Here is a 144,179-nt window from a genome sequence, read left to right as displayed (position 1 = left end):
GACCGTCTTGAATTTCCATCTCTCGCCTTCCCCGTCTTTTCCCTGGATTGCATAAGTTTTCTCACTCGTGCTTCGTGTTAAAGCCGAGTGTAACTTATCCCCTTTAGGTGATAAGTAACCCTTGGTTTTCATGGATGAAACGCTGATGTCATATGACCACGAAGCATGATTGTATCTAGCAGCTCGATTTTGAACGGATTCAAGAATGTTTCTGAGACCTACTTCGGGTGGGTTCCCGATGGGGGAATTAATTAACTTCTGTGGTTTTACGTGCCAAACCTACGATATGATAATGAGTCACGCCGTATGGGGGACTCGTATTGCGGGACTCAGTGGGGCATGCCGTATTGGAGGATTAATTTTTACCACCTGGGGTTCTTTTAACGTGCACCCAATGCACGGTACACGGGAGTTTCTGAATTTCGCACCCCCCCCCCCCCCCATCAAAATGGGGCCGCCACGATCGGGATTTAGAGGGGAGATACGTGCTCTAACTATATCTGACTAATGATTTGTAAGAAAGTAGATTTTCATGTTTCGGAGCGTTATGAAAATTGCGTTTTAGGAAAGCCAATGTTTTGTTAGCCTATGACGTGACGTTAGCAACTTGCGCGTTCCAAGACAGATCTTTAGATAAGTTATTTATCATTCGTTACCGATTCAACACGTATGTTAGCGATATTGTAAGAAAATTAAAGAGGATTATGAAGTCATGTGGAGAAAATAAGATTGCATTTATTCGGGTTCAAGGACATTAGCCAGTCATATCACCCCATTGTAGGATGTTGTGGAGGTCTTGCTGTAATATTATTTGATCAGATGGGCTAGTAACGGTTGGATAAATAAATGCAAATTATCTGCCAACGTCGCCACCAGGAAATAAGGCGAAGCCTGTGGGACGTGTTCAACCAGCAGCACAAGTTGTTTCTCGTAAAAATCTAAAATGCGGGTATGTTTGTATGCAAGATAGCCAACAAGGCTCAGTTATAGCAAAAAGCATTGAAGGACTCTGGTTATGGTTATCCTCCCAGTCTTCTTCCTTTTCATCAGGTCAACTCTTCCTTGGAGTCTAGACTAGAAAAGAAATCCCACAGAAAAGGTTTTAAATATAAAAAGAAACATGTGAAACAACAGGGATGTGGTAATCGGGGGGCAAGTTGCATAACCTATTTCATTAGTAAGCACTACGAATGCTAATAGAAAGTAATTTTGTTCTTTAGCACTTTCGAATGATGAGAGTGTTTTACATGCGTGAAGATATGCATTTGCACCTTATGCACTTCCCTCTTTTATTTTTAATTATTTTTCGAGCTTGACCCACGGTTAATACAAATGCTGAACCAAGCCACAAACGACAACCCAAAGAAGTTAACCTGCATTAATTTACCGCGCATAAGCCAGCCGCCGCATTTTTATAGACGTTATGATTCATCGGCATCTATACGAGCGACAGCATTCATGGCACAGTGCCAAGCACGCTTTCTGAGCACAGTGGCGGGAACGCTGTCACTCGTGGGTGCCGATGCTATAACGACACTAAATTTCGCGAAAGTATTCTAGAAGGTGATTGTCCGAGAACACCACCCCTGTCACTGTGCGATCGGACGAGGCGGTGGTTTCTGCTCTGGCGTACTATAACACTTTCGTTTGTTTCACTTTTACGGACCACATTTCTTTTAAATATGCGACTAATTAGTATACACAATGAAAACCGAGCAAGCTCTTCACCTTGCTATACATCACTGGCAGTGGCGTAGCCAGAAATTTCGTTTGGGGGGGGGGGGGGGGGGGGGCTCACGTTGCAGCTTGGTCTCCTCCTTAAGAGGCAGCTTTAACTCGGGTGCTGCTATCTAAATACACGTAGAAGCTGAATTCGTTTTTCTCGGCAACCGCTGCACCAAGTTTGACGAGGTTTGTTGCATTCAAAACAAAAACTTTAATTCTACTGACTTCTGGTTTCGAATTTTTCATTTAGGTTGTCTATTCCTTATTAAAAATTGGCAAAATCGCAAATTTTCAGGAAACGAAACTATCACGTTTAAAACTCTGTAACTATACAATGAAAAATAATATCAGAATTCTGTAATAGCATCTAACAGTACATCTGCAGCAGACAAAATTGATATGTTACACATGAATGTCAACAAATGTAGCATTATGGAAATACGGCTTTTACAGAACCCTTGAACGCCACGTAACCAATTCATGTAAGACACAAATTGACACACCAAATTTGGTGCGCTTTCACTCTTATAAATTATGAGGTTTTACGTGCCAAAACCACTTTCTGATTATGAGCCACGCCGTAGTGGAAAACTCCGGAAATTTCGACCACCTGGCGTTCTCTAACGTACACCTAAATCTAAGTACACGGGTGTTTTCGCATTTCGCCCCCATCGAAATGCGGCCGCCGTGGCCGTGATTTAATCCCGCGACCTCCATGCTCAGCAGCCCAACACCATAGCCAGGTCGTGGAACAAGATGACCCCATTCGTCAATTTTCCACGTCTTTGGTTCTTGATTGCTATACGCAGCCGATCCGGCGTTTCAAAATATCGGAAACGATTGATAGTCTCTCAGGGTTTAGCAAATTCTATCAGTAATGGCCCCTGACGATCGAAAAGAGAAAGTCAACAACACCTTTCTGGCGGAAATGATGGCCTTTGCCTTCTTTGGGGAAGGTGAATTTGAATGTTCCCATTGTAAGCTTTGCCGTCGTGTTTCAGGCTCTTAGTAGTGGCATGATGGTTCGTCTCCGATCACAATTGCAGACAAGAAATCGTCACCTTTATTGTGATACCGAATCAGATGAGTAAAGGCAGCGCTGATCTTCTCCGTATTCTGGCGGTGGTTCAAAATCTTGGGCATCCATTGGACACACAAGAGCCGATAACCGAGATGTTCATGAATTATGGTGTGAACCGAACCGTGATTGATGTTCACACGCTCTGCCAGTTCATCGATGTTTGCCCTCCGTTCTTGTCTAATCAGCTCATCAACCTTTGCAATTTTGTTGGGGGTGATTGCACGACGGCTTTGGCCCGGTCTTGGATCGTCTTTGCAACTTTCACGTCTTTTTTTCAACCGTTTGCTCCAACGCTTCACAGTGGCCAATGAAATGCAATGTTCAACGTACACGGCAGCGATACGGTGACTAATTTATTTTTAGGAAACACCTCCAGCTGTCAAAAACCTCACGACACCACGCTGTTCAACTTTTGGAGTGTATATTACGTCACGCAACCATGTACAACACAGTGTATGAGAGCATTAAAGAACATTTACCCTCACACGTGCGTGTCACTTTTGTAAATGAGAGATGCCTGTGTGCTACGCGCCTGCCTCGCAAATAATGAACCGAACCATTATTGCGCGGGGTGGGTAAGCTCACTTTCACTTGATTCGCACTCGTTCATTAGAAATGCGAAGATACAATGGAATATACAAATCCTTGATAAAGGGCGAAAAATGTCACTGGAAAGAAAGTTCATTATGCAAAAAAGAGGTGAGGCGTGCAGACAGGACACAAGAGTAGAGAAGTGGACAACACGAACGCCGACTGTTGTCCACTTCTTTACTCTTGTGCCCTGTCTGCAGGCCTCACCTCTTTTTTGCATAATGAATCCTTACACACTAGCTCAGCTTTCTGTCGTTCTAAAGAAAGTTCACTGCACGTATACACAAAACCTCGCAACAAGATATTTAAATATACGTATAAGTCTCCAATAAATCTAAGTATCTAAGAAAAATTCCCTGTATGTAATGCGTCAAACAAGGCAAATAAACATGTTGCGCAATCATAGATTCACAGAATCCTAGATCCCGCCCCCATTCCATCCACTCTCCGCGATGTATCGCACGCGACGGAAGGCGGCGCGCTTGCTCCCCGCTTTTCTCCTTTGCGCACACAAGACTGAGCCAGCGTCGTCGGCTCACCCCATCTCCTCCCCCCCCCCCTACGCTTTCACTCGCACATACAGCCTGCAGCGCGCGGTCGCCATATTATCGCCCTTGGACTTTATACCGAACATGAGGGCGACGGCGACGGCAGGAATGCGCCTGGAGTATCCATATAATTACTATCGCAATAATATAATAAGAGTATCCGGCAACTGAAGCGTCCCGTGGCCAATTATTTTCCGCAAAAGGTGAAGTAAAAAAATCGAACTTCCACCATGCGACAATGCGCTGCGCCGCAACAATGCATCTTTTCTTCCTTTTGTCGGGCGGGGGCACCGAAATGAAAAAAATAACGCAAAAGAGCGTATGTTGGCAACAATCCAACGCCTACTTTGGGCCCCTAATGTGGCTACCGAATGAATATCGAAGAAAATGTGAGACGCTTCGTCCACCGAGAACCATACGCATAGTGATCGGTGTCCTACACCGGCGAGACAAGACTTTTCGGAGAGGTTGCGCTCAATCGAACGCGGTGCAAGCCGTCAAGTCCTCACAGTGATGGCGGTGAGCGACTATTGTTTCTTTTTCTCGTCTGCTAGCCAGAAGGCGTTCAAAGCTCTGCCAGGTAAAAATCCACTCGCCCAGAGAAAACCAAACGCGCGGTGGTAGGGGCAACGTGAGAAAAACGCATGCGCTCTGGCTGGCTCTGGCGGCCCGCGGGTAGCGAGAATAAAAACCTTGAAGTGACTCAATGTGTCCTCGCGAATAAAAGTCAAAATATAAAAAATAAATAAGAACGTAGTTACCCAGGCTGGCTTTGGTGTCTTGACATGGATGCTTTAGCGTAGGTGAAAAAAAAAATTTGATATTTTTTTATGTGACATGACGGCACAAATGAACCACCACAACGCTTCGTCTCACCGGACCTCGCTGCGTGCTTTGTCAACTTGTCTGATAGTGTGTTGATTTGGCTTGTCTCACTGTATGTTACGATCTAAGAGGCGTCAAATGTTTATTACAACATTAAACCCACAAACTACCGTCATTGAGTATCTAAAGCACAACTTTGGAAGTGTCAATGCACCTCTCGCGTCAAACGTCTATGAGAACTTTATACCCATAAAGTTTCGGAATTGACATCCATGCACTACGTAGATTCAGCGGCCTCCGCGCGATTCCGGGGTGAGCCCGTTCGCCATCAAAACGTCCTTGAAACTTTGTGCTCGGATGGGGCTGCTTGCGGTATGTGACTCCCGGTGAAGGGGCGTTGCCGCGATATCCAGCCGAGTTCGCAATGTTCGCAGTGAAATGTCTTTTCGAGCGTGAAAAAGACATTCTACACAAAATCCAGAATGATTTCCGGCGCCGAGGGTTGCTTTGGTCGACGGTGCATGGACAGCACGGAATAATTTCGGGGGGAGAGGGGGTCTGAAGCCCCATAAGCCCCCCCCCCCCCCCCCCCCTGGCTACGCCCCTGACCGCTGGTCACGGCAACCCAACTATCCGATTGCCCGGCTGTCGTTGACCGTCGCCACCGCGGCCGGTGCAACAGCTCACGCGATGCCATATGACCGCGCCTCGAGGTATATACGGGCAGTATACGGGCATCCGTACGGGTATGGAGAAATCTGGAAAACACCGGCTGGTGGTGGGCCACGTTCCATGGATGAGATGCATCAGTTCTGGTAATGAAAAACATGAGGCTGCATCACCTATAGCCCAGCTGTCTTACGTATTAAAAAAAAAAAGTAAAAAGAAAAAGGTACGCAATTTTAGTAAACAGTCGATGTAGGATTGTTGGGACCATAGCGCTTAGGTGACGCGGACAGGGAAGAACGACAAGGACGGACGCTACCGACTAGCGCCCGTCCTTGTCGTTCTTCCCTGTCCGCGTCACCTAATCGCTATGGCCCCAATAACTGTATCAAACCAACTAGCCCAAATGTCGGTAATCCTTGATGTAGAATTGTCGTTGAATTTAAATTTGGCACTTTTCTGCACTGATGCGCATGCGTTAGTACTTGTACCGGGATTACAGGATGACTTGCGGCGCAACTCGCTGACACATGTATGCATACGATGGGAGGGATGTGACATATTGACAAGAGAGGCTAGAGAAGACGCTTTAAGGTGCATTTATAAAGCCATACTCCTACTAAAGAGAAGTATGAAATGGAGACGCCATCAATAACTTGACAGCAACTCCGGTATAGAAGAACAGAAGCACAAAGTATAGCTAGCAACGTAGAGTCGAGTACCCCGCAAGACAAACGCGTAGTACGCGTTCGTAAGAAATGTAACTGTAACATATAAGAAATGTGCTTGAGGCGCTCAGTCACTTTCATATCATTAGTATCGATGTGCGTGGTATACACTGTCGCATAAGTTGTTAGCACTTATATGCTTCGAAACAATTTTTGTGATAGAACGAAACTTCGTTCTTCTCTTTTTTTCTGCTCTAGGTTTTTTGCTTTGAAGAGGTTGAATTTCTGCACACTTCCATTCATATGAACCTTGATGTAAATAGGTGCGTCTTACCGTGAGCTGAGGCGCGGTATGCCAAAATGAATTCCGGGCTGAAAGACGGGTGGTGTCGCCTTCTTGAAGTTCTCGCACCATCTACCCGCTACACCTACGATTTTGACAGCGTCTGCCCAAGGCTAGTTATTTGTCGTTAATGAAGGACTACACAGCTTTCTCAAAGCGCCCAATAATCAACCTAACAAGTGCTGATACATTTTTCCTCGCACACGCACATACACACAGATGCAAAATCTTTCTTTCTCTCGTTTCATGGAGTTCACGAGAACAGTGCGCCCAAGCGCAGACCCAGCTCAGGTGCGAACAACGAGCCTCTTGACCTGCGTGACGCAGTTATGCACGCGAATCGCGCTTTTCATTGTCGCGTACGCAAAGTTTTTGACGTGAGACCGCGCGTTTTCGCGTAAGCAACTACTTCGATCTAACCAAGACAGGTTCGAAAGAAAGAAAGAAAGAAAGTGTCATATACCGGCGCCAAACCGACGAAGAGAAGGAAGACGAAGTACGCAGCTGGTGCCAGTGTTTCTAAGAATCTAAATCTACATGGCGGCTCACCTCCGCAGGTCTTGTGATACAATAAGGCAACCTTAACAAAAATTTCAAAAATAAGAAAAAGAAAGCGAAGCGCGACATACTCTTATTTAAATACATTCCTGCACAGTATAGGCAGGTCATTTGGATCCACCAGTGCAATACGAGGCATAGCCATGGATGGGATATCTGAGTTAGGGCCGGAATGATTTTCCAGTGACCTTCAATCCAAAAATCGCCCTTTGATTACAATGCGTGTTCGAAGAGGTCACCATCTGCTGCAATGCACATTTGGCATCTCATAGGCACATTTTCCGAGGCGTTCTTGACATGGTATCAGGGATGTAGTCACTTGTCATTTTTTCTTTTAGGTTACCTGATGTTGTGGTTGGTGTCCGGTATACTTGATCCTTGCCGTAGCCCGAGAGAAAGAAATCGAGGGGAGTTAAATCTGGTGACCGTGCCGGCCAAGCAATGGACCCATGCCGTCCAATCTGCTGCTGCGGAAATACTTCATGCAGCCATTTGCAAGTTTTGCTGCTGCCGTGCGCGGAAGCACCATCATGCTGATACTAAATATTCCTTGACCTTAGCCAATGGAACTTCGCAAAGAAAATCCTCAAGCGTCCCATCAAGGATGTCGTTGACGTATCTTCCGCCTGTAAGCGTGTTATAAAAAAACACGGGGCCAATGATAGTGTCCCCGTAAATTCCACACCACACATTAACTGACCACTGATACTGGTGATGTGTTTTCAAAACCCAGTGAGGGTTTTTGTCGCTCCAATAGTGAGCGTTGTGGATTTTCACTTGGGCGTTACGTAAGAAGGTAGCTTCATCGGTCCACAGTATTTTGTTGACAAAGCCTGTGTCCTCTTCCGTCTCGATTATAATCTAGTTTGCAAAGTCCTTTCGATTTTGTAAATCGCGGTGCAGCTGCACGTGGTACGGATGAAGTTGAGTATTCTTAAGTATTCTCCACACTGAAGACTTTGACACTCCAACTTCCGCACCCACACTACGAACACTTGCATGTGGGTCCGACGAAAATTCTGACAGAATATCTGTCTCCACGTCCTCACCCAGGATTGAAGATTTATGTCCTTTCTTCGTAAAAGTCCCAGTCTGCTTCAGCGTTTCATATGCCCCGCACAATCGTCATTCAGTTCGGACGCGTACCTGGATACCAGCGTTGAAATAGCTTGAAATAGCGTTGTTGTGGAGAACACGCAGGGATACGGGCACCTGAGGAGCACTGGATATATTTCAGTTCGCTGGGACTGGTTCAAACGAAGTACATAAGGTATGTCTCCATCCGGTAAACAGGAACAGCCTGCGGGCGCACTCTCTCAGGGACTGACGCGCCGGTCACGGTGCACGAGTGTGAAGCCAGATGCGGCCACCAGATACTGCGACCACGAAGCTATGCGCACGTGCGGGGTGCGAGATCAAAAAAGAACGTCTGGTAGACAGTAAGTCTGAGAAGGAGAGCAGATGGGGCCAGTCCGAAAAGAGTCATCGTCTGAAGAAGCTTATCGCTTCGGCAACGCTCGGCAAGCAGCATTCATTTGCACCGTCATGCAATAAAAGTCGCATGCCCAGATACCTACACCAGGCATAACGCCCTGTCGCGGGCCAGTCTTGCTGCAGCCGACCTTGTTCATCCATCGCACGCTTGAGAGCAGCACGATAACAGTACGCAAGCGTCCCGTCACGTGGTATTTTTTTTTTTATATTTCGCGGGATTTCTTTGGAATGCAGAAAAAAGGACCACGTGAGATATATCGTGTTGGAAACAATTTATTGATAGGTTTCTCAAGGTGCTCTACAACTTTGCGTATCACACCTGGGGTCTGCAGCCAATACTTAATAAGTTGATTAATTAAACATAACTAATCCTTTAGTTAATGGGGAAATAAGAAATAGCCTGAATAACTCTAGGTCAGTGCCAACATTATGCATTCGGTTCAACTCGCGTCCGGAGTGCCTTTCATATTTAAAACTTTGGCTCAAGTTATGTGGGACAACCTGTATATTAATGATCTGGCACTCCAAGTAACGTGTAAAATCCGTATCTTCGCCGACTGTGTAGTTTATCGTACTATTACTAACACTTCGGATCAAGTTATCTTTCAAAACGGCCTTAACCGTGTCCATGAATGGTGTGGCCTCTGGTTAATGACGCTAAACGCTAACAAACGTAAACTGGCCTCATTTCATTGTCAACACAACCCCTTTATTTTTTCCTATACAGTTGCTAACTCAGCTATAGAAAGCGTCCAGTGATTGAAGTATCGTGGTAACACCTTCTGCAGTGACATTTCTTAGCGAACACACATTACCGCAATCATATCATCTGCCAACAGATCTCTATAAGATTCATAAAACGTCCTCTTCGTCATGCGCCGCGACACGTGAAACTGATAGCATAGAAAACCTTCATCAGACCTAAACCTGAGTGTGCCAGTGCGATCAGGAACCCGCAGCACGTATACCTAAATAATGCACTCGAATCTGTTCAAAACCGCGCCATTCACTTCGTCCATTCTTCGATCATATTCCTATAACATCAGCACTTCATCCCTGAAGGCAAACTCCGGTCTCGAAAGCCTCAAAGCTCGCTGCCGCATCGCCAGCCTCTGTTTGCTCCACAAGTTTTACCATAGCATCTCTAAATCAAACGCCTTACATTACTCATCCGACCGGCATATCTCACCGCAGTGCACATCCGTCTCAGATTGCCCGACCTCTTTCTCGAACTACGACTTCTTCAGGTTCCTTTTTCCCCCGCACTGTTGTGGACTGGAACGCCCTCCCCGCCGACGTCGCCGCCATTACGTGCCCATTGTCATACGCAAATGCTATAACCGCTTATGCTATAACGCAGTGGCTTGTATTTATTTGTTGAATATATTAACCCACCCCTTACGTAATACCTCCCAGGAGGTCTTTAAGGTGAATAAAGTGAAAGTGAAGAAAGGAAGATGCTCTTGTCATATTGCATCACGTTAGGTGTTCGGCTGCCTTCCGGTGTTGCACGCGGCATTACGTCAGTGGAGCACAGCACAGACCGTGATATACGGCGTGTGCAACCCGCCGCGCTGGTGTGGTGGCTATGGCGCTACTAAGCCCTAAGGCGCGGGATGAAATCCCTGCCACGGCGGCCGCATTTCGATGGGGGTGAAACGCAGAAACGGCTGTGGTTCGGTGCATTGGGTGCACCCATGGGGTCAAAACGGCCTCATAATCAAACCGTGGTTTTGGCACGTAAAACCCCAGAATTTATTTTTTACGGCTTGTGCGGTGCAATTTTGCACATAGGAAACGCTCCCAGTGGACAGGCTTTAGATATTTCATGCAGCATAGCACCGTTAATTCTTGCCTGACACTACCGCACTACGCTGCTTTTAGCGATTGTGTTGCCGGGTGTTAAAATGTCACGGTAGATTACGATACTCCCTAATGCGAAATTTGAGCTAAACTATATGTGTTTTAATTTCGCGATACATTGGCTGGCGCGGAAAATCTGTCCCGTGCGGCACATTGCAGACGGAGCGAAGTGTGGTGCGACTGCCTCGCTAATCGGGAGGTCGCGAGAGGCAGCGCGTGGGTGACGCGTGGGCGTGATTCACAGCAGCCGCCGCAGACAGACCTCCACTCTTGCAGTGCTTTGTTTCCTCACATGACATCGGTCATATCATTGCGTAGAATAACCGGAACAGGCAAAGGCAACGAACACGCTCTCAAGCAACTATGACATCTCAAGAAGTTGAAAGTACTCGAACCACACGCGACCTCTCCTAGTGGTCCTAGTTGTCCGCTAAGGACAACTAGGAGAGGTCCCAGCAGGAGGGCCTCGTTGTTCTGCGAGGCAACGCCGAGCAACCCAAACGATCAGCAACAGTTGCCGCTCCGCAGACCTGCCTCAGCGCCGTCACCTCTCAGGTGTCTAAATCGGGCTCCAAAGATGGTCTGCGAAGACCTCGGCGGGCGGGCCGCCCCAGAAACCGGGGCAAAGATTTCGCGAAATGCGGCCCTCTTTCATTTCCTTTGGCTTCGGAAAAATTGAAGGCACGTCCCCTGTGACACGACTGTAGCACTCGGGGCGCACAACGCCAAGGAAGGGTGGAGGGACGCAGCGCGACTCCCCATCTCGAGCGACTTCTGGCTCGCTGCATTTCCAAGCCATAAATAACATTGCTCCGTTCCACGTTGGAGTGGGGTGGGCTGAAGGCGCCACCGCAAAGGAAGAGCCGAGTTAGCACCGCGCACGCCGTCGGAAAAGGAAAAAAAAAGCGCGGGGTTCGCGCGCGCGCGCAGATCGTCAGCAGCGGTGGGAGAGGGGAGCAGCGAGAAGCTCAGGCGCGACGGATGTCTCCACGAGGCACAAATGAAGAACACCTGGCGGCCACGGGCTAAAACTAGAACTCTGGGTTCAAGACCCAGATAGGGGGCTCCCCTCTCTACGCGAGTAGCCTTCGTAGCACCTCTCGGCAGCGAGGTCTGCAGCGAGGGTTGGCGAGATGCGAAAAGCGGACCGCGGCAAACAAGGTGACGCCGGCACGAGCGTCGTCTGGCTCCATGGTGATCGAAGGCCCCGCCGCATTCGCCTCCACCTTTTCGGTGGATATTGAGAAGCTCACTCCGACGAGGCGGTGTCGAACAGTTCACGCAGGCACAGATACGGCAAAGCAGCGTTAGACAGTGCACCCGTTCGTCACGGTCACCACCCTGTGTAATGGCTAGCACAAAGCAAAAGTTGCAAAACGTGAACATCTCTTTAGATGTTCACGTTTGTGAGTGCGACGTTCTCGAGTACCCATGACCATTTTTTTTTTACTTTTGTATGTACATATATATAGTATAGCGCATTCGTTTCTGTTTACCGTTCCCCAATAAGCCAGCGGGCCAGTCTGACTATACTTCGTGTAATTACAGGGCTTTTTTTTTTAACCCTTTCCGTTTTATTTGTCTATTTTCCGTCTACATTTGAATATGGTGCTTCTGAATTTGTGTGTTGTCCTTACAGCATGTGCATGTGCGTTATAATTGCAATTTAACTGGCTAATATCAGTAGAAAACATTATTAACATAGGTATTAGCTTATACTGTTCACGTTAGTATTAGCACGCTCATGTCCTATAAAAACTAAAGCTAGAACGAAAGAAGCTAGAAATAAAAGAAAAAAGAGCTGATTGAAAGCTGCCACTTCAATGAGAACAATGCCGGAAGGAGGAGGTCGCGCATCCACTTGTTAATATATTTAAATTAGATTAATTTATAGGGCTTACTGTCCCGAACAATGTTACAAACAACTCTGCTTTAAAAGAAGGAAGGAGGGAAAATAGAGGCAAAAACAGGGATGTTAGCCAGTGTGAGTAACGGCTGGGTACCCGGTGATGGGGAAAGGGGTTAGGGGAATAAAAGGTGAGAAAGGGAATAAAAAATAGAAATAAAGATTGCGCACTCCAGCGATCGTACAGTTTGTAAAGCACGATCGAAAGTATTTTTCTTGCCGCATTTTAATGGGCACAGTTACAGAAGAGGTGCTTGATCGTCGACTCGCAGCCGCAGTTGTCGCAAACGGGGCTGTCGGCCATTCCGATGCGGAAGGAATAGGCCTTCGTGAATGACACGCCTAGCCACCGACGGCACAGAGGTGCACTCAGCTCACGGTATGCCTGGTGGTAGGCGGAGTTGCAGATGTGGATCTAAGCTGTAGAGACGTGCGTTAACAAATTCGTTTGAGCTCCACTATGTCAGTGCAAGCTCGCACTGAGCCTTGTGGACGCATCTGTTCTCGACAGTACATGGTATTGGTATACAGTGGACACCATCGTGTGCCGATCGGGCAGCTTCATCCGCACTGTCGTTACCAGAGATGCCGCAGTGACCCGATATCCACTGATAGATGATGTTGTGTCCCTTGTCGATTGCGTGATGGTGAAGTAGCCGGATGTCTGCGACTAGCTAGCTCTTCATTAGGCCCGTAATGGAACGGTGGCCGAGGACACCTTCGAGTTACAACCCTGCTTTAAAGCGTCGAATTGTTGTCGTTGTGCGTGAGGCACTGTTGTAGAGGTCGCTTACAAAACAATGTCGATAACGGTTGACCCTGCTGAGAAGGTTCTCGCTCTTCTTTTTTTTTTTTCTTGTCTTCTTACATACGATGGTTTCATGATCAAGTATACACAGAACAGGACTACATCCTGATGCTAAGTTCTAAACACACGCAACTAAAATACGCGCGTGAGCACTAATCTGTACTATACGTACAAATATGAAGGGGCCAGAAAACGTGATTATTTCAGGGCATGCACATAAATTTTACTTTTACATGAAAGCTTAGTCGAGGATTATTGAGACTGCTCCAAACGTTGGGAGCTGAATCATTAGGAGCACTGAGCACCTCTTCTGTGGACTCAGTAAATGAAAAAGAAAAAAATCAAACAGGCTGCATCGGCCTCCGGCTGGGGTCACTTTAGAATCAGATGCTCCCTCTGCGACCGCGCCGCCTTGGCTTGAGTGCCGACGCTGCGCGGCCGTGAAAGGAGGTTTTCAAAACAGCTAGGGGAGCTCTATTTCTGTCTAGCCCGCCCCACAAAGACACCACCTTATAGCGCGACGTTCCTCCTCCTTAGCCTTGCACTTGAACTTTTGGTCTGAACCGTGCAGCTTTGGAGCAAGAAAAGCTGTAATAAACTGAGCTTGCAGGCACCTTCAGCTGTTCAGGCCCCAACGTTTCACTCTTTGAAACAAAGGTACCTCTTCTTGGCTATTTTTTGTGCTCACGATCAAGCTCGATGTTCCTTACAAAGATAATATATGAGCTGTGAGGTTTGAGTTTCGTAGGGAGGTCTTGCGTCCTATCCCGCGCAATGTCGTATTGAAAAGCAGAATGCACCCTCAACGTTAGTATACGTCGAAGGCAGATCAATCTCACGTCGGCATTATGAGATTGGTTGCGCAGAACTTTCCCCTCAATTTCTTTAGGTCAAAATGCATTCTTTACTCCGAAAGTGCAAGGAAAGACAATCAAAAGACTTTCAGCGAGAAATATGCTAGTGAAAGCAGCGCAACAGTATAGTTTGCTTCCCCGTTGTAAAAGAAAAAAAAATCGCCAGCCTCCACACTGACTACGTATCCCCCGGTCAATGACTGCGCTAACCAGCTATAATGTCCTGCATTCCTTCGCACAACCTACCAGCCCCAGTCATACGACCGACCGAGTGTCTGCGGAAGCAACTATTAAGATTGGTCTTCGCTTACTCCACTCTGCACTACTCTGTAACTGCGTGTTACCACTTCGTTCCCCCGCTAGCGGAAAAATTCATCCACTAAGTGTAAGTGATGGTTATCGGCGACGTGGTGAAATTTGAAGTACTCCGGAGTGTCAGATGCATGAATCAGGAACAACGCCTCCAAACACGCGCCCCTCGACAATGCAACATACAGAAGGGATTGCGAAAGGTACGACTCTTCATTCGGGGACTTCGGCTTGAACGGAGTCATATACTGGAGAGTTTTAAGTTGGGGGACGCAAGCGGCTTGCGTACGCAAGAGCTAGGAGTGACGGTACAGCGCATGCGTGGACTCAGACGTAGGTGTCTGCGCATGCGCAGTACCGTGGCCCCTAGTTCTTGCGTACGCATGCCGCTTGCGTCCCCTAACCTAAAACTGTCTAACCCTAACCTAAAACTGTCTAATGTGTGTTTACGCTTCAGTGAGGGTCGGGAGAACGCGCATCCATACACCCTTGAACACGGCTTCCTGAATCCCTGAGACCATAAAATTGGCTAACACTCTTCCGAGATTCCGTTTGATGGCGCTTGTAAAGCCCAAAAATGCTGCGCATTTTGTTCGTTCGGTATATAGATTGCAGATTTAATTTCAATTGCGAAATAAGCAATTTCACGTTTACTCATGCTTTCTCAAACGTAAACCAATAAAATAACTTTGTGAAGCACGAAAGTAAGCTTTCAATCCTTTTTTTTTAAATAGGCACACACTCAGTGGCAAATAGCAAACGAGAAAAACAAAGAGAGAGAGAGAGAGAGACATCAAATCAGTGAATCTGTTGTCTATAATGCACTATTCCATTTAAGAGGCCAGTGTGCTTTAGAGATGCATATGAAGTGACATTATAGGTTCAGATTTTGGGTAGGAATATTTCTTTTTATTACGCCAAACGCGTGAGCGTTTGCTGGCTCTACTTTGTCGATCAGCATACAGGTGTTATATAAACCAGTTTGCTGGTATTTGCATGCGGTGCACATATAACCTTTGCGTATTTATTGACAAATATACCCGCCGAAAAACCGACCGACCTAGCAGCAGACAACAGCGCACAAAAGGAAGAATAGGCACCAAAAAAAGAAAAAGAAAGAAGATTCCGTTGTAAAGATATAGTGGAAATGAAGAGAAAGAGGTGTGCCACGGGCACTGCAACCGCCTCACTGCCTTGTGACTCCCAGTCCAGAACTACCGCGTGGCCACAGAAGGGCACAAAGAATATTATGTGGATGAGGAGCTATGACTGGGACGGGAGTGGCTTAAGTATGAAATGAGCTTGGGGAATAAGCAAGGAGAGCTCGATCTTTTCTCTCCTTGTCTTGCCGTTAGTTCGTACCAATGCCTTCGTACCAACGCGCCCAGCTGTTTCTGGCCTTACGTTCTTTAGCTTCGTTTTCGCTCATATTGAATCTATTCTGGTGTCTTTAACGACATTTTCCCGCGCATATTTGAATGTATCTTCATTGTCGTGACTATGAAGTGTCCGTTTCTTCAGCTGTTAAATGAAACTTCGCCAGATAATCTGCGCGGACCGTACCAAACCTGATAGTGAAATATCAACCGGACCATCAGTGTTGCCGGCGCGTTTTCAGCCTCGAACTTGGTACTTGAAGCTTCGATTATTCAACGTCTAATACCCCCACCAGGCAAGTAATCATAGAGACGAGTTTGGTGTTGGAAAGACACGCAAACTCCCCATCAGTCCCGGTCGCTGTATACTGTAGTATACTGTAGTAGCAGTCTTAAAGCTTTCTTCAAGGCTAATCGGCCGAAGCTCGAATGTCGTCTCACCAATGAAACGTGCTAGAGTAAACCGGTGCAGATGGGCACGTACGCACTAACGAGGCCCAACGGGCCGCCGCGTGCAAGCCGGGTGCCGGATGACGTCACGCGCACTCTGTTACGAGCCCCACGAGGCTCGGGGTCGCGCAGTCGTGCGCCGGGGGCATCACGCTGCTGCAGTGCCGATCGGCACGCGCGCCCCCACTTCCGCCAGGGCGGCTTCCAGTCGGTGAACTCTTTGGGTTCAGCGCGCTGTTGGCTCGCACCCACAGCTGGTGCGGGGGCTCCGGAGCCACTTTTGCTCGTCACCCTGCCGTCTCGAGGGGGGTCACGTGATGCCAAGATGACGGTGGTCGAGGGCCCCGCGCTTCCGGCCACGTGGCGTCACCCGGCAATGCGCCACGATGGCACATGAATGGGCTGCAAATAACCGACTCGTTGAATGAATCCGCAACCATCCTCGCGCGCTTTTCTCTAAAGCGCGGGTACCCCCGACCTGCAACAATGCGACAGCTGCCGGCACGCTCCCGACCGAAGGCCGGCGCGCGCTCCCGGCGCAGCTGCCGGTTTGAACGAAATACCGCCGTCCTCGTGAAAACTGTGCTCAGAGTACTACGTAGATTATAATACGGCTTACCAATTTAATGGTGAATTACAGCGCAGATATACACAAGGACAGAAGAAACGAGACGACAGACGAGCACTAACAGACGCAGCGCTCGTCTGTCGTCTCGTTTCTTCTGCCCTTGTGTACATCTGCGCTGCAATTCACCGTTATGTTGTACCAACAGCCCGGACACATTACTGAATTATTAATTTAGTATAGACCGCTGCAAATTTATCTGTTTCCTTGATGGTCATGATAATGAAGACATGCTTATTGGCAGGGAAGGGGAAATTGGCAACGGGTCCCTAGTCCGGGGCTCCTATGACGTCTTCGGCGATGGCCCCTGCCCGTCGGGTCAGCGCCCGCCGTTGCCTTGAGCCTGCAGCCTTGGACGCACGCCCTTTGTCGTATCCGTACTACTAGTTCTCCTTTTCTTTCTTTCTTCATTTCTTGCTTTCTTTCTTTTCCTTTTTTCTATACTGCGATCGCAATTATACGGACACTCGAGACGCGTTCGCTCAATGACTGTTGGCACCACCGTCGTCATGCCGTACCGCTATCGACGGCGCATGCGCCGATCGCGCGCGGTATGTTGCAGGGTCTTCGGAGGCACGTACGGAGTGCGTTTGACTACAAAAAATGAAGTGGATGCACCATCAACGGTACGCTCAATAAGCTCGGTGGCGAATCTGCAGGGCAGCGTCTTGCCTTCCGTTGCCGGCATGAGCGTTGTGCGCACACAAGCCCACTGTATAGCACTGCTGCTGAGCTGCTGTGTGTATGCACTTGTCTGAGCGGAGCGGACAGTAAAGGTCGCGCTAACTTTTATCTAATGTTTCCTTTCGTGCTGCCTACTAACGCCGACGATTTCCCGTCGGTCTCGTCTCGTGCAACATCGAGGTGCGATGCCTCCAACGCCACTATACGGCGCTCCTCACCAAACCGGCGTTGTGAGACGCCTGGTAGCTGCCAGGGCGCTGTTCCTTCTGCCCAGCAGCAGTTGCTTTGCGTGCTGCGTCGCGCCAACACGTCGCACCTGTCTATAGTTAGAATAATGTCGAGGACTTCAAACGCAATGCTAAAGTTGCTGTGGCTGTCAATGATTCGCCCTTTGGGACAGACCGCCAAAATATTCTTATACCGCAATAGCTGCTATAGGCTCATTCCCCTGATGTTTCATTCCCCCTGATAGCGTGAACATAGACAAACGACGGCGAAAGAGACGAAAAACCAAGGCAAACGCTAACTTCCAATTGATTTTAATTTTCACGAATGTGCCCACATCTCTGCAGGGGTGCACATGCGCCATTTCATACTGACGCTTGCTCATATCAACAACACAACCCAAAACGCTCGACACGAGTGAGTGTCAAAGAGTGGGCGCATCCTTTCTCACGTACCCCAAATAGGAGAGCTCCTTGGTTGATAGGGCTTGCTATTGAAGGCTTGCTTGCTGCTTTCTTTCTCTTCGATTGTCGTTGCTTCTATTGTAAGTCTGGTCTGGTCATGTGCGTACCTATAGCAATAGCTGTAGTGCCATTAATGAGGTGGGTACAACTGCACTCTAAACAATGTTGTGCCAAGAAGCCAACATGTTTTCATGTCCGCTGCCATCCATCGCTGGAATCTCAAAATCCTCTGCGAGAAAATTACACGAGAAAGAGAAATTCTTATTGTGACGCGAGGATTGGTATTACGACCGATGGATCAATCTAGTGGTCGTATTCTGAAACGATCCACTTCGGCGATAATATCGCCGTCAGGCGCGCGCAGATTGGCTCGTTGAGCAAAATCGGATGACGTAGTGCTCAACCAGCCAATCAGCTCATCCGATTTGGCTAAAACAGCCAACCTGCGCGCGCCGATGGCGAAGGCGTGGCTGAAAGTGTTCGCCGAAAGTGTTCGTTTCAGAATACGGCCTTAGGAGTCCACCTCTCAGCCACTCTACAGATGTATACAGTAATGGAGACTACTGATCATAGAGAGTGCGATCGCGCCAGCGCAGCTGCAATGATTGGCTAACGCCCGCTAAACATCTGTGTACTGTCGAGCATAGGTCGGCAGTGTGGGAGAATACTCACTCGCACTCACTCATCATAATTTTTCCAGGCCCCGCACTCACTCACCTTCACGTTCGCCTCCACTCACACTCACTAGCACTCACGTCCATTCACACTCACTATCGCTCACTCGCACTCACACTAACCTCCGCTCACGCTAACTGGCACTCACTCGCACTCACCTCCACTCACACTCACTGGCACTCACACTAACCTCCGCTCACATTCACTGGCACTCACGTCCACTCACACTCACTAGCAGTCACTCGCACTCGCACTCACACTCACTGGCACTCACTCGCACTCACCTCCGCTCACAATCACTGGCACTCACTCGCACTCGCACTCACCTCCACTGACAATCACTGGCATTCACTGGCACTAACCTCCGCTCACGTTCACTGGCAGTCACTTGCACTCGCACTCACCTCCGCTCACATTCACTGGCACTCACTCGCACTCACGTCTTTGAAATGAGTGCGAGCGAGTGTGAGTGAGCGCGCCGACCTATGCTGTCGAGAGCTGGCGTCCGCGTCTGCTTCGTGTTCTAGCACATCGCATTCCCATTTGTAGAAGCGGTCCTAAATTAAGTTTTCTTCTACATACAATGAAAATGACTGAGTACGTCTCTTCGCACTAATCAGTCTTCTTCTGTCGCGCGGCTTCTTTACATGTTTAATGGATGACACTCACGTCGTCCGGCAGTAATTCAGCACTAAAAGAAGCTAAAGAATTGTTTTAGTGCGGACCAGTGCCTAAGTACGGTTAGGTAAGAAGAGGAAGAAAATCCAAGTCTGCACTTCACCGCCGGGAGGCGTAACTTCGAGAGAGAGAGAGAGAGAGAGAGAGAGAAGCAAACGTTATTACAGACGTATTAGTTATTGGGATCCTGGCACAGCAGCTAGCGTGGATGCCATGTTGCGGCGACGTGGTTAGCCCACCCTGCCAGCATGACTTGGCATTTTGGGTCATCAGCCTTGATCGTACGCTCCCAGGCCTTGAGCATGGGAGCTTGCCGAAGAATCGTTCTTGGTGGGGGGGTTGTATGGGCATCCCCAAAGTATGTGATCTAGTGCTTCGCAGTGCCTGTAGTTAGGTTGGAACTCTCGCTTGGAAATTTCAGCCAACCTCTGGGGCTTAGCATGGATCTGGTCAGTACCCGCCGTAGAGCCGTGGCTTGCTCCCGGGAGAGACTCGTGCTCGGAAACGGATACGCTCTGCGCGAATCCTTGTACAATTGAGTTAATTCGTCACATGTGAGGATGGGTTCAAGCCGGCCATCCAGGTCGAGCGATCCCACCTCCTGGTTATCTGCTGCTCGGGCAGCTAGGTGAGCTGCATTGTACGCAACTTCGACAAACAAACATTCTTCGCAACTTCGACAAACGAATACGACTCGCATTTCTTTTACCTCTCGAAAATCGATTGCTAGCTCACACCTGCGAATGTTCACTCCAACAAACACCGCATGGCTTACTGCACATCATATTTCGCTAGTTATTTCGTCACTGGGTAGAGTGACGGGTTTAAACGGTATTTTTCTTTCATTTTTTTCTATTTTTTATGGACTACGCCTTCTTAAATTTTAACGATTATTCTAGAAACTTTCGAAGAAATTCGCCATGTGGAAAGGTGATGTGGATGTGATGTCAGCAACTTGCTGTGGATGATAACCTAGCAAATAGTTAACATAATCGCTCAAGTATAAATTTAAGCTGAACCATTTCCCTTCTTGATATTTGACGACCTCTTCTTTATTTTCTTGCTGATTATATAATATATTATACTTTCAAGAAAGATAAAAAAGGGAAGTTCGTTCAATAAAAAGAAGGAAACTGGTTCAGCTTAAATTTGCTCTGTGACTTCAAGGAATTTGGACTATAACGTGATTCAACTGGCAGAGAAATTACAACGAAAAGTAATATTTTTGATGCTGTTGCGTGAATGGTTGTTGTTGCTGTTGTTTATGCATTTATTCACAGTCTTGTCATGTTGATTTGGGACGTTAAACCCCACGAACTTGACCCAATAGATATTTTTCCCCTTTCTCTGTCCTACAGGGCTGCGGGGATTGAACACCTGAAGGGAAATATGAACGAAGAAACAAGCTGACACTGGCATGATGAGCCTTTTCCGGACGCCTCGAAGTGAAACGCTTTTCCGGGAACCTCGAGGTAAAAAGTTAAATAAAAACGGTGGTTCTAATGTGTTCCGATATTAATGCCAGTCCCATACTAATACTATTTTGTCGATCTCATTAAGAATATTGGCTATATGCACGTAAAATGCACTTAGTGCTACTGTTCTATTGCTGGCATTTACTTTCTTCTGGTGACGGATCTGAATAAATGATTCTGCCATATATATTATATAGTATATAGTGTTTTGAGACTGTCATCGGTGCGACGATCGAGTTCACAAAGAAGAATGGACCGATTCAAGAACGTCCCCTGTTCTTCACATGTGCACATGTACCCTCTCACAAGCTTTTCTATAGTCTGTCACATCGTTTCTCTAGCGGAGTGAAGCTTCACAGAGCAGGCCGGCTTCGTCCGAGTGCTTTGTCCTTGTCGAACAAAGTTCGCTATCGGTAACAGCGCTCCTTGCTTGAGTTCCATTTGTTTACTGGAATTACGATTTGTGTTTCTCGGCAGTAAACTGCTGCACTTAAGTTATTACCAATTAATCTACCTTCTCATGTGCTCTGCATTCGGATGTTGAGAGAAGGGGGAAATCAGTATAGACTGCTATACTGGTGCTTCAAAGTTCTCTCAGCACTTCCTTGATGGAAATGATATTGCATGTTGGAGAAAAGCTGTCGAGTCAACTTCAATTCTAGAATTTCGTGCTCAAAGGCCGGTGCGTATGAGGTCGCGGTGACGTCACAGAAATAGCGCTATTTATGTCTGTTTGGCTCCTGTTTGCACATGAAATGCCCACAACAGTTGCCATATACCACATTGCACATGCGTGCGTTGGGAAATTTAACTAAATCAGTACTTTTTTTTAATGCTAAACACGCAGCTGGCGAGTGGATATACGCACACGGAACGTGAACCGTGTCTCATGGCGCGCTACTATAAAAAATTAATATCTGTTATACAAGCACTTGACCGGAAGCGTCCGTTTTGATGTGTACCGTTTCAGGGACATTAGACCTTTGACCATGCTTTGACTACGACAGCGTCTTGCTGCGATTTGTACAGTTGGGAAGGCCTGAGCGGAGCACACATCTTTAGTGAACGGCATTTATTTACCGCGAAATCTGTGCGCAAGCTCGAGAGGCCACGTCCTCTGCGTCCAGCAGTGTCTCCAGGATTCGATCCTGACAGGTCTTTGGCGCCTTTGCTCAGCTCTGCCTAATACGTGACCTCTCTGATCGACAGCGCAATATGCGCCTCAGTCGCTTGCTTATCCTAGTCAGATGGAAGCATTTGGTGCTTGAAGTGGCAATGGAAACCATGGTGATACCGTACTGTTCCAAATCGCTAGCGTCTGCATCCCCTTCAAAGTCACAGGCGCCGCCATGGAACCCGGTTTCAAGGACCAGTTCAACCGACAACTGGTCACTTTTCGCAACACCTCCCGTGTCGACGAATTCCCCGCTGTCGGCCGCCTGCGGCTCCTCGAGGTGGTTGAACTGCGCGCCATGGGCTGGCAGGCAGCCCTACGAAAGAGGAAAAGGAACGCGCAGTGGGCATGAACCATTCTTGGAAGCAAACAACCAAACACGGGGGTTGCGGCGCACCGTATCGAAGGTTTCAAGACGCTTGCTGCCGCGAGGTCTAGGAAGTGTAACAACACACAGTGATGCGAGACGAGCAGCAGCAGCGGAGAGAGCGAGCGCCGGCCTCGACATGGAGGACGTGCAGCCGCCGAACGCGCCCTTCTTCGGCATCATGGGCATAGTCGTAGCCGCGGTCACGTTCAGCGCCTTGGGCGTCGCACACGGCACCACCAAGTCCGGCACGGGCACCACTGTGATGTCGATGAAACGTTCCGAGCTCACTGTTTATCATGAAGTCCATCGTGTCTCCAAATATTAGCTCATACCCACTACGGGGTATTAGTCAAAAAGCAGGTGGTTTCAAGTGTGTTTATTAGAAATGAAACAAAAACTAAATTTCCATGGTAGAGAGTGGGTTGGAGAAATATAATTTAGAAATTAGGAAAAAGATACTCTTGAGATTTTGAGATAAAATAATTTAACATAGAGAAGCGAAATAATAGGGATAATCGATGATTTAAGAAATTCTGCAAGGTACTCTTTTTGTGTCTCTAATAAAATTCTAAACTACGAGAAAAGCAGTCTTGTGGCTGGATGCCAGTCAAGTCTCCCCAAAAGAAAGAATGGTTGGCGAGGTTAACGATATCCCAAGTTGTCAAAATGACATTTCTGAGAGTTTTCTTTCTCTTAAAATCGGCGACACGAGAGACAACAGTGCTCAACAGATTCAAGTGCATTGCAAAAAGAACATAGAGGGGGGGGGGGGGGAATTAGAGGCGGTATACGGCATCTCAATTTTGTAAAAAAACTTAAAATTGCCTTGAAGGACACCAATTATTATAAGACGGGAAACAAAGATGCTGGAACTCAGTATACTGTGTTAGAATGAATTTTGTGAAATTTTGCGATATAGCGATATATCTGTACATAGCCGCGGTGACATAAGCTAATGTCGGCAAAACAGATTGACAGGGCCATTGAGGGATGCTCGTGCGAGGAAATCAGCCATTTCATTCAAGTGTCCCACGATGTCCCGGTACCCAAAGCAAGTATACTTGCCGTAAGTACGGAGGAACCATTGAACAAAATGTTCGCAGAATTCTTAAATTTGAAGATGCAGTAAGTGCTGTGCATACAGATACCAAGTCGGACCCAATAACAACTAATGAGCCATTTTGGGGAAGCTTTCGTAATGCTAATACAATCGCTAATAATTCTGCCTGAAATATGGGCGTGAAATCCGCAAGACGAAGAGAGTGAGACGATTGAAGAGATTCAGAGAAGATCCCCACTCCTGCCTTCTCATTGCACATAGAAGCGTCAGTAGCTATCATGTTGTCAGTAGCTAACTGGCTTAATTAGGTGGTCTTGTAAAATAATAATTAAATGTATGCTAGGCAATAGTTTAGCATGATTTGGGAAAATGTCATCGGACTCAATTTTGAGGTCTGGTAAGACATCATTCGAATGGCAAACTTGACGTATGGACAAATTCAAGTGTTCTAACTGTGCTAGCAGAAATATTACCTGAGAGCTGTGTAATCGCGACCACGATCCATCAAAAAATTCAGATGTATCAGTGATAAATACACATTGTGCACGTCTCTTTGAAAAATCATAAATATTTAAAGGTGTCTGAACCTAAGCATGACAAATCGGCAATCTATGGTGGGTATATGAGCTTCCTGAGATAAAACAGTGTAGAGCTACTCTATGAGAGGTTTAAATTTATAGGCGGGAACACCGGAAAATAATACGCAGCCGAATTCTAATATGAATCAAACATACATCTTATATGTCATCATCAATATATCCCTTCAGAGCGACGATGACCGAGACGATGGAGCAAAGCTACGGTACAATCTGCCTTTGTTAATATGTTCAATGTGACTGCGCCAGGCGATTTTGCCATCGTATATACACCAAGGTACTTAGTCAGTTATTTCCTGGCGATATTGGAGATAAATATGCACCTGTGCAGTTAACGTAAAGGCCAGTACAGCACTTTTACTAACATTTAAGGACGTACATAACTCATCTAGCCATGTCTCAAGCCTTCCTAAGTAAGTTTGCGATGACTGATGTAGTAAGTGTATATAAGTTGCGGATGTAAAAAATACGATATTGTCCGCATAAACATAAACGTGTACTTCCTGAGACAAAGGAATTGTGCTTAGCAAATTGTTAAATAAAACAGGAGGAAGAACGGCTCTCCCTGGCACACCTTTTGTCTGCTTGTATTTAGACGTCGAAATACCGTGTTGGTAACAAGAAAACTCTCTGTCCCTCATAGATTCATAGATCCAAGTGGTTATATACTTTGGGAAATTCGTAGACTGAAGTTTATTGAATAAAATAAGATATTCTACAGTGTCGTATGCTTGTGTTACATCTAGCGTCACCAAAGCTGCGTACTCTCGTTTGCGGCGACCAAGTTCAATCCGGCTCTCTATATTTACATGGGCGCACCATATGGAGTGGCCGGGACGAAATCCAATCTCACAAGAACTGAGGAGTGTATCATCCTGGATAAAATTTGTCATGCGGCATAACATGCGGCCATTAATTTTACGACTTTGGAAGTAAGCTAAATTGGTCTTATGTTGTCTAGATCAAGTCCAGGTGTCTTTTTCTTCAACAGTGGAATAACTTTAGCGACCCTCCACTCTCTTAGAACCCAGAAATTTCTGAGAGCAAATTTTACTATATTTAGTAGGTCCTGAGTTGCATAATCAAACAAAAGATTTGGCCTTCCTGTTGTAATTCCATCTGGACCTGCGGCTGACGCCGGCAATGATCTAATAATGTCCGCAAGCTCTGTCCATGTTACCTCCACATAGTCGTCTCCCGAGGGAGGTTCAGAATGTCCTGTCAAAAATGTATGCATGAAACATCGCGCTAGACCTTGAGCGATTTTCTCAAGTGGCTATGATAATTATTTGTTGATAGAATGACAAAGTCGATATTCGCTGGCACCGGTATAACATTTCGGAATCGAAGAAATTTAAACAGTGTTTTTTTATATTACTAGATTTCGAAAGGTATGTGTAGGGCTTTGAATCATAATCGTCCTTAGCTTTTGACACTGTTCGCTTAAATGTAGCAGCTACATGTGTATTATCATTGTTTATATAAATGTGTTTTTTTTTTCGTACAGCTTTTCGACGTCTAAAATCTCGTTCACAGTCAGAATTGGACCAGGGACTAGAGGATCCACCTTTAGCAGATGGTACGACAAATTGATACATTTTTATGATGTTTTAGAATTCAACAAAGGCTCATTGTCTTAATGTTCCTCTCCATGCCTTCCTGAGCGTGTGAAGTCGATTTGAACGCATTTAAAAATTTTGAATAATTAAAAAAAGCGCGCACATGACTTCTAAACAAGTGAATGGGGTAATTGCTTCAAAAATTATAGGGAGATGATCGCTGTTAGTACCGGAGTCAACAGTGTTCCAGGAGGTGACAGAAATGCTCGAGCTAGAAAACGTAAAGTTATGGCAGAGCGTGACTGACCCCGAACGAAAGTATGTACTCCAGAATCTAAAAAGAAGAAATGATTTGAGAAAACCCAATCCCACAAGCGTTTGCCACAAGTATCCGTTCGGAAACCCCACGATAGATGATGATAATTAATATCGCCTACTAGTATAACGTTCTTCTCACTGCAAGCAATAGAGGTATCGAGATAACGGGTATCTTACGCTACAGCAGGGAAGTACGCGTGTTAACTATATAAAATGGTGCGCAACCAGGAATTGTAATATCCAATACTAATATTTCATATTATGGTCACATTATTTTATGTGCTATCGTAGCTTTATGACAGATATTTGCTGATACAAAGAAAGCTATAAACCACCGCCTCGGGAAAGGAGATACAATCGAAAACTTCGAAAAATTTTTCGATGAAAAGTATGACCAGCAGCAAGCCAAGTTTCCTGTAAAATAATAATATCTGGAGAATATTAGAAGCAAGGTATAGCAAATTTTTTGCAGCGGAAAGTATGGAACGACAGTTCCACTGAATTGCTGTTAAACTTACTAGGGTGAATAAATCCGAGCAGCAGAGACTGCTTGCTCTAAAGCGTTCTCTTTCAAAAAGTGCTTTATAGTAGGAGCCTCCCTCGCGTACTTTTTAGACTTCAGTTGGTGAGAGAGCTAGACTTTTTGTCTGTCGGTGACCTTGTGCGCTTAAGAGATTGGCGGTCCATTTCTAAAACTTGATTTCCCATATCATCTGTTTCGGAGAGGCAGATGTGATCAACTTTCTCAGAAGTTGATGTCATTGATAAATCGTTGTTAGTCGATGTCTGCGCTGTCGACATTTCACTAGGTTGACTCCGCGGTAGAATAGGCACCTGATCCTCAATGTCGGCCTTATTAGTAATTTGAAACCACTGAGGTACTTGTGAGGACATAACCTGAACAAGGAAGTCGATGAGATTTATCATAATGCGCTCCATTGCTTTTTCCAATGCCTTTTCTACAGAAGCTGCAGCAGCCTGAGAGATTGAGTTTTGCATACCCAACGTTTCAAGGGCAATTACACCAGCATACCCTTGAGTCCTGCTCTGAATTTCTTCAATGGCCTCGCGACGATAGCATCGACGTCTATCAATTATTTCAAGGATTTGCAGTTCTTTTGACCTTGCAGGGCAGTTAGGCTCATCTGCAGGATGAGCACCGCTGCAAAGGCAGTAGGACTCATTAAGGAGGAACAGTCATTTGAACTGTGGCCTTCTCGACAAGCCTGGCACTTAAGACGTTAACAGGTACTGGAACAAAAGGCGGAAATCAATTAAGCAAGTAAACAAACAACAAAAGAAAAACCACCGGCTATTTGATTAGAACCAGCACGGAACGCAGCGTGGGACGTTCGAACGTTCCTTGACGCCAAAAACCCTTCAGCGGGCGACGCAGGATAGGATAGGATAGAATAAGATAGGATATAATAGGATATCCTTCTACGATGGCGCACACCCACTGCGGGAGATTGGTCATGATTTGGATGGTATTAGGAAGATGGTGTTAATACAAAAACTGTCAGGTGGAAATGTATAAAAATATCGATTGAAGAATTTAAGAGAATTGCCTTGACACAACTATGAATTCCTCCACGGCTGAGCAAACATCCTTGGGGTAGTTTCCAAGAGAGGATGCTCCTAGAGAAAGAATATTTAGAATTGACAAATTTAAATCAAATTGCCTGAACGTTCGTTCTAAAATTTTCTTCTTTGAGGAAGAAAAACGGCGGCAGAATAAGAAAAAAAATGGTCTTTGATCTCATCTTCTGCACAGAATGGGCACAGAGAGGAGGGCGCCAGACCAGCTCTGTGGCGATAATAATTTAATTCTGGTATTCGACAGCGTAATCGGGTAAAAATTACTTCAGTTTTTCTGGTGTGAAAGGAATTTTTGTACCAAGGGAATAGAAGGTGTCAATATTCTGAAAAATTTGCTATCGCTAGATTCAAACACACTATATCTAGAACACTAACACTATAGCTAGAAATTCAGCCAGAAATACGGATAAGTAGTCCGGAACCTGATTGAGAATGACCAATCTAGAGCAGGAGCGAAAATGCAAATTTCAGATTTTTCTCCGCACTGTGAGGCGACTGTTGCAATGACCGTATTTACAGCTAAAATAAATAAATGATATTGCAATAGTCCATTTAATACATTATGAGAGAGAAGTCTTGCATTGTTTGGGTAGATTTCATCATAGACGATTTGAAGGCTCTCTCGCACATCACAAACAGGCGCACCTCCCAAATACGTACATTCAAGGGATTAATCAATGTCTGTACAAAGACCACCTGTGGTGTATGAAACTGAGGCCAGTGTACTTCGAAGAATAATGCAGGCTGGGAAATGAATATATTTTAAAATCTTCTAGTATAGGGGTCCCGTACATATTTAAGAATTTTTGCACCGTCAGCAAACGAAATCTGCACAATATTGAGGGCAACCTGACTTCTTGATGTGATACGTTAATAGCAAAAAATTTCGGTAATCCGCAGCACAGTCAGCAGGGCTTCCCGCTCAAGCAGGACAAGGGGGCGTAATTTATAAGCTGCCGTACCAGAATATAGTACGCATCCAAATTCTGGAATGGGCCGCACATACAATTTATATATCATTATACGTGGGTCTCTCCGCATCCCCCATCGACTGTTGCATAGCTTACGTAGCATGCCAGCTTCTCTCACGCATTTTTTAACTATATGGTCAATATGGCCAAGCCAATTGAGGCCAACCCCCCCCCCCCCCGAAATTTTTTCGAGCTGTCATGCATCGCCGACCAAAACAACCCCCGGCGCCGGAAATCACTCTGGATTTTGTCTAGAATATCTGGATGAGCCGACGATGGTGGCTCAGTCTTGTGTGCGCAAGGGAGAAAAGCGGGGAAGAAGCGCGCCCCCTCCTGTCGCGCGCGATACATCAGGGGGAGTGTAGTGAGGGGTGGCTGTGCTCTGTGAATCTGTGGTTGCGCAACATGTTTATTTGCCTAGTTTGACGCATTATATACAGTGGCTTTTTCTTAGATACGTAGATTTATTGGAGAGTTATACGTATATTTAAATATCTTGTTGCGAGGTTTTGTGTATACGTGCAGTGAACTTTGTTTCCAGTGACACTCTTTGACCCTTTATCAAGCTGTATCTTCGCATTTGTATATTCCATTGTATCTTTGCATTTCTAATGTACGAGGGCGAGTAAAATGAAAGTGAGCCAACCCACCCTGCGCAATAATGGTTCGGTTCATTATGTGCGAGGCATACGCGTAGCACAGAGGATCTCGCATTCACAAAAGTGACACGCAGGTGTGAGGATAAATGTTCTTTAATGCGCTCATACACTGGGTTGAACGGGGTTGCGTGGCATAATATACACTCCAAAAGTTGAACAGCGTGGTGTCGTGAGGTTTTTGAAAGCTGAAGGTGTTTCCCAAAAATAAATTAGTCGCCGTATGGCTGCCGTGTACGTTGAACATTGCATTTCATTGGCCACTGTGAAGCGTTGGATCAAACGGTTGAAAAAAGGACGTGAAAGTTGCAAAGACGATCCAAGACCGGGCCAAAGCCGTCGTGCAATCACCCCCAACAAAATTGCAAAGGTTGATGAGCTGATGAGACAAGAACGGAGGGCAAACATCGATGAACTAGCAGAGCGTGTGAACATCAGTCACGGTTCGGTTCACACCATAATTCATGAACATCTCGGTTATCGGCTCTTGTGTGTCCAATGGATGCCCAAGATTTTGAACCACCGCCAGAATACGGAGAAGATCAGCGCTGCCTTTACTCATCTGATTCGGTATCACAATAAAGGTGACGATTTCTTGTCTGCAATTGTGATCGGAGACGAATCATCATGCCACTACTACGAGCCTCAAACACGACGGCAAAGCTTACAGTGGAAACATTCGAATTCACCCCCCCCAAAGAAAGCAAAGGCCGTCATTTCCGTCAGAAAAATGTTGTTGACTTTCTTTTTTAGATCGTCAGGGGCCATTACTGATAGAATTTGCTAAACCTGGAGAGACTATCAACCGTTTCCGACATTGAGAAACGTCGGATCGGCTACGTGTCGCATTCAAGAACAAACAACGTGGAAAATTGACGAATGGGGTCATCTTGCTCCACGACAATGCCCGTCCCCACGTCGTTGATGTGGTTAACACAAAACTAGCAAAGTTGAAGTGTGAAACGCTGCAATATACAGTCCAAACCTATCGCCTTGCGACTTCCACATTTTGGGCATTTGGAAAAACAGCTCAAGGGAACCAGATTCGTATCAGACGATGACGTGAAAGAGACAGTTTCAGACTTTTTGAAGCAGCAACCCAAGGAGTTTTATGAGACGGGAATCACGTGACTTGTTAGTCAGGGGGACAAATGTCTAAATGCTCATGGAGACTACTTTTAAATAAAGTACCTCGTTTGTCATATATTCGCATTGGCTCACTTTCATTTGACTCACCCTCGTATATTTTGCAGAACTCCTGCTTTTTAAAATGTGCTCTCTGTTGCGACTGTAATTTCGGTGCAATTACTCACAATACAAGACCGGTGACAGCTGATCCTGCGCAATACGTTGTAACAAAGGACAGAGTCATTGAGATTTTTTCCTGACCGTTGCATTTGTACAAAAATGTAAACAAGGTTCTTGACTGACAAAGTTTCATTAACATATTTGTCCTCAACTTCTTCATTTCACGGCGTTTACATTTTTCATGTCAGCGGCATGCACTACATTGCTGGTTTCAAACTGATATAGTTCTAAAGTTCGTGTGATATTTTTCTTTGCTTATTAAATAGACAGAAAACATGGAATCATTGACATCAGTTATTTCGGACACAATTTCGGAGACATACGAGTAGATTCCTTTATGAAAAAAAATACATATTTTACTTGCCTTGACAGTGCGTAGCGTTCAAGAATTCCTTTGCAGCATCTTTGGCAATGGCAATGCAGTTGTTATTCCTGTATTTGATCCCCAAACAAATATTATAAGGAGGAGGCCGAGCTGCAACGTGATCCCCCCCCCCCCCCTCCGAACGGATTTTCTGGCTACGCCACTGCTTCCAGGTGACAGAGGGCCATAAACCCGGCTAGCTTCACAGACGTAAGCCTGGGCTCCCTCCGCGGCGTCGCTCTGACAAGTGCTCATCGAAGCGCGCGAATTCACGCAAAATTGTCGCGCGACTGGCCGCTTGAGGCCTTTTGCGTGTACTTGCGAGCTTCTTTCACGCCCGGAAAAACACTTTTATGTAGCAAGTATTGAGCAACAGACAGCTGTATCGGGAGTTTTTCATGTTGCTCTACAATTTTTTCATTGACACTTTTCATCTAACTATAATGTCTGAGAAGTTGATGAATTAATTAAGACAAATCATCTAATTAGGCGGAATAAAAATAATTTGAGTATATCCAAGCGACGGCAAACAACATTACCTTGGTTCTGTCCAGCTACGAGGTATTTGCATATTTTTAAATCTTTGCGCATGATAGTTGGGGCACCCTGTATATATTGATAAAGAACAACATATACTCTATCGAAAGGAAATGTATTGAACAAAAGCATTTGCTTCAGTTTTAGGAATTAGTTAACATGTAATTCTGCTTTCGTGGTATATTCGTTACGGTCATGCAGTGTAGTCCAGTTTTCAAAATAATTAGCTAATAATCCGTTTTTGGGCCTTCTCTTTTGTTATCGTACTCAAAAAGTCATCATGTGTATTTCTGCCCCTGCAATTCCCAAAACATTACCGCAGGATATATTCCAGCTTTTGAGACTCTAGTTACATTGCTGATGGAAGCAAAATCTCGGCGCAGGTTCTGAAATGCGCGAACTTTAGCCATGAAACACCGCTTGATAAATGCACATGTGGCGAAAGTTGCAAGACGCTTACTTTATTAGAAGACGTTGCCTTTTCTTTATTTAACAGTTGTGGTGATTTGTTTCGGTAGCCTGTTGAATAATATTAACATTCCTGTTGTTTTGAATTATGTAGATAAGCATTTGAACGAGATGTTGGTGTGTAGTTTCAAGCGCAGGTTCAAGGTGAAGGCCGCGTAGGGTAATCTAGGGTTTCTTTTCAGCCACCGAACTGGCGCGTTTTTGAAGAAGTGGTTGGAAACACTGGTGAAGCGGCGTCACGTGTGAAGCGCAGTGTAGCCGGGCTCCCATCTAGCACTTCTCTCTGGACTGGCTGCGCCATCTAACGGCGCCGCCGCGATGGATGGCCATGGCTATCGATCAAGCGGCCGCACTCAAAGCAGGTGCAGTGCTATAATACACTGTAATATATTTATATTAAAAACTTTAATATACTTAAGGCTACATACCCCTTGCGTCACCTTGGCCCATCCATTATGGAGGATTGACCAAGAATGGGCACGTGCCAATATCACATACGCAGTGGCGAAGTTGTCAGTTCGGGCACATACCCAGTGGCCCATGTTGTCTGCTCGGCAAGACAGCAGCCAGCACATACCTGGTGGACCAAGCTATAGCAGACTGGGTACGTGAAAGCTGAAATCTACAGTATAAGCAAAGGTGTAAAATTGGGCTTCTTGGTAAAAACATGCCTTAAAGGTTGATTAACGGCGCAAGGATACCAGCGGGGACAGTCTTCTGTCCCCTCTGGTGTCCTTGCCCTGTCAATCAAACTTTAAAACTTTAGAGTATAGGCTCACTGGGTACGTGAAAGAGGTTAGACGCGGAAGACAAACGAACGTACGGCAAACTGGGTGGAGTTTTCCAAGAATGCTAACGACATTAAAGCAGGTGCGACTTCCTGAAACTTTGTGACTGGCTGTCACCTATATAGTTTCGGCTTACTCAACAAAGCGCGCGATCTGTCCAGTAAGAGTGTCGCTGTTGACTCTGCCAGTCGGATGCTCACTCGCAATGCTCGGTGCTCCGAGTACTGTGAGCCCGCGAACGCATATCGGTCATGAGCTGGGCATCAGTCGCCGCGACTTCCCACACGTCCGTGGTCTCTCCCGGAGTACAGCCCCGCGTCAGGCGCCAGTGTGCGGAAGCTGCGGCCCCAAAGTCCCGACCCACAGGTTGGTTGGTTGTTCAGTGAAATGGCGCAACCCACTCTGTGGGATCGTTGTTGTAATAATAAAATTAACTCTGGCGTTTTACGTGCCAAAACCACACGCCGATTATGAGGCATACGAGCCATAGTGGGGGACACCGGATTAATTTTTACCACCTGCGGCACGAGCGTATTTTCCTTTCGCCCGCGTCGGAATGCGACCGCCGCGGCCGGGATCGACCTCGAACTCAACAGCGCAGCGCCATAGCCGCTAAGCCATCCTCGTGTGTCTCGAGGATCGTTGTTTCTTGTCTTTTGTCTTTGTTGTGTCTCGTCGGTGTATTCGTCCCACTAGCGCTGCGTTTTGGCAAAGTATGAACCAACTCGCCGAAATTTTTATTTTATTTTTTATTTATAAAGTACTGCGGACAAGAAGTCCAAGCAGGGTGAGCAGAATTCACAAGATTATTTACACAGAAGAACAGGATCAAACAAGTGTGTAACACGTTTTTCACACAATTTCTTTGGTCATGAGGTAGACGATTAAGAAAATTTTTAACTTGATTATAATACAACTATAATTAATACCCGAAATAACAACATTATTTACGCAAATGGTATACCGGTCACGGGCGCTGGGGATATGCTTCAGTTAGTTTATTCCAGTCAGCTATTGTTTGTGGAAAAAAAGAGTAGTGAAAAGTGTCAGTCCTTGAGAAAAATGGTGTTAGAGAATGAGGGTAGTGGTGTCCAGTGGGTCTGCTTGACAAAGGGGATACGTATTTTGCGGTGTCTAAGGCTAGCCTATGATTAAGAAACTCTAGCCGACTTTTCTTTCTTCGAATTTGTAATAGTTCATTCAATGCCGTTTGCGGTTAGTAATGCAGTGGGGGAGTCAGTAGCCTTAAATTTACTGTAAATAAATCGTACTGCTTTTCTTTGAATTTGTCTAGGTTCTTAATATGTGAGCGTCCCAAACTATGGAAGCGTACTCAAGTTTTGGCTTAATTAAGGAAAAGTAAGAGAGCAGTTTAACATTAGGCGAAGCAGTCTTGAGTTTGTGGCGTAGAAGGCATAGCTCCCGGAAAGCGGCGGAGCAGATGGTATTTATGCGCAAGTTCCATAATAAGTCACTCGTTAATGTTGTAACCTAAATATTTATAGCAAGGTACTTTCAGTAAAGGCGCTGCAACCAAATTGTAAGTGCAGTCTAAGGGGACATTTTGTGCGTTATGGGGAGATAGACATACTTAGCTGCATTAAGAAGCGTTCCTCATTGCTCACACCAATTTGACACATTGCCTAAGTTTCATTTCATTTCATTTCATTTTATTTCCTTAAAGACCGCGTAGTAGGGGTATTACATAGGGGATGGGAATACAACATATACAAACAAGTGTTATAATGCATTTTCCAGCTAGAGTTAAGGTCACATTGGTCACTAATGCAGGTAACTTCTCTAAACAAAACACAATCGTCAGCAAATAGACGAATTTAACTGGAGTATTAACCACATTGACAATATCATTAATATACAGCAAAAAAAGTTGAGGGCCAAGTATGCTCCCCTGCCAGAGGTTACCGGAAGGCAGCCAGAATGTTGTTCGCCCACTTGAACCTATTGGTTGCGGTTGTTTAGATTGGCTGAAATCCAGGAAATGAATAATTCTGGTATGTCAGTCAACCAAAGCTTTGCAATTAGTTTATCGTGTGGAACTGTATCGAATGCTTTGCTGTAGCCTAGGAATATTACATCAATTTGAATGTTAGTATTTAGACAAGCTGCTAAAGGCGTGAACTATAGTAACCAATTGTGTTGTAGTAGAAAATCCTCTTCGAAATCCATGTTGATGACTTGGTAAAACTGAGTGTTTTTCTAAGAATTCGTTTAATTTGTGAGCTTTTATGTGTTCGATAAGTTTACAAGACGAAGTTGTTAAGGAGATCGGGCGATAATCTTGAAGTAATAGACGGTCGCCTTCCTTGAATATAGGCACAACTCGGGCTGACTTTAAGCCATCTGGAAATTCCGCTGATAACAGAGAGACACGAAAAATAATAACTAAGCATTTAGCAACAGACTCGGCAAAGCGACGAAGAAGTATGTTGGATATATTGTCGGGACCGCAAGAAGTTTTAGTCTTCGAGTCAACAACATAGCAACGACTCGAGGATAAAAATTGAAGTTTACCTTTGTAGCACGGTCCACTTTTCTGGTGGGTAAAGAATCACTAGGGGCAGAAAATACACTATGGAAATAGTCACTGAAGCGTTGAGCAACGGCGGTAAGATCAGATATCATTGAACCATCGACAAAAACCTGTGATATTGGTTTCTTTTTTTCGCTGATATAGTTCCAAAACTTATTTGGATCATTTTTTATGAAGTTTGGGAGTGACGTATTGAAGTAGTATTCTTTCGAGGTACGCACCGCATGTGCAAAGTTATTTAGGGTGTCGAATATAAGTTTGGGGTCAGCATGCTATTTCTTTAATCTTTCGCTTTACGCTTGAAGTGAATAATGCTTCACATCATCCAGGGCGTTTGTTTATGCACCTTCTTACGTTTAAACGGCATAAACTTTTCAATGCGGCAGAAGCCCCCCCCCCCCCCCCCCCCCCCCGGCCATATGCGTTTAAATTGGTCCCACAAACTGCAAACATCGGTATCAAAAAAATCTATCAAGTTTGTGAAAGCGGCACCAGAGGAATAGAAACTGAGACAAGGTAGTGATCAGACAGCCCTTGATTCATTACAACGGTGAATGTGCCGAAATCACGAGGAACAAATACCACTTCTAAAACAGATTCAGAGTCACCTTGATAATGCGTTGGTTCATGAACTAATTGTATCAAATTATGAGTGAGCATTATGTCAAACACAGTATTTGCGTGACTGGTATTGGTTTAAAAGGTCTCAAAACGTTCCCAGTCTACTCCAGGCAGATTAAAATCGCCAATCAAAAGAACTTTGTTGTCCTGGTATTTAGACCTATGTGCCTTTAAATCTAGTAAGTATTCAAGACTTGATTCAGGTGGTCTGTAAAATGCGTATAAGATGAATTAGCGACCCCACAAGGTTATTTTAATGCAGACACATTCAAGTTCCGGTACGTCTTCCAGCAAGACAGCGTCAAATTTGTGTTGGATCAGAATGGCCACACCGCCTCCCCTTGATTGCCTGTCCTTACGAAAAGCCGTATAGGAAGGCGGGAAAATGTCGTCATCATTCACTCGTTCATGTAACCACGTCTCAGTTATAACTGTAACGTGATGATCGTTCTGCAGCAGTAAAATTTCAAGGGGCTCCGTTTCATTCCTAACACTACAGGCATTCAAATTAAGGAGACGAAGTTGCTTGTCGTGCGCATGCACATTGCGTCAAGTTTTTGACTGTTGAGGGGTGGTGTTTTTGTAGCTGGTCATTTTCACACGCATGTTTTGCACTTCTTCCCAAAAATACATATCTTTACCGATCTTTAGTTTGTCGTATATCAGGTTGATTCTCTTGCCTTGTTCTATCTCGGCCCTTGCGCTGTTCCAGAGCAGACTGCGTGTTCTTAACGTTGATTTAGAATAATCATTCTTAATAAAGATATTTGAGCCCTTCAGTTTGCTTGCGTTATTCAGCTTTTGTTTTTTTTCCTTTAAAGTCTTGCAGGTCTTGCAATCAATTGGGCGGTGGTACGAGGGTCCAAGAAAAAACTTTAAATTAAGGAAAATAAGCTAGTACGAAAATAAATTAAAGCAAAATTAGTATGAATGCAGTCATTCCCGCAGGTTGGTTGGTTGCCCCTCAGTGCAGCCCAGTCTGGGAAATCAACCATGAACCCAGGCAGCCCACTTATTCTACCCCATGACAAAGCCTGCGCGTGCGCCATGCTGAGAAGTCGATAGCACCGTGCAGCACGTCGCCATAGCGCAGGGCACCAGCAGTCGTCACAGCTTTCAGATACACATACGCGTCCTATGGTGATCTTAGAAGACATCATTCACAAGACGGCCCGAGAGATACGATTCAAGAGTGGGAGAGTAATCATGTCCACTAAGGTTACTGCATGACAACGCAGTTATAGGATACCATAATAATTCTGCCTCATAATAAAACCCTAGTTTTGGCACGTAAAACCCCAGAATTCAATTACTATCGTAATTTTTCTTTCGCGGTGTGCCACTTGAAATGCAAACATCCCAGAGCCTCTGAGCGCGCCAAGTACGCTTTGGGCAGCGAATTGAGGTAACAGGTCACAGAACACTGCATGCAAAAATTTCAATAGGAAATAAATTTGAGTAAGTCATGCTCTTTGTGTTCTCCTTATCCTTATGGCAGTCGATGCTACCTTCGTTCTATTGCGGAAACACCACGGTGTGGAGGATCAGAAATGCACCGCTAGTAGAGGGAGCAGAGTGGGCATCAGGTCGGGAAACAAGAACGTCGCTGAGGCGTTTATCTCCTCTTTTTCGGGCTCCATGCGCCGGCCGGTCATTTGGCCCGGAGGGGAAATCGCGACCCGCCATCTTTCTCGCATTAGCGGGCCACGCAGCCCCTCCGGCAGCAGACCACTGGGGTAGCAGCAAACAGCCCCCGCCCCAAATGAGCCCGCAATACCTGACCCACCAGACAAGCCCAATTCCGGACCCATCCCGTCCCGCACGCGGCCACACCACCGCTGTTGCTACGTTCCGCGGAGTGACATTTCGAATCGAGAGGCGCGCTGCTCATTAAACGAACACCGTGCTCGGCAATCACTGCGCAGCACGCCACATCTGGCGCCGTCTCTCGGGTAGCGGCGGCGGAAGCCTCCTGCGCGCGCAAGTAAAGCTCCACACTGCCAGCCGAACTGCGCGACGGAAAAGCTCCAGAGTGGCTGCGCGATACGAGGCAGATTTGTCACTCGAGCAGCACGCCGTAGTGGAGAGGATGTTTAGCATTAACATTCCACCATCTTCCCTGCCGACACCGATGAAATAAAACTACGGCAGCACAGCACGCCCGGAGGCCGCGCCAACCAACAACGGCCACAGGGCGCGCGTACGACCGGGGGCAATCCAGAAATAGCCGGCGCGCGTCGAGCGCGCGCCGCGGGTTCGGGCACGTGACCCGTACGGCCGACGCGCCACCTGGGGCATGTCTTGCACGCGCCCCGGGTCACGTGGCAACGCATCACGTGACTCCGAGGTTTCCGCGAATAGAAACTTGTTCCAAGCTCTTCGGCGGCATTAGTGATCGGTTCTAGCGACCAGAGTCGGCCCCTCTTGTTGTCCCCCACCATGCGCAAGCGGCGGCTGCACGCCCTCCCCCTAAAGGGACGTGCCCGCCTGCCGCAGGCATGCACTGAAACCTGGCAAAGTGCCCTGGGGTAGCGTCTATATTGTCTTTGTGCTTCGATTTTACCTTAAACAGTGTCGGTCAATTTGCGCTGCGATGTTTGTCTCCCGGGCATTCCTTCCACAACTCCAGCAAAACCAATTTTAGCAACACCTCATGCCACTTGGTGGCCAGTCTATTTGAATATTCCCGCCTAGATAAGCTTTGAAAGTTTGGTTGTTTTCCGCCTAAAGGACGTATTCACTTGCGTGTGATCCACGAAACCAAAGATGGTAGCACATATTTTGTTTTTTCTTTCACTCTAAAGCACATGTATCCTTGGATTTCAGTACCACTTGCGTACCTCTAGCCCGCCACTTGCCGACAGCGCACAAATAAAATTTATGAAATAGCTGCGAAGTGAAGAGTAAAGCGGAGCAACAACTCAGCGTGGTCGGAATCTCAGCTGATCTTGTTGCGACATCTTTCCCATATAACCACAACGGTGTAACACACAGAAATTAATGTGGAAATACGGAGTACCGTTTTTAGAGGCAAATATCCTTAGAACATCGCAGTGCTCGTCACTGGTGTAGCAATCAACGAGAGTGTAACTGCAGTTGCTCAACTCGACTGGTTTCTACAAGCGTTTATAAATTTAATGTACATCTAAGCATTTGCTAGGGGGTGCCCATTTCCTTATTTCTCATATTTCTACAATGGTGTCATGATTACTGTAGCGTACAGCCTCACTTTAGGTACAGAGCGTAAAACAGACAAAGGGCAAGCATGCACCGTGTTACTTCTCTTACAGTCCTCTCCACAAATTTAGCCTGTAGGCTACAATATATAACCAATACATTAAGGTTTCTTTTTTTTTTTTTGTTCTTCCTTCGACGGCATTTTTCCAGCGAAGGCTAGCAAAACGGGCGTGCCTCTGGTTAACCTCCCTCATTTTTCTTTCCTCGCCTTCTTCCTATCTTTTCAACAAGTGTTTCACTCGTCCCATATGGAGAACAGCAAGGAAGGATGTAAGCCTATACGTATATATAGCCTTACACTCTCAATAACAAGACGTCACGAATTCGCGATCGCTTCGACGCGATCGAATTTCATTGTCATTATATGATAGCGATTATCCAAATTAATTGTTGATGAGCGCAGCTTCACATACTGAAAGAAAAATTTTCTTTATGTCATATTTTTCGGCAGTCACTATCATCAGGAGCGGTACCGGATGATTGGAATGTTTGAAAAATTATTCCAGTCCTGAAGAATGTCTTCCTTTTTCATGTAGCAATTACCATCCTATCAGATGCATTAACCATGCGTGTGTTCGCAGAACATGTTATTTGCTCAGGCGTTTTAAAATGTTAGTGGTTAACTTCAGCAATGCCAATCATGATTGTTTTCGCAAAGGTCTATCTTGTGATAAACAGTCAGTTCTGGGACCGAATTCACTAAGCTTTTCGGGCCCAATTCGCAAAGCTATTTGTTCGTAAGGGATTTCTTGCCATCAGCTTGCCGCCTTCGCTAATAATATGCCCAGCATCAGGGTTGGCTAGGATTTTCTCTTACGAACAATGCCAGAGTAAGAGGCTTTTGTGAATACGGGTCGTTGTTTTTACGAGCAGTTCGCCATTAGCTCGTCGCCTTCACCAATAATATGTTCATCATCAAAAGTGGCTGGCCTCTGTTCTTACACCCGCCGCGGTTGCTCAGTGGCTATAGTGTTGGGCTGCTGAGCACGATGTCGCAGAAGCAAATCCTGGCCACGGCGGCCGCATTTCGATGGGGGCAAAAACACCCGTGAACTTAGATTTAGGTGCACGTTAAAGAACCCCAGGTGGTCAAAATTTCCGGAGTCCTCCACTACGGCGTGCCTCATAATCAGAAAGCGGTTTTGGCACGTAAAACCCCATAATTTCTTTAATCTGTTCTTACGAACAATTTTAGCGTAAGAACTAGTTTGTGAATACGGACCTTTAGAAGGTCTAAACTTGACCTAAGCATTCCAGCTGACACCCGAGGTCTCTGATGACGGCCCACATGAACGTCTCGTTCTAAAGCTTCCTCACATAAACCTTATCCTTTTTTGTTTAAGACTGTATCCGCAATTTTCTTACTAATCGACAGCAATTTGTGTATGCCAGTCATTCGCCTGCCAGAAACTCAGTTCTTTCTGGGGTGCCTATAAAGGCCTCCCTTCGTTCTCACACCTCCGTTTTCTAGTTTATGCTACTTATCTTCCCGCCAATATACCTGTATATTCTAACATACGTCTGTTTGCAAACGCTTGCGTCGGTTATCACTCGATTACTAACAATTACGTATCCCCATCACTACAAGAGGATATCGGCCTAATTCATCACATGCTGTAGCCAGTGGTCTAATGTTATACTGAACACTAATAAAATGTTATCATTTTCTTTTACTCGCAGAACGCATGTCCGAGCACTCATATGCAGGACCGAAATGTCGTTAGTCGGCGTCTCCCATCTAAGTAATCGTTACATGGATGAGGCTGCACTTCATAGTGCAGTGCTTCGTAGTACCAGTGCTTGTATTTGGCTTGTCCTGTTGTCATTACCGCATCCGGCACACAAGAACGATGGCAGCGGTCCCGCGCAAGTCTCAGCGCTGGCTGGTCCCACCCGTCCGCGTTTACAAGCGCGCTGCAAATGGATCGAGCTGGGTCCACCTATGCCCCAGTCAATCTGGTGACTCATCCCGACTCCACGTTCGCTCAACGCTACGCGATGGTGTTCACAGGAACTTGACGAGCCGATTCCGGCCCGACAAGAAGACTCGGCCCGCTTCTCTCGGTTCATGCAAGTAAACGTTCTGATGGATAAAGAGTAGACTATGCGTTTACAGCCGAAGAATAATTTTGTGTAAGCGAGCCGCAATTTCACTTTGAAAGCAGCAGCTTGATTTGCCACCGGAGATGGGCAGCGTAGCAAGAAGGTGAATATAAAAAAATGGGAGGTAGCGTTCGCGACGTAAACGTCAAGTGGGCCCTCGGCTTCAATGTGTGAAAAGGAAGGGAAGGAGTGTCGCTTGCGGGCGTTGATCGAGGCAATGGAGAGAGCTCGTGCTGCAGTGAAGCAGCGCGCCTCGTCATGCCATCGCCTCGAAGCATTTTATTTGATTCTGTCTCCATTATAAATTTTTATTTAGGAATTATTGCGGCATGGCAGAACGCTCCCTGTACCATCATCATCATCAGCCTGGTTAGGCCCACTGCAGGGCAAAGGCCTCTCCCATACTTCTCCAACAACCGCGGTCATGTACTAATTGTGGCCATGTCGTCCCTGCAAACTTCTTAATCTCATCCGCCCACCTAACTTTGTGCCACCCCCTGCTACGCTTCCCTTCCCTTGGAATCCAGTCCGTAACCCTTAAAAAAAAAATTAAATTATGGGGTTTTACGTGCCAAAACCACTTTCTGATTATGAGGCACGCCGTAGTGGGGGACTCCGGAAATTTGGACCACCTGGGGTTCTTTAACGTGCACCTAAATCTAAGTACACGGGTGTTTTCGCATTTCGCCCCCATCGAAATGCGGCCGCCGTGGCCGGGATTCGATCCCGCGACCTCGTGCTCAGCAGCCCAACACCATAGCCACTGAGCAACCACGGCGGGTAAGTCCGTAACCCTTAATGACCATCGGTTATCTTCCTTCCTCATTACATGTCCTGCCCATGCCCATTTCTTTTTCTTGATTTCAACTAAGATGTCATTAACTCGCGTTTGTTCCCTCACCCAATCTGCTCTTTTCTTGTCCCTTAACGTTACACCCATCATTCTTCTTTCCATAGCTCGTTGCGTCGTCCTCAATTTGAGTAGAGCCCTTTTCGTAAGCCTCCAGGTTTCTGCCCCGTAGGTGAGTACTGGTAAGACACAGCTATTATACATTTTTCTCTTGAGGGATAATGGCAACCTGCTGTTCATGATCTGAGAATGCCTGCCAAACGCACCCCAGCGCATTCTTATTCTTCTGATTATTTTCGTCTCATGATCCGGATCCGCCGTCACTACCTGCCCTAAGTAGATGTATTCCCTTACCACTTCCAGTGTCTCGCTACCTATTGTAAATTGCTGTTCTCTTCCGAGACGGTGCTTTACAACTACCAGAGGGCAACCAAAATAGCCTTGTGAAGAGCCGATTGTGAGGGTGTGTGCGTTTGGCCGTAGCGTGCGCATCGGGTGCGCACGTGTATAGGTCGGTAATTATCGATAACTCCTTGATAATTAATCATGTATTGTGCGCTCTTAATTTTTTTACACTTATTTTTTTTCTCTTCCTTCAGCGTTTGAAAGGCTGTGCAAAACAATGTTTCCTCCTCATTTAGCAGGATAATTGAAAGCAGCCTTTAAATGTGGACTTCAGTTCTTGTGTGTGTGCGTGCGTGCGCTTGTTTTAGCTATTATGATCCCAGCGATCATTCGCCCCCCCCCCCCCCCCCCCAATCACCACGTATATAAGCGCACTCAAACAATATTAAACGAGTTGGTAGTTTGCGCCATGTACGTCCATTTTTTTTTTCTTTTACGTTCGTCCTTCAGTTCTTCCGTCAGTGTACCACTAAGCGCAAATCAATTATTAACGTCCACCAATAGCCCCGTTCATTGCTTTACTAAATGTATCCGCGATGTTTTACAGCGCAGTCAAACAACATAGATTTACACGAGATCACAAGCTAAGCCCTTTAGAGCGCAGCTCTTAGGGGCTCGTTCCTGCGGCGAGCGTCGGCGTCATACCTCGTAACCGAGCGAACGAGCACAGCGAAAGATGAAAGAGTGAACGCGGAGCGCAGCGGGAGTATGGTGGCTAGCGGGGGACGAAAGACGGCGAGAGCGAATATAGCGGGGAGGAGCAAAGCGTAGGAGGAGGGTGCAGCGGAACTATGAGGCGGAAAGCGGAGAAGAGGGGTATCAATCAATCAGTCAATCAATCAATCAATCAATCAGTCAATCAATCAGTCAATCAATCGCTTTTATTTTATTTTTACTTTGAAAAAGAGGAGACAGGACTAAAAGCTGGGGTACAGTTTGACTAGGGTCCTGGCTCCTTATAGAGTTGACAGCAGAGCACTGCAGAACATCACAAAAACGCAACACTTAAATACAATGTAATGCTTGGAACGAAATGCGCTTTCAAGCAAAAAGAACCCGTATACACACACACACACACACACACACACACACACACACACACACACACACACACACACACACACACACACACACACACACACACACACACACACACACACACACACACACATATATATATAAGTATATATATAATGTGTATATACAAATATTTATATATATAGGTATATATTATGCAGACATACACGTACTACATAACATATAGACAAGCATATGCACTTAGACCTATGTACACATATGTACAACTGTGCTAACACGCATGCGTGACTAAAATGTAAGTGAACAAATATTATGAACAACAGCAGCCGCATATCTGGCATAACTGACAAAAATAGTATTGTTGCATGATTTGGATTACACAAAGGATAAACTCTTCCTTTGCGAGCTTAAGTAGAACGGGCATAGTATGTGTTAATGATTGCTTATCGCGATTGGTTCTGGCGTACGGACACGCCATTCTTATTTATGCCTACTAACACGGATGCTACGGTTTACGTTAAGATCTGCTAGAAAAAACGCAACAGATTTATTAGACTTCAAATATGACTTGCAGCTCGAAATTAAATGATAATTGCATTTTTCTTAGAAAATGAGCAAGGAACATTGGCAATGCATCGCACTGCTCTTTTCTGGAGCAAATGCAATTTTGTGAATTTACCTTGCTAGTAGTGCCCAAACGAGGTTACAGTATTGCAAAACTCAAAACACTATAGAGCATTGTAAAGCAATATGTTAATTTTAATAGGAAGAAAAAATTTCAAATGGGCTATTGTTCCGACAGTAGAAGATAAACCTTTTTACTGACGTATTCCACATGATCGTTCCAGCTTAGGTCGTTACAGAATGTTACACCTAATGTAGAGACCGTGTTAGCAATTTCTCAATCATCCGTACCTATTTTCATTTTTATTGAGCTTCGTAATTTTTTGCCTCTTTGCGTATACACAACAGCTTTTGTCTTGCTGGCATTTATTCGCAAACAGCTTGCATCAGCCCAGTCTTTAAATTATCCTCAAAAAATTATGGGGTTTTACGTGCCAAAACCACTTACTGATTATGAGGCACGCCGTAGTGAAGGGCTCCGGAAATTTCGACCACCTGGGGTTCTTTAACGTGCACCTAAATCTAAGAACACGGGTTTTTTCGCATTTCGCCTCCATCGAAATGCGGCCGCCGTGGCCGGGATTCGATCCCGCGACCTCAGCAGCCCAACACCATAGCCACTGAGCCACCACGGCGGGTTAAATTATCCTCGCGCCCTGTTCCCTTGAAGCTCTAGTGCAGCCTCCGATGTAGCAGTAATAAATATTGCTATTTCATCTGCATAAGAAGTAAATGTTGCCTGTTCTTAACTTTTTGGGATGTAATTTACATAGATTATGAACAGGAGTGGCCCAAGGATCCTCCTCTCGGCAATCCGACTGTTACAACCTGAAGATTGAAGTTTTCATTTTTCTAAATCTAAATAGTGTGCTCGATGGGATAAGTAGAATTTTAAGAGCTCTAAGGCTATGACACGGATACCATAAGGCTGCAGCTTAGCGAGTAAAATTTTGTGATTCACAACATCAAATGCTTTAGAGAAATCTATATATATTCCCACAATTATAATTTTATTGTTCAACGCTTGCCGGATGGTTTATTTTTCAGTTAAAATAGCTGTCTTTGTGAACGATGCTTCCTGAAACCATGTTGGTATTCGCCTAACAAATTATTTTTGTCAGAATATGATGCTACTTTAATATGAATGATTTTTATGATGCCTTTCTAGAATACTGGTAGAATCGAGATTGGACGATAATTGCCTAGTAAATGTTTGTCACGTTTTTTAAAGAGCGGTTGAACCCGAGCTATTTGCATGTCTTTCGGAAATTGGCCAGACGACAGAATCAGGTTATAAATATGAGTAAGAACACGACAAGTGATGTTAAGGACATGCTTTACAGGCCTTATTTGAATGCCATCTGTGTCCTGCGACTTGCTATTCTTGAATGAGCTTATAGAAGAAAAAACTTCAGTACAATTCATGGGAGTGAGGAACAACGATTTTGCCCTCAATGTTTTGAATAAATGGAGCATCATACCTACTACTGTATCAATCACTGTAGAGATTTATTTAATGAATAAATAAATCGTTAAAAGCAGACTTCGGTATCACCTATATTCCTAAAAACTAGCTGGGTGTTGGTGTTTAACCAAATGGGCGTACAGGGCATTTTTATGCTTAATCATATTGAATAATTAATAAGTAACCCAAGGTTTACGAGCTTTCGAAGTTTTTTTTTTCTTTTTCAATCAGAAAGGCTCGTGGCATATCTTTTAAAAAGTAGTGATGAAAGCGGAGTATGCAGTTTAACTGTTTGAATTCAGAACATTGTTCCGCTGCTGCAAACTAACGGAGCTGATATAATCTTCAAAATAACGGGGTGTTACATCTTGAATACAGCGAATTGGAGTGCTATTTTTCATTAAACGGCAAGTACTGCTGATTAACATAAATATAGCTAAATGGTCGCTGATATCTGTACAAATAACATCCGCTATTGCGTCATCAAAGTAAGCGTTTGTAATAAAGAAGCCTAACAGCGTGGCAGTTTCCTGAGTAACACGTATTGGCGCTGCGATTACATGCCTTGAAGGGCACATTTATGCTTTCCAGAAGCATTTCTATTTCATCTGTTTTATTTACCAAGGAACGAACGTTCTGATGAAAAAAAATGACAGTGATGGTCTTTTTGCTTTCACCAAGACGTTGAAATCGATTAATAAAAAAACCCGTAACTGTAACATAACACACAAGTAAAAGGAACAAAGACGAAAAGAAGTTTCCCTTCAGCATGTTAGATAAGTCACGCAGGCTATGAGAACAGCAGCTGTCCCAGCCAATTTGCGAACAAATATCTTGCCGTTTCTTGAACGCGCATACTGCCACTGGGAATTTTCCCCTTTTCCATTCGCGGCACCGGATAGTCGCTTCGTGGCAGGGCACAAATGCTCGCTTACAAAAACGGGGCATTTTCGATGGAAGGCCCAAGCTTTCTAGCCTTCTCTAAAATAAAAGAGTCTCGTGATAATTTTCGTGCAAACTGAATGACAATGTTAGGGGCAGTAGTATTACCTGATGTTTTAACGCGGTGACAGATTTCAATGTCAGAATCGTCGAGGGGCATGCCTATAGCTTGTCTTACTTTTTTTTTTTTTGCGATTTCTCCGGTGTTTTTGTGACAGGTACATGGGGCACGCCCCCTGACACGCCCCCTACATCGTTGCATCATGAGTCTGGTCTCATGTTGTTTCAGCCCCACACGCAGAGCATCACGTTCATCCTTCAATACCTTGACATTTACTTTCACGGTTTGACCCGCCGTGGTTGCTCAGTGGCTATGGTGTTGGGCTGCTGAGCACGAGGTCGCGGGATCGAATCCCGGCCGCGGCAACCGCATTTCGATGGGGGCGAGGTGCGAAAACACTCGTGTACTTAGATTTAGGTGCACGTTAAAGAACCCCAGGTAGCCGAAATTTCCGAAGTCCTCCACAACGGCGTGCCTCATAATCAGAAAGTGATGTTGGCACGTTAAACTCCATAATTTAATCTTTTTTCAAGGTTTGATTTTCCGTCTCAATTCGATCTAGGGACACCTTCATTGACTAGTAGCATTCGCTTATGAAGCTCAGGCTGGTCTTTATTTCCCTGATGTCTTTTCTTGGATGTCTATCAAGGCTTTCTCGAAAATCATGAAATTTCTGCATTATTGTTCGCTTGAAATCCTCAAACAACTTATTCATTCCCATTACCATGCTAAGAAAGTAGTGCAAGATTCAAACCAGCAAGATTACGTACAACGCAACAAGCAGAGACAAGGGGCAGTGATGTATGTACAGTTTAACAAATGTAAGCACTAAAAACAGCAACAGCAGCAGCTACGACAGGGGGAAAAGGTGTGAAAGACACAACAAACTTCGCAGAAGCATACGCACCTGCACAGCAACAGTGCAAGTATCAAACGGACATAAGCGCGGCCGCAAGCTGCTGCTGCCAAATGGGATGATCCTGGGTCTTCGATGAGCTTATAAAGGGCACACTGGAAACCGCGCAGGCGTAGTACGATGCAGTCGATGTACGTGCTCCCACGAAGGAAGCAGCTAGGCCTGCAGGTGGCCCGCAGTGATCTTTCAGCAATCCTGCACAGCAATAGTGAAAGTGTCAAACAGGTATACACGCAGCCGCAAGCTGCTGCTGCCAAATGGCGAAAGCGTGAGAAGCGTAGGGTCGCGCAAGACGGACTATGGCGACGGTGGCTACGGGGTGGCGCCAGAGTAACGCGCTGTGAATCGCGCCCACGCGTCACCCACGCGCTGGCTTTCGCGATCTACAGATTAGCGAGGCAATCGCGCCGCACTTCCGTCCCGTTTGCAGCGTGCCGCACGAGACAAATTGTCCGCGCCAGCCTATATATCGCAAGATGAAAATACGTATAGAGCTGTGCTCAAATTTCGCATTAGGGAGTATCGTAATAATAGGTGAATCTTTTCGACCTATTACCACCTAATAAGCCCGCATCACGTCACGTTCCCGCTAGGCCGTGCCAATTTTTACTGCGTTGATGCAGCCACTAATACTAACGGAAACTCAACCACTGCGCCGAAGCTCGATGGCTTGGGCCATACACTGTTTCCAGCTGATGGTTAATCTACTTCTCATAGAATAAAATTCTTTACGGTATAAGCTGGTTTATAGGCTGACGTAAGCTCCGGTACCTGCAAGCTAATCAGTTGCAACTAGAAGTTGATGTTATGCAAAAAACTGTATGTTTTGCAGGACATAAATGAATAGACCTGCGCTCATATTGGCACCGCGGACTCAAGGTAGCGCGCGGACAAAGGAGCGAAGTGGACGGGACGAGCGCTGAACATCAACTGAGTTTTATTAAATAGCTACAGAAGTGCGCGCTGGCGCAAACATTGTGCTCAAGCGACAGTGTACAAGCACACACGTCAGGACGGATAAAGCTGCACAAACTTTCCGCACTTGCTGTGCAGATGCATACCGCTTTTGCCATGAAATTGATTGCAATGCATGGCAGTACCGCATTGCTATGCTCTTGTTGTTACGAGAGCTAAGCTTGCGTGGCGTATATTTGCTGCGAATTAATGGCTCTGGCGATCAGTGGCGTAGCTAGGTCGTCTGGCACCCGGGGCCCATAGGTCTTCTGTCACCCCTCCCCCCCCCCCCCGGGTGTAGGCGAGGAAGGCGAGGATATCAACAATTTCCGGGTGTCTTCAGACGTATATGACACCCCCCCCCCCCTCTGGCCCCTTGCACCCGGGGCCCACAGCCTCCCCCCCCGTTGCTACGCCACTGCTGGCAATGCAATTTTGTTCTCCAGAAGAGTACATTTTCGGCGATTAATAAATGTCCGAAACTTCTACTAGTGGACAAAAATAAATTTAAGCAGTCGGTGTACTGCATGCACTGCTGACAACTTACACTTAATTACTTCTACCGTGGCATAAATTACGAGCAACATATGTCAAGAACGGCTGAGCTTCAGTCTGCTCAGCGTCCGTGCAAGAAAGGAACAATACAAGTTTCTAACCCGGCTCTTGACGCAGACTTCTATGCCCCCGACTTTAGTAGCGCGCACAGTTCACGTAGTTCAGAGAGAGATATGCCTGATGATGGGAAATGTTATTGTTTTGCGAAATGTTATCGTTTTGAGAAATAAAGGGACGTCACTGGCCAGCTCCAGGTCAAGCAATATGTTAAATATCATTTTCTCTAAGCGCGTCACATATCAATTTTAAAACTAAGATATTAAAAATTAGTACTCAACTAGCAGAATATTTTTATACTTTCAATCACCACGTGGTATTTTTCGCTTGGTTGGAACTTTTCCGAAAGTGCACTGAACAGAAGTAGTAGTTATATCCTGCCTACCCTTATTAACATTAGTTTACGCAATGACTAGTGATCACGAGTTTCCTTTGCATGAAGATACACATCATAAAGCTCGGTGTAAATATAATGCTTGAGAGTGACCGCTTCTTAGTTACGCTTAGTTTTTTCGTGTTGATACTAGCTTAAATTATGTAACACCGATTGAGTGGGATAACGAGCGCAATGTTGTGTTCACCTACCGTGGGACTTCACGCGCATCTCGTTGGGCTCTTTGGCGGTGACGGCTATGGTTTTATGCAAGGTAGAAAAAAAAAAGAGACCATGACGTTTGTTGGTCTAATACCACTCAGTCTTATAACATTAACACTCGATAAATATAAGCAGCGACTTGAGAACACCGCGATACACGTGCAAGCATGGAGAACGGGGCGAGCAAAAGGATGAAAGTGAAGCGATTCCACCAGAACGTCCTATTGCCGACGTCGGTACAGCGACGCTATCGGTCGCCCAGCTGGCTGATAGGCCACTGCTATAGCTCTGGTAACCGGCCGATACGATACGGCGATACAGTACACCGTCATTACCATATCGCCCTTAACGCCACGCGCCCTACGCGCTTTTTCTTCCTTTTTTTTTCTAAGCAGGTGCTAATCACTAATCAAGTTTGAAACGCAGTAATTGAAAGCTTGATAAGTAGTATATTATTAATCAGCAACGTGACCATCGTCCTTTCGTACACGTTATGTCAGACTGCCGCGCTGCACAGGCGAAATTGCGGTATGGCACCTAGCGGCAGAACACAGCCAAGCAAAGTTGGAAAGACGAGATTCAGATTTGCGACGATGCTTCAAAACGCTTACGGCGCGGCCAGAGTCGCGCTCGAAAGCGGCAGCACGAGTATTCTCAAGCTCGGTCTTTGGACTGTGCAAAGCTCGGCATGCAACACGCATTACAAACGCGTCTTCGCGTTTGGCACGTTCTTTCGTTTTCTGCGCAGCCCATAAAGGTTGGCGCCGGCGACACTGGTGGGAGAAATGATAGTAGCAGCCGGTGCAGGGTGCCTATACGACAGGCAATTTGTAAGAGAAAAAAAATCTGTTAAGCTAAACAAGATGTAAGAACACCTTGGACATCGCAGATGCGTTTACACTGCTTTTGACGAAAGTGGGCTTCTCCTCACAAAAAACCTTAGTTAGGCGAAGTCTGCTCTGACGAACGCGTTTCTGGCCTTTAGCTTCGACGGTCTTTCGAGTTATCGATCGAGGTTTGTGGGGAGGTACGTATTCGTCCAAAATCTGTAACGATAGAAAACCGAGTTGTTTGGTCCTGGTTCTAAAGGATGACACGAACGAAGAGAGTTTGAGGAATAGAGTCCTTGAAGCGCTTTTGCGTATTGAAAGAGCCATACTCCTTTGTACACATGCCTTCTTTTGTGTGCCTGGCCGATAGCGTCCCCTGACATGGGGATCCTTAGTCATATAACTCCGTTATTTTTCAACTAACGAAATATTTGGTCTCGTCCAAGTAATACGGGTGTCGCACGGCGCACTTTTGATCGCGATCGAGTACGATCCGGATCAAATCTCTCGGTCGCAATTGGCACCTTCCCGTAAGCTGCGGGAGGGAGCCAATAGCGGCTGACAAATTTGATCCTGATCGGGCTCGATCGCGATCTAACGTGGCCGAGGGGCACCGATATAAGAAAAGCTTACCTGTGGGAACCATGTCGCTGTTCGAAGTGCCGCAATGACGACCGCAACGTGACAAAAAGAAGCAGACGCCACGCGTGATTTTTTGCAACAATTTATTTTGAAGGTACAGAACATAGAGCCTTATATATAAAGGTTGTATAAGCAGACAGTGTATATAATGTGAAAAAAATTTGGCAGGTTGAGGCTAGTGTAAACATTGACATATGTGAGTGTTTTGTTCGAAGCTTGTGCGGATCCAGTACTTCTTGGTTCGTCATAATTTGAAGTGAGTATTTGTACTGGACAGAATCGATGACACAGGTTCACTGAAAAGGAGACGCTTGAAATTGCACATTCCCGTCGTAAATCTCAGCACCAGATATCCAAAAGTTTCATACAAAACGTTGGTCGAACGCGCTTACACTAAGCACATCTAAGGCAGTACAAACAGTGGTCCAGTAAAGAAAGTGCGCGCGCAATCGCGAAATGTCGCTCAGATTTTTCATCTGAGAAGTGTTTGTATGTGATGTGTGCTGACTGCATAGGCCCGTATAACGACACCTATATACCCTGCAAATCTACCCTGTGCCAACAGACGACACAGCTGCCATGTTTTACAACGTTACAGCGCGCGAAGTCTACTAGCTGCCATGTGCATTAGGCGAGCATAATACGTCGCTCACGTGGGGAAAGGGTGGCGCCAAAGAATGTTCACCCCTACCGTGTTAAAAGTGGTAGTACGTCCATCGTTTGGCGTTTTTCAGTTCTGTGGGCTTAATTTTAACATATTTATTTATATGATAAATAAATAAATATATGGTATCTCTACGATAAACTTGTGACGCTGCAGTTGAAGACGAACTTGTCGCTGCCGAACACTAAGGGTGGCGTGCACACCGAGCGCATCAACGGCTGCTGCTAGATGACGCATGCGAGCACACACCGGTGAACGGAATGTCGCCTGCACTATAAACGTCGCAGTTTCAAGATTTCCGATGGGAAGAAGACAGAGCGTGAGAGGGCGCTCGCGATGCAAACCTCGCTGACGGAAGGAATATAGTACTCGCGATCGCACACAAGGCAGCCGGGGAGCTCAGGTCAGTAAGGCTATCGTGTTACTAAGCAGCTGCTTTGTTTCGTTTACCAGCACACTAAGGCAAATTTCCTTCCAGAGACTAAAAAACAAGAGAGAGAAAAAAGTACGAGCCCAGAGCTGAGCGTCGAGCCAATTGGACGCCGCGGTGACAAGTTTTGCGAACACGGGAAGAAGCGTAGCCTTCTCGAACGCTCTTCGAACGCTGAAATGGGCCTACTGCCAATCGGCCTGCAACGGACGGCACGCGGGCCCTACAGCTCAGATGCCCACCAGGGTCTCGACCGAGGATCGCTTGATGATGACCGGGTCGACGGGCGCGTCGTTACGCGTGGTCTTCGTGTTCTCCACCTTGCGAATCACGTCCAGGCCGTCGATCACCTTGCCAAAGACCACGTGGTGGCCGTCCAGCCACGGAGTGGCTACGGTCGTGATGAAGAACTGCGCGCCGTTCGTGTTCTTTCCTGCACACGGGAAAGAAACAACGCAGCAGAGTGGCCACCATCAGACGCTGAAAGCCCGCAACAGTTTCAAAGGAGAGAAGTCTTGAAACCAGCGCAAACAACGGGGAGAAAAAATAAGCCTACACTTACGCTGTCTTGTTGTCTGAACTATTTCTAAATAAGACTAGCCACGCTTCGCCCCGTTGTTCCTGTCACACCTTAATAACGTGTTTAACATCGTGTTTAACACATAGTACAGTTTGTAACACGATGCCCGGGATCGTGGCTCCGGTAAATTTTACTCCGTTCTATGTTGCCTTTAGACCTTATTAAAAAGTAACAAAAACATCAAAACCAGCGTGGTCTTTGCAGTTAAAACAGGGTTGTTACCTTTAAGTGTGAAAAAGTGCACCTCTGCAAACGTCACTATAAGAGCGTAGACTGTCGCTCGCTCCTAAATAGCGTAGAAAAGAAAAAAAAAGAAATAGAAAACATTCGGGTACGTAGCAGGTCAGGTAACAGCTTCCAGTATTTAACTTCTTTCTCTAAGTTGCTGGTTTACGACCATCTCGCGCGTCGTGGCACCCGGATTGTACTACACTTTCTTTTTTTTAATCTGATTACCATTCTTAGCCCACTTCGCGGTTAGTATCGTGTTTCTAGTCTGTTTACTCCGGCGATATTTCCAATAAAGACTTTGAAACCAGTACAGGTCGGTACCGTGCATGTATCCCGAGCACAACTGCTAGATGATGTATCCGCTTGGCAACGATCCCGGGCTGGGCAACAGGGGATTGATCCTCAGCGTTAGTACGCACCGGTGAGCCACCGGTGAAATCTCAGAGGCCATTGATTGATTGAAATCTTTATTCGAAATGATGACCTGTTGCCTAACTGGGGGTAGGGGATTCACTATAGATGGTATCGCGCCTCAGCACGCGTTCTTCACGGCGGCGAGTCGCAGAATACGAGCTAGGTACGTGGCAGGGGATTTCGAGGCAAGGACAAAGTGCACTGTAAGAACAACACGCTCCCATGGTCCCGTCACAGCATCAACGGTGACATCATTCCTGTCGAATACGGCAAGCCAGTGAAAGCGCGCGACCTCGACGTGCAGCCGAGACTCAACGCCACCGCATAGCGCGCTCGTTGGGACTTTGCTTCCTCGCGCCAAAGTGTCTTGATGAGCACACCGCGCATGTACCTTGCAAGCTGCTGGTCCGCTATGAGCACTGAATAATAATCGGAGCACTCTGCCGAGCTACGAGTAAAATTGTGCACACAATTTGTTTTCAATTGTGACAATGAAAGTCGAAAACCTCGCGTGCCACTTCAGTGTTCTCGAGGATTTGTATCAGCGTTCTTTGGGCATTGGTTCACGATTGAGCTTGCTTGTATTAGTACCATTCACTCAGACATAACCACGAACTTATTCACGTGCACAACGTTTAACAGTTTCCGGATAGAAAAAAAAAACTCGAATGCACCCGTCAACGCCCGCGTGTTCCACTATGCGCAATACGCTGATGCACTCAGTGTCATCCGCGTCTCATTTAACATTTCTGCGCAAAGTGAACCAGTCTCTGCTAAATCAGCTGTGTGCATTAGGTCTTTCAGGACAGTTTTCGTTCTGACTATCAAAGTTTCCTGCGGCTTGTTAAGACACACTGCGGGAGGCGCCGGCTTTTAGACATCATAAAATGACATTCCTGAAGAATCCACGCATGTGTCCGATGGTGGTGGTCGCGCGGCAAAGGGAACTTTTTTCCCCGCTATATATAACAGACACGAGGCAACCAATGAGCACAGCGGCGCACTACACACAGTGAACATGCTGCTGTGCATCTTGTTCGCTGCGAACGCGCACTCATTGCAGCATTGCTACACCTATAGTACATACGAGAGACTGAAAGTGTTCTCTCCTTGCTAGGCTCACCATCGGACACTCTGCTCCGTAGCTTTCGCACCGGAAGAGTGTTCGAGCAATGAGCGTCGTCTTCATTGAAACGTAGCAACGACAAGGCCGAACACTGGAAAGGTGAGTAGCCAGGTAAAGAAGTGTTACGCACAGCTAGTACACTCATCTACTGCGCCTGTCCATAGTGCTCGTAGTGTTTCCACTGGTTAAAAACACAAAAATAAATCAGCATTTTGTCCGAATCAAACTATAGACGGAACATGGCTACACCACATAGCATAGCTCTAGTTCAGGCGCAGTTCTACGTCAGCTAAAGTGCATCCCCGTCATCATCCTGCCCAAGAATGATGACGGGTTCTCTTACTCTTAATTTCAGCAATCTATTTGTGATCGTTCTCAATTGCTAAATTTTTTTTTTCCAGTTGCTCGCTACGAACTCCTCGTACTTTCTCATAGGTGAGTATGCGTTTCAAAGAATGCGCCATCGTATTACCAGTACTAGCGACTGCATTTTCACGGAAGAAAATTCGAAAACGCCATGCGTACGGACATTCTAGCATTCCTCCAAGTTAGTTGGACTCATATCAGGGCTTAATTGTTTTTTTTTTCAATCTTACGTGGACTGAGCGTGACTCATTTATCCCGTTTATCTGCATATTCCTCCATACAGGCACGAGAGGGACGCCACTATACGGACTATCTCTGCGAACTCGCTCGCCCATTGGACAGACTGCATCGCCGAAAATGCTCACGTTTCGAGTCGCTCCTCATTATGCAGCAAGTAAAAAAACTTGTGTCAGAAAGTCGAAGAGTATATTCCCTACAACTACCTGGAGTAAAATTGGCGCAACAAGTGGTTGAAAAGCAGTGTTTAGACCTCGCTGCTCCACTCACCGGTATCGCACTAAGCCAACGCAATTCCATCGCTAAAGAGCGCGAAGGATTCTTATAGGTACTGTCGAATTCAGCTTTGTTTGCTTCTTGAGACAATCCCAAAGAAGGGCAACGTCTACGCCAATTACAGCACATCATCCTAACCGCGGGAATTAAAATGCCGTCCAGAGAATGCAGTCTGCGGCAGAAAAAGAAAAATGAGGGGGGAATGAAGGGCACCACAAAGTGCTTGTTCAGCGTATTGTCCCATTCCGTCACCTGCACTGCAATTAACGGCGCATCGTGCGTTGGGATGGATAATTTCACCTGATACCTAGTCTTTACACGCAGAGCTCACTTGTTCACCCGTGTGAATCGAGCTTGATACGGATTTCCGAAAAATCCACGGTGCTGACAGTAAATGTAAAAGTCTGCGTAACTGAGTAACTCTGTTACGACTGGATCGGAGTGAAAATTTTTAAATGCGCCAGAGGCACAGATACTGGAGATCAGCGTACAAGCGGTGTCGCCTTGAAGTTGGTCCGTATAGCTTACCGGCATTGGCCATGCTGAGCGTGCCAGGTCCGTCGTGCGTCAGGGCGAAAGTCTCGTCGTCGAAGTACCGGCCATAGAGACTGATAGAGCCACGGCCTTCCTGCTTCTGCACGTCACCGCCTACACAAAGCGTAGGCAGAGAACCGGGTGAACAAAAAGAAAAAAAAAAACTGGCGCGAGCCATTTGCTATTATACGGTGTCATAGCTCACGGCCCAAAAAGACAACGAACATTTTCAAGAATGAAGGTGGAGGATCGTGCCAGATAATTTCACTAAAATTTCAAGCGCTAACACCGTATTCGTGAAGGTACGAAACGCACAGAGCTTATCGTGTGAACTTTCGGCCGCATGAATTTCACCATCACCTTTCTAACGACACTTAGACCTATATCCCTTCACGTTGAGACACTCATCTCGCTATTATTCTTTTGGCCATTCATCGAGACAGGAATTAAGCCACGGTAGGAAACTTCATTATTAGGCATCTTAACGCACATGCACATACCTTGAATCATAAACTCCTTAATGACCCTGTGGAAGACGGTGCCCTCGTACTTCAAGCCCTCGTAGCCCTCTCCGGCGAAAGCGACGAAATTGCGGACAGTCTTTGGCGCCACTTTCCCGTATAGGCCGATGACAACGCGGCCGGCGTCTTTATCCCCGATGGCGATGTCAAAGTTCACCTTGTGGGTAATCGTCTTGTCCGGGTCCGCCTGGTCAGAAGAAAAGGTGCCGTTAGTCGGTAAACGAAACATTCATATTTTTTTTTTCCAACAATAGACGCTCTTGGGAATTCGTTTAAGCCTTTTAAACATTTCTTTTAAACATTGTCTTTTAAACATTGTCTTTTAAACATTTGTGTTTAAATTGTCTTTTAAACATTTCCGCAATAGGCTAGACGTGCACATGAAGCAATAAGTGAAGCCAGAACAACTAAAACATTTCAAGTATGCCCTCCTTGACGTTGAATCAAAATCAGATGGAGTTAGGCTCACAGCCAGGGACGGGGTAGCATCAAAGGGAAGAGGAGGGAAGCTTGCCCTCATTGCATAAACGTCTGTAAAGAGTTGGTACAGTCGGGTCGGTCGGTCCACACTGATGGCTGTTCCTTTTTGCTTTCGATTACCTCAACTTTGTGTCTCCAAGCTACACCGAGGGTGTAAGAGACACCGTAGATGGGGGCTAGCTTTAATTATTAGAACCCGTGGTTGTTTGACTATACGCGTGCAATCGTTTTTGCATTCGTGTCCCCTCTGAATGCGGCCGGGAATCAAACACGCGGCCTCGTGCACTACGGCTGCCAAAGGAGCTCACGGTATCGTTATTCATTTCCCTCAATCTATACAATTGAGGGAAAATATTACTCTCTACAGTTTGCCAATAGTTATTTTTCGGTTCTGAAAATGCGAAAATAAATGAAACCGTAACTAGGCTGGCTTCAGAAGCAGAAACTGAAGTGGGAGGTAAGGCACCAAGGCAACCAGTAGGTAAGCTCTCCCAAATAACAAAGGACCCAATAAAGAAAAGAAAGAATGAAAATGTCCAACTCAAGAGATAAGATAGAATTCGCGGAACTGTCAAAACTAATCAAATAGGAGAAGATAAGGGATATTCGAAATTGTAACGTGAGAATGACTGAGAAAGCAGAAAAAAATGTACGCAGCCTGAAAACAGTGAGAAGGAAACTAGGCATCGGACAAACCAAGATGTATGCACTGAAAGATAGGCAGGGTAATATCATCAGCAATCTCGAAGATATAGTAAAAGCAGCGGAAAAATTCTATACTGACCTGTACAGAAACCAAAGCAGCCACGATACCTCCATTCCAAGTAGTAATGAACAGGTTACACAGGCTCCTTCTATAACTAGCGATGAAGTTAAAAGGGCCTTGCAAGATATGAAACGGGGAAAAGCGGCAGGAGAAGATGGACTACCAGTCGATTTAATCAAAGATGGAGTAGACATAATGCTTGAAAAACTAGTGGCCCTTTATACGAACTGTCTGTCGACTTCAAGGGTCCCAGAGAACTGGAAGAATTCCAACATTATACTAATCCACGAAAAGGAAGACGTTAAAGAATTGAAAATTATAGGCCCATTAGCTTACTTCCAATATTATATAACATATTCACCAAGATAATGTCCAATAGAATAAGGGCAACACTGGACTTTAGACTTAGTCAACCAAGGGAACACGCAGGTTTCAGGAAGGGATACTCTACAATGAATCACATCCATGTGATCAATCAGGTAATCGAGAAATCTGCACAGTACAATCAGTCTCTATATATGACTTTCAGATACGAAAAACCTTTTGATTCAGTCGAGATACGAGCAGTCATAGAGGCATTACGTAATCAAGGAGTACGGGACGCTTACGTAAATATCTTGGAAAGTATCTACAGAGATTCCACAGCTATACCTTAATTCCCCCCAACAAAAGCAGGAAGGTACTTATAAAGAAAGGGGTCAGACAAGAAGACAATCTCTCCAATGCTATTCACTGCGTGCTTGGAAGAAGTACTCAAGCTATTAAACTAGGAAGGCTTAGAAGTAGGGATTAATGGCGATTATCTCAGCAACCTTCGATTTGCAGATGACATTGTCCTGTTCAGCAACACTGGGGACGAGTTACAACAAATGATTGAGGACCTTAACAGGGAGTGTAGGAGTGGGGTTGAAGATTTATATGCAGAAGACAAAGATAATGATCAATAGCCGGGCAAGAGAACAAGAGTTCAGGATCGCCAGTGAGCCTCTAGAGTCTGTGACTGAGTACGTTAATTTTACCTAGGTCACTTACTCACAGGGGACCCTGATCATGAGAAGTAAATTTACAGAAGAATAAAAATGGGTTGGATCGCATATGGCTGACATTGCCAGCTCTTGACTGGAAGCTTACCATTATCATTGAAAAGGAAGGTGTACAATCAGTGCATTTTACCGGTGCTGACATATTTGGCAGAGACTTGAATTCTGACAAAGAAGCTTGAGAACAAGTTAAGGACCGCGCAAAGAGTGATGGAATGAAGAATGTTAGGCATCACGTTAAGAGACAGGAAGAGAGCGGTGTGGATCAGAGAGCAAACAGGGATAGCCGATATTTTAATTGACATTAAGATAAAGAAATGGAGCTGGGCAGGTCACGTATTGCGTAGGTTAAATAACCGGTGGACCATTAGGGTTACAAAATGGGTACCAAGAGAAAGGAAGCGCAGTTGAGGACGGCAGAAGACTAGGTGGGGTTATGAAACTCGAAAATTCGCAGGCGCTAGCTGGAATCGGTTGGCGCAGGACAGGGCTAATTGGAGGTCACAGGGAGAGGCCTTCGTCCTGCAGTGGACATAAAATAGGCTGATGATGATTATTATGATGATGATTAAAATTTAGGCCAAGAAACGGCTCCCTTTTGTTTCGTCGGCTTAACCCTGCCCTGAGGCCGACACAGGTAGAGGGCTATGCGCTATTTTGTTCCTAGATTATTTAAGGCCCAACGCAATGACAAAGATTCAGAAATGTCGTGGGCGACGCTCGCCAGAAATGTGTTGAACCATGGTTGAACGCCACATTACGTGCTCCACTGCAAGCGGGAAATGGGGACCCGCTTGAACTCACGTCCGAGCTGTCGCCGTCGGAAGTGTCGTCATCACCATATTCCATAGGACGCAACGCCGCGGTTCCACAAAACTCCGCGAGTCACATTACTCTCGCAAGCGATAGTGCACTTGGCAGAATTGGGTGCGAGCGGGCCAAAGCGCCTGGTGCCGGCGCTGACTAGCCGCAACTTGAAAAGCAACCGTAAGCAAGTTGCTATCTTTAACTTGGGACTGATGTAAGCATGCCCGCGAGGCGCGAAGAACGTGCTCCCGCGTCAGTTTCTGTATCTTTCATCACCTCGAGAAAATAACCAAACCCCTCTTGCTGACGCGAGAAAATGGAGGCCCAAGTAACACGCGCTGTTCTAGCGGACCGGTCACGGCTTGGTACAGCGGATGAGTTAACGTGAAGCCCTCCTCCTCTAAATAAAGACGGTAAAGAACGCATCCTGCGCAGACGCCACGTGGCCATTGCCTACTCGTTGTTTTGCAGCGAGAGCTGCATGAGGTGCCGTATGAATGTGTTCTGTGTGCGCGCACGCAAACATGTCCAGGAATTTTTGACATTGCCCCTTCGACTATCAGTCCAACTTCGCCGCAGTGCCTCAGCGAAACTCAATGGGCAGCATTTTCAAACAATGATAGTTCAGAAGGCCGCCCGAATTTCAAACGCTTTCATTTAGCAACTTCGAGAGGGTACGCCCTTTCATTGACATGCGTATTTACAGCACTTATTCTTAACGTGTTTGCTGCGTTGTAGAATAATTTTGGTCATGATTAAAACACTGCCTTAACGCAGCAGGAAAGTTACGCATAGGAGTCGTAAATGCGCATCCTATTAGAAGGGCGTACCCTCGACGTTGCTAGCTGAAATAACTGAAAGTTGCTGACATTCGAGCGGCCTTCTGAAATATCATAAATGCTGCCCATGGCTGCCCACGAGTGTGTCTTGTACTCCCTTTCTTTGTCCCAGTCTTCCAGCGCAAAAAAAAAAAAAAAGTCATTTTGCTTATTGAAGTTACGCTGGTGCATTGCGGTGAAGTTCGACGGATGGCCGCAGAGGCAATGTCCGAAATTCCTGGGTATGCATGCGTGCTTGCATACATATCGTATTTTGCGATTTGCAATGCTTGTAATGTTACATACAGTTCTACTCATAAAGTAGAGGACTCGAAGAGGCGAACGTTACGCACGAGAAATCGAAATTCATATTAAACTAATTGATAAGTTTTACTAACAAACTGTAATCGCTACAGGGCGCATATTGCAATCTGCGAAATTGACGTGCCTTGGGAACCCACCGACATAAATTTATCAGTTGCAATATGTGCCCTAAACTGTTTAGTTAAAAAGAACAGTATTTTATTTTCTGATTATTGAATTGTGCATTTCGATTGTTCGTGCAACTAAGTAGACACTTCATGCTTACATCTGCGCTCGATTACCGGAGAGCCAGCATTTCTTGTTGAAAAGTTGGACAGAGGCTGGTCAACAAACTGTCGCAGCACTAAAATAACTTAATACCCGCCGGTCCCAGTAATCCACATCAGGGAGTAAAGTGGTGCTATCTGCCGCAGGCGTGTTTTTTAAATTCTGTCACGATTTTAAATAGAAAAAAAAAACTTGTGGTATAAAGGTTTTGTACGTGCGCACGAATTACCTCCCTGGCGTTTTGTATAGTATAGCACACCGCCACTCTCACTCTAGTCCTCATGAGTGCGGCTCAGACCTCGCACTGCATGGTACTTTTATTATTATTATTATTATTTTCATTTTTTATTTCAAGCAGGCAATTTGATGATCAACGTTATTCCCGGTCAATATCGTAGCACCGTGAATGCCGCACAATGACTTTCATAAACCCACATATCGTTTCACTAGTGGATTCCAACGGAGCCGTGTGGATTGAAAGGTGATCGCCTCGAACGCTTGACCACACCACCAACATGCGCAACAATACGAGTACCAGGTATTTGCATTCTGTACAACGGAACTATAGAGGCGGTACGTCGCTTTATGAAATTTTAAAATCTGTTGACAAAAAAAAAAAGAAGAAAAACATTTTTGTGAGGTGATGTGACAAGGCTATTTTGAATGACTACTTAGGAAGGGGACAACGGAGGAGGAGTAATAAGACCGCAGCGGCGGGTGATGGCACCCTTTGTAAAGGGGGGAGCCTTAATCCGGCACCACCAGCGCCTCTCGAATGCGTTCTCGAAGGACGATGTGTTACCACAGCGTCGAAAAAAAAAGTAAAATAGGGAACGAAACTGAACGCTGACGCGGAGGTTCTATCCGTTCGCTCAAATGCTCAACAAACTGCCACAGCAAAGGCGACTATATAGCCGCACTGCACAGATCGTAACACTGTGCTTCTACCGACGGCCGTAGGTTGTGTACAAGGAGGTTTAAATGAAAAAATGCTGGAATTTAGATAATGTAAAAAGTGAAGCCGGACCGCCATCCTTTTAACATAGGCCCGAAAAAACGCAAGCGAATATATGGGAGAACATACAACGCACTCTCTTCCCCCCTCTGCGCAGGTGTAAGGGCGTGAATTTTTTCGCACAGATATCCTCCTCTCTGTCACTGGCTTGAGATTGAAGCCTAAATGTCATGCGAAATTTTATGGCACATCATGATATCAGTACCCAGCGAAAGGCAAAATTTTGGCAAGAAACCACGAGCTTTTATTCACCAATAGGCCTAGCATTTACAATAAGTCACTAAATGCAATTCAGCTGTGAGCGGACTTCAGCTGTCGCGGCCGTCTTTCAGAGGTGAAGGATGGACAAGCTCTGGCTTCACCTCTGCTGACAAACTGCGGGCGCTGCCACTCCAGCAAATTAAAAAAAAAAAAAAAAACCTCCTTGGTTATGCAGAGGTCGCGCTGATCTTCTCGCTCAGTTTCGATATGCCGTAGGTAACGTCATCAACACTACACGATTTTTTTTTTTAATTCTTGGATTTTACGGCGCCAAAACTTGGATCTGATTATGGGGCACGCCGTAGTGGAGGCCACGGAATTATATTTGACTGCCTCGGGTTCTTTAACATGCACCAAATCCAAGTACGCAAGCTTTTTTTTTTTTTTTGCATTCCGCCCCCATCGACCGGGATTGGGGCGGAATGCTGTAGTGAAGAGCCGCGGCCAGGATCGAACCCGCGACCACGAACTGAGCAGCGCAGCGCCACCAATAAGCTGGCGTAAACCTCTGGGATATACGAAATCCCGCAAGTGTGCTTTTCCACACGTCTCGTTTGTCCAACACAAGACGGTGGACCTTGCCATAGAAGAGCCACGCTATCTGTTGCTGCCATCTCTGTTATCCCTTGCACACGACCCTCTGCTTTAACAGCGCTTACTCCATGCAGGGGTGCGAGCGTGACGTCGGCCATATTGCGTGGGTCGTCCGCTGATATGCGTGCCGAAGCCTGCTTACAGAATTTCGCATATGCCCTTATTAGCGTAACATAGCGCGCCTTTCCATCGTGAATGGAACTCGCCACTAGCATGCCAGTGCGCATGCTTGTCTTGGAAAACGAGCCTCCACAGAATCAGCCTTTTTTTTTTTTTTTTTTTCTCGTTTAGTGACATCTTGCGAGGGCATGCAGGTCAATATCCTTTCACAAGTCCTTCGCGCTTTTTCTTTTTCTGACGATTTCAACGTCCGATCGCCTTTCCCGCTTTGAGCTCGGTTATCTAAGGAGCAACGCTGGTTAGCCATCTCTTATATATCGCATTTCCGCTCAGCTCTACGCAGTAGTTTCAGACTCCTCCCATTAACAGAGAGTCGAAAGAGCGCCGTCGGCTAGCCTATCCAACATCATCCGGGGCCAAGGAGCTCCAAGACGAAACATACGACAAGGTGATTTCGCCACACTTATGCTTAGCGCAAACTGGAGTCCCCTTGCGAAGTCCCCGCCGCGGTGGCGTAGTGGCTTTGGCATTGCGCTGCGCCGCCCGAGGTCGCGGGATTGAATCCCAGCCGCGGCGGCCGTGTGTCGATAGGGGCGAAATGCAAAAGCGCCCGTGTACCGGGCGTTGGGTGCACGTTAAAGAACCGCAGGTGGCCAAAATTAATCCGGAGTCCCCCACTACGGCGTTCTTCATAATAACATTATGGTTTTGGCGTGTAAAACCCCAGAATTTATTTATAATGCTGAAAGTGAGAAATACTAGGTGACACAGAGCGATAAATTCGTCGCACTCGAAGTGACTAAAACCGAAAACACTGACTAAATGCTCCAATGGGACAGAGAACCGGGAACTCAAGATCAACTACGGCGCACATGCAAGTGTGCGTATGTAGTCGTGCAACCGGCAAGAATTCTTTCGACTACACCGTCTGTGTAAAAAGGACTTGACTATACAATACATTATTAATGCAGCGCAATTAAACCAATAATTTGAACATTAGCACGAGATAGGAGCTTGCGATTACAATTCACCAAGGGCGGGCAACCCCTCCAAAATTTCTTTCTGCCCCCCGATCTTCGTGCACTTTCTTCAGTGTGCGAATTAACAATTGAATGAAGTGGCAACCACCGCTGCGGCGGATCAGTGGCTATTGCGTTCTGCTGCTGGGCACGAGGTCGCGGGTTCAATTCCCGGCCACAGCGGCAACTATCCAATGGGAGACGGAATGCAAAAAAAAAAAAAAACGCCCCTGTACCGTGCTTTGGGTGCACGTTAAAGAATCCCAGCTGGTCGATCTACTATGGTGTGTCTCATAACCTGCGACTTGCTTCGGGACTTCAAACCCAATTTAAATGGTAGCCATTCTGGACAAGGACGTTCAACATACTGTGCCTGTAGAAACTTTTTTTTTCCTATCGCGGATGGATGGATTCGCAGTTACGAGCGTGGATGCCACGCCGACTCTGAGAAAGTGGCAGAGTGGTGGTGCCGGGAGGAGAAGGAAGAGCGGCCGAGGCGAGGGAGGCGGCCACGCGCGAACCCACCCTCGACAACGGGGCGAAGATCCGCCCGCGCTTCCGTCTTCGGAGCGGCGCTCGGCCTTGGGCTCGCTGTCTGAAAACGGAGCCGATGAGCAAGGCTGGTGCGAGCAGAGGCCGTGCAACATGGCGGGACAGCACTGCTCGAAGCCTCCGGGCGAAGGGAGAGGAGGAAAGGGGTGCAAGCTGCCTTTCGCTCAGGCGGCCATTGGTGGACGAAATAAGTGAAATGCCACGTCTTGCAGTCAAATAACAAGCTTAGACTCTACGAACAAACCTCGTAATTCCCATATTGGCCTTAATAATTAGACGTGTTCTTGCTGCGTTGTTACAAGCATGTATAATGCACTTGTCTTATCATTACTCTGCGAGTGCGAATAAAGAAAGAACGAACGCATGGGGTTGTGGCTGCGCGCCCGCCCTAGCGAAGCACTGGAGACATATATAATCTGGCAAGACGATCCTAGCAATCGGGACAATTGAGACATCCTGTTTTCTGTCCCCAAAACCTAAGAGCCTATTTGCAAAAACCGGTTCGTAGATCGAGGGCTGCGCTTATTGCGGCGAACCGATTGTACCAGCCACACACATCTTACTATACATTCAACTGGCGTTGCTTCAAAAAGAAAGAAAGAAGAATTAACAATTAAACTAGAAATAAAAGCATTAATAGTGAATATAGAAGGTCAACGCTACGAGTCAGTTTAGCTCAAGGACGGTGTTTCTCGTTAAGAGATAGTGAACGCTGCTAGCAGACCTTGATGAAGAAAAAGTGAAATGAATACTCACGCATGCTGCATTTCCCAGTAGTGCCACCAGCACGACAATAACGCAAATGGTTCCAGACATGACTGTTAAGAGCTATGGCACTGTCGAAAAACTTTTGTTAAAGCTGATTTGAACCGCAACACTCTGTACGTCAGGACGGCGCGCTTGTCACCCTTCAACTCCTGAAGCAGACGCCCAGACCAGACGCTATGATGGCGAGCGCGATTAACTAACCGGATCCTCTTTTTGTGTTTTGTTGCTCGTAGTTTTCAAAAACTTGACTAGATTAACTAAAACAAGTAAATCAGTTTTATGCCAACATATAAAAGTGATTTATTAAGTAATTTAAAAATAATATACTATAAAACGTCTTTGGACAGAAAACGTTTTTCTTATGCAGCGAGCAACAAACGTTCGCTGGCAACCATGCGCGTTTTTGTTTTGTTTTTGTTTTGCTTTCAAAAAAGAGAGAGAGAGCGCGAAAAAGAGAAAGAGAGCGTGCAGCAAAGAGAGAAATGCGTGTGCGTCTGCCGAAGTCTGTGTGCATTCTGTTGATCAGTGTCCAGCCTGTTTCCAGAGGAATTGGGCTCGTTATCTCGCGTAGCAGTTTAAAGTAGCGGCCGCGTCGCAGTGGGGACAACATCGTCGACACATACCCTGATGTTACGCTTGTGTGGCGCATTACTGTCAGGATCGTGCCGTCGTGTCTCAAGTCCGCGGTGTCGGAGCGCAGGGACCGAACGAGCAGTGCTATTCACGTGAGATGTCAGCGCCCGCCAGCAATGTGCAGTCCAACGACGGATCGAAGAACTACATCCATTTCAGCGGCTACCAACGTTTGCATGGTGCCGCGAACCATTCCTTACAGCCTGCTAGGTACAGGATGCACGCTCTGCGCTACAGTGCTACTGCCTTGCGGACTGTCGGCCTCGTGTTACTGTACTACTGCTTCTCCATCGGTATAACTTTCTACCAGAAATGGTTTATCAAGGTAATTTATTTTCAAAGTCCTCGTTGTTGCACACAGTAAAGTCGTGTATGTCAGCTTTCACATGGTAAAGCCTTGCGGCAATGTTGGTGGTTTGGTGGTATGCTACAACAGCTGACGCCGTTGCAACTTCTGGTCAGAATTTTTTCTTGACAATTATTGCGACAAAACACAGACGGCAGAGTTGCGAGCGAAATTTTATTTACAAAATTTGTTCGCGATGTTGGTTGAAAGAACGCATGCGCGTGTCATGCGACGTGTGCACTGGAACATTGCGGACATAAATCGCTGTGCGAGAAGCAATCTGTTCGTGAAATTATCGAAGCTGCCATGCATGGCCGATCTCCGAGGTGGCCCTGGTCTTTCTTTATAGAAGGATAAATAGTAATTCTGTACCAATCCAAATTTTTAGTACGATATTGAACGTGGCGAGCAATTAGTGCCGACTTCACTCGACTGCGAAAGTAGAGGCGCCCGATGGTGCAGTGATCGTTCGCTGGCGTGGCACAGCGTGTGAACGCCAGGCACAGGACGCCAGCACCCTCTATTAAAGCCTTGTTTCCCGTGGGCATATTCAAATCAAAGCAGTTTGATGCAGACGTTGAAATAGGCGAACAAGGTTACCTCAGTGTTTCATTTTCACACAAGCACTTCGTTCGTGTCAGTGATCGTACTACGTATCGACGCCTTTCTTTGACCGCTTGTGTTATTTCTCTCATGTTTTCATTTGTACTCGTGAAATTGCAGTTATGCTATTTACCACAGGATTGCAGCCTTTTGCGGCCTGTGCGTTGTCAGAAAGGCAAAGTACCGTGTCACGAAAATCTCGTCACTATTAAAACCAAGAAAGAAAAGGAAGGAGAAAAAAAAAAAAAACATGGTATCAATGCGCTCTTGTTGCTGTCCGAAAAAAAGAAGTAAATTTCTTTTTCTTCCAGTCCCATGTCCCAGCCATATGGCTATATTGAAAGCTCCTCGGTGCGGAGACGTAACATTTGAAAAGAAAAAAAAAGAGAAACGAAAGCCTTCACAACTGCATTGAACCCTTTAGTTCTCAAGCTTGAGCTTCACTCATCCTGCAAATCTGACCCATATTGTCGAATAAAAGTCCTTTTTGTGTAGGTTGTAGCTTCTGTAGTGCCCCCAGATCAAACCTGGTTTGTCAAAACTTATTTCAGTCCATACAGTTTGGTTATGATACTAAAACATTTCTTAAAATTAATTTACATTCCTTTCATTGTCATTTGTTCAGAGGTTTATATTTAAGTCTTCTAGAACAGTGGGACAGATGTCCCACTTTTGCACACTAACATACTTAAATGCAGATGCGAAACTGATGCTCGAATGGCTGCCAACCTGCTTATAAAACTGTGGAACATTAGGATTAACCTAGTGTGTTTTTCTTTACCGCCTTACACAACCTGGTAGGACATGTCAATATCTTGGGGGAAAAGCGTTGTCCATTTTTGTATTGTGGTTTGTTTACTGTGAGTAAATTCTGATGCACGTTCAAGCAGTAATGACTCTCAGTGATTATTTATTGCACAGCAGTCTTTAAAGATGTATGATGTTGCATCATTTTACATCTAGCTTATGCTCTTTCCTGGGAAAATTGTACATTGGGTAATACAGGATGGCACAATTATATTTCTCAAAGAACGTTTGCACCTAAAGGCCTAAAGTTAAGCTCAAGGGGGATCCGTAAGAGCATGAAAGGAAGTCTATGTAAAAAAAAAAAAAATCCATCATGTATGTTCGACTTTTACCAAAGCCGCAGTTAAGAGCTCAGAACTATGTTTGCAATGTGTGTCCATTCACCTTTTTCTCTACATTGCCGCTGCATAACCTTCAAGCTTGACAGTGTATGCGGGGCTTTTTAGCACCATGTAGAAGACCCCGCAGTGGTGGCATATGCATGTGTTTTAGAGGCCACCACAGCCATTACTGCAACAGACAAAGCTGACAATGTGCACATCGCAAATAAATTGTTCACGGCATTTGCTCTGCAAGCCTGCTGCTACTGCAATGAATAAGTTTCAAGCTGGAGGAAGGAAGTCTACTGCTTTTTCTACTGTGTGCGTAATCGGTATATTAGACAAAGTGGTGGTACGCATCAAAACAACAACCTTGGCAAGTATGGTGGGAGTGTTGCGTGAGAAAAAATATATAAGTTCTGCAGCAGGTGGCATTCTTTGCAGTTCAAGCTGACATGTATGTCCTACTTTTCTTACTTAGTGTGCATATAGAGTGTTCAAATTTCCTACTTCTCATATGGATGCAATTGACATCAAGTGGATATCAGTTAGATGCATGGGACCTTTATTGTAACATTATGTCCTGCTTCAGGTTAAAACTTTCATGTGTGTTGAAGGAATGGTGCTTCTTTTCTTCTTCTTTTCTTCTTTTCTTCTTATTCTTCTGTGGGGGATAAGAGTTAAGTTGTGCTTAGTGTTATGAATCGTTTCGTGTTACAACTAAATGAAGAAAACGGTCAATGAAGCCATAGAAAGCTCAGAGGACATTGGCTCTTCTTTTAAATAGAAATGTAGAAATATTAAGGAAAAGGGAAATGAAGGTGGACAGAAAGACAACTTGCCCCAGGTGGGAGCTGAACCCATATCTTGAGCATTATGTATGCAGGGCTTTACCATTAAGCTTCTGGGAGCAGCCATCCTTATGTCAACTTTCTTGGGTATTTGTGAATATATATCCCCACAGGGGCGTCTGTGTCAGCAGGCGTTTGGTGTGTTGCGACACCACGTACCCGAGCACACGAGGGTTGGACCCTCCCGCGTCTAACCGTGCGCAGCTTAGCCGTGTCCGGGGAAAAGGGGATCCTGGGGGTTGAGCCAATGCCGGGTGTTTAGACCTTTACGGCCCCTCGGTGGCGGCAACACACCCCTTTGGCCTCGGCTTCACGTAGACGGCACCCCCGGACTGACCCACCCGGGGGAAATCGGTAGTTGCCTTTTCCTGTCCCCTTCTCCATTCTGCGTCTTTCTCTCTTCCTTTCAATCTTTCCTGTCTTCTCCTCTCTTCTATTTACTTCCGACTTTCCTGGCAGCGAGGGTTAACCTTGTGCGGGTGGCCAACCTTGGGTACTCCAGATTGGGTTATAGTAGCACCATACAACAGGGAAGGGCTTGTCTTACTTGTAAGACTTGCCCCGTGCCCATGTTGGGCTCAGTGGTGGGCGGTTGGCGCTGCTGCCGAACTCAAGACCCCCCTATATGGCTTCAAGTAAACCACTTTCCCTTGATCGCCCTCTAAAAAGAGGGCGCACCGATGCAAGCTTCCAATTCTTTTTGAAAAACAATGAGGAACACTTCCCTAAGTACCAAGTAATCCACAGTGAAGGCAACAAGAGCGTGCGTAAATCCTCCCCCTTCTTGGTGGCGAAGTGCCTCGCAAACACGATAGGACCTGGCTACAAAGCCGCAAAGATGTCAAATGGAGACCTGCTCCTTGAATTAAAGGATAAAACTCAATGTGATAAAATTATTGACTTGAAATGCATTGGCGACGTAGCAGTCACTGTGTCGGCACATCGAACCATGAACACGAGCCGTGGAGTAATCTCTGAAGACGACTTCACGGACCTTAGTAACGAAGAGTTGCTTGAAGGTTTTCAGGACCAAACTGTCACCAAGGTAGAAAGAATCCTAATCCGCAGGATTAACGAACAACTTCCAACAAAGCACATTGTACTAACCTTTGGTACCAGTGTGCTGCCTAGTACATTGGATGCAGGCTATATCAAAGTACGTGTTAGGTCATACATTCCAAATCCTCGACAGTGCTTTAAGTGCCAGAGGTATGGGCACGGATCCCAGACATGCCGAGGAAGGCAGACTTGCACGAAATGCAGCTCAAATAAACATCCATCAGACACTTGCGACTCATCTCCACATTGTGTGAACTGTGATGGAAGCCATCCAGCCTACTCCAGAACATGCCTTAAATGGAAAAAAGAAAGAGAAATCACTGCACTAAAGGTCAAAGAAAATAGAACATTTCACGAAGCAAGGAAATGTCTTTCATACTTAGATCACACAAGCTTTTCCGATGTGGCGCGACGGGGGGCAGCGTCACAAATCCCTCGGGAGTCTACCATGGTCAATGATAGTGGTCCGGTAATAACTTCGCCTGCCCCCCTGGTGGCTGCAGCAAGTGCTACTCCATCAACATCGAAGGTGGGCCTGCAGACCTCGGTTCTACAGGTCCCAAAGCTAAACCAAACTCCACGGCCTGGGACGCAAGTTTCAGCGCCTAGTTCACGATCCTCCAGTGCCTCAGAGAAGGTTATGGAGGTCGATTGAAAATCCCCGGTGTCATCAACGCCGAAAGATCAGCGCTCTCACGAGCGCGCTAGAAGAGATAAAATACCTGTAACTGCTCAAAGAAAGGGACCGGTAACATAAACGGTTACCGTCCTTGTATACATATCCATCTATCTTTACCATGTGCTCTTGAACACAGACAACAAAAATCTTCCTCGATATGGCTACACAAATAATGCAGTGGAATGCCAGGGGCCTATTTAAGTATCTAGATGATGTCAAAGATCTACTAGAGGAATATCAGCCACGGCTGTACTGTGTTCAAGAAACACATTTAAAGTCTACACACAAGAACTTCTTTAGACAGTACATAGTTTTCCGTAAAGATAGAAATAATGGTAATTCTTCTTCAGGTGGTGTGGCAATCGTAGCGCAAAAGTCAGTAGCATGCCAACATGTACCGCTCCAGAGTTCATTTGAAGCAGTGGCTGTTCGGGCTATATTGTTCAACCAACTTATAACTATTTGCTCCATATATATATCGCCTGATGAACGGTTTGACACTGCAGAAATTGAAAAGCTGATTGAACAGCTTCCCGAACCCTATACAGTAATCGGAGACTTCAATGCTCACAGCACATTCTGGGGTGACTCAAGATGTGATGCGAGAGGACGGGCAATAGAAAAGTTCCTCCTTTCATCTGGAGCCTGTCTATTTAACAAGACAGAGACAACTTTTTACAGTTCTACACACAACACGTATTGATGTATAGATTTAGCTATAGGATCAGCATCACTTATTCCATACCTAGAATGGAGAGTTGTCAGTAATCCATATGGGAGCGATCATTTCCCAACACTCCTAGAAACAAAAAAGTGGCACGATGGACCAGCTTACCCCAAAAAATGGAGACTGCATAGTGCAGACTGGTCAACATTTAGAAACATATGTAAACTGTGCCTGGAAGATGTTGACCACTTAGGTGTAGAGGAACTGGCCAGCTACATCACTGAACACATCCTCTGTTCTGCTCGAAACTGCATACCTCAGTTCTGCATACCTAGTATGCATACCTGCATACCTAGTTCTGCGGAAACCTGCAAGGTGGAGAGAAGTAATGAATAAAGGGAAAATCAGACATCCACCCATTCGTAGCAATTGCTACAAAGCTACATTTTTGCTACAATTGCTACATTTTTCCCTTTATTCATTACTTCTCTCCACCTTGCGGGTTTCTGCAGAACTACTACGTCAAACACTTGCCTCTGCTTCGTGTTGTCAACAAATTCGACTTCGTCCTGCCATCTGCTAGCCGCCTGGTTAGCTCAGATGGTAGAGCGGCTGCCCCGGAAAGGTGGTGGTCCCGGGTTCGAGTCCCGGACCACGACGAGTTTTTCTTCAACTATGAGGCTTTTTCTTTCGAGGAACCCGTATGGGTTTCCTTTGTAGCAATTGCTACGAACAGGTGGATGTCTGATTTTCCCTTCATTCAAGGTAATATTTGCATGTTCAGAAGTGTGGGAAGTTTCTTTCCCTAGCCATTATCAGTTACAGTGTCAGAAAAGTGCACCTTTAGTTTAATACAGCTTAATCATGTGGCTACTTGGTCAGGCCTTTACTTCAGGTTTAATAAGCCATTATGGTAGAAGTTAATGTGTGTGAAAAAAAAGAAGGTATTTTAGCCTATAATTAAAGAGAAAGGTTTCTTTAATGTGTTGGGTTATCAAAGCATCTTCAGTCTCAAAATGTGTGCTATTTCCTGTGACAGGTAGAGCATGGCAATTGTGTTGTGTCACATCCAGCTGCTTCATGTATCCTGATGGCAGTTGTTTGCACTGCATCAAATATTCAGCTAACAGGCAAATTGTGAAGCACATTTAGGAGTCTATACATGGTTAACACTGCTTTATTGTGTTTGTATACTTTTCCTTATTATTATTATTAGGAAACTGCTATTTGAAAGCTCAGATTGGACATACCAGAAGGTTTTGCCTAAGCGGTACACTTTTTTAATACTATTATATTTAGTTCCCGTCCATGCTTGCTTGTGGCTATGCGGCTAGGTGGACATTACTAGCAGGAAAATTTTCCACAATAATCTTGCTAATTACTTAAAATTGACTGATTAAGTTCTTAATTGCTCACTTTAGAGCACATGTTGCATTGAAAAATTGAAGCAGAGCACTAGTGAAGTCATGTCTGCTTAGCAGAAATCTAATACTATAGCACCACTTCTCAGACATGCAAACTTAAAATGTACCTTAAAATATGTTGATGTTGCTGCAAAGCTACCAAAAACCATACCTCTAACTGTTTGGGGCGATCTTAACTGGAATGCCAAAGCATTTTAAGTAGATTTAGGGGAGGGATATCTCGAAAGTGGTGCTACCATTCGGATTTCTGTAAGCAGACATGACTTCACTACTTGTGAGCATCAATTTCATAATTACATTTGCCATAAAGTGAGCAATTACAAAAATGAGTTAGCCCATTTTAGGCAATTAATGAAATTTGCATTGAAGATTTTCTTACCGATAACGTCGTGCCTATCCTTGTAGCCTATGTGTGAAAATGGCTGGGGCCTAGATGTTACGATTTTCTTTTTAATTTAGTGTTGCACACAAGAAAGAACATGTATGTATTCAGTACATGATAGATGGTTTGATTATTATGGATTGTTTTATTTCTATATATTGCCAATGGGAGAGATTGTAGCTCTAAAGAGATTAGTATAATAAACCAACATATTATGTGGCATCATTAAGGGTGTGTTTCACTGCACTTGAGCGTTTTCAGAGAAGTTTGTCATGCTCACCTGTATTTTATTTTCTTGTTTGATATTTAGCTGCCATAATGTAATTTTGAAGGCTCTCTTTGTTTCTTTGTTCATATAGCTTGGGTGGTATATTACACTGGTTTCTTGCACAGACTTATAGGCTGGACATCACTCTTATTTTGCATGGATAGTATATTGAATCATACTGCTGCTGTTATGATTGCAGCTGCTGATAGAAATGTAATGTGCTTATTGGAATAGTTTTTGCTGGCTGCTCTTCAAGAGCTTCTTCTACTGTTTGCAATACAACGGCCTCTTATCTATTCTTTCTGTCTCATTAACAGGGTGTGAGTTTCACTATACTGTGTTCAGGCATGATTGAGGAGTCATTGCCTCATTTCCTGTAAGCATGGTTCATTATTCACTTTCCCTTGCTGTGCTCTGCAGGAGTTCCGGTTCCCCCTGACTGTGGTCATCTGCCACCTGGTGGTGAAGTTTGTGCTGTCAGGGTTGTTACGGTTGGCATACCAGGTTTTCACTGGGCAGCCACGCATTCTGCTCAGCTGGGTAGTCTATATCAAGCAGTTGGCCATCACAGGAGTGGCCAGTGCACTGGACATTGGCTTCTCTAACTGGAGCTTCGAATTTATCACTGTGTCACTGTAAGTGTCCATCCATGTCATAGCTACGTTACTCACTTCACTACAGCTGTTGATGATGGTTGCTTTGTGAAGCAGGCTTCTCATTTTTATAGATAACTTGGTTCTTTTGGCTGTGACTTCTCATGCACTCTTTGTCTTGATCATTTTTCTAAATGTTTTTGGAACATTAAACCACTAGTGAAATATTCAGAAGTTGGGAAATTAACCACAAGAATGAACAATTCTGTGTCTGACAGAAGAAAGTGTGGCATCATTCAATGAAAGCAAACTAGAGCAATGTACGTTACAGAAGACAGTGACTTGTTCACAAAATATGAGAGGGGTTCTTGCAAAAGAAGTCAAGGCCCACTTATTTTATGAGTACCTGCTTCTGTGGCCTAATGTATGGTGTTCTGCAGCTGAGCACAAAGTCATGACCAGAGACCAGATGCTTATGCACTAAAGCTGTCATTTAAGGCATATGTAGGCACTAAATACTGTCATTTAGGCATGTATAGGCACAAATAATAAGTACTTCCACTGTGCATCTGGAAATAATTTAATATTTTTCCAGGTACCTAACCCACCGAACCCTGTTTTCTGAAATTCACTTTATTTTTTCGATAAAACAGAATGAGGCAAGTTGCCTAGGCTGCAAGATTTATCTGAAATTTAGTGTGACTATACACCACTAGAAAAGTTCTGAAAGCAGTGACAAACAAGCAACTTAATCCTCCAGATTTTTTAGTTTCATGTTGTGCCTTTTGTCACCGAGTAGTTGTTTCTATGCAGAAAAGGAATGCTCAGCATCCACTGAAGTTAGGGGCACATATTTGTACTTCAGAACATTAGTGATCCAACACCCTCTGAAATTTCAGAATGTTTGCCAGTGAGAACCCTTGACAGTTCTTTTAGTAGCGAAAACCCCGGATTTTTGTCCGACAGAGATTGAAGTTTCACATTATAACCCCATCAGCAAGAGGTCCATTGGGGATGGGTGCCGAACCTTGCCTGAACATCCCAAGGGAGCCCCACATTCCAGATTAGAGTTGCACCCAAGTATTCTAGTTCCTTGATAATGTTGGATAAAAACACAAAGTGAGCGCACAGATACGCCAAGTCACCTTCAAGTGTATCGTTGCATAGAGCAGTTTGAGCCTTTCTTACAACGATGCTCTTGTCTGCTGCAAAGCTATTAATAACAGCCTTTATGCCAACAGAATGTTTGTGGTAGTAATCGGATGTCTTCAGCCAAGTTCCCCAGCATGTTATAGCATTATAAACAAGATGAGGATAGGACAAAACATGTAAAACAGCATATTTAGGCCCTGAAAATATCATATAGGCACAAAAATCGAAATAGGCATTTATACGCACAAGAAAAGTTCCACTAAAATGTTTCTAAACACATAGTTCATGCTTGTACGTTAAGTAGGCACAATAAGGACATAAGAAAAAAGTAGGCATATTACCTAAAGTTTCAGTCTCTAGTCATGACAGTGCCCAGTCCTTATGGGGCCAGATATAGGTTTTAAAGAACACCAGTTGGTCGGAATTAAACCATAGCCCTCCAGTGCAGTGTTCCTCATGGACTACAGTGCAGTGGTTTGAACTTAAACCTCATCAATTATTATTTTCGTGAGTAACATACAGTCACTACTTAGATTATGCAAATTTGTGTAATCACAAGCTTTTGATTCTACTTTGAGGCTGCACACTACACAAGCCTGTAACAGTTCATAAAAGCGCCATCCATTGTCGAGCACACTTGGAGCTGAGCTTTTAAAATGGTACTTTTTTTACACTACATCTGAGCAACTATACCAATTTTGCACTTGCATGTTTAGGGTAAATAAATTAAGTTATATTCTACATTATTAGTTTCTATGTTTTCAGACATTCTAGCTTATTTGGTCTCCTAAAATAATGGCTTTCTCCTGAGATGGCCACGTACACTTAATATTCCGACCTGTGGTGGTGGCTCAGTGGCTATGACATTGCGCTGCTAAGCACGAGGTCGCGGGTTTGGTCCCGGCCATGGCAGCTGCATTGCAAGGAGGATGGAGTGTAAAATGCTCGTGAATAGTCAAGTGTTCTACGAAAACTCGTCTGGCAAGAAAACATATTGGTGCTAAAAAACGTGCACTCGCCAAGAATAAAATAAACATAAAGAACAGACGTTTCTGGGGCCGTACGGGTCCATTGATCACAATGAAGATGTAAGCATGGGCGCGCGGCTATTTATGGGTGAGGTGGCGCATCGTTCGGGTGTATATCTCGGGAAGATTACCCCGCGTCCTGTTTATTGTGTGTATAGTTGATTGGATATAAAATGATTCTAAAAGCAAACGGGCAGATAAGTATTTCTCTTTTGCGGTGATGGCTGCTGAGTCCCAGTCAATGATGTGTCCGGTTAGTTCGTGATGTTCCGCCAGGGCATTCGCGGCTGTGTGGCCCTTGGCGACGTCATTCATTTGGTGACATCATTAATTTAAACGGTGCTTGAAACAACACATGAATGACGTCGCCTAGGGCCACACAGCCGCGAATGCCCTGGCGGAACATCACGAACTAACCGGACACATCATCGACTGGGACTCTGCAGCCATCACCACAAAAGAGAAACACTTATCTGCCCATTTGCTTTTAGAATCATTTTACATCCAATCAACTGTACACACGATAAACAGGACGCAGGGTAATCTTCCTGAGATATACACCCGAACGATGCGCCACCTCACCCATAAATAGCCGCGCGCCCATGCTTACATCTTCATTGTGATCAATGGGCCCGTATGGCCCACGAAACGTCTGTTCTTTATTTTTATTTTATTCTTGGCGAGTGCACATTTTTTAGCACCAAAATGCTCATCAAACATGCTTTGGGTGCAAGTTAAAGAACCCCAGGTGGTCAGTTAATCAGCAGCCTCCCACTACAGCATCCCTCATAAGCTACTGTTCAGTTTCAGGAAATTAAACCACACAATTTAATTAATTAGCCTAGTTTCTTTCTGCTTGAGAATTGCAATAACATTTTAATAATTTTTCAGACTAACTTCAGGCTACTTGACAGGATGTATAATTAAATTATTTATTGTCAGAAAGACATAATTCAGCACTTTAAAACAGACTTTTGCATTCTAAAAGAGCCTACTGTACTATGTTCACTGACATGACAAGAATGCAGGATAGGCTTCTCTCAATAGAGTGTGGCACAACTGTTCTTTGTGTTTCCATACTTCAAGAAGTAGCCTTCTTGAGATGCCACTAGCACAAGAAAAGAGGTTCCCAGTTCTGCAACAATGAGCACACTTGTGCAGCACCCACACACACAAACAACCAAAATTGCCAGGTTTGGGGATGAAGAACACAGCTACCGGCACAAACGGGTTGTGTGATAGAAACTATGACAGGGGCTTTTTGACCTCCCATTGAAAGTAAATCCCAGCACCTCTCCTTTCTGTGTGGGAGTGCATAATCTCCGATATGATGCACCATGATTAATGAAAAACTGAACAGCCTACTTATTAAGCTTTCCAAGGCATGGTTACCATTCACACTTTGTGAAAAAAAAAAGCTCCTCGACACTACCAGGTGGAGCTTTTCCTCTTTCTTTCTTTCCTTTCTTTCTTTGTTGATTATAGACATGTAGGTACAGTGAAATAGATAATACCACTTAGATATAACATCACGAATTGACAACAAGGACTCGCCACTGCTGACTTGGTAGGCAATAGGTTAATTGCCATCAGTGGAACTTGTGGTGGCAGGGTTGACCTCCCTTGATTAAGGAGTAAGGTTCAGGGCACTGAACCACAGGCCACTGACATGTTCACAACAATAAAGCATCTGAGCATAGCAAAGGCAGGCACGTAGCTTGAAAGAATAAGGAAGGAAAAGGTGTCTAAGACAAAGTAATTTACATGTGTGCATGTTCCTTTTGAGGGGCACTTGCTGCATTATTCTTGACCCATAAATGGCTACAGGTATTTGCTGGGAAAGGTGACTGGGAATGGTAGATTGTTCATTGGAGCAGTTTGCAGTTCTTTCATTTAGAAAAGACAAACTGCAGATCTCACTTATTCTGATAAAGGGTTTGGCCAGAAACCATGCTGAACATAATTTGGCAAGGAATTTCCTGCAAAATAATAAATCTACTAGGAGAACAGTCACCACCTTCTGGCAGCCAGCCACAAATATGGTGACAATGGTTGTATGCATGAACCTGTTTAGGGTGAGAATGGTCAGTGCTACCAGGTATCTAGTGAATCAGAAGCAAAACTGTACTCCTATGAAGGCATTTCCATTTGGGGGAAAAGAAAAGACAGGAACAAGAACGGAAGTACATATTTTTATCACTTACCATCCAAAATAGACGTTTCTGGCCGCTATAAAATTGGTGCTAAACTGTTCGTTAGCCGTCACTTCATACTCGCATGCCTAAAAGGTGTGGCCAAGATGCATAAAGAAGTTAATAATGATGATGATGATCCAGTTGAGGTAACACAGAAACAGGAAAATGCCTTACTGTGTTAAAAAGCCTGGTTATTGTTATCATTTTATGAGAAATGAATTAAGTGTAACTGAGGCACTGTCTGATGGGTTTTCATCGACCAAGGAGGTTTAGGACAGTTGCATCTAATTGTAGGGCTATGATCTGTGTTGTGAAGTCTTCATGAAACTTTGTTGCTAGGACTTGTCACATTCTTTTTAAATTGGCACATGTTACAGCAGGGCAATTGATCAGTTAACTTTAAAATTACCTAGCGCTTTAATTACTCACGTTTCTTTTCTGTTCAATATAGCTCTATTCAATAAGCTATGCATGTGTACCTAAAATTCTGGTTGCAGTTGTCAGCAGATAGTTCCCCTGTTCAAGTAAACCTGGTCTTGTGTGATCAGGGATTTTCTGATGTTAGTCAGCATCAGTAGTTTGCATTTGAATTTCCATACCATGATGGTCTAGTAGCAGAGCATTCACCTCATATGCATGAGATATCACAACTGGAAGCCCACTGGTTTTTCCAACAGGTAGAAATTACCCTCAGTGTTGTCATTGGCTGCTTCGTAAGATTTGCATCTTGGAAGTGAGCCTTATAAAAATTTTCCTGTGTTGCTTTCTGCACATGTTTTTAACAACCAACCTGCCACTGTGGCTTAGTGGCTGTGGCATTGCACTGCTAAGCATGAGGTCGCTGGTTTGATTCCCGGCCATGGTAGCAAGCAGCATTCCAATGGGAGCAGAATGAAAAAAAACTCGTGTACCATGCACTGGGTGCCAGGCATGGTGGCAGCGTACCAGTGGGAGCGGAATGAAAAAATACTCGTGTACCATGCACTGGGTGCACGTTAAAGAACACGAGTTGGTCAAACTTCATCTGGAGCCCCCTGCTATGTAATGCATTATAACCAGATCATAGTTTTGGCACATAAAACCCAAGCATTTTTCTTTTCCTTTACAACCCCAGAGGGCCTTGTAGTAGAGCCTCTGCCATGAATGTTGGAGACAGCCTAGAGCTGCAGCTAGAAACCTACCAGTAAAATTGGATACATGCATGCCCCAAGCCAAATGCTTGGCTGAGATGTAACGTGGAAACTTTCTGACATGTCTCGTGTTTTATCTGCCTATCATTACAGTGGTGTTTGGTATAAAAGCAGTACCTAGGGATATGCGGCTAATGCATATTTCAAACAGCCTATTTCACAGAGTTGTCCAATTGTAAAGTTTTTTCTCTATTAGGTGTTTGTGAAAATAAATATAATAAATAATTCAATTGATTGATTAAAGGCTGGCAGATAATTTAGGATTTAATGATGCCCAGCCCTGGAATGTGTGATAGATGTACATCTGCACATTGTATATGCTAGGAGCAAGGCATATATGTATGTAGCTTCAAGTCACTGTCACATGTCACAATATGAATGAATGTCACTGCTCATGTGCTAGTGTTGCTGGCACTCTTTTTCGCTTTTTCTCACCTGCCATATTGAGAATTATTAGCTATTCCTTGTGCCATAGAAATCTCAAGACCTAATTTTCTAAAATGTGAGTTGCATCCTAATTCTGCCTCTTACCTCTAGTATAAGCAGTCTTGTTTGCTAGTTGTTAACTTGTTACATAATGGTGTTCTGTCGTAAGATAACTATACGCAGTCATGCAGCATGCTGCTGACTTGATGTCAATAAATCTTGCAGGTACACAATGACGAAATCTACCTGCATTATATTTATCTTAGGCTTCTCCCTGGTTTTTGGACTTGAGCGCAGGGTAAGTGGGACCTTGTTTTCCTTGTGAGCTTTTTTTATTATTTTTTTTTCTATCAACAATAGTCTAGACAAGAGAAATTGGATCACCTCTGTAAATGAACAATGGCTTGTGAAATTGTGAAATGAGAAACTAAATTCATTGGGCAGATACATTTGAATGCTAAACAAAAAGCTAAAGAGATGTTGCAGACAGCATCTTTAACAGCACTCTACTGCTGCTAGATACCAGAATTTTGGGGCGCTAACGACAAACCCACTTCATGGACACGTGAGTGAACAATATTGTAACTGCATAACCACATGTTGGGTGTTTGTTATGCGAGCAGCTTTTAGGAAAAATTACCCATTTTTTTTAAGACGATGCAATGTAGATAACTATGCACTTTTCAATATTGTCATTAGGGGCATCAGACAATAGTAAGCGTACGATTATTATTAAGTATATTAACTAATTATGTACACATTGTCCACCAACTTTGTATTTAGTTCATTTGGGGTACATATCATAATTGGAGAATTGAGGTTGTTCAATGGGCTATACTCATGGACAACTTTCTGTGGCTATGAAGGGAACGCTACGGGGACGGAGGTTCTGCACATGTGTTACCGTGCCAAGTAGTCTGCCAGCATGTGACAGTGTTTTTGGTTGCTTGGAACAGATGCTGAATCAACGCAGCTTCCGCATGTGACAGTTTCTGACGGTTTGCCCAGACGCAGAAGGGAAAAGCCACAAAATAAGTAAATGTTTACATTCGGTGGTGTGTTTTGTCTTATTTAACTGTTGCTAATAAGGTGTTTGTTTTTTCTTCCCCAGCTTAAACTAACATGGATGAAAATACGGGACTCTCTTCAGAAGCGCTCTCACTTTCCATGCTTTGCCTCCGTAGCTTTCTCTTCGTAGCCACTGAAAGTTGTCCACAAGTATAGGCATTTCCACCTATAGGGCTTTGTGAGAAAGTTGAAAGACAAAGTTCATCAAATTTTGCTATGATGCCTTCAGTCTTTGCTGCTTTGCCGCTATGGTTAGGTTCAAGGCAATATTGAGCATGGAGGTCAGGCACTGTGTTTTTTTCCAACAAGTTATTTTGATGGTATTCTAATACACCTACTATACACTTCTAAAGACAGGTTTCTTTGTGTTGCAAGGAACAAATAAGCAAAAGGAGACTCCTTCGGGTCTGTAGTACAACAAATTAATGAAAGAAAAAATTGTCGTACATCTGACTGTAGCACGAAGCTACAAAGAAAACCCATATGGGTTCTCAAAAACAAAAGCTTTGCAGTTGAGGAAAAATTCATCCTGGCCTGGGGAATCTTTTCTCAAAGCTTTTATTTCTGAGAAACTCATGTGGGTTTCCTTTGTAACTTCATGCTACAATCGGGTAGATGACAATTTTGCTTTCATGAACCTGTCTTATACTTACTGTTTTATGACGCGATTTGCCTATAAAGAAAGAAAGAGGCTCACTGCTCCCGACGATAGCTGCCATTCACTACATTAAGAGCTATCAGCATCTTTTGCGGCTATGGTAGCATTTATAAATTGTAGTGAGATGAGTCTATTTGTTCAGGCATAGGTATGCAGCCAGGTAAAAACCATTTCAGCTGCAACCACATGTTGCACATCATGTCATGTACAGACTGTATGCCTAGGATGTGAGGAGACATTTTTTTTTGCAGCACCTGTGGTCTGTAAACTTTTGTCTCTGAGTTTGCATGTGTTCAGCCAAATTCTTTAAAATGCAATGAGCCTGTAGCTGGGCCTCCCTCATAGTACTCAAGCTATGGTTTCAAATTCACCTTAGAAATTGTTGCACCTTGTTTTTACTACAACAGATTGAATACTGAAAGAGTGCCTTGGCTCTCTGTTTCTTGCAGCGATGTTCCCTTGTGTTCATTGTACTTCTAATAGCACTCGGACTTTTCATGTTCACCTACCAGTCAACACAGTTCAACACGGAAGGCTTCTTGCTTGTTCTTAGTGCCTCATTTCTTGCTGGGCTCCGTTGGACCCTTGCTCAACTTGTGATGCAACGCAAAGAAGTCGGTGAGTTGATAAAGGTTTTTGTATCAGCATGGATAATCTGCTTAATGGTATGTGTTTGTCTACAACGTGCTAGATGAGGTGGGTTACCAAAGATCCTGCACCTTGAAGGCTCCACAATGGTGACCAGCTCACTGGTAGTGATTTAGGTTTCAATAACAGATGGTGCACTGTTAAGTGATTTCAACCATTATAAAGCTCTTGTGTGGAGGATAATGCCTTTACCTGAACAATATAATTGTCAGAACATACTGCAGAGGGCGGCAGCACATAAAGGGCTAGATAATGTGAGTCAGACTTTTTTTTTTTAAATACTAGTGCAATTCAAAAATTTTTTAAATGTGGGAGTTTTTAACTCTTTGCTTCCGCCCTTTCGGCGTTTCACCGCGCCTGGTGTCCCCACGTTGTAAGAAAATTGCTCTAAAATATGCTGCAGATTTTAATTTTTTTAACAAAATGTCTGATTTATTTGGTTCCCAAAAGGCCTCCGTGTCCGATGTGGTAAAAAATTAGAAAGTGAGCATAATAAAAGTTTGAAACGAGCAAGAATGCGGAGTGCACTTTTACTTGTTTTTGCACACAGAACACCTTTTAAGCTTTTTAACGTGGCCCTAAAAAACTAAGCACAGCATCGAATGGTTCTGCTTTACAGTTTTCGGTGGTATGTGCTGAAAAAACTGAGCCCACTTGGAAGCCTGTACGGTTTTTTTCATGTCTGGTACCCTGGTTGGCAATGGCTACAACAACAGAGCGGAATCTGATGAGCGGGAACCTTTCCATTGTTTTACAAGCAACTTATACTGAAAATGTAGACAAATATATCCATCTAGTGTCCGAAACCCAAAACAACTAGAAAATAGCCCGCAATGTGCTGCCATCTATGAAACATAGCCAGAAACGGCCGTTCATTGAGCAGACAGCAACTCGCCAGCTGTGGAAGCGAATGGGTTAACTATCACAACCATGATCTTATTATGAGGCATGCTGTAGTGGGGAACTCTGGATTAACTTTGACCACCTGGGGTTCTTTACCGTGCACCAAGTGCATGGTACATGAGTATTTTGGCATTTTGCCCCCCATCACAATGTGACCGCCGCAGTCGGGGCCGAACTCGTGACCTCGTGCTCTGCAGCGCAACACCCTAGCCACTGGCCTACCGCAGTGAGTAGTACAAGTGCATTCTATGGCAAATCAGTTCTGCTGAATCCCATAAAGTGGAGGAAGTTTCATGATACTGTAATTAGTCACCCACCCAAGAGTAACACAAACTTACCACGTACCCGAGCACACGAGGGTTGGACCCTCCCATGTGTAGCCGTGTCTGGGGAAAAGGGGATCCTGGAGGTTGAGCTGATGCTGGGTGTTTGGACCTTTAAGACCCCCCGGCGGAGGCAACACCTCTTTGGCCTCTGCTTCACATAGACGGCACCCCCGGACTGACTCTCCCGGGGGAAATCGGTAGTTGCTTTTTCCTGTCTCTCTCTCCCTCCAGCCTTCGTCTTTCTCTCGCATTTCATCTTTCCTGTCTTCTCCTAGCTTCCGCTTACTTCCAATTTTTCCAGGCAGCAAGGGTTAACCTTGTGTGAATAGCCAACCTGGGTTATTTCATATTTGGTTATAGTGATAACGTACAGCTGGCGTTTGCAGGACCTGTTTCTACAGTTCCTGTAGCATCCCCTTGTAGGGCTCCACGGTGGGTGGCTGGCATTATTGCTGAAAACTACACATTCCTCTATGGATAGTTCCTTCCCTCCACTCCCTGATTGCCCTCAGAAAAGAGGGCGCACCCATGAAGTTTTCCAGTTTTTTGGTAGGAAAAAAGAATCCTTCCCACGTTTCCATGTCATTCATTCTGAAAAACCAGATAAACCAGTACGAACAATCTCACCCTCCCTTGTTTCCAAGTCATTGACTGAAGTCTTTGGTCCAGGTTATAAGGCGTCGAGGATGGCAAGCGGTGATCTCCTCTTGGAGCTCCGCGATCAGAAACAGTGTGAGAAATTGTCAAAACTAGTGTCATTTGGGGAAACCCAAATAATTGTAACCCCGCACCATACGATGAACACACCATGTGGGCGGCGGGGTATATTCCATCGTCCTGGAAAGGAGCTATAGTCATTCCCATACTTAAACAAGGGAAAGATCTGGCCTTAGCCAGCAGCTACAGGCCATTAGTGCTAACAAGCTGTCTGTGCAAAGCTTTTGAAAAAATGGTAAACCGGCGCTTAATCAGCTTCCTAGAAAGCAACAATAAACTAGACCCCCTTCAATGCGGTTTCCGAGAGGGAAGGTCGACAATAGACCACCTTGTCCGCATTGAGGCAAACATTAGAGATGCGTTCATTCATAAGCAGTTTTTACTTTCAGTGTTTCTGGACCTAGAGAGAGCGTACGACACTACGTGGCGATACGGGATCCTCCGCTATCTTTCCGCAATGGACGTCCGTGGGAACATGTTAAACACAATTGAAAGCTATCTGTCTAATCGCACTTTTCGTGTAAAGGTTGGTAATGTCTTATCTAAATCATTCACCCAAGAAACTGGTGTTCCGCAAGGGGGCGTACTTAGTTGCATACTGTTTGTTGCAAAAACGAACAGCCTACATACAGTCATCCCACGCGCAATGTTTTATTCCGTTTATGTTGACGATGTACAAGTAAGTTTCAAATCTTGCAATATTGCTGTCTGCGAACGACAAGTGCAGCTTGGGATAAACAAATTGTCTTAATGGACGGATGAAAACGGCTTCAAAATAAACACCCAAAAAAGTACCTGCGTACTCTTCGCAAACAAGAGAGGGGTAGCACCACTGCCTAGTATTACGATCAAGGGAGACCACCTCTCTGTGAGCAGCCAACACAAATTCCTGGGAATCACTTTAGATTCAAAGCTCACGTTTATTCCCCATATTCAAAATCTGAAAAGAACATGTTTGAAAACAATGAACCTTCTCAAGCTTCTGTCATGCACTACATGGGGTAGTGATCAAAAGTGTCTTTTAACTTATATAACAGTCTTGTCCGCTCCAGCCTTGATTACGGAGCAATAATTTATAATTCTGCAACACCAAGTGCAATAAAAATCCTAGACCCCGTCCACCATCTGGGTATCTGTCTCGCGACCGGTGCTTTCAGGACAAATCCAATCCAGAGCCTCTACGTAGAGTCAAATCAGTGGTCACTTCATCTGCAACGGTCATATACCAGTTTCACATACTTTCTGAGAGTACAAGCGAACATCCTTGTTATTCAACCATAAACGATATCGCTGCTGCTACGCTCTTCCATAACCGGCCTGCAGTGAGGAAGCCGTTTACTTTGTGTGTGAGGAACCTAATTGAAGAAATGGGTGTTCCGCTTCTTGAACATTGTCCTATGACTCAAGCAAAACTGTTACCGCCATGGCAGTGGCAGATCATAGACTGTGATATGTCGTTTGTAGATGTCAGGAAACATGCGCCAGAGGCACATATTAAAATGCATGTTTTAGAACTCCAGTATAAGTACTCTTGCACTGAGTTTTACACGGACGCTTCCAAGTCGGATGCAGGGGTTTCTTATGCAGCCACCGGCCCATTTTTTTCAGAATCCGGCACACTGCACCCAGAAACTAGTGTATTTACGGCAGAAGCCCATGCACTATTGTCGACAGTGAAACATATAATGAAATCAAAACTTCGAAAAACAGTCATATATACAGACTCTCTAAGCGTCGTAAAAGCCCTGAATTCACTCTCTAAACACAAGAACCCTGTACTTGTTGAGCTGTACTCCGTTCTGTGTAGAGCATACATATCTAACCAGCATATCATTATATGCTGGGTACCTGGCCATAGAGGCATTGAGGGAAATGTTCTAGCAGACCAAATGGCCAGATTTACATTGCAACCTACTCTTACCGCTGCGGTCCCTGCTACTGATCTGAAGCCTCTCTTACGAAGAAAACTACGGAACCACTGGCAACACCTGTGGGACGTGGAACAAATAATAACCTCCACGTGATAAAGCCACAGTTAGGATTCTGGCCCTCTGTAACAAAATCACGCCAAACAGACGTTCTATTCTGTCGTCTCAGAATAGGACACACATTTGGCACCCATAATTTTCTACTCACCGGAAATGACCCTCCAACCTGTGGTAGATGCAGGAAGAGGCTTACCGTCCTCCATGCCCTCCTGGAGTGCCGGAAAGCCGAAGCGGAGAGAAAGAAACATTTTCCTCTTGCATACCGTTACTACATTCCTCTTCACCCGGCTATGTTTCTTGGCAGAGAACCGCTTTTTAACATCAAGGCAGTCCTCAATTTCTTAAATGATGTTGTCCTACATGTTATAAGCCCATTAAACTCGTAGAGCATCCTCGTTCCAGAGGATGCCGTTGCGATAATTGTGTTGCATAGCACATGCCTCCAACCCTTGTGTTTCAAGGGCTCTAAGAGGGCAGTGGTGCTCTAGCCAATCTTATAACCTGATATATTTTTACACATCGTATCATTCTTTTTAAATGCATCTTAATGTTCATAGCACACGTCAAACGCCATTGCCATAATCTTATTATACAGATTGTACGTACTTTAGAGCGACTATCTTTAAGGCCCCTTTACAGCCACATCACTCCAACTTCATAGAACTCATTAAGTATACTGCGAACTCATTACCATGGACTTGGCGCTCTTTGGCCATACTTGGCCCTTGCGCCATTAAAAATCAAACATTCATTCAGTAACACAAACTTACAAAGGAACTTTCTGAGAACTTGCAAAGTTTCTCAGAAAGAAAGTGTTGCCATCGAAGAATTTGTCCTGATATGGGGACCGAACTTAGGACCAATGCTTCTTTTGGGCAGTTGCTCTACCATCTGAGTTAACCAGGATGTTAGAAGACCAGGAAGTGAGGTTGAATTAATTGACAACTCGAAGCACTTCGTGCTACTCTTGGGTGGATGAAAATTGTCGCTTTCTTAGTGCAGTCTATGCAGTTAAACTAGTGCAGTGTTCTTCACAATCTTGCTATGCAACTTGGAGTTTATTTTAACATTTTATCTAATTAGTTCTTTGCTAAATGAATTGGAAGGCTTCCTGTATGAAGATTTACAGTCCAGCCAACTGCACCAAAACATCATTGATAAAATGCATGTGCTAAAAGCAGCAGTGGCTCATGAGGCACCCATTGTGGTTTGGACCACACTGCATGAAAATAAACGAACAGAGACTGCCCTAGTAGCTGGCAAGAAAAACAGGACTGAGCCCAGCACCAAATCCTCCCCCGTCTTTGGAGGCAGTTGGGAAATATGGTGTATGGGAGGCACTGTTCTCAGGTGTTTATGACGGTGCGAGTCCCCTTGACAAGGACTTGTCCCAGAGTAGATGCCAGGCACATCTCCGCTGTTGCACGCCCAGTATGGAGCATCCTGTGTGTTGGGTTGCTTGACAGTGCAGCCCTAAGTAGGCGTAAACTCGATCTTAATGCTAAATGCGACCAAGAGACCGATAATTTATTTTGCAGGAAATGGAGCGTAGTCCTGGTTGCCATGGAAAAAGAAGTGCAGTGAAGTGTCAGTCTGAGAAACCTCACCTGTGGCATCTCGTGATAATAATGCTTGCTTGCAATGTTGTTAGCCCAGAATGTTTCATTGTCACTGTAATAACCAAAGTATCATCACTATAGTGTGTAGCTATTCACTATCTATTACATGTCACTACTGAACATTTTACAGGTCAGATTATTCAATAGAAAGTATGCAAAAGTGATTAATAGTGTGGTGGCTAGCTTGCACACCCTCACCAGACTTCTCTGAAGAGTACTGCGGAACATGCTTCAGTCTGTGTCTTAGATAGTGGTCTCATCAGCAAAATAGCATCAATAATCGTAGCCACCACTACATTCATAGCAACTTTTCCAGCACAATGTTGCAAGTTGAAACAACTTGTGCTGTTGGCAATCAAATAGGTGGCCTAAGGGAGCACAGCTGTCATGTACTGGCACCAACATGCAGAACCTCGTTGGTTCACTGAGACACTGAACCAGTTACAGAGCCGAGTTTGGTCATTTCTGCAGCATTTCAGTGCACTGTTGTCATGATGCACACAGTCACATTCACATTTTTCATTGACACTCTACAACTTTCTCAAACAAGCAGAGGCACGAGAACAATATTTTAGAGTATTAGAAAATATTAGAATATTTTAGAAACCTTACCTAATTAACCAATTTCATAAAGTACAAAAATATTCTCAGTTGCACAAGTATATTGCAGACAACATGTCTGTAGTATTAAGTGCAGCATAACGGAAATTCACACTTAGCACATTCAATAGCTGTTATTTTCAAATTTCTTCATTACTATTTCCTTGTTACTAAATACCTCATTACTAGTATTTCTCTCTGTTGTTGTCGTCACTGTTGTTTTGCCTTATTCACTTTGTATTGTGCAATCTTTTGAAATAATACTTATACAGTTTTGTATTTCGTGTTTTCTTTTACACTTATCTATAGAATACTCCTTTTTGTTTTTTATTGCTGATTCTTATTTTTATTGTCAGTACTGAATAGGCCTGATGTTTAACTTACTGCCATGTTAATGTTGCCATTAGTGTTTGATCTATTATTGATGTTAATTCAAAAGAAATTCTGCCAAGTGTTATCTGTGAGACATCCTCTTTTATTATCTAAGGTCCAAAAAAAATGTTACCTTGTTTTATCTAGGTGCCTTATTTATATCCCCTCTACAAAAATATACTAGAACCATATTATGCCTTTGTTCATTGTTTAACTTGTCAGCCTTTTAAATTTAATGTTGGAAGTGAATCTGTCCAATGGAAAGGCACAATATTACATTTCTGAGTATTAAAGATTGACTTCGTGGTTTTTATTTGCTCTGGAAATGCAGGTTTAGGTAATCCAATTGACATGATCTTCCATGTCCAGCCATGGATGATTCTTGGCCTTCTTCCACTGGCCATAGCATTTGAAGGTGAGTCCATTTATCCTGATAAAAGGGCAGATGGGGGAAAATGCAGCAATGTGGGTTCGTAAAGTTCAATTTTTTTTGTAAAAATGTTGGTCTTGTCTGCAGTATTATACTTTCCATTTTACTTTTACACATTAAAAAATTGAACCAGAACTTGAGCTAGAGAACAGGGAAAATTGCATCTAATGCAGCCACAGTGTTTTGAGAAACTGCAAATTTAGTTTGTTTTGGTGCATGCCATTCAGCACAGGTGCTTGCCACCACTGCAACTCAGTCGTGAAAGTATAGAATCCTGCATGCTATTAGAGGTGTCTTCTGTACAGTTTGTATTCTAAGCAGAAAAATTGCAAAAGTGGCACATGGTAACCTACAAGCATTTTTTTGACTAGGTATTCTACTAACTTCTCATCAAAAGCTGAAACAGAACTTGCCTCATTGCTAGAGCATAGGCGATTCAGTTAGGAAGGTTAAAAAAAATTCACCATATCCCACGTTTATCTTGCAATTAGTATTAAGCAAAAATTTCCTTGGTGTTTGAACAAATGTTAAAACAAATTTTATAATGCAACACTAATGGCGAAAATATTTGTACTCTATGATGCAAATGGAATGTACTTTTACGCACTTCTTTGTAGCAGACTTCATTTTCTGTTGCCAACTCCTTCTTCACTTCTCTGTAGCTTCATGCTCCTGGCTCAGTGCATTCTCTGGTCCTACTTTTGTTCACTTCGCTTCTTTCTTCACACTTTTTCACTTCTCTGTAGCTCAACGCTCCTCGCCAAGTACCCTCTCTAGTCCCATTTTGTTCTCTTCATTTTTTCCACACACGGCCGCTTTTGGTGCTGTCTTCCTCGCACTATTTGTCACTTGTTCTGCTTGTCTATTCAGGCACATACCCCATCTAAGGCATTGGCCAAGAATGGGCACATACCCAGTGGCGCAAGTTGTTGTCTACTTGGCAAGGCAGTAGCTGCAAAATGGGGGGAACAGGCAGAGAAAGCTTTGCTTTCAGACAGATAATTCCTGATGGTGTTTTTGAGCTACATAACAAAATCTCTACTTTTGCTTTAAGTAGAGCTGAGCAATATTTTGCATGTTTTCTTGTATGTCTTCAGCTTTGCTGCACCGATGTTCCATGTCTGATAACCTGGTAATGTCACAGCTGGCATAGTGCTTGCTCTTTTTGGTGTTGTTCGAATTACCATCATCATCATCATCATCATCAGCCTAGTTACGCCCACTGCAGGGCAAAGGCCTCTCCCATACTTCTCCAACTACCCCGGTCATGTACTAATTGTGGCCATGTTGTCCCTGCAAACGTCTTAATGTCATCTGCCCACCTAACTCTCTGCCGCCCCCTGCTACGCTTCCCTTCTCTTGGAATCCAGTCCGTAGCTCTTAGTGACCATCGGTTATCTTCCCTCCTCATTACATGTCCGGCCCATGCCCATTTCTTTTTCTTGATTTCAACTAAGATGTCGTTTACCCGCGTTTGTTGCCTCACCCAATCTGCTCTTTTCTTATCCCTTAACGTTACACCCATCATTCTTCTTTCCATAGCTCGTTGCGTCGTTCTCAATTTCAGCAGAACCCTTTTCGTAAGCCTCCAGGTTTCTGCCCCATATGTGAGTACTGGTAACACACAGCTGTTGTACACTTTCCTTTTGAGGGATAGTGGCAACCTACTGTTCATGATTTGAGAATGCCTGCCAAACGCACCCCAACCCATTCTTATTCTTCTGGTTATTTCAGTCTCATGATCCGGATCCGTGGTCACTACCTGCCCTAAGTAGATGTATTCCCTTACCACTTCTAGTGTTTCGCTACCTATCGTAAACTGCTGTTCTCTTCCGAGACTGTTAAACAGTACTTTAGTTTTCTGCAGATTAATTTTCAGACCCACCCTTCTGCTTTGCCTCTCCAGGTCAGTGAGCATGCATTGCAATTGGTCTCCTGAGTTACTAAGCAAGGCAATATCATCAGCGAATCGCAAGTTGCTAAGGTATTCTCCATCGACTTTTATCCCCAATTCTTCCCACTCCAGGCCTCTGAATACCTCCTGTAAACATGCTGTGAATAGCATTGGAGATATCGTATCTCCCTGTCTGACGCCTTTCTTTATAGGGATTTTGTTGCTTTCTTTGTGGAGGACTACGGTGGCTGTGGAGCCGCTATAGATATCTTCCAGTATTTTTACATATGGCTCATCTACACCCTGATTCCGTAATGCCTCCATGACTGCTGAGGTTTCGACTGAATCAAACGCTTTCTCGTAATCAATGAAAGCTATATATAAGGGTTGGTTATATTCTGCACATTTCTCTATCACTTGATTGATAGTGTGAATATGGTCTATTGTTGAGTAGCCTTTACGGAATCCTGCCTGGTCCTTTGGTTGACAGAAGTCTAAGGTGTTCCTGATTCTATTTGCGATTACCTTAGTAAATACTTTGTAGGCAACGGCCAGTAAGCTGATCGGTCTATAATTTTTCAAGTCTTTGGCGTCCCCTTTCTTATGGATTAGGATTATGTTAGCGTTCTTCCAAGATTCCGGTACGCTCGAGGTTATGAGGCATTGCGTATACAGGGTGGCCAGTTTCTCTAGAACAATCTGACCACCATCCTTCAACAAATCTGCTGTTACCTGATCCTCCCCAGCTGCCTTCCCCTTTTGCATAGCTCCTAAGGCTTTCTTTACTTCTTCTGGCGTTACCTGTGGGATTTCGAATTCCTCTAGGCTATTCTCTCTTCCACTATCGTCGTGGGTGCCACTGGTACTGTATAAATCTCTATAGAACTCCTCAGCCACTTGAACTATCTCGTCCATATTAGTAACGATATTGCCGGCTTTGTCTCTTAACGCACACATCTGATTCTTGCCTATTCCTAGTTTCTTCTTCACTGTTTTTAGGCTTCCTCCGTTCCTGAGAGCCTGTTCAATTCTATCCATATTATAGTTCCTGATGTCCGCTGTCTTACGCTTGTTGATTAACTTAGAAAGTTCTGCCAGTTCTATTCTAGCTGTAGGATTAGAGGCTTTCATACATTGGCGTTTCTTGATCAGATCTTTCGTCTCCTGCGATAGCTTACTGGTTTCCTGTCTAACGGCGTTACCACCGACTTCTATTGCGCACTCCTTAATGATGCCCATGAGATTGTCGTTCATTGCTTCAACACTAAGGTCCTCTTCCTGAGTTAAAGCCGAATACCTGTTCTGTAGTTTGATCCGGAATTCCTCTAGTTTCCCTCTTACCGCTAACTCATTGATTGGCTTCTTGTGTACCAGTTTCTTTCGTTCCCTCCTCAAGTCTAGGCTAATTCGAGTTCTTACCATCCTGTGGTCACTGCAGCGTACCTTGCCGAGCACGTCTACATCTTGAATGATGCCAGGGTTCGCGCAGAGTATGAAGTCGATTTCATTTCTAGTCTCACCATTCGGGCTCCTCCACGTCCACTTTCGGCTAACCCGCTTGCGGAAAAAGGTATTCATTATACGCATATTATTCTGTTCTGCAAACTCTACTAATAATTCTCCTCTGCTATTCCTAGAGCCTATGCCATATTCCCCCACTGACTTGTCTCCAGCCTGCTTCTTGCCTACCCTGGCATTGAAGTCGCCCATCAGTATAGTGTATTTTGTTTTGACTTTACCCATCGCCGATTCTACGTCTTCATAAAAGCTTTCGACTTCCTGGTCATCATGACTAGATGTAGGAGCGTAGACCTGAACAACCTTCATTTTGTACCTCTTATTAAGTTTCACAACAAGACATGCCACCCTCTCGTTAATGCTATAGAATTCCTGTATGTTACCAGCTATTTCCTTATTAATCAGGAATCCGACTCCTAGTTCTCGTCTCTCCGCTAGGCCCCGGTAGCACAGTACATGCCCGCTTTTTAGCACTGTATATGCTTCTTTTGTCCTCCTAACCTCACTGAGCCCTATTATATCCCATTTACTACCCTCTAATTCCTCCAATAACACTGCTAGACTCGCCTCACTAGATAGCGTTCTAACGTTAAACGTTGCCAGGTTCAGATTCCAATGGCGGCCTGTCCGGAGCCAGGTATTCTTAGCACCCTCTGCAGCGTCACAGATCTGACCGCCGCCGTGGTCAGTTGCTTCGCGGCTGCTGGGGACTGAGGGCCGGGGTTTGATTGTTGTATTCATATAGGAGGTTGTGGCCAAGTACTGCACCAGGGTGGCCAATCCTGCTCTGGTGAGAGAGTGCGTTACCGGTTCTGGTCACCGGGATCAGGCCGCACTCCAGGCCTGTTTGTGCAATTTTCTCAACACACGTTTTTTTTTTTTTTTTTTTTTTTTTGTATTTTCCGGTGGAGAATAGCGCGGCACCGGGATTTGAATCACGGTCCTCTTGCACTGGAGACGGATACTCTACCGTCCCCGTAGGAGTTAAATTAAAAATTAATTTATGGGGTTTTACGTGACAAAACCACTTTCTGATTATGCACGCCGTAGTGGAGGACTCCGAAAATTTCGACCACCTGGGGTTCTTTAACGTGCACCTAATTCTAAGTACACGGGTGTTTTCGCATTTCGCCCCCATCGAAATTCCCGAAATCCCGCGACCTCGTGCTCAGCAGTCTAACACCATAACCACTGAGCAACCAAGGCGGGTCCCGCAGGAGTTGTACGCCTCATTTAACCTACAGTGGTGCCCTACTTGGTCAGTCAAGGTGGACCAATCTGAGCTCGGTTATACCGCATGGATGGCACTCGGCTAGAGAACCTGGTATTTATGACCTGCACATGTGAGTGTGAGGCCATAAATATTTGAAGATCTATATAAATATATATATATATATATTTTTTTAGGAGGGTTCCCGTACAGTGATAAAATAAAGGAAAAGACATTAAAAGAAAGAAAAAAAAAAGAAAAAAAAAAGAAAGAAAAAGGGGCAGAAAAAAAAAAAAGGAACATAACAGGTGATTTGAACTCGTGACCCTTCGATGTTGCCCAGAAAGATAGCTCAGTCGGTTGGTTCGTCAGGTCTCAGGCTACTTTCAAGCGCCACAGCTCCTGCTCCGAGCCTCACACTTACGTGGAAAGAGACTCATGTTGTCCGCGATAGTCGGTTTATGCTGATTCCGAGTAGTTGGAAGGCATACTTTCTAGGAAAAATGGCCGCTCAAGGAGAAGAGCCAACTTGAGCGGCTTTAGAGGCTAGGAAAACTGCCTTAAAATATTTAGACTTGAGGGAAAGCTTCGTTAACAAACTATAACACGGCAATCAGCACTCGAATACGACGAGAGAAATTACTGAGACGTGGAAAATTCCCTTGAAAAAAAAAAAAAAATCTGGTTTGCTAGGCAAATGCTTGTATGTATTGAACCTCTTAAAAGATGAGGGGTGAAATATGCGCTCACCGAGAGGGCATCTTCGGCACGAGACATCCCCAAGGCACCTTACAGAGATGTGGAGAGCTTCGCGGCCGGAACGAAGCTTCCCTTCTCCGCCGGCCAAGAGGGGGAAACGCGCTTTCCGATCGCTCAAGGTTGCGCGGACAAAGCCTAACTCTAGCGTCTAGGAAAAGCTTAACCAGGTGCGATGGCGGCACGCATAGCGTGGGAAGCTAGCCGCCAGAATAACTATACCAAGGACTGCTGCTGATGAGGGCGAAATACCTTCGTGTAATTATAATAACCCTAATAGGACTACTTTCGAAAAAAAAAGGAAACGGCCCAGAGGGCTATACTACGAGAGCTATGACTGATAGTTTTCTCTCTCTCTCTCTCTCTATATATATATATATATATATATATTCATCTCATCTATGGGATCGCATGCGCGCGCTGTTTCTTTGTCTCTGCGTGTAGTACAGTGAAGAGAGCCAGTTTAAGGGCGGAGAAGAAGAAAGAAGAGAAAAGCAAAAACTGCAGCGCCGTAGTTTTAAAGCGCACCCGTGGTAGAGAAACGGAATGCGATATAAGCGTGCGTAGCCATGATACGCACACGACAAACTGCCTTAAAATATTTAGACTTGAGGGAAAGCTTCGTTAGCAAACGATAGCACGGCAATCAGCACTCGAATATAATTATAACCCTAATACTAATTGTAAATATTCATCTCATCTATGGGATCTAATGCGCGCGCTGTTGCTTTGTCTCTGCGTGTAGTAGTTGAGAGAGCCAGTTTAAGGGCGGAGAAGAAGAAAGAAGAGAAAAGCAAAAACTGCAGCGCCGTGTTTTTAAAGCGCACCCGTGGTAGAGAAACGGAATGCGATATAAGCGTGCGTAGCCATGATACGCACACGACAAACTGCCTTAATATATTTAGACTTGAGGGAAAGCTTCGTTAGCAAACGATAGCACGGCAATCAGCACTCGAATATAATTATAACCCTAATACTAATTGTAAATATTCATCTCATCTATGGGATCTAATGCGCGCGCTGTTGCTTTGTCTCTGCGTGTAGTAGTTGAGAGAGCCAGTTTAAGGGCGGAGAAGAAGAAAGAAGAGAAAAGCAAAAACTGCAGCGCCGTGGTTTTAAAGCGCACCCGTGGTAGAGAAACGGAATGCGATATAAGCGTGCGTAGCCATGATACGCACACGACAAACTGCCTTAATATATTTAGACTTGAGGGAAAGCTTCGTTAGCAAACGATAGCACGGCAATCAGCACTCGAATATAATTATAACCCTAATACTAATTGTAAATATTTATCTCATCTATGGGATCTAATGCGCGCGCTGTTGCTTTGTCTCTGCGTGTAGTAGTTGGTAGAATTACCATAGGGCGTATTTAAAATGCTCATCATAGTGCTTCTGTATTCACTCACTTTGGTTGCAAAATCAAATAATATTTCACTTGTTTCAAATGTCTTCTGAGTATCTGTAAGTGACATTGAGTGCGTTTTTATCAAATTGTAAAGTGGGCTGACTCAACACATTTTGTACGCACTCTTTTGGATACTTAAAAATATTTTATCTCTGAGCTAGTTTTTAATGGTAGCCTTCAATGTGTGCAGAATGTCTGTGCTTGTCTCATATCTTTATGAAAAATGTAACATTTCTAACAGAGGGCATCTGAAGTACAAACATTCAGGATATAGGCTTCTGATAACAACAGTTATAGTGACAGGACAATTCTGGTTTCTCACTGCACTGTACAAAGTATTAAGGAGCAAAATCTGCTGTTGTTTGGTATTCATTGCAGAAAATTTCTATATGAAACATTGTACATTGCCATTGTACATTGCCAACATTGCCATTGTACATTGCCATTGTACATTGCCAACATTTCCAGTGTACATGGGCAAACCATTTTTGGCCTCATTCACAGGAATTCCAATTGCGACTTCAGAGAAAGTGTTCCGCTTTCGTGATGCTGAAGTCGTGCTGCGCACGTGCAAGTACGTCCTGGCAGGCTCCTTGCTCGCCTTTTTGATGGAGCTGAGCGAGTACCTGCTGCTCACATACACTTCCAGTCTGACACTCTCCATTGCTGGCATTATAAAGGCAAGTGGTGAAGGAAATTTTAAAAGAATGGTTGCTGTTTCTTTTTTGTCTTAGCAAATATAAATTTTACTTTTTGTGTGGTCATATGATATTAGAATAGCTTCAGTAGCATAAAGACATAACTCAAATTACTATAGTTACCGTCTGCATTTGTAGGGGAATAATGTGCAATAAGGCCATGCAAAACAATCCAAAAAATTTCACCAATGTTGACAAGTGTAAGCATTTCATGCTTTTTAAAATGTGCACAGAAGAAAAAGCATTTCACACTGCTTTTGCCAAATAGGGTGAAATAAGGTGTACAGTGGTGTACTAAAACTGGTAACACTGTCTTACGCTACCTGCAGTAAGTAAAAGTCTCCGAGGGCTCATATGGAAGCCTTCGGAAGGCTCATATGTGCCATTGCTTTACAGACAGTCAGATCCACAGATTTCGTCTTCAGTAAGAGAGGTTTGTATCGCAACTATTAATTTGGGAGGTTAATTTGTTTATCAACATCTAACAGTTATCCATTGTTCTCTTCTTCCAATTTTATGCCAGAAGACAAAATAATGCAATAAAATATTTACTGACGAACGTGCAAGTTGTTTCACATTTTTGTGAATGGAGCAATATTTCTTCATAATTGTTTTTTCAGTATAGTTTTATTTATTCAATTGTCAAAAAATGTCCACTATAGCTGCAATGCTGTTTTTGCAAGGTCATCAGTACTTATGAGATTAATGTGTTTATGACTTCCTGTAACATTCATGAGTAAATTTAACAAAATGTGATGGATGCTATACTACTGTAGCTCCATTCACAGCCTCCACATCATGGTTGTAAATGAGCTGGAAATCTATATTAAGGTGCAGCTTTCCAGTATATTAGTGGCCCACTAAAACAAAAAATCATATAAATTAGTTATTGCTCTGAACTGTACCAATAGTTTGTGAGTAGGACTGTTAAAAAACTTGTGTGAACAATCTGACCATTTCATATAGACTGTATACTAACGTTTTACCTATTTAGACACTCTGATGGATGCAGTTCGTAGAGTAGCTGCGGTGGTTGCTTAGTGGCTGTGGTGTTGGGCTGCTAAGCACGAGGTCCCGGGATCTAATGCATTTGGATGGGTGCGAAATGCGAAAACATCTGTGTACTTGGATGTAGGCGCACGTTAAGGAACCCCAAGTGGTCAAAATTAATCCGGAGTCCCCCACTACAGCGTGCCTCATAATCAGATCATGGTTTTGGCATGTAAAACCCCATAATTGAAATGAATGGCAGTTTGTAGAATTGCAATAACTTATTTTGTAGCAGAGTTGAGGTAGTTGTAAACTTGGTGGTTCACCTTTTCTGAAAGTGCTAATTTTCAGCAGTCTTAACATTTGGGAGCTTAAGTAAAATATGTGCACCCCAAGGTCACTAGAATTTTACTTTAAGATGCTACATATTTCATTCTGATCGGTTCATTGCTTTCCTAATGAGAGAGAGAGAGAGAGAGAGAGAGAGAGAGAGAGAGAGAGAGAGAGAGAGTGTGTGTGTGTGTGTGTGTGTGTGTGTGTGTGTGTGTGTGTGTGTGTGTGTGTGTGTGTGTGTGTGTGTGTGTGTGTGTGTGTGTGTGTGTGTGTGTGTGTGTGTGTGTGTGTGTGTGTGTGTGTGTGTGTGTGTGTGTGTGTGTGTGTGTGTGTGTGTGTGTGTGTGTGTGTGTGTGTGTGTGTGTGTGTGTGTGTGTGTGTGTGTGTGTGTGTGTGTGTGTGTGTGTGTGTGTGTGTGTGTGTGTGTGTGTGTGTGTGTGTGTGTGTGTGTGTGTGTGTGTGTGTGTGTGTGTGTGTGTGTGTGTGTGTGTGTGTGTGTGTGTGTGTGTGTGTGTGTGTGTGTGTGTGTGTGTGTGTGTGTGTGTGTGTGTGTGTGTGTGTGTGTGTGTGTGTGTGTGTGTGTGTGTGTGTGTGTGTGTGTGTGTGTGTGTGTGTGTGTGTGTGTGTGTGTGTGTGTGTGTGTGTGTGTGTGTGTGTGTGTGTGTGTGTGTTTCACACATTCTTGAGAATAGTAGGGAAATTAGAATTGGCCTTGATGTATAAGTACCTCTTAAATTGGCTGTCAGCCCTCCAGTATGTCACCAGTGATTGTGGTGCCAGTGAAAAGATGATGTCTCAAAATGATAGAAAGGAGTGTCATATTTGTGCAGGGCCTGCCCTCATGTAATGCCTGCAGCCCCTCCCCACCTTAAAGTGCAAAAATTTGAAAAAAAAAAAAAAGAAGTTTCACTAGGCATTATGTGCATACTTGCATGATGGGTTATTCCCCCTGCAAGCTGCTACAATATGGCACTAGTCCGTGACTGAAAAATTGGTTGGCGTCTGTTGATGCATTCATATTCGGCTGCCAGAGGTTGCATTTATTTGCATAGCAGTCTGAGCACAGTTCGAGGCTTTTATGAATAGCCATAAACCTGCCTTTTGTAAGGCCCACACCATGTAAAAAAAAAAAAAATTGAAAGAAATAAAGTGCAGGCCTTACACGAGTAAATGCAGTATGTGTGATTATATCCCTTAAAGGGACACTAAAAAAAAATAAGTTGAGCTGTACAAGTAAATTACCCACAAAGACATGCCATCTTGAACTGCCTGCGCATAGCTTGCAGTGACGTCATGAATTTTGGATGGTGTCTGCTTGGGCTGTTAATTTTTCATCAATAAAGATTGACTCCATCATATTTTAAAGGAGCCAAAGACAGAGTTTAGCAAGATTTGAGAATCTTTACTGTAACACAACTGGCAAAGTACGAGAAAATACATTGGCATCCATAACATAACACTAACGTACCGGCACTGGGCTTACGGCACGAAATTCAAAAAGCGGTTGTTAGGCCTTCATTTTTTCAACCAGTAACCACCTTCTTACTACAAAATAAAAAAAAAAACCAACAGACTTTCGAAAGAACACATTATCAGTCTAAACTGGTTTAGTGCCTCTCTGTAGTGCCCCAATAAATAACGAATTATGTTGTTACTTTGATAGAGATAGTTGCATAAGTTGATGGACAGGAATTAAACACTGCAATGAAATAAGTTTTCTTACTTAACATCAGATAAATATGTTTGTCTTAGCCTCTGTCAAGAGCAGCTCTGTGTTTCATCAAAATTTATTTCTATGCTACTACTGGGGCTTCTACACCTAATTTAACTCCTTCCATGCCTTGGACAGGCTGGGTTCACGCGCGCGTTTCTGACAAAAACGACCAAGGGCGAGCTCAGCTCGTTAGTGGCACTTTGCATTTCCTAGCAATGCCATGGACAAGTGTAGTTTTGTCTCGGTGCTTACTCGTGCTTATGGTAGATGGCAGCACACAATCCATGGATCAGTTCAAGCAGAAGCGAATTTGTTCTTTCTGAGGAAGTAAAACATGTTGGCAACTTCAGTATTTGAAAATAATTTGGCCATTTTTGGTCAGGATTCAGGATAATAGCGTCGCATGGAAGGGGTTAATTTTGTGCCTGCAGTTATTGATAAAAAGAGGCACAGCCTTCACACAATGTCACATCACCTACAGTACATGTGCAGCATTGTGCTTATTTATTTCCTGCTTCAGCTTGCACATCTTCTGTGTGCTTCTTCCCCACTTTTGGCTCCCTCAGGGAATGTCATGTGTCGTTTTCATCCTCTTGTGTTGTTGGTTTTCTCAGAATGTGTCTTGTGCATGCTGCTATTCAACAAGTGCCTCACTTCCCCTCTGCCAGCGTCTGTTTGTAATGTCCAATAAAAATAGAAGAAAGAAAAACTTTGCATACATTTTTATAAAAACCTTTTCTTTCTGCCAGAATTTCACTTGTTTTGAGTTCATTTAATGTGGTGCACTATCGCTCTCAATTATCAGTGTTCCGAACATCCATGCACATTTAACAGAGATGGAGCAAGCTTGCAGATGTAAATATTACAGCTCAAAATTTTTGATTATTTGTCTGACAGTGTTGAACCGAAAAAATATCTGTTTGGATTGCGTTCTGGTTGAGCATGTTGCAATTTTGTACTGCTTTAGTTTCAATACAGAGAAATAAAGATTTATGACAGTTCGCAGACTGGTTTGGAGAAATGCAAATTTATAATGGTTTGCAAACTGGTTAAGCACAGTAAATATTATCTTGCTCTGTGGCGAAATGCTGCAGAGTGCTATCGACTTGTCTGCATGGCACATATGCAGGCCTTGTCATGTGGTGGAATAAATGGGCTTTATGGCCCATGGGAGACAAAAGTTGAATTTTTTTGCATAAACATCAATGAAGTTGAATGTTGTACAGCTACAGCAGCCATACATAAAAAGACAAGTCATCTTAGGCAGTGTTATCGCAAGAGTGTGCCACACGTGGTGCATTGCCTCGATGTGCCCTTCCTCTTTCCTGCATTTCCTTTATTGTGACAGAAATTATATGGACACTCCAGGAGAATTTCCGCCTACGTCGGCGGAATCTCTTTGAGGTTCCGTATAAAGTCCAAGCGCGATAACATTGCAGCCGTGCACCATGTGCTCTAGGTGTGAAGGAAAGCATGCGAGGGTGAGCCGAAAAAGATGGTGGCTTGGTGCGGCAGCGTCTTCTCACATACTCAAGGAAGGAAGGCAGGGAGGTTGCGCATGCAAGGGGTGGAGCTGGGAGATGTGCGCTTACTAGGAGAATGCGTGTGCAAGAGGGTAGTGTGCATCTCCATTTCTACTCCGGCCTCTTGCATTCTGTCTTGGAGGAAATCTGCAGTGGGTTCGAAGGCTAGCCTACCCAAGATAGCTGATGGCTTCGTGTGTGCTGTGTACTCTCTCGCCTAGTTCAGGTTCAAGCGAGAGGCGATACAAAGGTGAATTCACTCGCCACTGCTGCAGCTCTTCACGCCAGAGCATAGGCAGAAAGTTTTCATTTTTCCGGAGGGGGCTGGGGCCCAACCAGCTTTCCGAACCCCATATATATATATATATATATATATATATATATATTATTTCTTGCACTTGAAGAGACGGCCTTATATGAGAATTTCCTAGACTTCATAATAAGACAGTTCTTCAGTTTCACTGCCTGAGTCCTTTTGCACCACCAAGAATCTGGCGTCTCTCGGTGATGTAATCTCCCTTTATGTAATTGTCTTATACTTCGCTATCACTAATACTGCTTCGCCTTTCCGGCGAAACTGCAGCCTCCATCTCTCTCTCTTTTTTTTTTTCTTTTCCTGTGAGTCCGAGTATAAGCACTGCTGTGCATCACTGCTATTGATTCTGATTTTGAGTGAATCCGGCTTGGCCTCATTTCGGTTGCTGAGTGAATTTATACAGTGTTCCCCAATTATCATGCACAAAGACTTAAAAAAATACCAGTTGCGTTACTCAAAGAAAACCTAGTGCATATTGTTTACAGTACAGTGGAGTAGCCGCCAGTAATTCTTTCGTTACTGATATTTAATTCGGTAACTGCAATAAGTTATCTAATACGAGAAGTACTGTCCTAATTATCAAAGTGTAATGAGGCATTTGTAGGCACCCCAGGCACACTCAAATGACATCTAACTGCTGTGTTTTCAGACTGGCAAACAAACCTAAAAAAATATGAAAAATACCACGTGACTGCGCTCCCACCCGCATCATAATGTAGCGCCTTCAAATAAGCTCATTAAAAGCAACTGCATTGCCTGTCGCAAACCCGAAGAGACACTGCATCACCTTGATAATGGCACGGAAGGAGCACCAACAGCAGGTTTCACGGCTTCGCAGCTATTCCTCCCTCTCATTTCTATGTCACATTTATTATCCGTCTCTCAAGGCCGACTGATCACATTGATTTTTATTTATTTATTTATTTTTATTTATTTGGTCATACTGTTAACCCTCCAGTGAGGGTCGTTACAGGGAGGGAAGAAGAACATATACATTTCATAAACATTTCAATGAGCAATCATGAATCAGAATTCAAAATTTGTACACCATTTCTCAAAAACATATAGACACCCAGCTCAAATTGTTCCACGTTCACACTCTCCACAACATCACTTGGCAGTTTGTTCCATAGTTCAATTACATCAGGAAAAAAGGAATACCGATATACATCCGTACGTGTGTTAATAGGTTGTAGTACCCTGCTGTGGTTTTTTCGTGAACCACGTTTTAGACGCGCTTTCACATAATGTTCTTTATTTATTTTTAATGCCCCTTGCATTATCTGGAAAAAAAGTTTGAGTCGATGTTTTATTCTTCTCATTTCCAACGTTTCTAATTCACACTGCTGTATCATCTCTGTAACCGAGTCAGTACGGTGATACTTGGAGCATATAAAGCGTGCTGAAATCCGCTGAATCCTTTCCACCTTCTTTTTTAAGCATTTTTGGTGAGGGCTCCACACAGCATTCGCATATTCCAGAACTGGTCGTATAAACGTTTTGTAGGCGACCAATTTAATTTCTTTAGTTGCATCTGGAAGCTTTCTCTTAAGGAAGCAGAGCTTTTGGTAAGCCTTCGAACAAATATTCTCAATGTGAATACGCCAGTCTAGATTATGCGTCACTGTCACCCCTAAATATTGGAAACTCTGTACCTCGACCAAGGCATTTTCTCCTATATTATATTCAAATCTGATAAAGTTCTGTTTTTTACTTACGTGAGTGTATGTAGATTTTTTAAAATTAATTACCATGCCCCAACTTTGGCACCACGAGTTTAATGATTGCAGGCAGCTGTTTAGTTTAATCTGATCTTCCGCGCAGGTTACACTCGTGTAAATTAAACAATCATCGGCAAATAGTTTAATTTTTACAGGCGGATCAACATTAGAAGGAATATCATTCATATACAATAAAAACAATAGTGGACCTAAAACAGACCCCTGCGGCACTCCAGACACAACTTCACACTTCCTCGATTCACTTTTCCCGATTCTGACCCTTTGATAACGGTTTGTTAAATATGCCTGAATCCACAATACTATATTTTCACTAATTCCTAGGCTTCTCAATTTGGAAAGCAGTTTATGATGTGCAACTTTATCAAATGCCTTCGTAAAGTCTATACATACAACATCTATCTGTTGGCATTCATCTATAGCTTTACAAAGGTCATGTACAGTTTCGATTAACTGTGTCACTGTCGAAAGGCCAGATCGGAAACCGTGCTGAACTGGGCATAATAAATCGTTTTTTTCTAAGAAATACAGAATATGCCTAGCTATTGCATGCTCTAGGACTTTACAGCACACTGAAGTGAGCGAGACTGGTGTATAGTTGTTTGCACATAGCCTATTGCCACCTTTAAATATCGGAATGACGGTGGCATCGCGCCAGTCCTGAGGTACTGAATGATCCCGCAAAGATTTTTCGAATAAAAGCTGCAAATAATACGACATCCATTCAGCGTACCGTTGAAGAAATGCCATCGGTATTTCATCTGGGCCACACGATTTTTTTGCGTCCAACGTAAGCAAATGTTGGAACACGCCCTCCCTTGTAATGCGTAGGTCTTCCATTGGGTATTGTATTGCGCAGACTAAAGGATCATCGTCACTATCACATCTATCCTTGGTGAAAACTGATTGGAAGAACTGATTAAGTACGTTTGCAATATCTTTTTTTTCTGTCACGACTACGTCGCCATCCGCTATCTGTTCTATTTCATTCTTTCTATCTGTGAAATATCACCAAAACTTTTGTGGCGAGCATTTGAGGAACTTTGTAAGCGTTTTATTGAAGAATGTTTTCTTAGACTCCTCCAATGCAGATTTCAGCATTTGTTTGATTATTGAAAGTTCTGTTGCCCTGCTTTTTTTCTTCCTTAATCTTTTTATCTTACGCTTAAGATGTATGATGTTCCTAGTAATCCATGGATTTCATTGCTTTGATTTCTTTATACGTCTGGGGACAAAATGATCTATGCAGTATTTGATTATGCCTTTAAGTCGGTCCCATAGTTCTTCTACACTTTCGCGGTTTGATGCTATTTCAAATTCATTAAACTTTTCTTCCAAAACATCTAGGATAGACGTGTCATTCGCACGGCCATAATCCTTAACATACATCACGACATATGCTTGCTTACAGATTCTTGTGTGCAGCAGTACATTCAAGCAAACCATCTTATGATCTGACAAACCATTCTCAACTGATACAGTATAGTCAGGTATTCTACTGGATATGAAAACCACGTCCAACAATGACTGGGACTTTGGTGTAACTCTTGTGAAGTCTTTAACTATTTGCTTAAGGTTATGTGAAAACGTGATCTGGATCATTTTATTGGCGCTCCTTATTTCTACATTACCCGTTGGTAGACTTTCCCAGTTAATATGCGGCAAATTAAAGTCACCAGCCATTATTAGCCTTGCGTTTTCATTTACATGGGAGCTAAGAAATTCATTCAAGCCATCCAAAAATTCTGGCGGAGTGGCTGGTGGTCTGTACACAGTCCCTAATATATATACCACATGTCTGCACAGTGTATCTTGCACCAAACCATTTCAGGGAGACTGCAATCAAGAGCGACTGTGTTTATAGAACTTTTCACAATAGCCACGCCACCACCTCTGAAACCCCTGTCACATCTAAATACCTTGTAGTCAGGAGGAAAAATACTACTGTCACTAATTGCACTATGTAGCCATGTCTCAGTCAACAGCAATACATCAGGATTCTGAGAAATTGGTAGATACTCTAAACCAGTTACTTTATTTGCTATGCTGCGGACGTTTACAAGTACAATTTTGAGCTATGACTGAGAAGAATCGCTATCCGTGTCAGAAGCCTTGTCTAAATTTTGCAACTGAAGCAATGTCTGGCCAGCAGTATTTCCCCTCTTTTTGAATTGAGGAACCTTATCTTGCTCAGTCCGGTACAGACACCGTTTATTCCTTTCACGATCCCAGACGTAGATATGGTTGTTGATCTTAAGCTTGTCATGTACCAGTTTTACCTTTTTGCCGTTTGCTCGTTCCTTTTCACTGCTTTGCCATAGTTTTTTCCGTACTTCTACAGTTTCTTTAGCGAAGTCTTGACTTATGCTTATCGAGCTGCCTTTCAGCTTGCCGCAGTTCTGCATCACAGACTGTTTTTCTCGCGAATCATAAAAATGCATGATTACCGGCCGATTACTACAGTCTTTTTTCTTGCCAATGCGATGAATTTTGTCGATCGTGTTCACTTGCACTCCCAGGGTTGCTTTAAAGACATTCTCAATAACAGCTTGTTTCAGGTCGCTGTCTGATTCACCCTTGTCCTCATCGATACCAAAAACCAAGAGATTATTGGATCGGCTTCTATTTTCATATTCTACTCATTTCTCCACCTGATGACGAACAAGGGATTCTAGGGTTTGTACTCGCTTGTTCAATTCTGCAATCACGTTAAGTGCAGTGTTTATTTTTTCGCATTTCTCATTCATTTCGGTCATTTCAGCTCTTAATGCATCTATTTTAGCATCTGATGAAGCCTGATTATCAATGATTAATTGCAACATTTCTGTGGTTCTGGGCCCAGGATTTTCTTCAACATCCCCTGAAACCAACAGTGTCATCATCATAGACCAAGAGTCAACCAAAAAATTCAGGCAACTGCGAGGGCACGGCAGGGCTAACAAAAAGCGGTTGTCGCTTCTAAATGTTGTAGCATTAGGCAAATAACGAACCTGCAACAGCAGTAACGTCCACTTAGGCATGTTGTCGCTAGGCCAGGTGCCGTGCCCTCTGGAGCCTCCCTCGCTGCTTGTCTCCTTTTGTAGCCGGTCCACTGGTGACGTCACCATCATCGACGAAAGACGATCCACGAGCCAGATGCCATCAATCCCAAAGTCCTGATAAGGCGTGAACAAAAGCGGTGCGTCGTCCGGACTGCAAAACGATGTAGCGTTCACGAAAATCCATGGTAAAACCTGCAACAGCAGTAACGTCCGCTTAGGCATGTTGTCGCTAGGCCAGGTGCCGTGCCCTCTGGAGCCTCCCTCGCTGCTTGTCTCCTTTTGTAGCCGGTCCACTGGTGACGTCACCGTCAACGACGAAAGACAATCCACGAGCCGGATGCCATCAATCCCAAAGTCCGAAAACCCCTTGATAAAACGAAAACCCCTTGATAACGCGACTGAAGGGCTGCTCTGACCACGCACGAAGCGCGAAAAGTGATGGAATAGGCAAAATCCCGGCTTTGCTCATGCCTCATCGAAAGAGTTCGTGCGCAGCTATATTTCGCGCCAGGAACTTGCTTTGGACCAAAGCCAAATTAAAGTAACGGCATTATTTTTTTCATGAGAATGTATACGTGCTGCAAAAACAAGTTCGTGGCAAAAAAAAAAGCGAAATAAACACACTAGGAAGCGACCCATGTGCAGAGAAAAGGCAAAACCAATGCGTTCCAGAAAGTAAATATACCACTTCTAAATGAGCCAAATTGGCAATTGGGATGTCTGCACAAAAAGAAAGCAACGAACAAAAAAAAAGCATTTCAGTGTGCTCTTATCCATGAATTTGTAAGTGCCATTGAACTCCAGCTGCTGCCTAGAGGACGTATTCGAATAGGTCTCCTTCTGCAGCTACGTGGTACTAAGCCCGCTTTATCACATCTTCAGTGGCTTTCTCGATGACAGACGTTGGAATTCTACGGCACATATCTGTTATCCTTGCCTTGAGCTAATCTGATGTCCGTCTCGATTGTGTAAGCACAATCTTTCGCATAACCACAAAGAAATCGTGTGGAGAGAGGTCAGGTGACCTAGCCGGCCAATTTACAGCCCCGTGCCTTTCAGTTTATTGCGCATGAAAAGTCACATCCAGCCAGTTTTGTGCTTGGCTGCTGCTGTGTGCGGGTGCCCCGTTTTGCTGATACCACAGAAGTGGAAGACGTGACGGCGGGACTTTGCTGAGAAACTCATCCACCACTCCTTCAAGGATTTCGTCCATGTAATGCTGTCCAGTCAGTGTGCGATTGAAGAAGATGGGGCTGATTATAGCACCGGCGTAAATTTCCCCCCACACATTGAACAACCACTGGTACTGGTGACAATGCGCTTTACCCAGTGTCAACTGAAGTCACTCCATTAGTGTTCATTATGCAAATTTACCTTGGCATTTCTGCAAAAATTGGCTTCATCTGTGCACACGATGCTTCTCAAAAAGTACAATCACCCATTCACTTTTGTGAGGACTCAATTCAACAAATCTACACGATTCTACAAGTCCGTATCTTCCAAGCATTGGTACTGGTTAAGATTGTACGCTTGAACAGTTGTCATTTAGAATCCTCCAAACTGATGACTTGGAAATTGGTACCTGGGTGGCCACGTTCCGCACACTAGTATGATGGTCTGAGGCCATAAATGCTAGAACATCCATGCGTAGGCTAGGACTCAAAGATGGAGTCCTCCACTGCTTTTTGTTGGAGCTGCCGGTTTGTCTCAGGTTTTCATAATTTCTGATGATAGTCGATGTGTTTTGTTTACCGCCACACTTCCATGATGGATATATATATATTTGCGGCCTTCCTCTTGCTGCCATTTGCAGATCCCAAGGGAAGCATCATGTTTACTTTCTGTTCATTAGAGAAAGACATGGTGACTGGGACCAAACAAAATGCACCTTTAAACCTCTGCACTGATGTCGTCAATTCGCGTTTGTGGTGATAGGTCCCGTGGCAACAAAAAAAAAAAAGGGAAGCATCCGTGCATTTTATCTATGCTAAGACAACAGCTATCACAGCTTGTTTCCAACTAACACCAGACGCGACGTGTTACTTCAGCCAGGGCACGGCAGATAAGGCACTAGCTCGATCACAAAGTTTTTCTTTATTTCTTTTATTTCGTTCTGGCTAGCTCAGAGGGAGCCTGTTTGAGGGCACTGCTTTATGATGCGGGTGGAAGCACAGTCACGTGGTATGCTCCATAATTCGTAGAGTTAACTTATCAGTCATGAAAAATTACTGCGCAATTAGTGCATTGCTGAAAATACCGTAGTTAGATGTCCCTTGGCTGTGCCTACAAAAGCCTCATTGACGCTTTGATGATTAGGATAGTAAGTCTCGAGTTAGATAATTAATTACCATTACCTCATTAAATCTCAGTAACGAAAAATTACTGGCAGCTACTTCACTGTACTGGAAACAATATGCACTAGGTTTTCTTCGATTAATGCATTGCTCTTTATTTTAAATCTTGGTGCATGGTAGTTAATTGGGACATCCTATATATATTTATAACCTCTGCATGCAAGTGACAATGTTTCCATCCCTAATAAATGTTGTAAATTACTAGAAATGCTTTTCTTTTTTTTGATGAGTCGTTAGCATTGCTCATTGGAAAGAGAAGCCATACTGAGGCACATATCATTCACGTGCATTTTACATGCCGTTGATAAAATACTCTGCCGAAGGGGTCACTGAAGTCTATAGTTTCTTTTTTTTTTTTTTCAGGGTCAAAAAAGCACACAGAGCAATTTGAAGCGAGGTGAATATACAGCAACATATTCATCCTCTAGGATTAGGCAATTCATACCTTTAGAAATAATTGTTAATTAGCTACCTCCTCCTCTTTTAAATATGTAATAAAATTTGACCTGTGTATATATATTTAAATAAATTGTGTATGTGCATGGTATTTACAGTGGAAATTTAAAACAATAACTTTGCACTCAAAGCGCGAAAGGCCCGACTCACTACAATCGCTATTGAGCTCTCGCATAAGCCACCGACATCTATTTTTGTCAACGATCATCTAACACCGGAAAATAAGCGACTTGCACAGGCACTAGAACTTAAGAAATCTAAAGGTTGGAAATTTCTGTGGACCGACAACTGCGCTATCAAGGCCAGAAAGTCGGAAGACAGCCATGTGCACCACATCTCCCGTGTGACTGATCTCTGTTCATGTAATCACATGTTGTTTTCTTAGCACGCTCTGATCTTTACAATTAATCATGTCTGAGTCTGTTTTTTCACTTGATCAAATTAATTCTCTGCCGAAAAAAAGCAGCCCAGCCTATCTTTAGTACATCTTAACATCCGCAGTATTCGTAGGCACCACGATGATCTTGTCACGTTTCTTTCCATTCTGGACCACGCTTTCTCTGTCATTTGCCTGTCTGAGACATGGTTGTCATCACATGATGGAAATCTATACGGTCTTCCCGGTTATACTTCTGAATACTGTCATCGCGAAGGACATCGTAGTGGCAGTTTGGCCATATTAGTAAATTCAAAACTGTCATATAAATGCCGTCATGACCTCACTTTGTGCACCTCTCTCTGCGAGTCTGTTCGGTTAGAAGTAGATCAAAGTAACTTTCAGTCAAGCAGTAACTTGTTGCCGACCAATCGTAATATTATAATTGCGTCCATCTATCGCCCACCTTCGTCGTCTTATATTGAGTTCTGCAGAGAATTCGAGCAGTTACTGAACAAGTTAATTGACGAGAACAATGATATTATAATTTGCGGCGATATTAATATCAATATAATTGACCCTAACAGTCAGTCAGGCTCTTAGTATGTTAGCACTTTTCTTAGCTGTGGATTTTCTTCGCTAATTCATTCTCCGACTCGGTGTGAACAAGGCGGTTCTAGCACTCTAATAGATCATATCCTTTCCAGCTTACCTACTGATCATACCACGGCCGGTGTAGTAAACTATGATTTAACAGACCATTATTTCATATTTTTTAGTGCAGGCTCCGAAACATCTAGTCTATCTAGAAAAAACTTCAGGTCATTCTTTGATTCAAATAAATTAATTCACCTAATTCGTGTGACTGACTGGACTGACGTGTTTCAGGAGCAGTGTGCAGAAAAAGCTTCTGCATCTTTTTCAGCAAAGACATCAGAGCGCACTAACTTATGCATGAGTAACTTCACCGTGATGCACTGGTTCAGTACACCAAGAAAGCCTTCGATCGGCAACAGTTTAATGCGGTCCATAGTAAAAAAAGACAACCTTTGCAAGAAGCTCAAAGCTCAGCCATTTAATAACACATTGCGTTCACAATTCAAAGCATATTCAAATGTTCTTGCAGCAACCCTAAAATGTGCTCAGCGTAATTACTGCGAAAACAAGATTAGACAAAATGGAAACAACACCAGACGAAACTGGCAATTTATTAAAGAATTTTTAAATACTAATACCAGTGATAATGGCCTATCATGCATCAGCGACAATTCAGTTAACTTAGCCGACCCTAAGAACGTCGCTAACACTTTCAGTAGCCATTTTAGGGCTATAGTTGTTCTACAGCATGAACCGCCCTTACCTAGTTTACCACGCAGTCCCTATTCATTTTACTTATACCCTACAACTTCACAAGAAGTTTGTAGTATCATAACATCACTCAAAACAACTGGTCCTGGCCTTGATCTCATCCGACCGTCGAACATTAAGCTTGTGCATAAAGAAATTTCACCGGTACTTGCCGACGTAATAAATAAAGTATTTAAATATAGTGTCTTTCCCAAAAGCCTGAAAATGGGTAAGGTAATCCCAGTTTTTGAAAAAGGTAGTCGTGAGTGTTTGAATAATTATCTTCCTATTTAACAAGAAGAAAAGGGGTTAACCGAGGGGCCTGATTTTTTATTAGTCATATCATAAGAAGCCAACAAACACTGACACCAAGGACAGTGTTTGTTGGCTTCTTATGATATGACTAATAAATAATCGGACCCCTTGGTTAACCCCTCTCATTTATTATATAACGAGTGTCTCGAATCCGGCAACATTGATGCCTTCAGGTAGCATGTGTGGGTTTAATGACCGGCTGCCTTCACCCAAAAAGATGACATTCTCGTGATGCCTGCGGCAGAAAGGATGTTCCGCATCCGCCGCCAAGGTCTGTGAGTGGTGGCGCTGGCTAACACTCCCAGGGTTCTACTATGAAACAAATACCCAAGAAAGTGGATGGGGAAACGGCGCCGCGGTATCTCAATTGTAGAGCATTGCACACGAAATGCGAAGGTTGTGGGATCGTTCCCCGCCTGCGGCAAGTTGGTTTTTCATCCACTTTCATTTCCATTAATTTGTCGTTTCTTTAGTTCGTTTATTAAACACAAGTAATTTCCCCTATGTTGACCTTGGTGTCAGTGTTTGTTGGCTTCTTGTGATATCGTCCTATTTACATTTTGTCTTTCCTTAGCAAGGCAATTGAACAACTTATTCACAAGCATTTAACTAATTACTTATCCGAATTTAAGCTATTATCTCCTTATCAGTTTGGTTTTAGAGAGCATTTGTCAACAGAACATGCACTTAGTATGTTTACTGACAAAGTTAAATTAGCTATAGACGAAAGCCTATTAGTCGGTGCTCTCTTTATTGATTTCACTAAAGCGTTCTATACAATTAACCACCTCATCCTCCTACACAAACTAGAATTTTATGGCATTTCTGGCCCACCTTTGCAGTTAATTCGTGACTACCTAACAGACCAACCACAAATAGCCCAAATGAATAGTTCCTTTTCTTCACCTAAAATTATTAATAGAGGCGTCCCTCAGGGATCAATACTTGGGCCATTGTTATTTTTATTATTCATTAATGATTTGCCACAAGTATTAACGCATGTCCACTGCCTTCTCTATGCCGATGACACAACCATTTTCATATCCGACAAAAATTCCTTCACACCACTAACAAACTAAACAATGATCTCGCTAATGTTCATGCATGGTGCCTGAAAAACATGTTATATATCAATCCATCGAAGACAACATTTATGGTATTCCATTCCCCTTAAACATTATTCATAGATTCCTTAGTTGTATTACTTAACAATCACATAATTACAAGATCTGGGTCAACCAAATTTCTAGGCATTATCTTAGATGAGCACTTAAAATTCAACCGCCATGCCCAATCTCTTGTTCAAAAAATTTCTTTTGGCATTCACATCATTTGTCTTTGTATTACGTCTTGTCTTTGTATTATGTGTATGTTCACAGTTGTCTTTCATATTGCCCCTCATCATGCGGTAATACATACTTCACTCATCTCCACCAACTAGAAGCTTTACAAGAGCAAGCAGTACGATTGGTGACATTTCAACCTTTTACGTCTTGCTCTGCTCCCATTTTTCATTCCCTAAACCTTCTCCCCTTGTGCATGTTATTCAATCATAAGCTGTTGCTCATAATGTTCCACCTCATAAATATGGAGCTAGGTATTGAAAGTTTTACCCGTACTGACCTCACTAATAATAATAACACAAGGTTTTCCGCACCTCACAATTTGCTCCTTCCTAAAGTTCGAACTATGGGAAATTTACTGTCAGGTTTTCAGGCATATCATTGTGGAATTTGATTCCGTCTGATATCAAATCATGTGCATTTGAAGCCTTCAAGCGCAAAGCTAAGGCGCATTATATTAACTCATTACTGAACTCCTAGTATTTTTATTGTGCGATGTAAACATTATTAAATATATTTGTATTGTACTGTTCCTAATTTTCTTTCTATATTTCTTTGATATTTTTCTGCCCCTGTCAATACTTTACAGCATTGCTTGTTCCTGATGCTACCACAACCTAGTTTTGTATTAAAATGCTCTATTAAACGCTGCTGACAAACACAACCTTTGTATGATGTAGCCTGCTACTGTTGCCACAATTGCACTAACCCCCATTTGTTTCCTGTTTAGGAGGTCTGCCTGACAGTTTTTACTTCGGGACCTCCAACTGTGCAATTATACTTCAACTGATTTATTTTTTTTTTTTGTACTACTGATGAAAAGTGAGGAAATACAGATGAGGCAGCCGCCACTGGTGCTTCTAATGCGCTTGTCCTCCTATTGTCAGGATTTGCAAAAATAAAGTGAAACAATATATATATGAATTAAAATCCATGCACGTCCGTGTCAGCAGTGATGCAGTAAGCTACTAGCCACAATAAAATTTTAAGTGAAAAGGTAGAGGCAAGTCAAATGAAACATCAAATGATGTGGATGACATAAATCTAATAGTGACACTTTAGGTATACGTTTGGGTGGTGGAGGTAGGCTGATACCTCCTCCCCCCCACAGTCGGTGCCTGTGCGCCTGCATTCCATCAGCGAGTGTCCACGGTCATGAGTGAGATGTTTTCATGTTTCACTGTGCTTGTTAATTTAGCTAGTAAGCAAATGCTTACAGTGGTTTACACAGCTGATAAAATGAGAAGCCTTACTGCTTGTAGCTGTCTAATAATTTGCTATCACAATCAATGCTTTGCCTTTCAGGCAAAACTACAACTTTCTTATTGTCATCCATACTGAGTACAGTTTTCCCAGAAAACAGTAGAAATTTATGGCAGTGTTTGAATAGCAACATTTTCTGATCAAATCGAATACGAGTATCTGACAGAAACGGCTGTCCATTATCAAATAGAATAGTGAATATTTCCAATTTCTAACAAAGTGAAATGAAATATTGTGCGGAGCCTGTTCAACAACAGAAGGCTTGTTTACATAATATGATACATGTACATTGTGATGCAGTACAATAGCACCTGGTGCATGATGACACTGAAAGTTTAAAAAAAAAGGAACAGGAGGTCCCAGATGCATGTAGTGCAGTGTATAGTGCTCATTGAAAGAGCCAGGGCAATACCAGCCCGGTGCATCGTTCTGAAAAAATACAATTAGGATGAAATTGGTCAAATAATATTACATAAACGACATAAATATTAGTATTACATAAATTACTACTCAAAACTTCTAGTCCATAGCAAACAAAGAAGCCAGCAAGGGCCATTTTGCTCAGGTTTCTGCTCTTTTTGCTTAAACATAAGTAGGGGCTTGATGCTTCTGAACCATGAACAAGGACAGTTTGTGCTACACACTACGATGATATTGCATCTGCAGCTTAATGTGGAGCAAAGTCTTGCGCTGACTAAGCGCAGATAAAAAGTCAAAATCATGCATATTGTGCCCGAGGAATCATGTGCAGAAATGGAAGAAAGTTGTACTCTGCTTGGAGGTGCTAAACGTGCATTGTTCCATGGCACGCAACAAAAGCACATTCTTGTGCCGCTTATTGTCGTTGTTAGTGCACACTGAGACGGTGGCAGCATTCATTAGCAATCACAATGTTACTCTTACAAGAAGCCGTGCTGATTAAACATAGTTGGTTTTCCCATTATCTCTTTTTGAGGACACCATCTTTTTTGTGCTTCTTGCATCCTAGCGTGTGCATGTTATGGTGCGTCTGGTAATATTAGTGAGCCGGTCTAATGGCCCAAGTGGGAACTTCAACTGAAGCAGTGATTCTGAGGTGCCCTTGTTTCGGCACTGGAACACAACTGGCATGGCCGAGTTCATAAATGCAAGGGTCTCTGCCAAAGTGGCTGTTTAGTTGCCAGTACATAGCTATCTATGGTCTATTGTCTATCCCTATTCTCGCACATAACACGACTCCCGAGTTTTAAACAATCTCTTGGGGTGCGCCGACTGAAAAGTAGCAATTCTTTCCAGGAATTGATTATGTATTGAGCACCTGTTTGCATCTTATATGCTTGAACCGTTCCGTGCCGAACCGGTAACCATTATTATATTTTCACTTCAGGTTCAGTTTGGGTTCAGTTCCAGCTAGAATTCCAGTTCAGGTATGGTTTTCGGTTCAGGTTCAGTTCAACATCCTGATTTTTCTGTGAAACTATTGTGGGTATAGACACTTTCTCTGATTAGCTTTCAATCTTGCTTGTAAAATTCTTCACTCATCATGGCTTTTAGGGCATGTGGCATTAAGCTTTAATTTCTTTTTTTCATTTTTGTTGATGCTTTCATTGATACTCTTGCATTTATGGTCCTTTGAAGAGGGGAATGTCTAGGTATCCTGGACTGGACTATTCGTTTTTACTTGTCTTTCTAATTGGAAATGGAGGCAACCCAATTGTGATGTATTCAATATTGCTTAGCACCAGGCAGTATTGTAATGAGGACATTGAGTTTCTTATGTTTACATCTTCTCAAGGTTTTTGTGAAATCAGCCATCAATTGGAACATATATTAAAAAATTCAATATTCAAAATGTGCATTGACTTTTTAAATCATGAGAGAGAGAGCCAGACCAAAAGGTTGAGCCAATGCTGGGAGTTTGGACCTTTATGGCCCCCCAGTGGAGGCAACATACTTCTTTGGTCTCCGCTTCATGTAGATGGCACCCCCGGATTGACCCACCTGGGGTAAATCATCGGTAGTTGCCTTTTCCTATTCTCCTCTCCAATCTTCATCTTTCTCTTTCACTTGCAATCTTTCCTGTATTCCCCTCTCTTCCTTTCACTTCTGATTTTCCAGGCACCTAGGGTTAACCTTGTGTGGGTAGCCAATCTTGGGTATACCATATATGCTTATAGCAGAAGCGTACAGCTGGCGTTTATGGTGCTTGCGTTTGCAGGCCCTACAGTGTCGCCTTGTTGGGGTCCACTGTGAGTGAGTGGCGTTCCTGCTGAAACATTAACATTTGTAAGGCTAGTTCTTTTCCCACATTTCCTGATCACCCCCTAAAAAAAGGAGTGCGCCGAAGAAGTATTTAAATTTCTTGGCCAACAGACTGAGAACATCCCACGCTACCACGTGATACATAGTGAGAAACTTGAAAAGGCCATGAGGGTGATCTCGCCTTTGATTCTTGCAAAGACCTTGACAGAGACCATAGAACCAGGTTACAATATGATGAAGATGGCTAGCAGTGACCTTCTTTTGGAACTCCACGATAAGAAGCAGCATGATAAACTACAGAATCTAGTGGCATTTGGAGACTGTCTTGTAACTGTGACCCCGCACCGCACCATGAACACCACCTGCATTATTTCTGATGAGGACCTGTTGGAGCTGACCGAAAATGAACTTTTGGAAGGATTGAAGGAACAAAATGTTTTGAATGTAAAACGAATCAAGATGAGGTGTGATGGTAAGGAGATTCATACAAAACACATAAAATTCTTACTTTTGGTTCAAGTGTTCTACCCGAGACCATTGAGACTGGGTACATCAAAATGCGTGTCAGGCCATACATGCCAAACCAGTTTCAGTGCGTTAAGTGCCAAAGATTGGGCCACAGTTCACAGAACTGTCAAGGCTAACTGACGTGTGCTCAGTGTAGTGCCCAGGAACACACATCTGAATCATGTGATAACTCTGTCCGCTGTGTGAACTGCGATGGGGAGCACACAATATACTCGCGGTCCTGTCCATCTTGGAAGAAAGAAAAGGAAATTGTAACTATCAAAGTGAAAGATAATATTTCATTTAAAGAGGCACGAAGGTGGGTGTCAAACCTGCCAGAGAAAAGTTTTGCCGAAGTGGCGCACCATGGGGCAGTGGCACAACGGCTTCCGGTGGCTGTCCGGTCCACACACAGTGAGCCGGTGGCGACGCAATCTGCCCCACTGGTGGTTGCAGCCAGTGCAGCTCCGCTATCCCAGAAGCAGCCATCAACTTCCAGGTTGGTGGCTTCCAGGGTCCCGTCTCTGGTGGCAAGGCCTTCGGGCATTCAAGGTGTACAAACCACTCGAAAGAGCGGGTGTCCAGCGCCCCAGAAGAGGTGATGGACACAAACTCTAGCCAGATGGTGTGGCAAGTGCCTAAGGAACAGCGGGAGTTCCTCAACCACTCCAAGAAAGAGAGAAACCCAACATCATAGGGCCCGAAAAGGGCTCTGTAAGTTAAGTTAGCTTTTATGTATTAGACACATAGCACCATCCTTCCTGCAATATGGACACACAAATATTGCAGTTGAATGTTAGGGGACTTCTTCGTAGACTAAGTCCAAAAGAGTGCTGTGTGTTCAAGAAACACACCTAAAATCTACACAGACAAACTTTCTAAGACACTATGCCATGTTTTGGAAAGACTGCAACAATACTTTCGCCTCATCTGGCGGTGTGGCTATAATTGTAGATAAAAGTGTCGCCTGCCAGCAATTACAACTCTGAACATCCCTTGAAGCAACTGCTGTTCAACAAGCTAGCCACAATCACTACCATCTACATTCCTCCCTGCTACCAACTGCACAGAACAGAATTTCAGAGCCCTATTGGTGAATTTCTGGAACTTAGTACTCATAGGAGACCTAAATGTGCACAGCACCCCATGAGGAGGCTCACATTATGGTGTGAGGGGTCGCCGAATAGAAAATTTCCTGTTTTCCACAGGCGCATGCCTGCTTAATAAGAAAGAGCCAGCATTCTATAGCATTACACATAAATTCTCATCGATAGACATAAGCATAGATAGCATCAGGTACACTCACACCATACCTCGAGTAGAACGTCATAAAGAACCCTTACGGAAGTGATCCCTTTCCGGTTCTCCTAAAGTTAACAAAACCAGCTGAATGCTACCCACAAGTTCCTAGATAAAAAGTCGATTCAGGAGACTGGACACAGTTTCACGAACTTACACAGTTGACCTGGGATAACGTCTGTGCGCTCATTATTTATGATGCAGTAGCATACTTAGCAGCATTTTTAATTGATGCTGCATCAGTATGCATCCCTCAAACCAGAGGTTCGACTTCTAGATGCATTCCCTGGTGGTATGAGGGATGTAAGGAAGCGCAAAGGAGGCAGAAAAAGGCATGGTGTGTCCTACGTGACTCTTCTATGGCAGAGAACCTCATAAGCTTTGAACACATCAAATCACAAGGCAGGCGAACACGACTTATTGCTAAAAGGGAGAGTTGGCAGAAGTACATCTCGGACATCAATTCATATATACAAGAAACAAAAGTATGTAATAGTGTAACATAATTATTAGGTCGGCCTTGTCACCATCTGCTGTTGGTTGATGGTCAAGGCCAGAGTCTGGATGACCAGGCCAATGCCCTTGGAAAGAATTTCTAGCTTGTTTCTAGTTCAGAACATTACTCCGAAGCTTTCCTGAAGCACAAGAATGTAGCAGAAAGTAAAGGATTGAATCGAAAGGGCACTGGAAATGAACAATACAACTGTCCTTTTGTTGTAGTTGAGCTCCGAGTGGCTTTGAATACTTGTGAGGAATCTGCTCTGGGAACAGATCAGGTAATGTATGTAAGGATCAAACACCTTCACCCTGATACACAAATGGTTCTGTTGTCTCAGTCTGGGCAACAGGATACATTCAGTTCGCGTGGAAAGAGGCCATTGTAGTCCCTATCTTGAAACGGGGTAAAGAGCCATCTTCTGTGACAAGTTACTGGCCTATAGGGTAACTAGCTGTCTCTGTAAGCTATCTGAAAAAATTATTAATCGCTGGCTGTTACACTTTCTTGAGTCCAACAAATTGCTTGACCCTTATCAGTGTGAATTTAGAGAAGGTCGATCCACAACTGACCACCTCATGTGAGTTGAGGCATACATTCGTGAAGTTTTTGTTCACAGACAGTACTTCCAGACAGTGTTCCTTGATATTGAAAAAGCTTATGATACCACCTGGTGTTGCAGAATTTTGCAGGACCTCTCTGAAATGGATATTCATGGCAAAATGCTTAACATAACAAAGCTACTTGTGGAACCGCGCATTCCATGTTAGAGTTGGCAATGATCTGATTTTTTTGATGCCGTTTATCCAGGAGACTGGGGAGCCACAGGGTGGAGTACTTAAGTGCACCCTTTTTATTGTAAAAATGAATTCATTACGTACATGTAGTATTCCGCAAATTATGTTATATTCCACTTATGTTGATTACATACAGATGGGAGTGAAATCCTGTAGCCTTGCAATCTGTGAACGACAGTTTCAACTTGACCTGAACAAAGTGTCCAAATGGGCACAGGAGAATGGATTTAAGCTAAATCCTTTGAAAAGCTCCTGTGTCCCATTTTCAAGAAATAGAGGCCTGGTCCCCAGCCCCCATTTTGAGCTGCATGGTCAAAATTTACTTGTAAACAGGGAGCACAAGTTTTTAGGCATTATTTTAGACATGAAATTAACCTTTATTCCACACCTGGAGTACCTTAAAAACAAATGCTTAAAAACTGTGAATTTTCTAAATATTCTGTCACACACAACATAGGGTAGCGACAGGAAGTGCATCATGAGCCTTTACAAAATCCTCATGTGAACATGCTTAGATTACAGGGCCATAGTGTATCAATCGGCTTCTCCTAGCGCCTTGAAGATGCTGGATCCTGTCTATCACTTAGGTATCTGCCTGGCAACCTGTGCCTGCAGGACAAGTCCTGTGGAGGATCTCTACATTGAAGCTGATGAGAGATCACTCAATCTTCAGAGGGCATACTCCAGTTTTATTTATATACTTTCTGAAAGTGGGGGGGGGGGGGGAATGTAAACTACGAACATCCCTCTTACATAGCCGTAAATGGCACCTAAGTAAATGGCTTGACATCTGCAACACTGTTTAATAATCGAACTGCAGCTAGAGAACCATTCTCTCTGTGCATAGAAAACTTTGTGAGAAAAAATGTGAGTTCCAATTTTCGAGCATAACCTGATGGTCCCAGTGAAGGCATTTCTTCCATGGCAGTGGCAACTCATAGAATGCAATACCTCATTTGTAGGGATGACCAAACACATTCCAGAGGCACATATTAGAATGTGCTTCCTAGAACACCAGTCTAAGCACTCGTGCACAAAATTTTACACTAATGCTTCCTAGTCGAACGCCGGCGTTTTGTATGCAGCCGTCGGCCCATCATTTTCGGAATCTAGCGTCCTACACCCGGAAACAAGCATCTTCAACGCAGAGGCTTGTGCAATACTGTCCGCTGTTAAAAAAGTTACACAAAGCCATGATATTCATGGACTTTCTAAACGTCATAAAAGCCTTAATGTCACTGCATAATCACAGAAACTCTGTACTAACTGAGATTTATTCCATTCTTTGCACAACATCTATGTCTCAGCAGCATGTCATTATATGCTGGGTGCCTGAGCATAGGGACGTAGAGAGTAATATGCTGGCTGACCACATTGCCACATCAATTGCATTGCAAGCTACCAATCCTACCACTGCTGTCCCTGCCCTAGATCTCAAGCCTTTTCCCCGAAAGAAACTGTGAAGCCACTGGCAGCTCTTGTGGGACGCTGAAACAAATAAGCTGCGCGTAATTAAGCCACATTTATGTTCCTGGCCCTCCACAGTGAGAACACACCAAACTGATGTGCTGTTCTGTTGACTCAGGATAGGGCACACATATGGCACACACAGTTTTTTGCTGACTGCTAGTGAACCTCCGACATGTGGTAGATGTGGTCCTCCATGTCCTCGTGGAGTGTCGGGAAGCAGAAGCTGACAGAAAGAAACGCTTTCCTCTAGCATACTGGCAGTACATCCCTCTTTACCTGGTAATCTTTCTTGACCCAGAACCGTTTTTTGACACCAATGCAGTCCTAGATTCCTTGAACGATGTTGTCTTACATGTTACCAGCCCCGTAAATTCGTTCGCATACTCTCTCCTGAGGATGCCACTAGGATAGTAGTTTTGTATAGCACATGCCTCCAGGTCCTTGCATTTCAAGGGCTTTGTTTAGGCAGTAGTGCTTCTTGTAAATGCTTGCCTCTGACATATTTTAGTATGTCATCATTCTTTTGCAATGTATTTTTCGTGTCCATAGTACACCTCATTAGCCATGGCCATTATTTTATTTCATATAGATTTTACACACTTTGCAGTGACCTTTTTTTTTTTGTCTCTTTACAGCCACGTAACATGCACCTCTCATAGTTCATCGCTCCACTGCAAACTCTTTAAAGCTGGCTTGGCACTCTGGCCATACTTGGCCCTTGCGCCACTGAACAACATACATTCATTCATTCAGAGAGAGTCAAAACCATTCATCCTGCATTTAAGTATCTTGGGGAATGAGGTCTTACATTAATTCACGAGTGAGAAAGGTGTCAGTTTTCTTTCTTGCTTTGGCTAGATAGATGTGTTATTCATCACTTGCCAAAGTAACCTTGCACTTGATTTCAGTTGTTATTGTAAGTGTGAAAGTACAGTGCACATAGTACATTAATGCAAAAAAGGAGGTCTCAAAGTCAGAAGATAGTGCTGCTGTTGTACATCAGAGAAGTATCACTACACTTGTTGACTGATCTTTAGGGTGCTTGATTTTTCTGTCCTACTCGATTATTCAGACATTCTGTGGCATTGCCATTTTCTGCATAGAACAACTTGTAATAGCAACTGAAGTTTTAGGACACCATACGGTGTCTTGCTCAATTTTTCAGGCATGATTTGTGCATTGCATTGCGAAAATAATGGCCATGAGCAATGCAAATGCTATTTGGGTTACCTTTGTTTTTGTTTCGTGACAGTTTCTCAGCTTTCTATGTGCTGCGGCCGCTGAACTCGGCACCAAGCTATAATCTGATTTGCTGACACCACTGAAACATGAATTGGTTAGGCCTAACTACCTGAACAGTGTTGCAATGGAAATTTTTGCTCACCAGCAAAAATTTGTGGTTAGTGAGCTGATGTGGGAAGCTTGCCGCTAATGTGTTTGTATGAGTGGCTCCTTACAGATTGCGCCTTGCATGCACAAGCTAGACTGACAGCTGTAGACGTGATGTTCAGGTCGCCAGAAGTTACTGCAAGCACACCTGCCATGTTTGTGTGCTTACTGGACAAAACAAGTTAAGCTGGGTGTAGGCAGACAGCTCCGAAGTTAGTTTGTGCAACACAGCCTAAACTGCCAGCACTGTATATTCAATGTTGCATGCTACAGCTGCAATTTGCTGCATCGCGCAGCATGCAACGCTCCATGGGCTACATAATGGGAAGATTTAAAATGCTTCTTTGGTCTCAGGCATCAAGAAAACTACAAATATATATCATTTCACTGAAGTACAATGCTGACCAAAGTCTGTGTGTGAACTTTCTCTACTACTGTTACTGTAATAAAGCAAGAAAATAATCTTTTAATTTTGTAATCTTACAATAGCATTAATTCAAGGAGACAACATGAATGCAATGCACTACCCTCCTTAATTTTGCCTTTGATTTGAAACTTTTACAATTACATTAATTAAAGCCAGATGCATGTAGAACCATCAGTCATTGGCATAATTATATTGTTGCCTAAAATTTTCAAGAAAATGTACGCTAATTTGTGCAATAACATTGTGTCATCCCGGGCAACAAAACAAAGCACTTGTGATTTACTTTTCAAGTGCTGCAAGATGACATCATATCGACGGTGCATCATCAACATACCAGACACCAAAAGATGTTACATTTCAACTTATGTGTCCAGTTAAGTTAAAATAGTTTTTATGTGAAAAAACTAAAGGGGATGGTCACTTTGTACATATGCATAGAGATGCTGCTTTGTGCGTTTAACTATGGCATATAAAAAATAACATTTTCATGTTTGTAAAATACCAGTCAGTAATAAGAACTAACATAGACAGCCATTTCATCTTTGGGCTTTCTACGTGTCTTAGGAGGATTAAGGAGCTGTATTTTCAAATAGGTTCTTGTGAATTGTTTACTTCTTTCGGGCAGGCTGTGCTGCTTTTTTTTTTTCTGTGTGTGTGTGTGCATGTGCATGCGTGCGTGTGTGTGTCCAGCGGTATGAGCAGCGTACTGTGCTTGTAATAGGAGCGGGGCTAGAAATTTATTTAAAGCTGTCCAACTTTCCGCTTCTGAATTAAATCAGGATCATTGTCTTTCTCTTCATTCTTTATTGCCTGTCACTTTGAAGCTGCAACTTGTCATGTTTCTGACTCAGTAAAATGTTCCTAGATGCGGTCACTATCTGACTGTTTATTTACTGCCTGAAGCTTAAACCCCATGAGAGTGATTTCGTTTGCGACATCGAAGAGTGAAGAGTGACGTCTTCGAGCGATAAAACGAGCTGTTACGTGAATGGATCACTCGTTCTTGTTGCTCATTCGCTCAGTTCTGGAAATCTAGAATTTGTCGCTCATCGCCCGGAAGTGCTATGAGCAACTAGCCAATAATGTGAAGTCTGAACAGGATACTACTGGTTGTCATACGGAACAAGCAAACAACTGAATTTTGATATCTGCAAGTGTAAAAAGCCTACTGAAAGACCTTCAGAAATACTTAATGCTGCCCTGTGCAGCAAAAGAAATAAACTCAAATTATTAGAGCATATGTCGCGCTAGTTTTTGTGTGTATTTGCTGCCCTCATAACAGCAACACCGAGGAGTCGTTGCTCATGTCGTCGTTCACTTGGGATTCAACTTGCAGATGACGAGTGGGCGTGACAGCCAGCTCCATTGCGTCGCTTGTCGTCCTCACGAACCAGATCGCTTGCATGGGGTTTATTCTTTCTAAATTGCTTGCCAATGTGTTCAGTCGCAGTAGATTTGTTCTTGTCACACACAAAGCTTGGAAAGGAGATATTCTGTACTTCGTAATAGCTTGTAGCAAAGGCTTATTGTCATGTCTGGCATCCAAGAACTGGGCGGCGTAGACGTAGCGTCGAAAGAACGTTTATTCCTGTTACTTGACAGGCAGCCAACAGGTTACATACTGCGCGCGGTGGGCCCGTGCGAGCGGTCTTTTAAAACCAGCACGGGCTACCCGATAAGAGATAGCCGGGCAGAGAGCATGCGCAGACAGCACGCGATAACACGCGTGCTTGGTTTCGCGCGCACACAACATCTCCTTCCTCCTAATGAGCACAAAGTCCTTTTGCCACATTATACAATGCAACTAATGCTATGGCTGATATCTGTCAGGAGGTCGCCGGTCCCTCTGTGGATAGCGTCGCTCCCCTGGAGGGTCGGTCGTTGTCGCAGGGGCCGCAGCTGGAAATGGCTCGTTGGCGCTCTCAGGATCCCTGAAGTCTGGAATAAAATCTTCCGTAATGCTCTGCTTTGAGCTGTCGATGCTGAGCAGTAGCTGGTCTTGATGACGACGCCAAATGAGCACCCCATGATTCGTTCTAACGCGAACCTTGTATGAAACGGGGCCAGACTGCTGAATGATAGTGCCAGGGACCCATTTCTCAGGACCTCTGTAATTCCTCACGAGGACCTCATCATTGATGTTGAAAAGTCGCTCACGTGCCTTGCGTCGCACCATATCGGAGAGCTGTTGCTGAGCCACTCTTCCCCCGACAGAAGGCTTGACTGCGTCGAGTCTCGTGCGCAGTCGTCTACCTATGAAAAGGTTTGCTGGAGTTTCTCTTGTAGTCGCATGCGGCGTGTTGCGGTACGTCACCAGGAACGTCTGTAAGGTTGCCTGCAAGGAGTCTTGGGGTCGTCCTTTCCGCAACGCAGATTTCATTGTCTGTACAAATCTCTCCGCAAGGCCATTCGTGCTTGGATGGTACGCTGCACTCACGATATGACGACCACCGAAGCCTTTGACGAAGCTCTTGAATTCTTCGGAAACGAACTGTGGTCCGTTGTCGGTCACGATGGTCTCGGGTACGCCAAAACGCGAGAACAGGTCTTGGAGACACTGAATTGTGTGGTACGCCGTAGTCCTCTGCATGACATAAACTTCCGGCCATTTTGAGTGTGCGTCCACAGCAACAAGGAACATTTTGTCTTTCATGGGTCCAGCAAAATCCAAGTGAACTCTTTGCCACGGCGAAGTCGGCCATGACCATGGATGAAGCGGAGCCGGTGCTGGTTCGTTCCGTTGCTGTTGACACTCTGCACATTTCTTCACGTGTTGCTCTAGGTCCGCGTCGATACCAGGCCACCAGACGTAGCTCCTCGCGAGTTCTTTGCATCTTACGATACCGGGATGACCCTGATGAAGTTCCTCAAGCAAGAAGGCTCGGTGTTTTGAAGGCACAACTACTCTCATGCCGTACATTAAACACCCTTGATGAACTGTGAGCTCCAAACGCTTGTCGAAGAAATGTTTCAACTCCTTCTCAGCGACATGCGACGGCCAGCCAGCACTTGTGAAGTTCAGTACCTTGCTTAGTAATGGATCACGCCTCGTTTCACGAGCGATGTCTTGGCCTGTGACAGGCAGCGTTTCCAAACGAAGCGAATAAAAAATTTCGCTTTCTTCTTCTGATTGCTTTTCGCTGCTGTCGAGCGGCAAGCGCGATAAACAGTCTGCTTCCGCATTATCGGAAGATTTCTTGAATTCAAGAGCATAGTTGTAGGCTGACAGCGTCAGCGCCCAACGCTGCATGCGGGCAGCTGCCATCGCGGGAATGCCTGTTTTCGGGCCGAGAATTGTTTGCAGTGGTTTATGGTCAGTCACAAGCGTGAAGAACCTACCGTAGACGTAGAAGTGAAACTTCTTTACGCCGAATACGAGGGCAAGGGCTTCTTTCTCGATCTGACTGTAGTTCTTTTCGGCACTTGACAAGGTGCGGGATGCGTAGGCAACCGGTCGAACTGATCCATTTATCATTTTCTGCGAAAGAACTGCGCCTATACCGTACTGAGATGCGTCGCAGGCAAGTTGAAGCGGTCGCTTCGGATCATAATGGGCAAGAACTGGAGGGGAAGCCATAGCTGCTTTTATCTCCGTGAAAGCAAGCTGGCATGACGCATCCCACGTCCACTCCGTTGTTTGCTTTAGCAGCCTGTACAACGGCTGTGCCAAAGTCGAGAGACGCTGAACAAACTTGCCGTAATAATTGACCATCCCAAGGAATGACTGCAGTTGCTGCTTGTCTTTTGGAGCAGGCGCATTTAGTAGTGCCAGTACCTTTTCGGGCGATGCGCAAACACCCTCGGCGTTGATGACGTGGCCCAGATAACGGAGCTCTCGTTGAAAGAACGAGCACTTATCGCGCCGGATGCGCACACCGCGTTCCTGCAATCTTGACAAGACGGCTTCCAAGTTACGGAAGTGCTCTCGCTTGGTCTTGCCTGTGACCAGGATGTCGTCAAGGTAGCAACTGACTCCTTCCAACCCTTTCAGCATGTTGTCCATAATTCTTTGAAATATGCTTGGGGCGGACGAAATGCCGAAAGCCAGACGGTTCATAGTATACAAGCCCTTATGCGTGTTTATCGTCAGTAGTTTCCGGGAGCCTTCCGCCATAACTACCTGCTGGTAGGCCCTACTCAGGTCAATCTTCGAAAATTCCTCCCCTCCTGCAAGCGCTGCGAGAAGGTCATCTATCCGAGGTAGCGGGTAGCGGTCTACTTCTAGACAGGGATTGACGGTGGTTTTATAATCGCCACACAGTCGGAGGCTTCCATCCCTCTTCATTACCGGTACCAAGGGCGTTGCGTATTCGCTTGTAGCAACAGGCGTTATGATGCCAAGCTTCTCCATTTTCACAAGTTCCGCTTCTACTGCACGTTGCAGAGCAAAGGGAACGCTTCTTGCCTTTACAAACTTCGGCTGTGACCCTTCGCGAAGGACAAGCTCGGCCTGCTCTTCCGTGATGGTACCTAGCTCATCCTTGAAAAGTTCGGAATGGCTTTCTAGCATGGCTTCCAGCTTTTCTTGCCAGTGCTTTGATATTTCTCGAGAGAGACCAAGGTGATTAAAAAAAACTAGGTTCTTCCAATCCAAACGAATATCTTGCAACCATTCTCTGCCGAGGAGTGCCGGTCCTGTAGAGTCCACGACGTACAGGGGAAGCTCCACGCACTGGTCGTTGTGGCGCACGACGACTTTCGCCAGACCCTTCGGTTTTACTATGGCCCCAGTATACGTGCGCAGCTTTAACGATGCTGGCTGAAGTCGCTTACGTGGAAACAACCTCTGGAATTCGCGCCATGATATGACGGATACGGCTGCGCCGGTGTCAAGCTCCATCGTCAGTAGGACACCGTCAACGTTCACGGGTACAGTAAATGGGTCTGCGTTGAATGATTTAAGTGAGACAGACGACTCGTTTCGGACGGACGTGAGCATCTTCACACGTTTCCGGAGCTTTGCCTCCCTAGCTTTCTTTCCTTTCCTGCAGGCGCGTTGAATATGCCCTTTTCGGTTACAATTGTAACATGTATCGCCGATATGAGGGCATGCTTCGCTAGAGTGATTGGGTGACCCGCAACGGAAGCAGCTTGCCGACATCACAGACTGCTTTTCGCCTCGAACCTTATTCACTTCGTACGCCGGGGATGCGCTGTTATGCGTGAACGCCGCGCTAATCGTTGCAGTTTCCATGGCAAGAGCTCTATCTACGGCCTTTTGGAAGGTTAGCTTTTTGTCTTCCGTGAACAACACACGCTGAATGTCCTCGCGGAGCAGGCCGCAAACGAAACAGTCCCGGAGCGCTTCATCCAAGAAACTTCCAAATTCGCAACTCTGCACCAGCCTTCGAAGTTCCGCGACAAATTCGGTAATGGACTCACCGCTTCGCTGTGACCGCTTGTAAAATTTAGCACGCTCTGCGATGACAGACGACTGCGGTGCCAGGTGATCGCTCAGGAGTTTCAGGAGATTGTCAAACTCTCGTGACGACGGTGCGTCCGGTGCCGTCAGCGACTTGAGCAGCGCGTAGGTCTTCGCGCCGATGAGACTCAGGAACGCAGGAACCTTCTTTGCTGCTGGAACATCGTTGACCAAAAGATAGGCTTTCAACCTTTCCTCGTACGAGCGCCAGTCACTCGTGGTCTCGTCGAAAGGTTCAATGTGGCCGATGTGACTCATGACTCACTTGGAAGTTTCGGCTGCCGTGATGCCAGTTTCAGGAATTTCACCGCAGGGAAATCTTCGTGGCGGGAAGCTTTTACACAGAGGCCAGGTTCTTCACACTGCGAATTCCGTACGGCGGTCATCCCATCCTCGTCGCCAATATGTCATGTCTGGCATCCAAGAACTGGGCGGCGTAGACGTAGCGTCGAAAGAACGTTTATTCCTGTTACTTGACAGGCAGCCAACAGGTTACATACTGCGCGCGGTGGGCCCGTGCGAGCGGTCTTTTAAAACCAGCACGGGCTACCCGATAAGAGATAGCCGGGCAGAGAGCATGCGCAGACAGCACGCGATAACACGCGTGCTTGGTTTCGCGCGCACACAACACTTATCATCGCTAGTCACTCACTTACTATCTGAACCATCACAAAACGGTTAGCTTTAAACATTTGTGTGCTTTTGGTATAGTGCATCATCCATGCTTCGGCACATTAATTCAAGAGTGGGCATAAGTTTGAGTGTCAGCTGCAGTCAATGTGTGTAGGTAACTTGCAAGAAACCTACTATGCCAGGAAGTAGTGCTACTCCTTTTGTCATTGTCTAATGAGTGGTACTCACTCTTGCCAAAGTGCTGGGGCTCGAGTCCTTTCTTTGGAGATTATCAAAACACTGCTGGCACGTGAGTGGATTTGTTTTTATCCTCGACAAAAGCTGGGCATTGCGAAGGGCTGGCAACACAGGCATACCTTATGTAGCAGTGATCCGTGAACTTGGCCATATGGATCCATTCCACTATTTTCCAGTCACTATTTCTGTAGCCAGCTACTAGAGACGTCTTCCTTCTGCCATTCCACGTTTTGCAAAAATGGATGGAACAGACTGCATTTGCGATTCCGCAGATGCATTTCCGACAGCTGATTGCACAGTAGCAGGGCAGAAGCGGTAATGGTTTCACATTCGTGCGCATTTGAGGCAACGTGCGGCGTGCTGCCGAAAGTGCTCTCTCGTTCCTGTAGCGCAAACTACTCCGTGAAAAGGGTCTATAGAAATTGCCATTGCAAAGGGGTTTGATCAACCAAGCATTAGATCGACTTTATTTTATGTCATAATTTACTGTATGTTTCACTGTTTTACTATTTATTCATTGTAAGGATTTTCCTCTGTGCACATAAGGGAAAGCTAAGCTGTGCTTCAAACTTACTTGCAGCACCTGGATGCTATTTTGTTATTTTTCATAAGTACGTAAATGGTGCAAAGCTTTTCTTCTGTTTACTGTGTTTTCTAACGTGGTGATGATCTGTTACTCACGTAGAGGTCTATGAAGAAGTGGTCCTCCAGTTTGGGGTCAGAAACCACTTGATTAGGATCATCACTCAACCTGTATGAGTTCATCTGATGTCTGTGATGACATCAATGTCAGCATGAACATGCAAGGCCAGGTGGCATGAACATTTCAGGAACAGGAAAACAAACATAAGCAGAGAGAGATAAAGAAAAGCACAACACTAACAATTGGGTAGGGGAACATGGTATGATAAGACAAGGTAGCTAAATAATCAAACAGCATATTATTTCTGGTGACCTTATGTGATCTTATGGTGGTCTCTTACAGGAAGTTTGCACGCTGTACCTGGCTGTCAAATACAGTGGAGATGAGATGAGCTCAATGAATGTGTTGGGCTTAATCATCTGCCTTTTGGGCATTGCACTGCACATTGTTGTCAAGTCACTCAACACTAATGGTAAGAGGTCGCAATAATCTTTATTTTCTTTGTGACAGTGGCTTGTTCAAGCCGGTTTAGGCAAGTGTTCATATCTGCTGTTGCACTTGCTCTCAGTCTTTCGAATGTATGTGCTGCTTCTGCGTAATGTGGGCTTGCACTACCCTTTAATATGCTTTCCTCCACTTATTCACTTTCATAACCACGCATTACTCTTTCTGTGCACCAAAACTAAAAAAATTATGCAGTAACCACCCCTTTTATGCGAGCCAGCTTCATTTACAAAATATGAAGCTTATGCCGTTTTCCATGCAGCGATGTGCAGTTGCACTTGGTTACTTGTAGAGATATATACGAAGGGCAAATTGGTAGCAGCATGTTGCCTTGTCTTTTGTTTTGTATATGTCAGCATAACATCAGTTACTGTGTCTGTTTTGCTGCAAGCAAACCATAAGGACATGCAAACTCAGCTGGCATAATGGCATATGGAAGCCATTTTCTTGTCTGGCCTAACAAATGAGGCAACCTCTGCAATTGTGTGTGCATCTTCTTAACTTGCTTACTGTGCTTCCAGGGCAGTAACAATGCATGTGCTCTTGTTGCTTCTCTGTCACTTGGCTTAGCAGCACCCTTGTAGGCAATGACTTGCCGTGCTATTTCAGGGCTGGGGCTCGATTCCATCATGCGAGTCACGTGCATGCTTCTTCCTGGATCGCTTCTTCCGCTTTTAACATGCAGAAAGGTATGTGGTGCCTGACACTGCTATTCTAGCTTGCATCCTGTGCTTCTCAATGTCCTCTTGTCAGATTGTAGACCCTAGCAACAATGACAGAAAAGATAGCAACAAAGTTCCTTATGATCAATACGACCAGGGGACAAAAAGATACATGACCCGAAGTTCTCACAGCTACGATTTGATACAGATAAAACGAACACCTGTGCAATTTTTTTATCATGTGTAGATAGTGCACTAGCCATAGAAATTAGCTGTATGAAGCACAGTACAAAAAACACACTAAAACATGCTGCACACAAAACAGACTAGAGGTTGTTACTTCCACCTGACACAATAGCTCAGTGGCTGAGATGTCTCCTAACCACGAGCTTGCAGCTTTAATTTCCAGCCATGGCAGCTACATTCCAGTTGGGCAGAATGCAAACACACTTGTGTATTCAAGGTTTAGATGCATATTGAAGAACCCGAAGTGGTCAAAATTAATTCATAGCACTCGCTACAACATCTCCTATAGCCCACTGTGTAGCTTTCGGGCATTCAATTTTAGTTAAACGTTAATGAAAGTCTTTTCCTGGAGAAGCTGCGTTACAGAAAGCTTGCTGGTGTACTTCAATCCTCCCATAGCTTTGCGAGTTGTTTGCACATCTGAAGCAAGATGTCCCCATCCTGCGTGATGGAGTTTCGCTCTGTGATCAGCCAGGCAAATAGGCTGTTTTCTGACTTCCTTACCCTCAGCTATAGTAAATGTATGGCTAATGAGGGAAAGTATCTTTAGCAACCGATATGTTGAGAAATCGTCATCATCATCAGACTGTTTTATGTCCACTGCAGGACGAAGGCCTCTCCCTGCGATCTCCAATTACCCCTGTCCTGCACCAACCGATTCCAACTAGCGCTCGCAAATTTCCTAATTTTGTCGCTCCACCTAGTCTTCTGTCGTCCTTGATTGCATTTCTCTTATTTATTTATTTATTTTCAATACCCTAAGGGCCCCGAGAGGCATTACATAGGGGGGGATACAATCCACACATGATATTTCAGCGTAATAAAAATGACTGAAGGCAATAATCAAGCACAGATTTCTGTAAAAGATACACTCTGTAAAAAAAAAAGATAATACCATTTACCATTACCAGGTCCCATTTCTCTTGATACCCATTCTGTAACCCTAATGGTCCAACGGTTATCTAACCTGCGCATTACATGACCTGCCCAGCTCCATTTTTTTCTCTTGATGTCAATTAGAATATTGTCTATACCTGTTTGCTCTATGATCCAAACCGCTCTCTTTCTGTCTCTTAACGTTATGCCTAGCAATCTTCGTTCCATCGCTCTTTGCGCGCTCCTTAACTTAGTCTCAAGCTTCTTTTTCAGTCTCCAAGTCTCTGCCCCATATGTCAGCACTGGTAAAATGCACTGATTGTACACCTTCCTTTTCAATGATAATGGTAAGCTTCCAGTCAGGAGCTGACAAGGTCTGCCGTATGCGATCCAGCCCATTCTTATTCTTCTATGAATTGCCTTCTCATGATCAAGGTTCACTGTGATTAATTGACCTAGGTAAATGTACTCCTTCACAGGCTCTAGAGGCTGACTGGCGATCTTGAGCTCTTGTTCTTTTGCCCGGCTATTCATCATTATCTTTGTCTTCTGCATAGTAATCTTCAATCCCACTCTTACACTCTCTCTGTTAAGGTCCTCAATCATTTGTTGTAACTCGTCTGCATTGTTGCTGAATTGAACAATGTCATTGGCAAACCGAAGGTTGCTGAGATATTCGCCTTCGATCTTTACTCCTAAGCCTTCCCAGTTTAATAGCTTGGAATACTTCTTCCAAGCACGCAGTGAATGGCATTGGAGAGATTGTGTCTGCCTGTCTGACCCCTTTCTTTATAGGTATCTTCCTGCTTTTCTTGTGTAGAATTAAGGTAGCTGTGGAACCTCTGTAGGGAACCTCTGTAGATATTTTCCAAGGTATTTACATAAGCGGTCTGTACTCCTTGATCACGTAATGCCTCTTTGACTGCTGGTATCTCTACTAAATCAAATGCCTTTTCGTAATCTATGAAAGCCATATAGAGAGGCTTATTATACTCTGCGGATTTCTCGATAACCTGATTAATGACATGGATGTGATCCATTGTAGAGTATGCCTTCCTGAAGCCAGCCTGTTCCTTTGGTTGGCTAAAGTCCAATGTTGCCCTTATTCTATTGGACATTATTTTGGTAAACATTTTATATACAGAAATACAATTAGGTGCTGTTGATTTGTGCTTTTGATCATTCAGAGCACTAAGGTGTTCTGAAATAGCACCTGATCTCTTGTCGAAATGGTGATTGAAGAGCGGCACATACCCAGTCTATTCATAGCCCTGCTGGCTATATTGTTGGAGTGAAAGACGTTCATTGAAAAACTGCGCATACCCAGCGCATTTGTGGCACAGCCTGCTGTAACGTCTCATTGCTGTCCTTGAGGCACTGAGGCATGGGTTCAGCACTGCCGAGCAACGAAGAAATTTAGGATATCTTTTTTTCTTTTCTTTTTTTCATTATAAAGCGGCACATTCCCAGTGGCAGTTACCTAGTTACCCAAGTTGGCATTAAAGAGGTGGTTTTTTGGTATAGTAGAGTTGAATAAAAATAGTGTTGCTGACATTGCTCACTTGAGGGTGATGGTGATGTCACACTGAAATACTTCAAGTACGCTATTTACTAAAATAAGCAAAAGTTCAGGTCCCTCAACCATTTGGTATAACATGGCATGACCCTAAGCATCACATAATTGTTTATTCTTTGACATACTTCCGTAAGGTGTGCTGCTGGCTCAGGTGGGTGTCCAAGTATGAGAGGCACACAATATATAGAGAAGCCAATAAGTAGACCAGATAAAATGAAGTCAGATAACTAGGCGCATATAAATGCAAACTCATCCATGACCAAGTTAAATATAAGTACATATACAGGAGTTGCCAAAAATGCAAGACTTCCAAAGACTGCATGAAATACAAATTAATCAGAAAAAAAGAAATATGGGAGGCACATAAAATGCAATATGTAAATGCAATGTGCCAAGAGATTATAGAAAAACCATGAAAAAAGTGGTTGGAAAAATGAGATGCTGCACTAAGGTGCAGCATACAAGTATTACAGACATGTAAATCTGTGTTCACATCAATGCACCAATGCATCAGATGCACCATGCAAAGTCACTATGATCATGAAGCGTTTAGCATATTGTCAGTGACTAAAGAATTTGTTAACTACTCAAGGCATGATAATCCTAAGGAATTATTGGCCCATGAAATTGACTTTAAATTATTCACTTGCGCCCACCCACCCACCCAGAGATTGTCAGACTACTATAATGCTACACCGTTGTTAGCACATTTATGACCATGTTTCTCAGCCATTTTTCCAAGACTTTTAAACCAACTAAGTATGTTGAGTCAAGTACCAGTTAGCTGCTGCTACTGGGGTGGCCCCAGCAGGCATCAAGCTAATAGTAGTATACTAAGAGGCACTCAACTCTATAGACATGCTAGAAAGCTTTAGATTGACAGTGCACACTCGTGAGCATCATCGTTTTGCAAAACTGTGGCCCTTGATTGCTTGTAGTGTTCATGGGAAGGTACTGGAGGCTCATGCTCCGAAATGTGGCCTGCGGCCCATCACCATGCTCTTGGCCTGGTTTGCCACGTTGACAGTCGGCTTTAAAGCTTTTAAACTGAAAAACATGGCAGCGCCTCATTTTACTAGCTGCCTAGAAAATGGCTTGCATTGCAAGCTAATTACAAGAGATGGCTGTGGCCACGGACATTGTTTAAGAGGAGTTGTAATATTATTTCCAGCATGAACACACCCACTGGCTGTCCTCTGCATGAATGCTCAGTGAACATACCCATCATCTGCTCGTGATTTTTGTTGGGAGCTCTCTTGTGGTGCCAGTGTTCTGTAAATGGCATTAGTGTGGACAGTAGTATAAATTATGAAGCAGGAAATGGAACAGCAGCATGCTTTTCAGATCACATTCCAAGTTTCTTTTAAAGGAGGTGCTGTACAAGCCAATAACTATATCTAGGCCTGCATTTTCAAGCATGCTACATTAGCTTCCTGTGAATGATACTACATCATTGCACTTGGCACCTCAGCAATCATAAGTATGCCAGAAAGAAATATGTGGTTCTATTCTGGTCTTCTATGTACTATGCACTCAAGGACAAGACGCACAGAAAAAATGCTACAAGCACACAGCGTTCACTCACAACTGAAAAATTTATTGCCACTGTATGTGATGTAAATACCTGTGCATTTTGATATTTGAAGGAAATAACAAAGAAGGCAAATGAGAATTGATATTGGTAGCCAGGAGTAACCTACAAGTCGTATTGTTTAACGGTGGCAATGCTGAATGATGAAACCAAAGGGTGAGGGGAGGGAAGGGTGTTCTATTCTGCACAGGCAGTTTTCTTCTTTCTCCTCTTTTTTTTTTTTTTCAAAATGGAACTTAATCCTGGCACTGTAGTGAGTTAGCACATGCGCACTCATCCTCTCCCACACAGCTTGATAGGAATTTGATGTGCAACATAATAAAATACCATGAAACATCTTTGCTTACTCTGTTAACAGATTAGAACAATCTTCACTGGGAAACTACTAATAGTGCACAACATAGCCTTCTGAAAATTGATAATGATGTGTGGTCTTCCACATAATATATTTTGTGGCATCTTTTTGGGAATGAATATCCCAAAACTGGTGCTTGTCTTAGTATTTCTGGCAATGTACATGGATTGAGCAGTGACACATTTCAATTCAAAAATACAAACAGTGTACTGAGGTAATTAAGTTTCAAAAATTAATTCGTATATTTTATTTATTTGGAAAGAAGAAATGCAAATGAAAAAAGAATTTCATTTCAAATGCTCATTTCCATTGCTTCAGCCACTATGTTCATGCTGAACATGATAGTGTAGATTAATTGTTTGGTAATGCAGCTCCACAATGGTTACCCAGAGATTTAAGATGCAGTATAGTGGACAATAATGATTTGTAAACACTGGTTAATAAACTGCTGGTTCTGGACAGAAAGAATGAATACTGGAGTTCTAGATGCAGCGTAGTATTTCTGAGGCTGTTGTTGCACTTTATGCAGTCTCAACTACATCAAGTGACGTAGAAATGAAAAGTTCAGGATACCAATAATGGTTTGCAAACACATGGCAGTTTGTAAACTGTACCTGCAGTTAGCAGGAATGCTCTGGTCAATGACTTCATGTATGTTTTTATTGTATGTTTTCATTGACCGTCAGTGGTGCAGCCAGAAATCTTTTTCTGGGGGGGGGGGGGGGGTCATGGGCACGTTGCAAGTGCTAGGCGGCGCCCTGTCTTTCCGACCCCTAACGCCATCTGACGAATAGTTGCGCGAACGCGGTAGGATTACTCACGGCGTCAGCTCACGATGCGTGTTTGGCGCCCTGTCAAACAGTAGCGATAGCGCGAAACAGCGTGCCAATATTAATTTTAACCGGGTTTCGGGAATTACAAGATCTTGACAACTTTTTTCGTGAAAAGAATTTAGAGAAAGGAAGTCGTCTATTTGAAGTGGGGCACGTCTACGACGTGAGGAAAGTGTTGAACTCGCACTGATCGGAAGTGACTGCTAGGTGTATTCCGCAAACGAAAAATAACGCACCAGCGAGATGCGTGAAACTCAGCGTAAGTTACTTCGTTATCTACGGTGTGGTCGCATGAAATTATAGGTGACATTGATTCTTGAAGGTCGGCGACAGCAGACAAATCCTAGCGGGTATGGGGAGCTGCGATTGCCGTGCTGGCATCGCAGGGAAGTGCAAGGACGCCGCGGTAGTTTCCCTGTACATACAGGACGGCAAATGCAAATCGAAAACATCTCATCAAAGAATGTGGGGCGTACGAACGACTCGTAAGACCTACCCGAGGTATTCTAACGTTGCTCTCCCCAAACACAAATAAAGGTGAGGGACTTACCAGTTGTGTTAGGCTACGCTGGGAAAATATCTTCGGCCAAGTTACTGAAAGTACGATACTTTTATGTTGCGATTTTTCAGTGCGTGCAAAGGAGGTTCCAATAAACCACGTCGTCAAAAATTTTGGTGATCTCAACTGCCCCTTAGTTGGTATGCTGGACACAGAAGGGTGTACGCCAGCTCAGCCAGCTGCAACCCCTCCTCAAATCTCTCAGCAAGCCGTAGCGCTGTTTGAATGGGAGAGGATTGGGAAACAGTTCCACAGCTTTACTGCAGTGCAGTGTGGAAACAAACTACTTTGTTTGCTGCATATCTTGGTACGCACTGCAGGTGTCCCGTTGCTGCCATCATTGCTGTAAAAGCAAAGAATTCAGCGTTAACGGCACTTGGCATAATGCCGGAACATAAAACAGCTTATGGCGTCGGACGAGCGCTATCCAGTGTTGACGCCGTTCTGCTTCATACGGTCGGCTTGGAAACCTGTAAAACTTTGTTCCTCGTGAGTTGGTGTACGTGCTGTTGCAGCCCACTACGCAACAGCTCGGGTTGCACTTCGGCATTGCTCAGAAAAGGCAACAGCTACGTGCGAAACAGTGCACAGACAGGCTTTCTGAACGCAAGCGGGCCGGTCGTATCCTGCCGGTTCCGCGCTCGCCGCCGCGAGGGGCGCCCTAGTAGGCGCGGGAACTACGTTCGCAAGCTGCCTATGCACATGCCCAGTGTGCCACCCCCTGACTGCACTGCTGTTGACAATGATCGGAAGTTCAGACATTCTTCGTTATGCCATTTTAATTTGGTATTTTCATTGAGTCACAAAATCATATAGAAGAAAGCATGCTACCACGCAGGTAAATAAACAAGTTTTTATGTGGCTTCTGATGTTTCAAAAAGCAAGTATTTTAATTACTTTTCCTCCCTCTAGTGGTTAGAAGTAACACTGCAATAATGGCTAAGTCAAAGGTGCCTGGATTGTTATGCCTGCATATTACCAGAAACATAAATATTGAATGCCAAAGATGTGCTTATGTTGTGACTGAGACTTAAGACAAGGCTGGCAAGTAAAGTCACAGTGTGCTTGATGCCATCCAGAAAATGAATAATACAGAACAGTGCAGCCCAAGAGTATTTAGCTGCTTTGCTTTGTACAGTTATTGTATTTGGAGACTGCAGACTGCTGTTAGAAAAGTATCTTATCATACTTATGCCTTTGCTCATCTTAGCCTGCAACAGGGGGAAATATTGACACATTGCGAAAGAAACAGAAATTTACTTGGACTTCAGATGTCCTTATAAAGCTATAGGTTCAGAGTTACTTTGTCGAGGCTAGCCTGCTTTTTATAATTTCTTAGAGGTTGCGAATGTAACTCCCGTATTCAGAAATGTATCTTAACTTGAAGCCCACGCTTGACTTTATTTAAAGTATGCCTGTCGTGAACTCACCAAAGGAAACGCAATGAGCGTCTTAGACATGTTCACACGAGGCGTCATTTATATCAAGTCAAGCATGGGCTTCTAGTTAAGATGCATTCTGAATATGGGGGTAAGAATTTAATTGCTATACTGTGAACTCCTGCGTCAATAAATGTGAAACTGAACAGTTGTGTGGGCACGCACATACATGTGAATGGGCTGTTTGCTGGATTAACTATTCATGAAAATTGCAACAGGTCAATTTTCAACCCAAAGAAATTGCAGTAAACACATCCTTTGTGTTATCAAGCCATTATCAAAGCTGAAACATGCACATGTTTCCAAAAGTGTTCACATTCTGTCATTGTAATGTATATTTCAGCGGAAGAGGATACCGTTTACGAGCGTATGGGGTCAGAGCAAAATCTGCTGAATGCAGGCAATGAAGTTGGTGAAAACAGCGATGAAGAAGTTTGTCACTTTGAAATGCAGCCACTGACAAGAAGACAGCAGGCTCAGCGAATGGGCTTATGATCAGCCAGATGCTGCAAGCCTGCATTGAAACATTGTGTGCCCAACTGCTGAAGCTCTGTAGTGGCCTGCATTTTGCAGGTGCACTGAACACTGGAATATTCTGCCAGCAGCCAATGGGATCAACACATGTAGGGAGGGAAACAAGACTGTGTTTATATTTTAAGATTTCGCAAATATTGTATGTCTTACCTGTTCTTGTGCTTGCATTTTTTTTTTTCTGTAGTCCTTAAACTTGTGTGTTTTTCTTCATTAGTATGGGAACACAATTCGTGAGCACACTGGGCATAACTAATGTATAGAAAAGCATCCAATGACTCTATGACATTGCTACCATACATGGCATGCCATGTAGCAAAAGCTGAGCTTTATAAAAATGTCCATTATGTGTTTGTCCTGACACCGTCTTTGTTTTGACAGATGTGTGAATTCAGAACTGGTAATCAAATTGGTGATTAGTGTTTCTGCTGAGGTTCGGCAAGGGCCTCGATATCTTTTTAATGTTCTTTTTTTTTTTTTGCTCTCCCTGTATTTTTTTCCTACACTGTAAAGAGAATGCATAAGTTGTAAACAAAGCTGAAAAATCTTTTTTTTTTTTGTCTTTTTTTCATACTTCATAATAACAGCAGCAGCAACATGGACATAGCCGCATCTAAACATGTGATGTTCATATCTGGTGCTCATGCTACTGACATCTTGAATCTTTCTCTATTGGTGCCTTGTCAAGACTTTTGTGACTATCGTGTAGTTGATGCGGCCTGTGTGTCAACATCTGTGTGCTTCTGGCTGAAAAGGATTTTGCTCTTTCAACTGACTGAGATGTTGATTAGTGAAGTTACCATGAACTAATGCTATAATTATAATTAATGTAGTCTTATACACCACTACCAGATGTGTCAGAAATGCCCAATGTCAGCAGCAAAAGTCCTGGGCGTTTGTTCACTTCAACTGAATGGCTTGATTTTTTTAATTATGTCAAGGTTTCATGTGACAGGCTGTGTGCTAATGCCATGTACTGTTCTTCATTACAAGAAGAGGTTCTCTTGTCTCGAAGGAAGTAGCTTCGCTGTGTAATGTAGTCCTGTCTTGGACACCGGTGTTGGTTTCGGAAAAGTCATGCTACACAGCAGTTTGTTTAGTGCACTGTACAGAAAGTATGGTATGATAAATATTCGTGGCAGCCTGCTATTGGTGTTTGTGCTGCCTCAGAGATGCGCTGTAATAGTCATTATTTGTATTTTTTTTCGGAAAACCTAGAACTAGTAATATCGGACCATTAAACATGATGCACATTGCTTCTAGCAGTGTGTGTCAATTTTTTTTTCTAAAACTGAAAGCAATATTTGTTGAGAGGTAAATATGCACAAATCTATGCTAGTCCTTGTAAACACTAGTCTTATAGGGCTGAAGACAAGACATGAGCGTTAAAAATTTGTACAGATGCATGCTATTCCTGTTAATATGTCTTTAGTTGTACATACTGCCAGTTTTTCAGGATGCCAAATATGTGCGAGTATGAGCTCACCTGTATGGCACCTGTAAGGCAAGATTCACCCCCACTCCCCTATTAATCTTTCTTTTTAATAAATAAGGACATATGGCAAGGTTCCTCACCCCTTTTTATCCTTTTACTAAGTTGTACTATAACGCAACTTTACTACATCTTAAAACTTGTCACCAACCAGACAGGCTTCTTTGCAGATGCAGCCATTACTTGACATCTTGGGAACTGCACAAAGAACAATACTAGCCATGGCATACATAAGCTGTGCTCGTGTTTGTCGTGCCTAGTATTATGTACCAACAAAGTCAGTTTAAAACCCTTCTGCAACCATTACTCTTCTATAAGGCAGGTCACAGACTGCAGGCAACTGTGCTGCAGTGTTTATATAGCAAGATAATTTAATTAAATTTACGCATGTTTATTTCCTATGAGAACGAAAGGAATCAAGTCAGCATTTCTATTTTGCTTTATAGATATTCTATTTTGTGTTCTAGTGTGGTGGTTGGAAAATGCGATACATGCTGCATTCCGCTGATGTTTTTCTTTATGTGTGTGTGCCCTGAAATACTTTATTTTTTCTAGCAATAAAGCAATGAATGTGGGAGAAACTGCAGTGGGTGTTGTGCATTTAAATAAATTGTGTTCAACAAGACTGTCAAGCAAATATTGTGGCCCAATAAAAAAATACTGTTGCATAGATAAACACAATAAGCAAGTTCTGTATAGGGCCATCTACTGTTAGGGAGAACAGTTCACTAGTATTCAGCTCCATAAAACACCAACATTTCTTCTACATTATGGGGAAATTTTGGCAGTATAATACGCAGGTATTCATTGACGAGAAATTATCATGTTGGCCTTCGTTCCAAACTGAAACCATTACGAGTGCTTGAACACTACTGAACGGACTCCTCCAAGAGTGGATGTCCCTTTACAAGGTATGCGCACAGAGTTTATGTATCACACTGTTCAATACGTGGAGGTCCACTGGCTCTGTGCACTTATTTGTCATCTTCACTGCAGTGACCTCCCTCTATAGTTAAGTTTTACGTAGAATCTCGTTAATTCAAACATGCTTAATTCGAACCGACGCTGTGGTCCTGTTGTGAATCAGCATGCGCCGCTGACACGTGTTTGTTTTGTTAGATTCACCGGCCTTGCCTCTTGTGAATCGGCAGTGGCTGCGGCTGACGTCACAAGATAAAGACTATAAAAGCTACACTAACCTTTAATAAAGCGTTCGTTCTTTGCCAACTGCTTCTCGAGTTACTTCAGTGGCGACGAGGCTGCCCACCAGCGGGCCGTGCCTGCTCCATGGCGGCCCACGCCGGACCACCAGGTTTCGACGAAACGGAAGACAGTTGGGACGCCTACCAGGTGCGTCTGCAGTCCTACTTTGAAGCTTACGATATCGTCGACTCGAAGAAACGACGAGCCCTGCTAACGGCAGCCTTAAGCACGGCAACAGTCGGCATAATAATGGTACGGTGCGCGCCGGCGAAGATTCAAGACCTTACCTACGAGAAGTTGCTTGAACTGCTGGCAGAACACTTTGCGCCACAGGGCAACGAAATAGTGGAGTCCTACAAGTTCTTCACCAGATGCCAGCGTCCCGACGAGGCAACGAAGGACTTCATTGTGGAAATTCGGAAGAAGACCTGCAGTTGCAACTTTGGCAAGGCACGGGACAGGATGCTATGAGACAGACTTGTTTGTGGTCTACGTGATGCCGGTGTTCGTTGGAAGCTTTTGGCCAGACCTTCGCTGACGCTGAAAGAAGCCGAAGATATAGCGTTAGCAGCAGAGATGGCAGCTCTCAACGTTGATCACATGGAGAGGACACAGGATTATGGTGACGTCCATGCCGTGAGGAGCAAGGTGCAAGGTCAACCGTATTACCACAAGACTCATCCGAGCACTTCTCGACCAAGCGAAGACGTCGTTTGCCCGTGCTGTGGTAGCACTAAGCACAAGGCAGCAAAGTGCAAGTTTCGCCGGGCGGAGTGTTTTCACTGCCGACGTAAAGGGCGCCTAAGATGTGTGTATGGAAACAAGGGGTGGCCCTTTGTGAGGAGCATTCTTCAGAGAGCGACGGCAACGAACTTTGTCTACTGAGTTTGTACACTAAGTCGGTAAACTTGGTCAAGCCTGTGGTTCGCACCCTCTGCTGGAACGGAATTCCGCTGACAATGCAAGTGGACTCCGGATCGCCTGTCTCCATCATTACGTGGAAAACATACTGCAAGCATCGGCATGCCTGGCCTGCGCTCCGCGAGACGTCCTTGCAGTTGTCCTGCTTTCTTGGCAAGCTTCCCGTGAGGGGTCAGCTGAAACTTCCGGTCTCGTACGCGGGAAAGGCCCTAGATGCAACTCTAACCGTACTGCAACGCGATGGCCCGAACTTGTGCGGGCGAGATGTCATCAGCGCATTTGAGCGTAGCGGAAGGCCCGTCTTCAGCATTCTCGGCGAGGAAACCTCCGGTGAGCAAAATGTCCCTGACAGTACTTTGGTTAGTGGACTCTTAGAGGAGTTCGGCGATTTGTTTATGCCAGGTCTAGGGCTAATTGATGGCCCTGCGGTCCATTTGCGGTTGCGGGAAAATGCGATGCCGCGGTTCTGCAAAGCACGTTCTGTGCCGTATGCAATGCGGGAGCAAGTGTCAAATGAAATAGACTTGTTAAGCATGGCATTCTCTCGCCTGTCGACAGTGCAGAGTGGGCCACGCCTTTGGTTCCCGTTATCAAAAAGAATGGTTCCATTCGGTTGCGTGGCGATTTTAAGGTGACCGCAAATGCTGCATGTGTCACGGAGCAGTACCCATTGCCAAAAATAAGGGATATCTTTGCAAACCTAAACAGTGGTGAAGTATTCAGCACCATCGACTTGAAGGATGCTTACAGTCAGTTGCCGCTTGACAAGGAAACGAAGAAGATATTGGTCGTAAACACTCCGAAAGGCCTGTTTTGCTTTAATAGGCTTCCTTTTAGTGTAGCCTCTGCTCCTGCGATTTTTCAGAGACGTATGGACGGCATCCTGCAAGGCATTCCGGGCAGTCAAGTATATCTGGACGATGTGGTAGTCGCGGAGAAACGCGGCAACTGCGAGACGCTGCGTGAAGTTTTCAGACGTTTCCGGCAACACGGTGTCAAGCTGAATCCGCAGAAATGCGAGTTCCGACAAGCAGAAGTTGAATTTCTCGGACATCGTATAAATACGAACGGATTGTTACCTAAGATGGACAACATTGCTGCAATAATGAAAATGCCGAAGCCAACCGGTGTTGCGGAACTACGGGCGTTTTTGGGCTTCGTGACCTACTACCACTCGTTTCTGGGAAACTTGGCTACTGTTCTAGAGCCACTGCATGAACTGCTAAGAAAGAACACACGCTGGCAGTGGGGAGCGAGACAAGATAACGCGTTCTGAGCAACAAAGCGGCTGCTAGAGGAAGCTAAGTTCTTGGCGCACTACGATCCAAGTAAGCCACTTATCTTGGAAACCGATGCGTCGTCGTGCGGCGTCGGCGCAGTGCTATATCACAGAGTAAATGGGCAAGATCGACCAATTGGGTTCCGGTCGCGAAGGCTTTCAGCTGCTGAGCGTAATTACGCGCAAATTGAAAGAGAGGCATTGGCAGTTGTCTTCGGGGTTACAAAGTTCCGGGAATATCTCCTCAGGAATCATTTCACGCTTGTTACAGATCACAAACCTCTTCTGAGCCTTTTCAGCCCCGACAAGCCCGTTCCCGCCATGGCCGCTGCCCAGATTCAGCGTTGCTCCCTCTTGCTAAGCGCCTACAACTACAAAATTCAGTTCAAGCCAGGAAAGACGTTGATTCCTGCAGACACCCTCAGCCGTTCACCGGTGAGGCAGGAGCACAACAACACTAAAGCTGCAGAAGATGACGCTCGTGAGTATGTTCTTCTGACCGATCACCTCAATACCTGTCCTCTGTCGGCGAGTGACTTGGCTAAAATGACTGTTGACGACAGCGACCTCGCGCAAGTCCACGATTACATTCAGAAGGGCTGGCCACGGTACTTGCAACCGGCTCAGGAGCCTTTACGCGTGTACAGGGTCGTCCTTTATGAAAGGGAACACACGAGCGCGTGGCCTGCAC

The 144,179-nt window shown here is 44.3% G+C and overlaps 2 protein-coding genes across 3 annotated transcripts; one reads left to right on the top strand and one right to left on the bottom strand.

The window, feature by feature from the left end:
• Positions 1–51,171: 51,171 nt before the first annotated feature.
• LOC126547343 (uncharacterized) lies at positions 51,172–65,490 on the bottom strand. The gene is made up of 4 exons (XM_050195318.3): positions 65,304–65,490; positions 56,464–56,671; positions 55,958–56,077; positions 51,172–52,632 (listed from the first exon to the last, which is right to left on the bottom strand). The coding sequence occupies exons 1-4, from the start codon at positions 65,361–65,363 to the stop codon at positions 52,430–52,432; spliced, it is 591 nt and encodes a 196-aa protein (XP_050051275.1). The 5' UTR covers positions 65,364–65,490; the 3' UTR covers positions 51,172–52,429.
• Positions 65,491–65,762: 272 nt separating this feature from the next.
• LOC126547337 (solute carrier family 35 member C2) lies at positions 65,763–140,671 on the top strand. 2 transcript variants are annotated; one of them, XM_055062691.2, is made up of 9 exons: positions 65,763–66,273; positions 73,775–73,989; positions 80,164–80,236; positions 82,114–82,282; positions 89,169–89,252; positions 96,557–96,732; positions 129,764–129,893; positions 130,535–130,614; positions 138,406–138,541. In XM_055062691.2, the coding sequence occupies exons 1-9, from the start codon at positions 66,046–66,048 to the stop codon at positions 138,454–138,456; spliced, it is 1,206 nt and encodes a 401-aa protein (XP_054918666.1). In that variant the 5' UTR covers positions 65,763–66,045; the 3' UTR covers positions 138,457–138,541. The 2 variants fall into 2 exon arrangements, with proteins under 2 accessions (XP_054918666.1, XP_050051262.1); XM_050195305.3 differs by lacking the exon at positions 130,535–130,614 and having other exon boundaries at positions 138,406–140,671.
• The last annotated feature ends 3,508 nt before the right edge of the window (positions 140,672–144,179 follow it).

The sequence above is a fragment of the Dermacentor andersoni genome, chromosome 1 (assembly GCF_023375885.2).
Source record: "Dermacentor andersoni chromosome 1, qqDerAnde1_hic_scaffold, whole genome shotgun sequence".
Taxonomy (NCBI): Eukaryota; Metazoa; Arthropoda; class Arachnida; order Ixodida; family Ixodidae; genus Dermacentor; species Dermacentor andersoni.
Note: the sequence above shows the minus strand (reverse complement) of the source record. Positions and strands in the feature narration are given on the sequence as shown.

Coding starts and splice junctions, on each gene's coding strand:
- LOC126547343 (XM_050195318.3), bottom strand. CDS start 65,363: ATGTCTGGAACCATTTGCGTTATTGTCGTGCTGGTGGCACTACTGGGA. Junction 56,078..56,463: donor TAAGGAGTTTATGATTCAAG/GTATGTGCATGT, acceptor CGCTTTGTGTAG/GCGGTGACGTGCAGAAGCAG. Junction 52,633..55,957: donor GCTCAGCATGGCCAATGCCG/GTAAGCTATACG, acceptor TCCCGTGTGCAG/GAAAGAACACGAACGGCGCG.
- LOC126547337 (XM_050195305.3), top strand. CDS start 66,046: ATGTCAGCGCCCGCCAGCAATGTGCAGTCCAACGACGGATCGAAGAAC. Junction 80,237..82,113: donor TTTTTGGACTTGAGCGCAGG/GTAAGTGGGACC, acceptor TGTTTCTTGCAG/CGATGTTCCCTTGTGTTCAT. Junction 89,253..96,556: donor ACTGGCCATAGCATTTGAAG/GTGAGTCCATTT, acceptor CCTCATTCACAG/GAATTCCAATTGCGACTTCA.